The sequence below is a fragment of the Mixophyes fleayi genome, chromosome 4 (assembly GCF_038048845.1).
Source record: "Mixophyes fleayi isolate aMixFle1 chromosome 4, aMixFle1.hap1, whole genome shotgun sequence".
NCBI classification, from domain to species: Eukaryota; Metazoa; Chordata; class Amphibia; order Anura; family Limnodynastidae; genus Mixophyes; species Mixophyes fleayi.
Window position 1 is genome coordinate 339391519 of NC_134405.1, and position 141263 is coordinate 339532781.

Below are 141263 nucleotides of genomic sequence, written 5' to 3' on the forward strand. Positions count from 1 at the left end.
GCAGTGTTTTTATGGTGCTGGGTGGCCGAGCGCTTCCCTCACAGTCTTGGTATTTCTTGTCAAGTGCAGCAGCATTATCTCCTGTCACACCGACCCTTTGTCTCCATTATCTGTTTTCCAGGCCACTCAGCGCAACCCCAAGGGAGCAACTGGCTTATGTCAGAGCTTTTAATTCCACCTTATCCGGGCGCTGACAGGCACTCGATTCCATGTGGGCCGGGGGCACGTAGACGTGACACCCAGCCAGCCGCCCGCACTCTCGTCTGCGAACGTGACACTGAGATACCGTATCTCCAGGCCTGCGCAACTTTACACCTGATACAACTTGTCGCTGTGCGTGTGTGTATATGTATGTATGGATATATGTGTGTGTGTGTGTATATGTATGTATGGATATATGTGTGTGTGTGTGTGTATATGTATGTATGGATATATATATATAATAATACCTGGGATGCTCTTGTGTATTTATAACGTCACTCTACATTGGTTGATTTGTTCAGCTGACCATTGTAGGAATAAGTTCGACAAGCGGTCAGTCTATTGTACTTACAATTGTCAGATGGCTGATTTATCCACTTATTATGAGCATTGTAGGAATCATTCTGTGTCCCTTCAAGGTTATAACTATTCCGCTCGTTTTTCTCTTTTGTTTTTCTTTACCTTATAAATTGTACATTTAATCTCCTTTTTCTAAAAACTGTTACTGAGAGAGTAAGAAGTGTCCTCGTCCTCCATAGTGCGCTCTTGTCTGTGATCCATCTGTTAACGGTGCTGGTGGTGGTGCTTTTGGTGGAGGTTTCAGTATGCAGTGTCTCCGAAATATTGGGGGGTGGGAGCATACCTAGATACCCTGCCGGGGCATCTCTTTCACCCGCCTTTCTCCTCTCCCCTCTTAGATGATCCAACCCCTCTTAGACCTTGACCAGAATCGCAGCAAACTCAAACTCTACATCGGGCACCTGACTGCTTTGTGCCAGGACAGAGACCCCCAGATACTCCACGCGCTTCACCCGCCAGACTCCTACTACTTGGACGACAACCGGGCAGTTTGGGAGCAGAGGCTGCAGAAGATGACGGCCGATCAAGTGAGTGTCACAACTTATTGTCATGTACAAGCCGGCGGCCACGTCTCCATTAGACCATTGGTGTATCCTCCTGAAATTTAATGTCCTGTATATTTTTATTTTTATCTCTCTACACTTATCCTTTCTGACAATACCCAGTAATTGCAGGATGTATTCACTAACAAACGTTTGTTTCAGACCCAACCAGCAGGAGAGGCCGCTGAGCGCATTGAATCGCTTTCCAGGGAATGTTGTATATTAAATTTATTTTTATAGCACAGGAAGTTGTCAACTGTCAGGGTTTCCATTTCTGTTTGGTAACGTGTCCATTTCTGCTTTCCAGTTGACCGAAGAGCTAGAAAAATGTGAGCGCGAGAGTGCGGATCTGCAGGAGTTCGCCAACGCCATCCTCCAACAGATCGCGGATCACTGCCCTGACATCCTGGAACAAGTGGTCAATGCCTTGGAAGAGTCCTCCTGACCTCACCCACCGCTAGGGCACATGGACATCACCTACAGCTCTACCACACGGACGCGGTGTTAGCCGACCATTTTCCCCTCCGCCCACTGGCGCCAGCCTCGGGTAGGGACCCGCACATCCAGCCTTGCACTGCCTGTCGGCACACTGCACTGTATGACAGTTGACCGCTGGGGCTGACCCGTCTGGGGGTGGCAGTACGACCCCTCAGGACCACATTTTACTTTCCATCAGGGTGGAGTTGGCCTCCCCAGTTCCTTAGTCACAGTGGGTGCACTCTTCCGTTTAATAACTCGTCAGACTTTCTACAGCAATGGTGACCGTGACTGAAGACAAGTGATGTAAGGGGCCGTGGCACTGAGCTATAATGAGACTGTTACAGAGGTTCCTTGTAATCTAAACAGATGATATCCCTGTCCTACGACCTCACAAGTATTCTGGCCAACACTATATGGTCTATCGCACCGAAATCCATTCATTTCCAATAGATAATCTTTTAACTGCTACATCAGAGCTTGCAAATGACAGCACCTGTATTATGACAGCACCTGCTCCCTTTCCCCAATGGTTCCTTGACCTATTCAGACTCGAGCTGTTACTCTAGTCTCGCAGAGAAGATTAGATTAATTATTTTTGTTTGTCCTGGTACCAACGATCTCAGCCAGCACTGTGTCCGATCCTTCCAACCAAATCCAACCAGAGTTTCCTTCTTACCCAGGAAGCACTGGCTTCTCCAGTAGAGTTGGTTTTAAGAGCGTCACTTAGCCCAAAATACCAGCTGATCGGATGTAAAAAGGGATCTTGAAAACCTTCACAAATATATACGTAAAAATTCCCACACCTTGTCGGAAATTGATATTTGCCTCGATCAAGTCAAATATTCCCCCAATTTTAGGCTACGATAGGTTCCATGCAGCTTCCTGCTGTGTGTATAGGATATCATTTCCTGCTTTTTGCTTATATATTTGTGAAAATAACAAGTGGAGCTTTTATTTAACTTCAATTTTGGTTTGTGGGCTTTTTTAAATCATCCATGCACTAGTCCTCTCTGAAAGAGGTAAAATCGAGTTAGCAATATCCCAGCCAATATTTGGGAAGCGAAGTTACAAGAGTTTGGAGAACAATGTACTAACTGTGACATAACTGCTGATGAACTGGCTTATAAATCCCAGTTACAATGTACCATTGCTGAGGATATCTTGTCTAGCTCTAGGTCTGTCTTAGCAGTTTTGGATAAAATCTCTCGGATGACCCAATTAGATGCCGTACCACCGTCTGTGTCTAATCCGTGTTAAAGCTTGTCGCCCCTCCTGGTGACCAGCAAAAGACCCTCTACCTCTGATAACCTCAGGAATTCAGTTTATCATTCAGAACCCATGCAATTCAGATCTGACCAGGAGGTGTCGAGGGGGGATCCGAAGATGATGAGCCGTCAGTGGAGATGGGAGAGGATGTTCTGTTAATGTTACACCGTCAGAGCTTCCTGCGTTGCTGAGACACGGTGGAATGTGATGGGATGTTTAGGCTTTTTTAGTAAGTTATTGCCAGCCGAGGTCAAAGGTTTTCTACCAGTCTGTGGATAATTCACAACCTGCTCCGTGAGCAGATCCCAGTTACAAAGCAGAGTGTGTCCTGTCTAGATCTGTACCATAAACTGACCATAAATTAGCAGCTGTCTGTTTCACCCAGATGTGCTCGGGCTGTGCGGCTAGACGACATTGCAAGTCCAGAAATGTTACTCTCTGTACAGTCCTTAAAGCGCACCTGTCATCTGCTCACAGCGGTGGGGGTTGCTGTGCGGACTGAACCAATATTAGAATACATCCTATCATTTCTACGGACGCTGGCAAAGTCTCGCAGGCTCCGTCGCGTGCAGGTGAAGGGTCCACAGAAAGGACTAGGTCCTGCTTTGCAAACCCAGAGAGCAACGAACGCATCCAAAGGGCTCACTACCAAGATGGTTCTAGGAAGAGCTTTTGAGTGTATGAATACCGTGTGCGCACAGTATTGTATTGTATTGCTGTCTATAGTCTAGACCGGGGGGAAGCTGCTAGAGGGAGACGTACGCTGTGTGTGGTCTCGCCAAGTGCATTTTTATCCAAAGTCCTGTCTCCGTCTTGTTGTAGAGGAATCGGTGGGCACAACACGATGCCTAGGGGGCGCAGTTCTCAAGATGACTGGCGCGTTTTATAACTCCACTTATACAAAGCCTGCAAAGGAAAACATATTTTATTAACAGCGAGACGCATCCGTTTTTGGTTATTATTTTTGAAGGCTTACTGCCTAACACTAAATGAATAGGTATGTGTATATATGTATAGATAATGAAATATATATATATATACACAAACACTACACTACAAGGCAAATCTTACTGAGCAAAATGGCTACCGCTGCTACACCTTTTTAGAGTAAAAAAATATGGAAGGGGGGGGGGGGATGTTTTTCGAAAACTTTTGTGTCAAAAAAAAAAATCAAACCTCCGTTCCTGATGTGTTTTGAGGAGTAATGTGTAATACCTGAATTTTACAGGCCTTTTTACTTTTATTTTGTTTGTGGTATATGCCTGCGACGGGCCCTTAAATCGTTTAATCACCCATCTGTGTCTAACGTCTGTTACTGTATTTGACAGAAGCGATCCACATTGTCCAGGATGTGGGGCATCTGGGGGGCCCACAGAAGTAGAGATGTGTGTGTACTGTATTCGCACGCACACGTGTATAGATGTGAGATATGTGCGCGCGTGTTTTACGTATGGATTAATTGCCATATTGAATTTATTTTTATTTCGATTTACTGCCTGAATTTGTACACTAATAAAGCAAAAATGTCAATCATGTTTTAAACAAAAACAAACAATATTTACTTCTGTGTTAAAGCTCTGCAGACTATGTCGGCTTTCAGCTTCCAGCAGCTGTTGCAGAGTTATGAGAGATTTGCGTATAGTGATCTGATTCCTGCTAATGCTGGGAGAATTTTTTAGAAGGATTCTGTATTGATTGTATTTATATTTAAATGTTTTATCAGTTTTCATTTTAAAGGTTAAATCTGTGGGTTTATTCTTTTAAACCACACAATGTCAAAATGTATTGATCGAGTGAAAGGGAATTACTAGTCTGGGAGGATCCCAAAGTCTGCAAATCATAGCAGCCTGGCTAAACCTCTATGCTGGTCCTACATTCTGACTGTGACCTTCACACTGGAGGCAGACATTTTTTTCAGCTGAAGCAGTGTTTATGAGAATGCCCCTTTTGCCTGTAAGTTCACAAAGTTCTGTCCAATTCCCTGGCTCCACTGTGGAGTGACCGATTGCGTGCTCCACTGTGGAGTGACCGATTGCGTGCTCCACTGTGGAGTGACCGATTGCGTGCTCCACTGTGGAGTGACCGATTGCGTGGTGCACAGAATGGAAAAAATCAAATGAATGTGTATGTGGTAGGTTAGAAATAGGTCTGCGTCATGCATTATACATGTTCGGTATGATAAGAATATACCTAGTATGTTGTGCACAACGCGTTTCGCATGCTTAGTATGGCAAATGGGTACAGAAATGCTAATATTTACCATACACCAGCCCTGTGTCTAGCAAAACAGACTCATTCTTAGCTCACACCGTCCTGTACAGCATTATTAAAAGGGTTTATTGATGGGGCAACAAAGTTCTGCAGCGCTGAACATGATGGAAACAAGGTCACAAACAAAATACTGCTAAAATTTACATAGCGCAAGTAGAACTGAAAAGCGGGGGTACAAGAAGGGCACCATAAATTGTCATATTGTAAAGGATAATTCCTGGGCAATTACAAGGATGACAGGTGTAGACACAGGTGACAAAGGAGGGGATGGAAGCAAGTGGGGAAGAATCGCCCTCCTCCTAGGAGCTTACACTCTAAAGCACGACGTGCTCTTACCCCCATACACATCCTGTTGAGCATAGTAAATCCTGTATAGCTTTCCCCCTATAACTCCGCAGCTGCTGTTTAAACTTTTAAAACTGATTCAGTCATTGAGATTCCTCAACAACGGTCAGTGTGAGAGGCCGCGGCCCGCAGGACACAGTGTGATGGGCCGTCAGTGCGACGGTTACACTGGGAACTTGTGACATCACTGCACCATTGTCTGTAATATTGCTTCAACCAACAAAATGGCTGCCTCCACGATGCAGACGGTTATTCTGTAGATCGACCGAACATGTTTTTGAAAGCCAGAACCCAGCAAAGCAGGATATACTATTTACTGGATAGTTAAAGCTAACCTGAAATATTAAAAAAATATTTATATATTGTGCTGTATTGGAGTCACAGAAGTGTGTGGTATAACTCTGGATGCTACAGCGGGCTAAGCATCATGGGAAATGTAGTTTTTTCCGGCCTGGTGCGGAGTCCGCTTGGCTTGTTCATAGTCTCTGAGCTTTAACACGGAGTATGTGATCAGCTGCTTTAACCCTTCGTGATGCTGACCTTAATGGACGCTGCAAAGGCGATATTCCAGTTCCGGGCCCTCGCTCACAACCCTGGAGGTGGAGGGGGGTTGGTTATAAGAGGGCTAATGAATGTATTATCTGGGCATGTTATAGAGGAGTTTCATGTGTCTTGTGAGATTTGAAAGCTAAAACATGGGATAGGAAGGGACACCCCATTTATTAATTTAAGGGGCAATTTCTAGCTGCTGGCCGAGTCACTACTACTTTTTGTTTGTCAAATGTGTTTATATGTGTTACAATGTACCCCTCCGCTGTTGGAGGAGCCAGCCACCCAGCATCACGATTGCCACAACGGGGTTAAGCAATGTCCTCCCTCTGTATCTCATTGGGCTGTTTTGTGCCTTTTTTTAAACCTTGTAAAAACTTTTTTTAATGGTAAAAAATAAATAAATATATATCTTCACTTCCAGGGTCCTAGGGGGCGCTGTTTGCGTGGCCTGAACTCTGGAAGCGGAGAGGTTAATGTAACCCTTCCTGTCTCTCTTCATGTACCAATATTTTAAATTTTTTGTTAATTTGTTGTTTTTGTTTTTTTCTTGACACAAGGATGCCAAAAATATGAAAAATTAAATAAAAATGACTAAAAACGTGTAATCATTTATTCTCATTCTGAGACAGAGGGGGAACGATAACATAATATTCATACATAGGAAGCAACAGGATTGCTCTTGATTTAAAGTTCATGTAATTAGCACCTGGTGTAGTCTGTTTAGTCCTTAACTGCACAAATTAATTTAGGCTGCACTCCCGTCTATACAGAATGGAGGCAGCAATTTTATTATATGATAAAAAATGTTAATTAGAATGCAGCCTATCCATTCCCTAGATACCAGTGACATCACTGAGAGTGCAGCCTATCCATTCACTAGATACCAGTGACATCACTGAGAGTGCAGCCTATCCATTCCCTAGATACCAGTGACATCACTGAGAGTGCAGTCTATCCAGTCACTAGGAACCAGTGACATCACTGAGAATGCAGCCTATCCATTCCCTAGATACCAGTGACATCACTGAGAGTGCAGCCTATCCATTCACTAGATACCAGTGACATCACTGAGAGTGCAGCCTGTCCAGTCACTAGGAACCAGTGACATCACTGAGAGTGCAGCCTATCCATTCCCTAGATACCAGTGACATCACTGAGAGTGCAGCCTATCCAGTCACTAGGAACCAGTGACATCACTGAGAATGCAGCCTATCCAGTCACTAGGAATCAGTGACATCACTGAGAGTGCAGCATATCCATTCACTAGGAACCAGTGACATCACTGAGAGTGCAGCCTATCCAGTCACTAGGAACCAGTGACATCACTGAGAGTGCAGCCTATCCATTCACTAGTAACCAGTGACATCACTGAGTGCAGCCTATCCAGTCACTAGGAACCAGTGACATCACCGAGAGTGCAGCCTATCCATTCACTAGGAACCAGTGACATCACTGAGAGTGCAGCCTATCCAGTCACTAGATACCAGTGACATCACTGAGAGTGCAGCCTATACAGTCACTAGGAACCAGTGACATCACTGAGTGCAGCCTATCCGTTCAGTAGGAACCAGTGACATCACTGAGAGTGCAGCCTATCCTGTCACTAGGAATCAGTGACATCACTGAGAATGCAGCCTGTCCAGTCACTAGGAACCAGTGACATCACTGAGAATGCAGCCTATCCAGTCACTAGGAACCAGTGACATCACTGAGAATGCAGCCTGTCCCTTCACTATAAACCAGTAAGCTTTTTACTATAATTGGGTTAGAAGATGTTTTCATATCTACTAAAAGGTTCCAATTTTGTGGCAGGTAATAAACATTTCGTCAAGGATTGGTATAAAATCCTGGATAGCCTTATTTATTTTTTTTAGTGATTCTTTGGGGTCAGAGAGGGGCAAGAGATTCACCTTCATGCCCATAAAGAGGGCAATAGCTTACAAAGAGATGGATCAAAATGATAAACGGCAAGTTGGTCAATCATTTTATACAGGCAAAAGACACAAATGATTCAGGAGCAGTGGGGGCCAGGGATGCCGTTTTGGCCCCTGAGAAATTATGATAATGGTCTGAGAGCCAGGCTCCTTAAATGGTCAGGGTCTAATATGTCAGCAACAGAAAGCAGCTCTGTTCCTGAAGAAAATCAGAAGAAATTATTGTCTAAGACACACTCTAACATAGACCGTACAGGACAGACAATGATCCAGAATCTTCTACACATACAGAGCACAGATTTGCTTCTGAGTAAAAAATATTAATGTCCGTTCCCATCATTCTGGAGGATCCTACTGTTTTGGTCCGTAGCTCTGGTGTTGAATTATACATTACTGCAGAAAAGTGCCCAGTCCAGGTAATAATGAATAAATATGTTTTATCAAGATCAACCAAATGATAAATATTTCTAAATCAAATTGTCTCTGACTAAACGAACATCAGTCTTATACTGTGCCAATACCAAAACAGGGATCGTAAAAACTGTCCAGAGAAGTTGCTGGAAGCAGAGAATAGATTCAGAAGTTAGGGCAACACGGTGGCTCAGTGGTTAGCACTTCTGCCTCACAGCACTGGGGTCATGAGTTCAATTCCCGACCATGGCCTTATCTGTGTGGAGTTTGCATGTTCTCCCCGTGTTTGTGTGGGTTTCCTCCCGAAGCAGTTTGGGGTCAATGTGCTTGAGAGGCTTCTGTTGATGACCCAGTGTTTAGCAGCACAAGTTAGCAATGCTGGCTCAGAGTGGTGACTTTGATTGACCTAGCAGAGGCCGTTTTCTGGTCTTAGTGAAATAAAAAGGTAAGTTCGATGTAGTGATGTAAAAACAGTTGTGACATGCTGCTAATAAAGAAATAAAAGCCATTATTATAAAGCCCATGGGCCAGATATGTTTTATAAGTAATTATCCAGCATGGGACAAAGTGTACATGTCTTTCTTGATGGCAGATTGAAATAACGTCTATGGTGCTGCGTTCAGTCTGTGCTGCCGTAAATGCCCAGGAACATTCTACTGGTTGTTTTCCTGGCTGTTCTGGAAACAGGACCTAGGACCTAACAGATACTTTTCTATATGTACTAGAGTGGGACACATCGAACAGAGACTTTATACATTATTTGCTGCGTCATCTATTAGGAGGCCAATGCTTATTGAGCGTGTCCATATTGCAGTTAGACCCCTTTGAGAAACGCGCTGGGTCTTCTGTTTAGAAAGTGTCAAAGCAGAGAGACCAATGGAGGGAGTTTCTGATTCCTTGTGTTCGGTTTATGATATGATGTTAGAAAGTATTAGTGGAGAATGAATGTTTGGTCCCCCTCCGTAAGAAACTTGGACGCACTTATGGACGAAGGATGAACGGGTTACTGGATTGGAATCTGCAATCATTTCAGTCAAAGGAAATTAAAGTACATCTTTGAAATTTGAAATACACTTTATTATAGACGTAACAAACGTTTAATTAGGGGCATGAAGACGAGTCTTTTGCTGATTCCTTGGAATGGCTTAAAAATATAAGGACATCCAGGACTTTCTACCAATCCTTTACAAAATGTTTATTACCTGCCACAAAATTAGGACTTTTTAGTATAGGTGAAAACATCTCCTAACCCATATATAACTGTTGGTATTGCTTTTGTGGGAGCCTAAATTTTTAATCCAGGACCTCACAAATCGTTTAGCTGCAGATGGAGGTTTCCAGTTGTTTATGAACAGTTGAAACTGGTACCTGAAATACAATTTGTTTGGACCCTGATGGAGACACAGAAGCACCGTGAGCTGTCAATCAAAGGTGTGGAAAATGTCTCCTATCTTTTCTAGAGTCACCATTGCTATAACCAGATCCGAAAACCAAACTTTGATCAATGGTGGAACAATAAGTTCTCAAAACAAAGATATCTTTACTGCGTTGTCTACAGCGAACGTTTGTTGGGACTTTTCATTTTGTAGCAAATCTCATCCTAATCTTACTGGTTTCACGTTTTGCGGTGAGTCTCGGGAGAGAAGAGGTGGTGGGTGGTCCGTGCCATCAAAGACCACAGATGGTTCAAGTAAGACTAAATAATGTCTTCTGGTTTTAGCTATGTGAAGGTCACACTAATTTGGCGCTGTTGCATCGTATGAGCGAGCCTGGCAAGAACCTGAACTCAGGGTCGACGGGAGAAACCCCCCCCCCCCTCCCCTTTATAGGGAAGATTCAAGAAGTTTTCACAAGCTGCAAAGTGATGGGCAGGAGACAGACTGGTAATTGGGTGGGTTAGTGGGAGGTCAAGAGTATTGTTTTCAAAAACGGGTCAAAAGAGAGCATTTTAACGAGGGAAGAGAAGACGGAGAAGTGGCAGAATGTGAATGTAGTGAGCTGAGAAGTTGGGAGTCATCGAGAGAATAGAATAAAACGGAAAATAATGACAGATACTTGGAAAAAGCTGCGCTTCAGAGGGCTCCACGCCAAGTGGAACAAAACGCTGATTAATTGTGTGCACCTGTCACCAAGATTTCCCACTTTATCATGGAGCAGTATATTAAAATACCTATATATTTTCCAGTACTGTTTTATTGCTGTTGTCCCTTCCTCTGTTTATGTCAAAGATTTTGGTTTCTACAAAAACACGTCATCGCCACCAGCGCGTACAGACGACTCCGGGCTGTCGGGGTTTGTGCCGTTTGTAGACATTTCTAATGAAGTGAGATAAAGAATAACATTTTTCTTTTTTTTTTGTTCTAATCATTATGGATTTCAAAATATCTCTTTATAGAAATGCGCTGTTCTGTCCATTGGCAGAAGACGTTAAATATTTTTTTGGTGACGGGGAATGAATTCCCCGTTACTGGGATCATGTTGGCTAATAACGGTCTACTAGACAGCGATCGTTGGAAGTCGCTGGACTTCTGGGGAAGGAGGAAAGGATGACAGAATTGGGATAAGTGACTGCAGGCTTGTCCTGTTCAACCTCTGAGAGAGGATAAGTGCAATTCAGAGGCCTGACAATCCTTTGTGTGTAGCATATCTAGTGAGGTACACTCACAGATTAATTGCCAGCCTGCTACATGTACTTATGACAAATGCATTGCAGTCACTTTTTCATGCACCAAGAGTTCTTTTGTGAACTATCATCATCATTTATTTATATAGCGCCACTAATTCCTCAGCGCTGTACAGAGAACTCATTCACATCAGTCCCTGCCCCATTGGAGCTTACAGTCTAAATTCCCTAATATACAGACACGGACAGGCAAACACACACACACAGACACAGACTAGGGTCAATTTTTGTTTGCAGCTAATTAACCTACCAGTATGTTTTTGGAGTGTGGGAGGAAACCGGAGCACCCGGAGGAAAATCCTAGGCTGTCCATTACGCTGCCGCCATTTTCTCGCAGTGTGAACAGTATAGACAATAAGTCACTGAGATCAATGCGTTTCTAGGCTGCGCTATTTCTCCAGCAGTTTTCTCAAGTTGCTCGTGTTAATGAGCCCTATGGGACTATAAGACGCTGTTCTTTATTTTTACAAACAAATTTGATTTTACCAAGCTGGGAAACGTTATTTTTAATAAAACAAAGGTGTATTAATGTAATTGTTTTTTTTAACTAAATCTTGTTGCAGACAGAAACACCCGTATGGACGAACCATTAATGTATCATGACAGCTATACCCCGATTCTAATGATACAAGAGGATAAACAGGTGCAGAAAGCGCTGTTTCTTTTGTAATTAGCAGATTCTTAGAAATATCAGCAATACCCTTCACTGGTGAATAGTGATGAAACAGCTGTCGCCTTTGTGGTTGGATAAGGGTTTGTGACCCTTAACGCTCCTTCACAAGAGCGTTGTCTCATAATCTTTTCACGCCGTGTTCTGCATGGGTCACAACATATGAAAGGTGCCCTGTAAGACACGCCAGGATCATTGTTTCCGCCGTGTAATCCGTAATCCTGCATACACAATTTTCCAGTGATTCGCTGTGACCAGGGCCGGCGCTCCCATTAGGCAAGGTTAGGCAGTTGCCTAGGGCGCCGGGCTCTGGAGGGCGCCACAGAATTAAAATTACTTTAAAACTGTGCGGCGACCGCTGACCATACCATCCACGGCCGCCGCACAGCTTCAGATAAATCCACAGGGAGGGGGAAGGGGCTATGGATCACCACCGCCGCCCTCCCCTCCAACAGCTGATGGGGTGCTCCGTCTCCTCCCCTCCAGAGGGGAGGAGACGGAGCAGAGAGGAGCAGCGTTATGGAGGCAAGTTAAGGTAAAGAAAGCGCTGATTTTGAAAGGGCGCCGGGGGGGGGGGGGGCACGGATTTTAAGTGTGCCTAGGGCGCCAAGGACCCTAGCACCGGCCCTGGCTGTGACCCATGGTTGCTGGTTGTCCGAGCAGCAATTGTACCGTACATATATCCAGAATTGATATTTATTTGGAAGTGTGGCAATGATATCTCCATACAGTGTCCAGGAGACGCTCATCACCGTTACAAACAACAGACAGACCGTGAAGTTATGCTGGGGAAATATCTAGATCTAGAGCTTGTTGTTTCTCATTAAACTTCTGAGGAATACGCCAACCTGATGGAGATCAGCACAGGATGGCTGTGACAAGCCATAAAAATCAGCCTAAGCCAATATATAGATGGGAGCAGCTACTGGAAAATGATCTATTTGCAAAACAGCGCAATACTGTAAAGACACAACAACACCTGTACCGGCACAACAATAATGTACAGACACAACGACACCTGTACCGGCACAACAATAATGTACAGACACAACGACACCTGTACCGGCACAACAATAATGTACAGACACAACGACACCTGTACCGGTACAGCAACAATGTACAGACACAACGACACCTGTACTGGCAGAACAATAATGTACAGACACAACGACACCTGTACTGGCACGACAACAATGTACAGACACAACGACCCCTGTACTGGCATAACAACAATGTAAAGACACAACGACACCTGTACCGGTACAACAATAATGTAAAGACACAACAACACCTGTACCGGCACAACAATAATGTACAGACACAACGACACCTGTACTGGCACGACAACAATGTAAAGACCCAACGACACCTGTACCGGTACAACAACAATGTAAAGCCCCAACGACACCTGTACCGGTACAACAACAATGTAAAGCCCCAACGACACCTGTACCGGTACAGCAACAATGTACAGACGCAACGACACCTGTACCGGCACAGCAACAATGTACAGACGCAACGACACCTGTACCGGCACAGCAACAATGTACAGACGCAACGACACCTGTACCGGCACAACAACAATGTACAGACGCAACGACACCTGTACCGGCACAACAACAATGTACAGACGCAACGACACCTGTACCAGCACAACAACAATGTACAGACACAACAGCACCTGTACCGGTACAACAACAATGTAAAGACACAACGACACCTGTACCGGTACAACAACAATGTAAAGCCCCAACGACACCTGTACCGGTACAACAACAATGTACAGACGCAACGACACCTGTACCGGCACAACAACAATGTACAGACACAACAGCACCTGTACCTGAACGACAACAGTGTACAAATGCAACGACACCTGTATCGGCACGACCACAGTGTACAGACACAACAGCACCTGTACCTGCACAACCAGTGTACAGACACAACAGCACCTGTACCTGCACAACCACAGTGTACAGACGGACCAGCACATGAATCTTCCTGCGTGATGGAGTAGTACAGATTTACATAAACCTCACACACGCACTAAGTGATACATCGGTGTAACCCAGAACCTGATCCGTAATCAATGTGGGCTTATGCTGTGAGCACCACCCTAAGTCCCCCACCCCCCTCCCCCCTGCCATTTTTTGTTAAAAGAAAAACATTCAGCTTGTCATGTCACCTTCATCCAGCTACACGGCATTATATGTGATGTGTTTATTTCCTCATAGATAACTGGAAATTGTGTTTAAAGGTTTGAAAATACAAAAAACAGATCTAATTAAAAGACGAAAAATGGAAACTAACCCACAGAGCAGTTGCTGATGTACTCTGAGCCCGAGCCGCTGGGAGAGGGGGCACTGCCCGTGGAGGAGGGGGTGATCTGACATGACCCTGCCTGGTTCAGTGTAGGGGGATTAGCAGAGGAAACCAACCTTCTATTTCCAGGGTGAGAAGAGCAACACTACGAACCCAAAAAAAGAGGTGAGAGTATCGCCCACCGCTGGAGAGAGAGCGGCCTTTTATCTGGCAGAGGCCGGGCGCTGCCCAGGAATAGCTGGGATTACTAGGCAGAGTAACTGTCATCATAGGAGGGGGACTGGGTGGCACAGGTCCTCTTAACTCTTTCAGAGGTCGGCTGGGACAATAACTGGAATCTCGGCACAAATCTCAAGCAGCCATTGCAGATATTTTTCTTCTATTATAGTTCCGAACTGTCTCTGATTTTCAGCTTCGGTTCCAATTTTTCATACAAAAATAATTTGAATTGTGTGGGTCCTTCATCTGCATTGTTGGGGTCCCCTGATACAGGGAATATGACAATTTTGTTGAAAGTAAAGGTTCAGTTCTTTCCCAGAGATAGAGTACGATGTCCAGACTATATCAATCAATCTGGTAATAGTTTTTCATAATCAGGAGCGTCAATGTTCCATCTAAAACAAGCGATCTAGAAATGAAGGAGTTAAAATCTTAATCTAATGAGAACTCCATCCTGAATGACTGGATTGAGAATCTGCTGTTCAGTGGAACCCTGCACCATTAAACAACTGTGTATGCATGCTACAACATGTGTTTGAGATCCAGAAGCAACTGTAAAATGCATTTTATGTACAGCAGACATTAATAACATCCTGATTAATGTATTTCATGGGAAAAGAAAAATGAAAAACAAAACACGTCTGTTAATATTATTGACAGGTGAGGAAAATTGAATACTTTTATTTTCAAAGAAGGACAATCCTAGCAATAAGGCAACGATCCCACTTCATTCATAGGGAGAATTCTCCAGGGCAGTTGCTTCCTTGTTGTGCAGGATTGTGGGATTTGGTGCTTTGTTGGGATACACATTATATAAATATACACCGTTTCTGTGCGTCCACCAGGACTCAACACGACTGATGTTTGCATCGCTCACTAATCCTCTGAGCTCTATCCTACAAACACAGATTACATCTCTGTAATTAACACTAGCCCTGTCATGAAGATGTTGTCATTTCACCCAAATATCCCAAACACCTTTCCCATTGTTTGTAAACACACAGATACTTTCAGGAATGTTTGGAAGGACCTCTCAGCTAATGGTCTTTTAAAGACAGAGGGGGGGGAATTACTTAACCACCAATTAGCGCAGGTAAATATCACAATTCGTTTGTTTACTGCATGCGAGAGTGTTAGGTCTGACATCTATAACCGGACAAGTATGAATGACACGTCCGTGGATATCGGGTGAGCATTGCTTGTCTCCGATTGTTTTTATACAGTACATCTGTCCGAAAATACCTAACACAGTTTCAGGAAACTAAAGACATTTGATAGGGAAGCAGATTTGTAAAGTTATACCCTACTCTGGCCTGCAAGACAGGATGTCTTATTAGAAGGATTTGAAAAGAAGAGCCAGATTAAGACCATACGGAGGTATCAAAGTAACAATCCACTTCTGGGTTCTTCAGTGCCCCCGCACATAATTATGCCAGGCCTGTGCCCTCGTTATCCCATCCAGGAATTTTACTTTGTACAGACTTTGTTGTGAAGACCTCCACTGTCAAATGTCTTGCATAGATCATCATCAATTCCGCAGCGCTGTACAGAGAATTCACTATTATCAGTCGCTGCCCCATTAGAGCTTACAGTCTAAATTCCCTAACTTACAGAGAGGGAGAGAGAGACAACGGTAAATTTGATAGCAGCCAGTTAACCTACCAGTATGTTTTTGGAGTGTGGGAGGAAACCGGAGCACCCAGAGGAAACCCACGCAAACACGGGGAGAACATACAAACTCTACATAGCTAAGCCCATGGTCGGGAATCAAACTCATAACCCCAGTGCTGTGAGGCAGAAGTGCTAACCACTGAGCCACCGTGCTGCCCCAACAGACCCCCCAATGGCAGCCACCTTGCAAACAGACTCCACTGTCAATCACTTTACACACTGATGTACAGACCTACCATTGGGGTGAACCCCGTTCCTGTATTAAAAGGACACCCGCCCTCGCCGTAGGTGGTATAAAGTACTCCTCCCACAGATAATTGTGTTTCGGAGGTTCCCAAGTCGTCCATTGCTCTGAGCCTCTCTCTCCGCTAAGTTCCAAGTTGACCTTTCAGCTGCAACCTCACAAGCAACGCAAATGTCATGTAGAGGTTCCCGGACAGACCAACGCTATCAGCATCTGTTTGCATTGGACTGGATGTCTGTAACCTGTAGGAACACTACACGGCTGGAACCACTGTATCTCTTTCCTAACAGAAACGTGAGTGAAAGAAGATGGACAAAGACTCAGATCTGAGCGGTGCTTTCATGACTATAGAGCTCGTGCGCTCAACATCTTCACTTGTCCCAGGTTTTGGTTTATACAATTTGGTTCCCATAGTCCTTGGTGCCCTAGCAAATTATGGGTTAGTGCAATAGAACGGGGCAATGCCCTTCAGGGCTTTTCTGTAACCCCCCCAATACCCAGGCCAGCCTCCTTAGACTATGCTGCACGACATAGCACATAGACCTAACATCTATGTAGGCCTCTTCATGTAAAAGGTTTGACGACTCCGTAAGAGACCATCCTATACCAGGACACTAACCGTAAGCAGAGGGAGGTACTTTGTAGATGAGAAAATAGACCATTGGAAATAAAAATAACCAAAGTGATACCTGTAATAACAAAATTGTAAATCATTGCAACGATTATACTAGATCATCGTGCATTTTGGGTTTAGTGAAAACCATTATTTAGGGCGTGCTTTGGGTTTACAAAATGAGCTAGATTGCCTTGGGGTCTGCAAATTCTCCAGGCACCAGTAGATCTATATACAATCCCCCCTTCCCGGTCCCGTCTCAGAACACATACATCTGCCTGTTACCATCTAATTGGTGGGAATTTACCTGTAACACTATAAAAACAAATTTCGATCAGCTGTGGGATGTAACGATCACCTCGGTGTCTCTCAGGACCCATCTTAACAAGGGGTAATTCAGCAACGCCTCAATAGCAAACATTAAATAGTAAAACAAGACTTGAACATGGGTGCAGGTTTCTATGTATATCTACGGTTATACATGTATCTCCTGGCACATTAATACGTTCTGAGAATCATTTCCACTAAATTAACGATGCGGAATGTGCAGTGTTTATGTGGGATTTTACCTGAATAACTTCAATCCCTCCGGTTTGTTTTTTTCCCCCTCATCGCCCATCCTTAATTCTTAAAAATAACTTCAAAACGCAGTTCTACAGTGAACGTCATTGTTACATTTTTCTCAATGTTTACCTGAACTATATTTGATCATGGTTTTATTTTTGCTACACCCCCCGTAGCCAGCCTACAGATTTTCTATTTAAATGTTAAATTAAAAAAGAAAACGTTACGTTACCTTTAGGTTTTTTTTATACCGTTTCGCTGGAATCTGATTTTTTTTTTTTTCCAAAATCAGATGAAGTTCTGCAAAATAAAACATGAAATGATGACCTGTGCGATCTCTTGTCGGCAGAACGCCCCTATTTACAGATAAAAGCATATTTGCTTCTTCTGCGCACATGCACTTGCGGCTGTACTTGGGTCACTCGTATCTTAATATATGTGCAGAGATAAAACTATTGTTCTTTGTTATCAACCATTTTTTGGGATTAAAAAAGAGAAAGGCTGCAATGTCCTTCAGTAGTTTTATTGACAGGAAGTCTGCTCTGCATAGGAAAAAGATCTTCCCACATGAAAACAAATGTTTCTGAAATAAGTTCAGTCCTAATAAACTCTAGGGGGTATATTTACTAAACTGCGGGTTTGCCTATAGCAACCAATCAGATTCTAGCTTTCATTTTGTAGAATGTACTAAATAAATGGTAACTGGAATCTGATTGGTTGCTATAGGCAACATCTCCACTTTTTCAAACCTGCAGTTTAGTAAATCTAGCCCTAGGAGCTTTAAAATATACTGGTGAATATATATTTATATAACGAAACTTATAATTTTATGTACAGTTCTAAAAAGGGAAAGTGAAGATGTTGCCCATAGTAACCAATCAGATTCAAGCTGTCATTTTGTAGAATGAACTAAATAAATGGTAACTGGAATCTGATTGGTTGCTATAGGCAACATCTCCACTTATTGAAAGCCGCAGTTTAGTAAATATACCCCCCAGGAAACATAGGAAAAACAATATTTCAATGTTTAAAATGAACAAATGCTATGAAACACGATATATCTGCCCTGTAATATAATGCGGGGAAGGTGTTATAAAGGCGTTGGGTCGTACAGAGGGGATGGGGGGGATAAATGATGTGACCAGAATCCATTACTTGCAGTGACCCCTATAACGTACTGATAGGACTCTAAAATCACTATTACTCTGTACCGAGGCTCAAATAATCTAATGACTACAGGTGACGTCATTGGTATCTCCACCGAAACATAATTATATCCCAGAGCTACAAAATACGTCTCAGATTGGAATAAAAATAAGACACAAAATCGTCCTATTTATTAAAATACAGTTTTACCTCAGGGATGTGACCAACATGTGTTGGTTCAACCGACAAAATGGCCGCCTGTGTGCAGGTGACGGGTACACTGTCCGGTGAGGAGTAGTAGAAATCAATGACCAATTGTTTTTTTGTTTAAATAAAGTTTTTTGTTTTTTTTTCAAATATCTTTATTGAACAATGTCAAATGTACATATCAATAAATAAATTAGAACAAGGATATGTTTATACATAATAATCACGGACCGCGACCCATAATATGAGGAAAGCCGTCCCCTGTGAGTTTCTGAACTATAGATATATATATGAGGTCACACATAAGATACAGAAGCCTGGAGAGACCGGGGCAGCACAAGCCCTCCGCTAGTCCAGAACGATAGGTGGGTCTTGCATGAATATTCTACTTTTGTACCAAAGGGTGTGCTGAAAACAGTTTTGTATTTATTCTCAGTGGGACTGACACAAATCTCCCTGTGTATTTTGTTTTTTGGAGGGGGGCGTCCAACCAGTCCATTTTCATGGCGAAGAACAATTTTTCTTTAAAGAGGTCCAGTGTGGGGGATGTGCTCTGGATCCACATGTGGAGGATGTGGGCAGCACGGTGGCTCAGTGGTTAGCACTTCTGCCAGGGCCATCTTTTCCATTGGGTACGATGGGCAGGTGCCCGGGGGCCCCACGGGCAAGGGGGCCCCATATGCAGGGCTCTTAATTAGAATAAATAATCCTGCAAATAAAAAAAAAACCTGCAAAAAAAAACCTTCAAGGGTCACTGAGCAAGTACATCTATCTATCTATCTGTATCTCTATACATCTATATCTACAGGGTGATTCAAAAGTCGCAGTACACCCTTTTATTTCAAAAACTCTACAGGAAATTGGGAAACCTGAATACTCCAGTAAGGTATGGGTGACGTGGTCTATCTTCTACGGTATGTACCAAACATGGGCGCCATCTTGAAATCGGCCAATCGGCCCAATTCCTGTAGAATTTTTTAAATAAAAGGGTGTACTGCGACTTTTGAATCACCCTGTGTATATATATATATGTATGGGCCCCGGTGCACTGCTTTGCCCGGGGGCCCATAATGTTGTAAAGATGGCCCTGACTTCTGCCTCACAGCGCTGGGGTCATGAGTTCAATTCCCGGCCATGGCCTTATCTGTGTGGAGTTTGTATGTTCTCCCCGTGTTTGTGTGGGTTTCCTCCGGGTGCTCCGGTTTCCTCCCACAATCCAAAAAAACATACTGGTAGGTTAATTGGCTGCTATCAAATTGACCCCAGTCTCTCTGTGTGTGTATATTAGGGAATTTAGACTGTAAGCTCCAATGGGGCAGGGACTGATGTAAGTGAGTTCTCTGTACAGCGCTGCGGAATTAGTGGCGCTATATAAATAGCTGATGATGATGTATTTTCTTGCCACTGCCGAAATGATTAGCAGCAGACGTCTGCCACCTCTGGATGTGCGGGTATCTGGTGGGAGAATTCCCAGTCTGGTGTGAAAGGGAGATAATGTACCAGATCAGTAGTAGGGAACCTCCACACGCGCATCCAGAACCCTCTAATAACTGGACATCCCCAGAAACAATGAAACAAGTCCGCCCCTCCCATCCCACCTTTAGGACACCTATCATCTAACAGACCCATAGCCAACCTGCGCTGTGGAGATATATATCCCCTGTGAAATATATTAAGGAACATTTCTACATATGTAGAGGCTGGGAGCAATCTGGTCCAGATATTTAAGTTTTTAAGCAAAATTTCATTAGTTAAGTGCGGGAATGTCAATAACCATTGAGCCCCTCAGTGTGCGCCCTCTACACCCGTCTCTCTCGCCCCTCAGTGTGCGCCCTCTACACCCGTCTCTCTCACCCCTCACTGTGCGCCCTCTACACCCGTCTCTCTCACCCGCGCTTTGTAACATCTACACCCGTCTCTCCGCCTCCTCTCCGTGCGGTCTCCAGCTGGGGGCGTGGTCTCGGGCAGTGGGCGGTGCCCCGCCGGGTGGGCGGGTATGTAGGCGTGGTCCCAGGCAGGGGGCGTGGTCTCCGCGGAGTGCTCAGCGCTCATAGTGCCGCGGGCTGGTCTGGGACAAGTTCTCATACAGCGATTCAGGGGCCACAGAGCTGTCAGGAGCCACAGCCGGACATCGCCCGGATTGTACACAGGTGACCCAGGTGACTGCTGTGACACCCGCATCGGGATTATCAGCAGGGACATCGCCGGGTGCGCACACCCCACTAGTGGATTTATCTGCGGGTCCTGGGATCTGCCAGGGGCGGGGGCAGGAGGATTGTCACAGGTGGACTGTCAGCTCTCCTCCAGGGACACTGTCAGCTCTCCTCCAGGGACACTGTCAGCTCTCCTCCAGGGACACTGTCAGCTCTCCTCCAGGGACACTGTCAGCTCTCCTCCAGGGACACTGTCAGCTCTCCTCCGGGACCACTGTCAGCTCTCCTCCGGGACCACTGTCAGCTCTCCTCCGGGACCACTGTCAGCTCTCCTCCGGGACCACTGTCAGCTCTCCTCCGGGACCACTGTCAGCTCTCCTATAGGACCACTGTCAGCTCTCCTCCTGGACCACTGTCAGCTCTCCTATAGGACCACTGTCAGCTCTCCTGCAGGACCACTGTCAGCTTTCCTCCAGGGACACTGTCAGGTCTCCTGCAGGACCACTGTCAGCTCTCCTCCGGGACCACTGTCAGCTCTCCTCCGGGACCACTGTCAGCTCTCCTCCGGGACCACTGTCAGCTCTCCTCCGGGACCACTGTCAGCTCTCCTCCGGGACCACTGTCAGCTCTCCTCCAGGGCCACTGTCAGCTCTCCTCCGGGGCCACTGTCAGCTCTCCTCCGGGGCCACTGTCAGCTCTCCTCCGGGACATGCAAGTAAGACTCTAACTTCTTCTAACCATCAGATGGGGGCCCCCAGGTTGTCAGATGTTAGGGTCCCTGAATGTGTCACCTGTAGGGCCTGATCCCTGGGGCATCAGGGGTACTACACTCTGCATCTATAGTATATGCCCCATCCATGCAGACCCCCTAAATCCTATAAATGCCCCCTCCAAGAATCAGACTCTCCCTCTAGGTCCTGTCACATTGCCCCTGGGGTAACATGCAGCTGACAGCCTGGGTGGTGGTGGGGGGTCAGGGCACATGTGATCTATCTGTTGTATCCTAGAATCAATGGATTTATGGATCTGTGTGTTGTGTACATTGCACATTTCTCCCTGTTGGTTGTTGTGAACACAATATGTTGCATTCTGCAGTCAGTCATGCTTGATCCCACTTTATGCTGCAGTTTCCCAGCTGTTGTGTGCTGGCAGGTGATGGTTTGGTGCTGTGGGCTCCCTCAGATTATTGTGAATATTGCGTGCAAAACCATGAAGTAACTGACCAGTGAGGTTCTGCAGCAGCTCTGACAGATGTTACCTGTGTCCAGGGGTACCATTCAGATCCTACACATTGTATATACTGCACACTCACTGATTTTATATATATATATATATATATATATATATATATATATATATATATATATATATATATATATATATATATATATATATATATATTACACAGATTTCAGTACAAACAAAAATGTTAATATACCCTAAAAATTAGAGCTCACCTACCCCCTGTCCTAGTAACTGTAAACTGCTTTACTGTCTCCCTTTATTTCTCTAAAACTGGTGAATTACCCGAGTGGTTTATAGTCCTGATGTCTGCAGCGAACAACCAATTTGTATGTACAATTCTAGAGGAAACCTCTGGCTGCAATAATTACTGACTTTGCTGTTTGTCCTAAACTCTCTATTGCTGATAAAGCCTCAGGAAGTGGGGAGTACAGAGGAAAATTGCTTCCCTCAGCGGACTGGAAAACCTACATCTAGCTCCAGTTATGGGAATTACAACCTGCAAGTTTTATGTTGTAGATTATTACCCCTAAGAAATGGAATTCCCTGCGTTCTCTAAAAGAAAATTGGGAGTTTTTATATTACTATACAAAAACCCCAAATACTACCCCTGGGCTTGGTGCTGATTTATGGTCTGTTAGGGTGACTCCTGTTTCAGGGGGAATACAACACAAAAAGAACATTGTATATCGCTGTCACTGTGTATTTGAGCTGATTTGTTCACACACATCCACTGGGATCCCAGATTAAAATCTGTAAACATACAAAGATTATTTCAAGGGGTTGGTAACACGGTTTCAGGAGCAAAATATGGACATAATCAAGTTGCTTAGTTATGTCTGGAATATTTGTGCAGCCATGCAAAAATAAAATAGTGTCTGTGTGTGTGTATATATATATATATATATATATATATATATATATATATATATATATATATATATATATATATATATATATATATATATATATATATATATATATATAATTTTATTGTTCTGTACAGGTGGAGAGATCCTTTTATTTTATGCATGTTGCTTTCACTAAAACATTTTATTGCAATATAAATTTTTGGAAAGTTTTATAAAGATTTTTTTTTTAATGCTTTCCCAGTTTAAAACTATATTAAGCTTTTGTTAAGTTTAACCGGCACGGTAGTTAGAGATGTGAAATGTACTTTTTTTTTACTCTGTATCCCACGTACAAGAACAGAAATGCTGAATGCTTGCACAGATAGCGTTGTATTACTGAGTGCTTTCATTGTACAAAGCCGCTGCTTCTCTGTCAGGGTCGACGTTTCTGGAGCTTTAGAGGGAACTGTACCACATTGTAAAGGTGCAAATTAATGCGTAACCGGCCCTGCAGCCCTGAAATCCATATCTCTGCCCCGCTCCAGGTGTATCCTTGTGGTAATGAGCGTGGGAGAGGGGCATTGGGGCTGGAAAGTGAGAAGGGGGTGGGTCAGTGGCTTCTTGTAACATGAAGTTGTTTGATCCAGGGACACCTGACTTGGGGGGGGGGGGGGTGAATGAGGAAGGGGGACAGCTGTATGTGTGTGACTGGTCCACCCGAGTTTTTATTTATTTAACCCTCTTCTGTTTTGCTTTTAAGAAAACCGATTTGCTGTCGTTTTTGTCGTACGTCCAAGGATTGCAAACACCGAGGGTCTTCGTTTAAAGTTTGGTGCAATTGCAGCGAGCACGTGCAGATTTGCCCCTGGGTAAATTATGTTGTGATGGAAGAGGAGCAAATGCAATTTTTGTATTTTGGGAGGTATTTTTCTGCATGCAGGGAAGATACCGTCTGCTCTTACACCTAGCACACAAATACCGGACAGCTTTATTTTAACACTGTGTTTTAAAGTTGAGTTAAAGCTAGGTACACACTACAGAAATTTCAACCAACTTTTTATGCCGAGCGATTTTACATGCGATCGATGGTCCGATCGCTCGGTCCATGGACTGCATACACACTAGCCATGTTTAGGACGATAAAGGGAAGAGCGGACGTCCCTTTAGCAACTTTTTACAGCCAAGTTGTCGTGAGCAATGACTGTAATTTCGTACTCACTGTTGTGGATCGGTCGGAAGTTTATACACACTACACAGCGGAAATTAGATTGGAACGAAAATATTAAACGGTACGACCAACCAAATGAGGCGATAATCGTCCATTTGGGCAGACTTTCGACCATCGTGTCACTACACACACTGACCCGACTTTTGACCGAGCGGTCGTTTATCGGCTGTTTGAGCCGATTATTGGACGAAAACAGTGTAGTGTGTACCCAGCTTAAGACACTTCTCCTCCCGACTCTAAATCTCTCCGCTCGTCTTAAATCCTCCCATCACCTGCCTGCGGCACAACATGTTATCGCCGAGCGGCAGAATTGCACATTCTAGCTGAGCCCTCCGGCAGAAACAGGATTTTTCGTTTGGTTGGACGAGATTGGTTGAAGAGGGCAAATTTACAGGGGCATTCCTTGTTTAACAGGGACTCCGACTAGACTGTGGAGGGGGCACTTTAAGTAAAATATTTTCCTAGGTGATGCGTTAACAGTAAAACAGAAATGTTTTAATGAATGATGGGGCTGGTCTCTAAGTGTTGCTAGGAAGTGACATTTGTGCTATTTCCACCCTTTGCATTCGCAGACACAGTCCTATAAAGGTAGATGCAGAATGTTCTCCTGTCTGTAAAAGGCGAAATTTGCAGAACATGAAATGTGCTTTTTCTAATTAGTAAATAAACTTTATTATCTCGGATATTTTACACAATGGGATGAAGCAATTCAGTAAAGATTTGATGGGTGAGACCAACTGTTTGCAAAGCGAAGTACCAGAATCTGTCTTCTATTATTGTAGACGTATTCTGATTAGTACGTTAAACGGTTCTACTTTGTCATTCCTGCATGTTATCTGCTTTATTTCTGTCTTCTCAAACTTCCCAGCCATTAGCCAGTGGCACTTTATGTTAATGAGGGGGAGGAGTTGGATAAGTTGGAAGATGACCCCTGACTGTTACTTTTGGGAGAGGTCAGGAAAAATAAACAGCAAAGATAACACATTGTCCTCTAGACAAATCTTTATTGTGTGTTCTAAAGACGCTGACATTGGTTGACCTTGCACATGTGCTGCACTCATTGGCACAACGTTGGATAGCCAGATCTGTGGCTAAATTGTCCCAGATCCGGCTCGGTGGAGGGGGGTTTAACGTGCCTTGTTGGCTAATGAGGTCATCACCTGGGAAGCTTCTTCCATCAGACCTGTCCATAATTCTGGCTGGGTGTCTAGTGGGCCAATCAATTATTTTGGTCGATGGATACTGTTGCTGTGTGGGCAGCTTTTGGGCATTTCAGTACCTTCATTTCATAATGCATAGGCAATTTACTGTGGAGGTTATTTGCAAAGCGTACTGGATGCATACGACTAAGCGCACTTGTGTTTCAATATGGACGCCCAGCGCACATCATCTTGCACCCTGCTCTCGGCCTTCACGTGCTGTGTACGGGGAGGTGAACGAGGGGACAATGAGAGAGTATTATTACCATGTGGCGTTTTTATGTGTGCAAAACTTTTTACTATGTTTGGCATCTTTTTTACTAGGTTGGCAAAATTCACAAGCTTCATAAAAGTGCAAAACCTATCCCGTTAAAAGTATATTCTGAGACCTCAATACCCCCAGCTTTGCCCTGATGCAAAACTCAAGTCCTCTTGCAGCCGAAAATGACTCTTTCCGCCTCTTTATCTTGCTCTGTAGCACTCCATTCAGCGCTCACTCCACCATATGCTTCCTCTTCTGTTAGCCAGAGAAGGCCGCCATCTTGCTTCAGAAACCTATGTGCTTTGGAGGAAATCTAGACGCACTTTTGCAAATCGTGGTGCGACTAAAGCCGATTTCACGCTTCCTAAGTGACCCCCTGTGTGTTTTCTTCATGCACCTCTGTGTCCCGGATCTGTAAAACAAAACCACTTATTGCAGATTCCTTCATAGATTAGCCCCCAGCCTCCTTGTACCCTAACCACACCACCCTATCTGATAACTCCCTTATCTGTGTGTGCCTTTGTGTTTTACAGTTCTCCACCTGTGATTATGTAGATAAGTTCTGCAGACGCGTTTAATGATTAAAGGGAACAGATAACAAACTAAGGACAGGTACAGCCAGGAATTTGGGTAAAATGTCCAGGAATCTGCATCATTGTGCAAAAGTTATGTACATAGCAGTCTTATAAGTACGTTTCCAAAAGTCCAAAACTACGGAGCCACGGCAGACTGTCCTGTGATATTGCACAATGCAGTGATCTTTTTATTTTCTATTTAAGTAGAAGTGTACGGATTTGTAGTCCAAGATAGCTGGGTCTGCAGGGGTTAAAATTGTTGCATGGTGGCACGATGGTCAACATTGCTGCGTCACTGCCCTGGGGTCACAGATTCAATTCCGACCTCAGCTTTATTTGTGTGGAGTTTGTATGTTCTCGCTCCGTGTTTGCGTGGGTTTCCTCTGGGTGCTCTGGTTTCCTACCACACTAGTCGATCAGTGTGAGTGGCAGAGAATCTAGACCAGTGATAGACAACCTGATACACTTCTGGGGCTGATGTATTAATATCCTGCAGCGCCAATAAATATACATTGCTGCAAATCGCAGCCATGCATGTTTAAGCATGTACCACGGTGGGGCTACTCTGGGAGCCCCGACGAAGTCCCCCCTCCAGTGCGAACTGTTTTTCATATTTACCGGCAGCTAATTGAGGACGCGCTATGCGCATAGGACTTCCACGGTGAGGGATACAGCGGAGGGGCTTCAGCTATATCCCATAGAAAATTCCAGGTGTCGTTACCTTTCTGTGAAGCGCAGAGCTCGGTGCATTTGCAGAACTGCGCAGTTCCCATATTAAGCCGTGGAGACTGCGTTAAGAAACATTAGGTGGTTTATGCACAAAAATCCTTCATACGTTTTGCGAGTGCCATTCTACGTTAATGGCTGATCACACTTTACTACATAGACCCCTTAATCTCAGTATTAAGTAAAGACGATACATTTATTTAAAGAGAGAGACACCTATCTGTAATAACGTATCAGCCGGCATTTTACACACGTGTTACACGCTATAACAAACACGTCTGCCAATAAAGCAGGAGGGCTCGGGGGGCCCCAGGTGAATGCTCGGAGGGCCACCCGCTGGCTGTAAGCTCCACTGGGTCAGGGACTGATGTGAATGATTAAACTGTCTCTGTAAAGCTGTGTGTTATATACTGGCGCTTATTAAATAAAGGTTAATAATTTAGCTGTCTGCAAAATGACTTGTTTTTTCCATAGCCTATATTCAGAGACCTCGGGGGGTATATTTACTAATATGATTGGGCCATTCTTGGGTATAGAATTTGTTTTGGGGACACACATTTTAACGCGGTAATTTGCCGAGTACCTGGCCAGCATTAATACTGGTAGGTTAATTGGCTGCTATTAAATTGCTCTTAGTCTCTCTCGGCCTGTCTGTGTGTATGTGTGTTAGGGGATTTAGTTTATAAGCTCCAATGGGGCAGGGACTGATGTGAGTGAGTTCTCTGTACGGCACTGCGGAATCAGTGGTGCTATATATAAATATATAGATGATGATGATTCCATGTTTTCTCTGCTGGTCTTGGAGCTGTTCAACTTCAGACCAGGTAATTTTATCAATTTCACGTCTAAACATTTCTTCTTCACTTCCTCTTCCCGTTAGTAAGAGATACGATTCCTCCCCATTGTTGGAAGAGTCCACCTAGGCCAAATTGATGGTCATCTCTAAGAACCCATATGTAGTCAAAATACCTCCCAATATATATACCCAAACTTTTTTTTTTTTTGGAAGTTGAGCTCACACTTTCTTCTAGGATTTGGGGAGCAGCAAGAAATTAAGTTCTGTCCCACATTCATCCTCCCGAGCTTCAAATACTATTATAAGTCATCTTCATTATATCCATTATCCCATTACTGTCATCTAAAGGGTAGTTACAAAGAAATGGGCTTCGTCATCTTGCTCTTTAGGATTCTTGAAGGTGACTCCTCTTTGATCTACAGAATTTTGATACGTGAACCTGCAGGAAATTCTCATATTAGTCATCTGTATGATGATGATGATGATGATGCATGTAAACGTCACTCAACTCCGTGGGGAATTTGTTGCAAAATACCCTCAGGGTCCCCATCCCCCACCTTAAGCTCGAGTCCGATTTTATACCCCTTGTCCATTAGACACAGGTAACTGACATCCCATCTGTGCTGTCAACTTCTCCCCAAGACTGTGACCCCCAATAGCTGACGGGATGAGGATATCGTGGTTAAATGACAAGGTTCCCTTGACAGAAATGTGTCGGGAGCCTCACTAAGGTGTCTCCTAATCTAATGAAGAAAGTTACCCGATTTTTATATTTATGAATCGCACCTACCTCAAACCTCGCAAAGACTTTTCTATACTTACCTCGGTATTGGAAACAAGATCTCTGCTTTGTTTGTGATCTTATAGGGTCTCTGTACCCCTCAGCCTCAAAGTAGATCTCCTAGAAAGTCACAATGTCTTGCACCATTCCACTACCATCATCATCATCGTTACCATTTATTTATATAGCGCCACTAATTCCGCAGCGCTGTACAGAGAACTCATTCACATCAGTCCCTGCCCCATTAGAGCTTACAGTCTAAATTCCCTAACATATACACACACACAGACAGACTGGGGTCAATTTGTTAGCAGCCAATTAACCTACCAGTATGTTTTTGGAGTGTGGGAGGAAACCGGATCACCCGGAGGAAACCCACGCAAACACGGGGAGAACATACAAACTCCACACAGATGAGGCCATGGTCGGGAATTGAACTCATGACCCCAGTGCTATGAGCAGAAGTGCTAACCACTGAGCCACTGTGCTCAACAACAATCCACTTTTCTATGCCCAACAAAACCGTAGCTTTCAGTTGGCTCAACCCACGCCAACCTGCCCATTGAATCAAGCTTCTTAATGCCACAGCCCCTATTTCAAAATTGATTTGAGACACAGATACTGCCCAGATAAATTCTGCCGGAGTGACGATATTGTCCCGCAGCTTTGCCCCTTATACTATAATGATCTGTTCCCTCCTAGTTACCCCCAACCCTCTCCATTGGGCACGCTTATTATGGAGTCCTCTACTGTTCCTGGCATACAACCACCTCACTCCGCAGAAGACCACCGTATGCCCAACTACGTGATCTCAAATGATCTTTTGTTGTATTTAATTCCCCCCCCCCCCTTTTTTTAATTCTCTTTTATAAACCTGTTTTTCGACTTTTATTTCAAAGTCTCCAGGATGTTCTACTTGTTCTGTACCACTCAGAAAAAACTTTGCCTGCAAAAACAAAGAAATCGTGTTCCGTCCACCACGTGGTAAATTTATAAAACGCGTCTTTCAAAAGCTTTGAAGAATCAATAAGAGCTTTTACTGACAGCCCAGAAAATGATCAGTGACCCAAAGGCCAGAGAGCTTTGTCACAGACTGCATGGGGCTGAGCATTGACCAAGTTTTGGGTGGTCCTGAGGATGAATGAACGGGGCCACTAGGATAGTAGCAGGGGCTGTGACCTTGGGGTCATGAAGGTGAAGGTCAGACATCTTGGGTGATGGCTGATCCAGTTCACTGAACCACGGGATTGCCCACTTAACGTTTGGAGGAAAAAAAAACTTCATATACTGTGCACGTGAGGACAATGGGGGATTGTCTCTGTTGGGGAAATGTGTGGATGCCACCAGCGGGCATCAGAGCGGGCATACATCTGACCATTGGCGGTACACTGTACGTGTCGCTGAGCGTTTCTGGAAGGGTAGAACTCTGATTATGATTTAACTTGAAAAGAGACCGGGGTGGAACAGGATTCAGTTAACAAATACTAGAGGGGGAGAGAAGACATTTCCTGCTCTTTTATAAAGATGAAAGCGCTTAGATAAAACAGATAAGGTGCGCTGGGATTGTAGGGAGGATGTGCCATCTAATAGAATCCATCTTGTCTTTGAAGTAGCCGTCAGATTGTCAGTGATGGGCTGTGAGAGACGGTTTGCTGAAGGGGACAGTGAGGCACCGGAGAGGAGTGTAGATGTCTCTACGCCATCCTGAGAGGTAGTTCATACAACGGGTATTGGGGGAGGCTCTGGTGCCACTGCCATATTTGCTAAATAGACTTTCTCACCGCCAAAATTTTCGATTCTTATCTCTGCCAGTAAGCTCTCCCTCTCGTCTGCCATGTCGCCCTTGGAATCCATAGAGTGTTGGTGACCTACTGGCGGATTCACCTGTGCCGCTGCCCCAATACCCGCAAGTGCGGACGCAGCCATCTGTGTTCGCTGGTGAATCTCTATGCTTCTCTTCTACGGTCCAGGAGTAGCTGGAGACCAATAAGTGTTTGGGGTTTTTTGTTTCCCCATCATGCAAATATTGTGTCTAGTCTCAGACCGGCAGGGTATGCTAGGACTTGTAGTACCACCACGGCCTTCTCCACAACCCGGGCATGCCATACTGAAATATAAAGACTGGTGGATACAGGGGCAAACGCAGGATTTGTAGAGGGGGATTTCCACAGCACGCCGCCATTGGGCGTGACCAGCTTGCATGGGGGCGTGGCTATAATATTAGACAGTGCTTGGCTGCTCTCCAACTCTTCCCATCCCCATAATATACATGGGCAATGCTGCCTGCACTACTGGTAGTAGTAGAGCTGTGTGAAGCGGGAGCAGGGTCCAGCCACCTCAATTATACAGTGCTTGGAGGGGGGTTTCCAGGCACTAGGAAACCCCCCCACCCCCACCCCCTCGGTTTGCCTATGGGATAAAACCAAAGGGCTCCAGGCTCCTTCCCTGTGACGCACTACCGGCTACTACGGTAGAGGAATCTCCATTCAATTTTGCAAATTTAAGGCAGGACATCGCTGCGTAGTCTCTTTACGGGACGTTACAGTGGTGCTTCGCTGACAATTGACCCCCTCAACAGTACAGGACGCCCCTTCATCATCTCGACTGGGGACCATTCACCTGCCCTGGTGCCACTGCTACATGTACCATGGTGCCCCAGTTATGCAGCCTCTCCAGCACCCTCATGTACGGATCTAAAACCAATGGACCCCCCCCCCCCCTCCCTAACTGTCAGGTCACCTATCGTTATAAAGCTACTTTCCTTCTACATTATAAGTTGTAGACTCTGCCTCGTGATCCGCTGGCTCACAAGTAGTTGACGGTGGCTTTTCCAGCGGATTGTCCTTGCGTGGGGTGGGTGCATGCGTCTGGCAGCAAAGGGGTTAATCTAGGTGACCCTGGTGATCCCACAGGCTGCACTCAGCCCCAAATAACTTTTTTTTTTTTTTTTTTCTTCTTCTTTTTTTCCTAATGCTCCCAAAAAAAAAAAAAAAAAAGTTTGATTTGTAAAAGCCTCAGCCTGGCGGAGATGTCAGCTCTAATAAAAAGGATTTTTCAATCTGCACATTAGTGTGTTCTTCTCCTCCCCCTCTCCCCGTCCCACCCTCCGCTTCCTCTCCTGCCCCTGTCTCACATAGCTCAGTCTCCACAGGTTCCCCCTTTACGGAGCCTCCCAGTTAATCTGGGACACATGTTGCCCCAACTTTTATAGGACCTTGAGGGATATTTAATGATTGCTGAGGAGTTGGAGGGCTGAGCCCAGCTCTGCGGTGAGGTTTCAGCTGAGCAACGCAACGTCCAGCACCTCAGCATCTCCTCTTTGTGTCAGCGTTTAACAAACCTTTGTCCTCTGACCAAGTTACAGCCGGTGTCAGGGATGGGGGAGAAGTGACGCAGAGCTCCGGGGTCTGAATGTCCCCTTGTTCATGGCTGCCCACAGCCTGGGACCCTAATTATCATTAAATGCTTATAGGGGGTTGGGGGGGAAGCAGACTCTTTGCTCCAAGTGTATTAAAAATAAAGGTACAGCTGGCTCCTATTGAATTGGATACAGAGCAAAGACCTCCCATTGCGTGTAGCAAGTTTTGGTTATATTTCCATGTGTGTAGTATTAGGTGGTGCAGTGGTTAGCATCGCTTCCACACAGCGCTGGGGACGGGTCATGGATTTGATTCCTGACCATGGCCTTATCTGTGTAGAGTTTGTATGTTCCCCCCATGTTTGCGTGGGTTTCCTCCCACACTCCAAAAACATACTGGTAGGTTAAATGGCTACCAACAAAAATGGACCCTAATATCTGTGTGTTCTTGGGGCAGGGACTGAAAGGAATTATTTAAAATATTCTCTGCACTGCGTAATATGGTGCTATTAAAATACCGGATAACAATAATGATGCTGCCCATGTATGACCAGGTGAATCCGACATGGCAGCATGGCCGGGAATTGTACGGACGTGATGAAGGATTCAGTTGGCTGACGATGCAGTTGTTGGTGTTCCCAAGTGTAATGCGCTTCGGAGCGTACTGCCTCTACATATTAAAGGCAGGGAGGTAACTAGGGGTGTGCGATAGGGGCGACCACTTAGGGTGCACACTGAAGAGGTTCATTTGGTTAAAATTGAGGGCTGGGGGTGAGCAGCATCGATCTTTCTCGACACAGGCGCTAAAATTTTAAGCTGCGGCTCTGGATAAAGGTCAATTAAGTTATGGCGATTGGACGCATGAGCGATTCCTGCACCCATGTAAGACCCATCTTGGTTCAGGAACCACCAGAAATGTGTCTGGTTTGGAGAAATCTGCTGCACAAATAGTGGTTTGCTGATGGGACCAGATCTGACTGTGTGGGGGCATCTTGTCTCCTCTTGTAGCCTCGGACTCGTTCTATGCACTCACTGCACAATTATTGGCAACCCAAGATGGTCAACGAGACGTTTGTGTAAGCTCCACCCCTCTGCGGTATGAAGACATCGCCCTTCATTAAAATGTCTTATAATACTATTACCAGCCCTTATGTCTCGGTAATAATCTCAGTATTGATCTTGTTGTCATTATAGAACAAAACTTTCTTTCTTTTTTTTTTTTTTTTAACCAATTACTTTTATGTTGTCGTCCTGTCTTCTGTGCTTTTCAGCCTTGTTGTTCTATATTCAGCTTGAGCTGTTTATTTGTGTTGCGCCCTCACTCTTTCGCGCTCCTTGCTTTAAATACAATGGAGTCCAGAGATCAGATTTATCCCCTGGCACCCAAAATAAAACCGCTCTGCCTGATGATATGCAGACATAACTGAAAAGCACAGAAGTATACCAACAAGGGAAATGTAATCTATAGGTTGCAGGACAGTATGTACAAAAAAATGAGTTAAAATCCTCTGAAGGTGGACATCCCCCTGAAGCAGCTACACCTTTGGCGTGTAGCTATAACTCGCCGTTCTACGGTGTAAGCTCTTGGGGACAAGCTGTTTGTGTCTGACAGATTGTGCTGTTTATTAATCGCTGGCAATAAAGTGCTAGCTCTTCTTCTAATCGACTGTACAATCATTGAAAAAATTCTGGAGGGGTAACCAACACAACCCCCCAAGATATACGCCCCCTGGTGGTAGGTATCACAATTAAGCACAGCACGTTTCATGTTAAATTGGATACTAAAAACAAACTATTATTGATTTTATTTAGTTTTTAAGGTGCTTAATTATTCCTGAAGTCATATTCTCATCATTTAAAACAGAGGTGTCGAAACTCAGTTCTCAAGAGCTACCAACAGGTCATGTTTTCAGGAATTCTTTAATCATGCACAGGTGAGTTAATCTATTTGGCTGGGTAAGTAATTACACCACCTGTTTCTACAGACAGAAATCCAGAAAACATGTCCTGTTCGTCATCTATTTATATAGCTCCACTAATCCTGCAATGCTGTACAGAGAACTCGCTCACTTCAGTGCTTACAGTCTAAATTCCCTAATATACACACACACAGACAGCCTGGGGTCAATTTGTTAGTAGCCAATTAACCTACCAGTATGTTTTTGGAGTGTGGGAGGAAACCGGAGCACCCGGAGGAAACCCACGCAAACACAGTGAGAACATACAAACTCCTCACATATAAGGCTATGGTTGGGAATTGAACTCATGACCCCAGTGCTGTGAGGCAGAAGTGCTAACCATTGAGCCACTGTGTTGCTCTACCTGTTGGTAGCCCTTGAGGACTGAGTTTGGACACCTCAGATTTAGAAGGTAATGGCACATTTACTAGATTTACATAGTTAAGGACAAGTGCGGAGACATATTTTTTTTTATTTTTATTTATTTTTAATTTTTGTTTTTGAACTGAAAATTAATAAAACGTGTAATATAATTTGTGTAGCTTTGTATCCGAGACACCAGTTATACAGTGTTAAAGTATAATTATTCTTCGACCTAATTTATGCTCAAAAAAGCCACCCATAAAAATAGCATATTAATAATCTATGAAAGCACTTATTTTAAAACTCCCAGCCAAAAATATCTATTCGCAGCTGCTAAATAAATATTTTCCATTGATTTGCATGAGACCTTGTCTCCTCTCGCAGTTGGTGGCTCAGTTTCTGATATACCGAGGGAACAACATGTATAATAATGATGATAATAGACGTGGTTCGTTTTGATTATAAACAGGCAGATCAGGGAATAATATGTTGTCACTAGAAGGGCTGCCTAATACTTGAAGTTTAATAGTGACTGTTGAATTTAACGTAGTAACTAAAATGTTCCTGTGTATGTGCGCAGCCAAATCAGACAGATTGAGCGCACGGGAAGAAAGTGACAGGATTAGTGAGGTCCGATAATGACCACATACACCGTGAAGCTGTGTTCATCAATCCAACCACATTTTCTGCCTGTCCCACACAGCAGCAAGTTAAAATGGAAATAACTTGCATGCTGTGCTTTGCCGTTTAAGCTTTTTGTCCTTTATACCAACACCAGCAAAATACATTAGGTGAAATACTGCCGATAGACTTCATCACACTTATTTATTTTATATAATAAATGCGGCATCAGGGTACGTCTGACCATGCTTTACATATCCAATTTCAATTCTGTATTTTCCAGAGAAATTAAGTACAAAATTAGGTGGGGCCTCCATTCCCCTCCTCCTTATAACTATATACGTCAGTCTGTGACTTCCTCTACTTACATCATGTCACTGCCCCTGTCACATGCAGCTCTGTCCTCACTGACACATCACTCATCTCCTGATATACTCTGTGCTGCTGGGGACCTTGCTCCTTCCACTATATAACTCTCAGTCTGTGGCTTCCTGCTGCCTCCATTCCCCTCCTCACATCATGTCACTGCCCCTGTCACATACAGTACTGTCCTCACTAACACATCACTCATCTCCTGATATACTCTGTGCTGTTAGGGGACCCTTCTCCTTCCACTATATAACTCTCAGTCTGACATGGACATGGAGAATGATGCCAGACGTGTGCTCTGACCCTACTGAAAAGCTCCTTTTAAGATCCATTAATTAGTGAAATTGGTGAAAACTTCGGGGCAATTTAATCTTTATCTGTTGCCAACATTTGTGCTAAAACTTGATTGATGAATGAAACTAGTTCAATTTGTAAAACAATTATTTCATTGTCTATAGCACTTTGTCCACTAGGGGCGCTGTTCTGTTGTAGCCTATGAATAGCACTCTATGATACCTCTTATGAGCAATCATGGCTGCCCCCATTTCTGTTAAAAAAAAAAAAAAAAATGCTCTACTTGTGTACTTTAAAAGTCAGCAGTTTACATCCACTCTTCAAGATGCAAAGAAAATAGGAGACGGGGACTGATACGGGGCTGTCCTGTATTTATAAGTTATTCCATGTAGTTACCTCGGCTGTAGCCACAATCCTGAAGTCTTTTTGACAACCTCCTTTCTGTAGAGCGGGGTAACACGTCGGGGTGGGATTTGGAGAGAGGCCTCATTCAGCGCCGTGTTTAACCGGTCGCACAATCAGTCCTGGGATCTTTGTCCAGAAAAAACATATTTGCTTGTTCCATAGCGTTGTTGCATCTCTGCTGTCTAACGCCTGTGGCCGCAGGAGCCGGCCCCCTGGGGTACAGGAACGCTTTCCCCCCCATACCTGTCACAATGGAGACACACAGGCCCTTCTCTTCTGTGGATATTGGCGGGCCAGGGATTTGAACCGGTGCCAGCGAGTGTCCTCTGGGCTGTGTAGTCAGCGGCTGTTGCTGGGGATGGCGGGGACCGGTCATTGTTTCATAGAGATGGGATGGGGTAAATGTGATACAACCGGGGCCCTACGGATATGGTCAATCAACCAATTTGAGTTTATACATATAGATCTATGGGACGGTAGCACGGTGGCTAGTATTGCTGTCTCACAGCTCTGGGGCCATGAGTTCGATTCCCGACCGGTGTCCTATTTGTGTGGAGCTTGTATTTTCTTCCCGTGTTTGCGTGGGTTTCCTCCGGGTGCTCCGGTTCCCTCCCACACTCCAAAAACATACTGGTAGGTATAATGGCTGCTGAGTTAAATTGACCTTCGTGTGTGTGAGTTTAGAGTGTAAGCTCCAAGGGAGCAGGAGCTGATGCGAATGATAAATTATCCCTGTACAGCGCTGCGGAATATGTTGGCGCTATGTAAACAATAATAATGTATTGCCCTTAGAGAGACTATGTCAAATGAAGGCGTTACCAGGGAATAGTAGAGTGTTGAGAGTTATTTATATTGTACAATAGATCTTGACGGCTCTTCACACAAGCTTAGACAGTTCAAGTGGTCCGTTTTGCTCTGCAAGAGGTGGCATCAGCCGTTCATATTGTTTGTTAAAATTAGACAAATTTTGCAACATGACCTCTGGAATCTGAGAGAAGGGACCTCGATATACATAGGGGGTAATTCCTCGTACTTGGAGGTAATTGCTTTCCGTGCTGCTCGGTGGTCCTGGCTGTGTCTCACGGTAATGTAGGGGTTAATCCGTCCCTCCCCGTGTAAGAGGCAGAGACCATTAGGGAAGGTGCAAACAGTTACTGGGAGGACTGGAATGTGGACTGGGTGTCACTAAGGGGTGACAGGCGGGTGGTGTCTGCCGCTGAGTGTTTGATACCAGCACTCGGCATACCAGACAGTCCTTCAGCCTCACACTTCATCTCGTTATAGACCCTCAGTTATGGAGATAGACCGTGCCACACATACTCCATAGCCATGTACAAAACAGCAACACATCCCAGGGACCGCATGCAAACCTGGAATCAAAAGCAAAAGGTTAGATCGGTCTTAGGTGACCCGAGCAGTCAAAATAACCCTCTGTTCCTTGTCCCCAAAAATTGCCGCTTGAACACAATGCTCGGTGTCTCTGACAAGTGCTCAGAACTGTTGCTCTGTATGTTGTGTGCAATTCTCAGTATTGGTTCTGTCTATACTGTGACTGAACTGCAGGGGGGGGGGGGGGGGGTTGGTCGGTGTCTTTAGCATTTTTGGGCAATAAACCGTGGTTGACACAAGTTGTGTGTTTTAAAGGCCGGTGCCCCTGTTGGTTTATTTGCCCACATGGTGGGAGCCCTGGAGAGGACAAACAAACACGATCATTGCCCCTTATCCCTCGCTGCACATTGCTGTGTGCTCAGTAGTAAAATTTGATGGTCTCAGAGGAAGAAACCGTCTGGTGACCTTTGACTTATTTTCTTTATATTGTGTTATGTGTGTGAGTGGGACGTGGGTCTGTAATGATCCTTGAAGTCCTAATCTGTCTTCATAGAGGGCTGTGGCCAATTTTGCACAGATGACGCCACTGTCCAGGGTCTGACTAGACTTCTTCCTATTGAGATATCCAAGTATTTCGTTTCTATAAGACCAGTAGTATATATTGGTGTATTGGCCGTTATATCTGAAGGTCTGATAGAATCTACGACAACTTAAGCTAGGTACACACTACAGGGTTTTTGTCCAATAATCGGCTCAACCAGCCGACTTACGACCGCTCGTTCAAAATCGGGTCAGTGTGTGTAGTGACACGATGGTCAACGGTCTGCCCAAATGGACGATTATCTCCTCATTTGGTTGGTCGTACCGTTTAATATTTTCGTTCCAATCTCGTTTCCGTTGTGTAGTGTGTATAAACTTCCGACCGATCCACAACAATTCTCCGATACTGTGTACGAAATTGCAATCATTGCTCACGACAACCTGGCTGTAAAAAGTCGCTAAAGGGACGTCCGCTCTTCCCTTTATCGTCCTAAACAAGGCTAGTGTGTATGCAGTCCATGGACCGAGCGATCGGACCATCGATTGCATGTAAAACTGATTGGCATAAAAAGTTGGCGGAAAACTCTGTAGTGTGTGCCCAGCTTTAGACTTAGAATTCCCGATCTGTACAATATTATAAAGGTAAACCTTAGAATAACGGACATGAGGTTCTATGTTGGGTTTTGAGTGGAGCACAATGGAGCGACACCAATGTCTAATGTTTATTTTTACCAGGTCCAGTGACCATATTGGAGTCGGTTATGTTGGTTCTCCCCCTGGGCACACATGAGAACACACCTTTTTTATTTTGCTTTACAAATTGACTTCCTACTTCTGGTGAACTGTCAACATCTCGGCAAAACTGACCTCTGGTTCTTTTCTTTATTTGACAGTGAAGGCTGCAACTAACACTTCCCGGTCTTTACTTAGGTTTACACATCCGATCCGTTCAGGAGGTCGTCTATCTGGCTGCTGGGTTTAGAGTTCTCCTCTCACCTCCCGTATGGACGTCCCAGTTTTCTATGGACTTGTTTTCCACAGTAAAAGCTAAAACAAGAGCTCTGTTTGTAACTCAGACTAAAGCATTCCGATTGTAAGTGTTTTCTGGAAGCTCTTGAGACTTTACCGTATAGATATATGATCCAAGGCATGCCAGCTGTCATTCTATGGTGCAATCTGGCTGTTATGTTACACTATGGTGAGGGTTAGTTTATTGTTCCCAAGTTTCTCTGGTTATATCCAGCACCCCTCTGGCGGAGGTCCGACCATACAATATTTGGGGAGAAGCCTCTTTGATTGGAAACTTAAGTCGAGAAGTCTTTATCAATCCCCTGACGGAGCTCGGTGTTTAGGGTTTTATTGAATCGCTCCAGCAGGCGGTCTTATACAGATGTTGTGCTCCTACGCTCTGGTCTTTCCAGAGATCAAGATAGCCTGTAATATAGTCCAAAACTACAAGAAATATGTTGGGTGTCTCCTCTCTGGTTTTACAAGTGGGCTTACCAAATTCATGGCTGGCCTCTCCAGACGCGCTTATTATTGGTAGAGGTTTGGTAACAGAAGTACGTTGGCATTCGGGCCAAGAACACAACAATTATTAACAACAATAACTCCGTGGTAGAAGTTGTTCTACAATAATACAAGAGGTCTTTTAATTCCAAAAGAGGAAGGACAAGAGGTCTATCTGGATTATTAGAGATATTATTTTTGCCTTGGCTTTACCTCCAGATTCCACCAGAGTAAGATCTTCCCATCGAAGACTCCTGTAATGGTCGTGTCTGGATCATGACTAGTAATGGGGCTTCATTATTGTGGTTTGGGTCACCCAGTGGGAATGGGGTGTTAGGTTTGGCATCATCACCTCATCGGAAAAGGGAATTGTACATTTAGGGCCATTACCAGTCTCTGAGGCCACTAATTGGCCACTAATCCAAAGACGTATAGAGCAGCCCGTCATGTGAGAATTGGGGAACCACTGTAACTCCGTCTTTAACACTCCATGGGAACCGCCAAAGCAGAATCAGCCTGCGTGTCCCGTACCTCTCATCCTTCCTCTAAATGAGGCGCGAGGCACCAAGTTACTAGTGTCTCCATACTACTTGAATCAAGTAATGATTGGTCGTCTTTGCCCTTTACCATCCCAGTATGCCACTGGGTTATTCCACAATTGCCAATTACTGTGGCAGAATCTACAGTATGACCATGAGGAATGATCAACACGGTCACACGTTACATTATATTATATATTACATTATTCTACGTGCTGGATGTTACTCTGGGTCTTTACTGTCTCTTTCATGTCATTTGTACATCACTTGTTTGTATTCTGATCCCCCTCAGTGTACCGCGGCTGTGGGGGTCTAGTAGGGGGGTGTATCCGTTCCCCCTACAGTAATGTATCTCTCCACTATGGGAAGACGTTGGTCAAAATTCTGGGGGTGACTCTGAGTGACCCAGCGGAACATGGTAAACAGGAAGCGATCCAGTACAACGGGCAGCTGTGTGAGAAGATCCTTGCACCCTATGGGGGGGTACTATGTATTCAGTGACCTAACTACGCCCAGTAAGTGTATGGATAGGTGCACAGTACTACTTCTTGTATTCTACATGCCAAGTGTATGGATAGATGTACAGTACCACTTCTTATAGTCTACATGCCAAGTGTATGGATAGGGGCACAGTACCACTTCTTATATTCTACATACCAAGTGTATGGATAGATGTACAGTATCACTCCCTTTATTCTCCATGCTGGATGTATGGACAAGTGCACAGTACCACTTATCTTGTTCTGTATGTTGGATGTATATATCAGAATTTATTGTGCACTATATATTAGAGATGTACTAAATGTAGTTCTCAATATCTGTTATGTATTTTTCCTTGTTGTATATCACATATTACCACTAGTTTGTTATAATTATATATTATGTATCTGAAACGGTAACACACTTCACCACTACAAACCTGACAGTGCACTTTTTTTTCACGATAATTTGGCCACTGGGGGGCACTGTTATAACACAGTATATAGTTGATAAAGACATATACATTTTTGTTGGTAAATGAAGCTCTTCTTGTAGGACAATTTTGCTAACTCTCAGAACAGATCGGGGCCTAAAATATCCTATATCCATCCCAGGAGGTTTTATATTAATATTTTTTTCCCATCAGAATCCTATCTATCTGGGCTTTATATAAAGGTACCTCCTCCTGTACGTTCTGTCGTTATGTCGGAGTACTCGGCTTGGGCTAGTTGGCGTTGATCTGGTGAGGGAGGGGTTAATCCTGATTTTCTGGCTCTTTGAAGGGCTCTTGCTTTTAAATAAAACAAGCTGTCCCTGGACTGGATTTTGTCTTTCATTTGGCGGTCCTGGCACTGGGAAGGGGGGTAGAAAATCTGCCCCCCCTCCGTTAACCCTTTCTGGAGAAGCTTGCGGGGAATAACAGGGGATTATATGTCTTCCAGGCTGGAGATTGGGGGGGATGTTGGGCAGACATCACTGGCGCAGTGTGCGATACACGTTCCCCACTGTGCCTGTGTGTGTCTGTTGCTGAGTTTTGTTAGCGGACTGACAGAATCGTTTTCTCATTGATGAGATGCAGAGCCGGCTCGGCCCCCATACTTCTCTGTCAACTGAGCCTCCGTTCATACACAGCGCCGGGGGCTGCTCCACTGACAGGAATAACTACAGAGGACAGAGACAGATTGGTCAGAAGGGGGGAAAAAAAAGAAGCTTTAAGATTTCTGAGTACAATGTCCCATAAACTTCCAGGAGCCTCCTCTGTTGTCCCCCATGAGGGCTTGTTAATATTCTATAAATATATCTATATCTGAACCTGTAACAAGGGGTTACTCTTGCACATTCGTATCCTTTGCCCTGCAAGTGGCTGTGTTTATAGAAGCCAGCAGCAAACTGGAAATGGTAACTCTTAGCGTGATGGCGGCCATCTTTTCCTGCACCAGAGGCCTGTGGGAAATCTGCTGGTGAGAGGCCCAGTACTGTTAGGGGCTGTGTGCCCCCTGCGTCAGCCCCACTCCGATAACTATTGCCGAATTACAGTTTACTAGTTGCCTACACAAAGCGCAGGCCGTCGGTTCCCTAAGACCTAGTGACGTTACTGAGGCACGAGGTAGTTCCTAGTGAATTCATAGGCGGCATTCTCGTGAAGTTTGGTTCAGCTCACAAGAGGCCTGGCTGCACTGGTGACGTTGGGAAGACAGAATTTATTTTTTACAACCTGTTCGAAGGCCCCCCCCCCCCAAAAAAAAATGTTCATGGTCTAATCATCCATAGACCCATGGCCTTATCTGTGTGGAGGTTGTATGTTCTCCCCGTGTTTGCATGTGTTTCCTCCGGGTGCTCTGGTTTCCTCCCACACTCCAAAAACATACTGGTAGGTTAATTGGCTGCTAACAAATTGACCCTGGTCTGTGTGTGTGTGTGTATGTTAGGGAATTTAGACTGTAAGCTCCAATGGGGCAGGGCCTGATGTGAGTGAGGTCATCTGTACAGCGCTGCGGAATCAGTGGCGCTATATAAATAAATGGTGATGATAGACCCCCGATTAGAAATTGCAGTTTGAAATTTGTGGTTCACTGTTCTATGCTGGCCATTTGCATTTAAGCATTTTAACAAAATGTAAATGAGTTTTAAACTTAAAAAATATTATTAATTATAATAATATAATATTATTATTTTTATTTAATCGATGACAAATTCAAGAAATTTCAACACATTTTTGTATAGATTCCCTGAACTGGGTTTGCGAACGGACCCACGGCCAGTGAGGTCCACACCTCGGTGCATCTGATCCTCTAATCCATCTTTATTCTCGCTGGTAGAAAGCGGTCTAACCCACACATCACATGAGAACATGACCGGCTGGTAACCTGCCCCTCTGTAGTTCATCTATAAATCACGGAGCTGTTCCACATTACGGTTTTTACAAATGCGTCAGACTTCAAACACCTGGAACTAATGTCTTTGCAGTAGCTACAGGGATGAAAAAAAATATGGCTGTCTGTTTAACATATCCCCCTTCCCCCTCAGTATGGCTCTGTGTTAAGATCAACAACCCAATATGGCAGATAGGTTACGTAAAACAAAGATACTCCCATCTCTGAAAGGGCGCACCGTTTACAAGTTACGGCATACTGCTCTTTTTCATAGTGATTTGGCCATTAGATGGCAGCGTTCTATTGCACTCTAATACCTGGATATGGATAATATTTCGACCTCTGCAGAACGAGCCATCTGGAAACGCATTAATCTATGGACGCTGGGCGCTAATTATATCAGATGACCATGTATGGCTACTCTATTTGTTCTATAAAAACATAAACTGTTAGGGCGTTGGCGTTAAGAACGGCAGTGGCTGCAAATGACAAAAGCGACTTGTCAGCGAATAGACCCGCGGAGGAGTCGGTGGAGGATCATCGTCTAACTGCGCTCCATTCTCCGGTAGGATGCACTTTTTCTCTTTTTTTTTTTTTTTATCGATAAGAAATTGGGATCGCCCCCACTAAAATCAGGACTAAGGCAGTATTTGAAAGGCTCAGTACTCAAGAAACATGCCCCGCCCACTTGCGCTGCGCAGCTAAATCGCAAACGTGTTTGCAAAGTACCATCGGAACTCGCTGTTTCACCCATGTCCATTTTCCCTGTCAAAAAAAACAAGTGCATTTCTATTTTTTTTTTATTATTTTTCTTTTAAACAATTTTCTTAGGAACCGATTTAGAGAAACTATTTTTCCATCAACTTTAATAACCTGTCGTCATGGTTTTTTTTCCCCCTCTGTGCGTGTTGTCAGCGTGTAACCGTACTCCCCATTACCCATCATGTTGACACCTTATAAATTAATGAGATTAATGATGGTAGAAAAATGAAAATGTAATCTATATTCGTGATTCCTGTTTCCCGAGGGAGAGATTACGCATGGCGGGGAATCTGGGGGATGGCAGACTGTCCTTTTGGGTTTAATTATGACATTCTGCACTTAATGGCTCATCCGTGAGGGGTCTACCTTGGTGCCTCTTTTGAGGGGTCTTAAATTCCCAGCATAGACCACTGGGATCCCAGTGATGGTCAGGAACAACACCTGGAAATAATAGTTTGATATGTTGCAGAGGAAGATGAACTGTGTTATCTAACTTTGCTGACGTCGGAACAGGCCTGTTTAGTCGAGAAATCCTTTTTACGTGGCTCACCGCACACTGCCATATCTGTGTGTGTGTGAGAAATATATGAATTATAGAAGTATATGAACTGCCCAGTTAGCAGCAATATATGCCACAGACACGAAGAACAAATCCTTTCCATTACCACATAGTTTTCTGTTTACTTGGCATGCACGCCACAGCAACGTTTGCAAAATAAGTAGGAAAACCAGAAGCAAAACATGTTCGTGTGGTAAATTGCATCATTTTTTGGAGTCTGGATATAAGTTTCTACCTCGGTATTTAAGTGTTCATGTCTGTTTGCATGTATATTCCTATATGACACTGTTCCAGTGTGTTTGACTCAATCTGCGTTCTGCTGGCTGACTGCAAAACGTGTCAGTGATCTCTAAATTAGCCTTTTCCTTATTTTAAAGCCCTACATTATTTAACTAGCAAATCCCAGCATAAAATATTTATATTGCAGTAAAATAGTCCTTTTCAGGGACGCTCCAACATGGCCACCCCTGTGCTACTTCCTGTAATCCAAACCAAAGCCCAGAATTGGGAGCTGTGCAGCCTTCTCACCTCATTCAGGTCTGATCCATTTACCAGTGCAAGGGAGGGGGGGGGGGGGGCACTGGGCTCTTTTTATTTTATTTTTTTTATTGTGCATTATGATTATGGATTATATTTTGTTCCTAGATTTGAAAATAATTCAAACGCATAAAGAATGTGATTAAGATTCTCTGCCGGGGCTGCCAAGATAGAAAAAGAGCAATAACGGTTTTCCTGCTGCTAACAGTCAGCCGTGGGGGACGGAGACCCTCCTTTCTCCAGCTCAAATCCATTGCAGCGTGTAGGGCAGAAATACATGGGGAACGGACAGTTATCATGAATGAAAATATATAACCGCACAACTTGTGTCTATATTTCCCATGATGCTCAGTGTGCTAGTGTCTCTATCACCCGCCCACTCTCCCGAAGTGTCCGGGAGACTCCCGAAGCCGCCAGGAACATGAGTATAGCGAGCTGCCGCTGGAAGCCCCCCGCTTCTATCAGTTAAAAAGTGTGTGAGCCACTAATTGCCCCCCCTAAAAAAAAAAAAAAAGAATACGCCTCTGGTCTCCCAGAAAAAGCAGAAAATTCTCTCTCATCCTACCCACTACCTTGTGAAGTAATGGGAGCTTCAATGACGCGATTTGCAGAGAATCGCAATATTTTGGCCCTGCCCAGTGATAGAATGATGCTTTTGTTTTAAGGGGCATGGGCGAAATTACTTGATTTGCCGTGACCTGTCCTCACTTGATGGTGGACAGAGAGAGATAGATATAGATATATGGAAAAAAGTATTCGGACGTTTGACCATTACACCAACAGAGACTGTAATGCCATTGTATTCATATACATATACTGTAATATGGAGTTGATCACCCTTTTGCAGTGATAACAGCTTCCACTCTTCTTGGAAGTCTTTCCACAAGATGTTGGAGTGTTTCTGTGGGAATTTGTGCCCATTCATTCTGTAGAGTATTTATGAGGTCAGACACTGATGTTGGAGGAGAAGACCTGGCTCACAATCTCCGTTCCAGTTCATCCCAAAGATGTTCGATGGGGCTGAGGTCAGGGCTCTGTGTGGACCAGTCAAGTTCAACACCGAACTCATCCAACCATGTCTTTGTAGTCCTTGCTTTGTGCACTTGGGCACAGTCATGTTGGAATAGAAAAGAGCCTTCTCCAAACTGTTGTCACAAAGTTGGAAGCATAGAATTGTCCAAAATGACTTGGTATGTTGAAGCATTAAGATTGCCCTTCACTGGAGATAAGGGGTCTAGCCCAAACCCTGAATAACAGCCCCATACCATTATCCCACCTCCACCAAACTTCACAGTTGGCATAATGCAGTCAGGCAGGTAACGTTCTCCCGGCATCCGCCAAACACAGACTCGCCCATCTGACTGCCAGAGAAGCGTGATTCATCACTCCACAGAACACGTTTCCACTGCTCCACAGTCCAGTGTCGGTGAGCTTTACACCACTCCATCCGACGCTTGGCATTGGTCTTGGTGATATGAGGCTGCATGCAGCTGCTCGGCCATAGAAACCCATCCATTAAGCTCCCACTGCACAGTTTTTGTGCTTACATTAATGCCGGTGGAAGTTCAGAACTCTTCATCTATGGAATCAGCAGAGCGTTGGCGACTTTTACGCACCATGAGCCTTAGCAGTCATTGACCCAACTCTGTGATTTTACGTGGTCTTCTGCTTCGTGGCTGAGTTGCTGTTGTTCCTAAATGCTTCCACTTTCTAACAATATCACTTACAGTTGACCGTGGAATATCCAGCAGGGATGAAACTTCACGAACCGTCTTATTACAAAGCTGGCATCCTATCACAGTACCACGCTTGGTGTCACTCTTAAGAACGACCCAATTTGTGTCACAAATGTTTGTAAATGGAGACTGCATGACTGGATGCTGGATGTTACACACCTTCCACCTCTACTTTGCCAGATCGTTCATCATTTATTGGGGTCCTTTGCACAGGCCGGTTGGTGAAAGTGATAGGGAGCAGGTGCCCGTTCTGAATCACAGTTGTACCGCTTTTTAAGGCTACGAGTCTTAGGTGGGAAGTATAGCGATGACATCCTGGATCTCCTCCACGGTTACGTTGGCCTCCTGGAGCCAACTAACATCCTCCAACAGTAGGGAATTTGGCAGAGTCCAGATAGGTGTTTTACTCACTATGGGGCACATTTATCATTTAACGTTGAAATAGAGAAATGGTTATCAATCCTTATCGGACGGATAAGTATTGATTCATTTCTCAAATTTATCAAAACCGGAGTACAGAAACAGCAGTCCCGATAATCTGCTGTTTCTGTGAAAAAAAAAATCATACTTACCTGCCTCTTCGGAAGCACTGTCTTCGGGTCTTCTCCTTACTCTTCAATTGCGCATGTCCAGTTCCAAGAACTGGACATGAGCACACAGATCCCCTCTCTGTCTCTGCAACGATAGTTGCAGAGAGAGAGCTGTGAGTGACAGGGAGGGATCATGTGATCCCTCCACACATGCGCTGTCCAGCTCTGCTCTCCGGAGCAGAGCTGACAGCATTAGATTTCCTCATGTACGCCAGCTGCAGCTGGTACATTAACATGACAAGTTCCCGAAAAAAATGTTTTTTCGGGACTTGTTAGATTGCGGCCAGGAGCAGTCACCATTCTGTTGAATGGTGACTGCTCCCAAAAACGAAGAGGAGTGCAAAGCAGCAGATATCCATGATATCTGCTGCGATGCCCCCTTAATAAATTTGCGGAGGACACTGTGGGACCTTAATTATCCGTTAAAAGCACTATCGTGCTTTATTAAATATGCCCCCTGGGATGTAAACGAAGACGCGAAGGACTAGAACGTATAATTAATTATCACTCTCGTTGATCTCTGCCATGAGACACCACCTAGACGGCTAAGAGAGCCTGACCAATGTGTAACCGGTTATATCCGAGTGTTCAGTCGCTGCATGTTATACAGCAGATTCTGTTCTACAGTATATAATTATGGAGAAGTGATTTATATCCTCTTGCACCATATTTCCATTTAGATTGGATATCGGAGGGAGGATCACTAATAGATCGTTCCTCTGCTTCCGTTTCGGCTCATAGGAGGCGAAGGGGGACTGATGGAGATTTGAGATTGCCGATATAAATCTACTCCGAATGGCATCAAGGCGTTGCAGCGTCTACATTGGTTTCCCAGTCAGAGCAGTAATCTGCCAATAACCCCAAACACCCTCCAACACCCCGTATCTCCCATTTAAGACACCGATGCCACCGTTACAAAGCGTAAACCTATAATACTCATAACATGAGGCAAATCAACGCGTAACTATCCCGACCCATAAAGGTTTGAAGAACGCAGACCGGGGCATCGCACCTTACTATCCAAATGCCACCGCTAAGGATTAGTTTCCCTTCTCCCATCTAATTCCTTAAGCGACATCACTTTGTGACCCGGACTTTGCTCAGTGTCCGGCTGCACGTGAAGGAATTTTAGCAACTATTACGAAATGTATCTGCTTAAAGGTTTTATTGCCGTATGTAGACAGAGAACAGACTGTAGGGTACACGCATCGTGTGTAATATAGGGGCATATTTAAGAAAAAAACGGTATTGCACTTACCGTGTAATTTGGTCCAGAAAGTGTCCAACGCAAATATATTAAAGTCCCATCGTACTGATGACTGATGAAAATGACTGCTTTTCACTTCAGATCGTTTTTGCGAGCAGTCACCATACAACAGAATGGTGACTGCTCCTGGCCGCAATCTAACAAGTCCCGGAAAAACATTTTTTCGGGAACTTGTCATGTTAATGTACCAGCTGAAGCTGGCGTACATCATCGGAATTGAAGAAATCTAATGCTGTCAGCTCTGCTCCGAAGAGCAGAGCTGGACAGCGCATGTGTGGAGGGATCACATGATCCCTCCCTGTCACTCAGCGCGCTCTCTCTGCAACTATCATTGCAGAGACAGAGAGGGGATCTGTGTGCGCATGTCCAGTTCTTGGAACTGGACATGCGCAATTGAAGAGTAAAGAGAAGACCCGGAGACAGCGCTTCCGAAGCGGGGGGTAAGTATGATTTTTTTTATCACTGAAACAGCAGTTTTTCGGAACTGCTGTTTCTGTGCACGGCTGTACATAAATGTAAGAAATAGTTCAATCCTTATCATTGCGATAAGGATTGAAAACTACTTTTCACTTTATGTGAATATTGATAAATGTGCCCCATAAAGTCTTATCAGAATGCATGCACAAAATATTTTAGCAAATAAATGAACACATAATACTATAATCATTAATACAAGGACGTGCTTTAAATATATACAATCAGGATGTTATTAATGTGTACTGTACATACAATGTGTGTTTTATAGTCTCTCGTACTTGCATACACATGTGTTTTGCTAGCTAGTAGCATACATACATGCAATTTATAATCCAAAGACTATTCCGTAACAGTCATCACTATCAGTTGGCACTTACACCTCCCTGCACCTGGTGCAAATGATACGGCTAAAACAAACGCACTCGCGAGAAACCCACAACATCTATCTGCCGCATCTACGTTGGATTAATTGTAGATTGCTTGGCGTTTTCCCAAATGATGAAACTTTTACACATATATGAGCTATTTTATCAATAATCTTCTTAGTAGTATAATGTATGTGGAGCTAAAACATCTTTTTATAGGTTTATTGAAAGACGCACTCCGTGGTGCCATGTGGTGGTGGTTTGGTAGTGTAAGTGTTGCACATTTTGTGATGTCTGTCCTAGAGAAACAGCCCCGACAACCAACCTCATATAAGTATTTATTTAACAAAAAAATTGTCCGTCCCCCCAACTGGATCGTGTAACAGCATCACCAAATGCAAAACATATTCAGAAATACTTCTATCTGTGTTTTATCTTACACGCGTGTAATTTAGATGCCATGTGACAGGTTACACGGTAGAAGAGAGGAGACTGTCTTGTACACGGCTCACACTAATCTTACACAGCTGTGTGTGTCAATGTTGTGTGTCGTTTAAATATTCAGTGAAAGATTGGGGCGTAGGTAATTCTGCAGCAGGAAATGTATCTACGTTGGCAACAAACCATCGCAGAGGTGGGTTAAGATGCAGATTCAGGTGCGGTTGTCGGGCAAACTTAGGGGGGGGGGGTATTCAATTGTTCGTGATGAGCTGCCAAACATCAGCTGTGCGCATTTCTGGGTACCTCAACATCTGCGATGTTACATCACACCGGAGTGCCCCTGCGAGGGACTCTTTTTGGAGACCCTCTGTGGACAACACCCCCCTTCCTTGTGTGAGATTTGAGGTGAATGAGTTTGGCTGAGACACCAGGGACCAGTGTGTGTGCTGGGGGACCCCTTGGCTGTTCCTGGGGACCGGTGTGTGTGTGCGGGGGAAAGGGGGCCCCCATGGCTGTGGCTGGGGACTAGTGTGTGTGTGTGTGTGTGCTGGGGGGCCCCTTGGCTGTTCCCAGGGACCAGTGGGTGTGCGGGGGAAAGGGGGCCCCCATGGCTGTGGCTGGGGACTAGTGTGTGTGTGTGCTGGGGGGCCTCTTGGCTGTTCCCGGGGACCAGTGGGTGTACTTTAACCCTTGACCTGACCTGTGACCCCAATCCATACGTTCTATCCAACCTCTAAAGTTATCCAAAGTTCTACAACATCTCTGATCTTCCTCCTCATATTGTAACGCTGTATTAACCCCTCGCGCTGACTCTGTACGCGCGGTGATGGTTTTGCTACATTCTGGGTTTGGGGTACAGTGTTATCTTGGCAGCAGGAATTGAGGCTCAGTAATATCTCACAGCTGCTCTTACAGCCCCCCCTTGTCAGCGGTGGTCACGTATTGTTTTACTCTACAAATAATCCCTATAAATTCTTTTTATTATACTTTCTGGTATAAGTAATTGTTGTGGCAGTGGGACGGCAGCAGCGGGATCCATTACGAGCTGCATTCCACCCTGTAGAATAGGCCATTGTGACGGAGCCAGCGTACTGCAGCAGGAAACGGCATAATGACCAGAGCCTGGCACACGGAGCGCCATTCATTTCCTGCTACTGCCCCTTTCATCCCGGGAACGTGCCGTAGAGGGACTGCAGGCTGGGACTCGGAGGGACAGATGAGGACGGTGCTGTAACCTCCGCTCATTCTAGAAGAGGTTACAGAATGAAAGCAAATAGCTGGTGTTCTCCTGGTGTGCCCTGGCGTGTTAGTGATGGGCCAAGAGGGGGCTTTAAAAACCATCCACAGACTGCAAACTGCCAGAAATTGGCTGCTCAGATGCGTTCTTACATTTTGTATTGATGGGAAAACTTGTGTAGAACTGTGCCTCAGCCGCCTTGTATGAGTTCTTGTAAATATTCCTGATTTCCAGTAGAGCAATAAAATTAATCTTTTTGCATGTAGGATATAATTCTTTACACGGTCTAGAGAACTACGGCAGCGTCGGATGCAGGGACTGGGCAGCGTCGGATGCAGGGACTGGGCAGCGTCGGATGCAGGGCCTGGGCAGCGTCGGATGCAGGGCCTGGGCAGCGTCGGATGCAGGGCCTGGGCTGCGTCGGATGCAGGGCCTGGGCTGCGTCGGATGCAGGGACTGGGCAGCGTCGGGTGCAGGGCCTGGGCAGCGTCGGGTGCAGGGCCTGGGCAGCGTCGGGTGCAGGGCCTGGGCAGCGTCGGGTGCAGGGACTGGGCAGCGTCGGATGGGCCGACTGGGCAGCGTCGTATGCAGGGCCTGGGCTGCGTCTGATGCAGGGACTGGGCAGCGTCGGTTGTGCATACTACAGAAAGTGTCTCTGGACATAGATTTTATGATGCTGGAGGAATGACATCTTGAGTGGGAGAGTTCGTGTAATTACATCTGGGGACGCAGACTGACAGATCTGTGTGTATTATGGACAGGACGAGTTACATTCTCCTCAGTTCTGTCTCAACCAACACTGAAAATAATGAATTAATCAATTATTTCTGTCCTGCTGCACAATTCCTCTGCATGATTACACCCACTTTCAGGATGCAGGGATTACTGCACGCCCTGGGGTGTGGAGAGAGAGAGAGAGGTCCGAAACTTCCAACTGGGATCTCCCCATGAAGGGGAAAAAAGTTTTCATGAAAAAGCCGGAGGGGGATCTGTGAGAGGATGAGATTAGCAGAGGCAGCCTGGGAGTAGATTACAGACATTCTCCAAGTCTACTGGCTTCATTACTTAATTAAACATTAGCTAGAAGTTTAAACCTCAGCGCTGTCGTTTACAGGTCATTAATATCTGCTGTGGAACATTAACAAAATTAGATGGAATCCAGATGAGCTGTACATTTAAATTATAGTAGAATTAGTAGTGCACACTTGTGTTATTTTTGTGTATTTAGCTTTGTATGCTTGCAAATATCACACATTGCTACATAATATATATATATATATATATATATATATATATATATATATATATATATATATATATATATATATATATAATACTTTACACTGCTTATCTGTGTGTATCTAGCAAATTGAAAACATGAGGTATTAGTTCACATTTTGATCAAAACATGTAAGCCTGCGTCCCAGCGTCTCACTATATGCAGGTCCTACACTGCCATGTATGCTTTAAACACCATTAAAATGCAGTTAAAATCAGATGCCCAGGTATAGGGGTTTAAATTAGAGATGTTCACTGACCGCCGTGTTCTGGTTTTGGATCTGGATTAACTTCATCTTTTGCATCCCAATTTGGTTTTGGTTTTTTTTCCCCTACATTATCAACCTTAATAACACTAATTTCAAGTTATTTGCAGTCAGTTTTGACAACCTAACAGACACAATATTTTCATACACTTTCAAACAAAGACTGCAGATTTAGAAGACCAAGCCTGCCAGACCTATTATTTGTATTTCAGCAATGACAATTTAGCACTGTAGCTCTTCTGAATGTCACTGGAGACTTTGAAGAACACTGCTACCCCTCCTCTTTCTTTTCTACCTATGACGCTGCCCAACTACTTTCCAGACTGTGCTACCCCTTCTGTGTCCCTCTGTGAAATGGCGCTGGATCGCCGTGGTGGGCGGTACTTATAGAATCTAAAACTCGCGAGATCCGACGACGCAACAATGATGTTTTGCCTCGTTTTCAATTCCGAGGGCGCGCAAAAGTACCGAGCCGTCTCGACTCAGTACTCGGATCTGCTAAGTTCCGGTGTGTTCAGTTCTCGGGGAACCGAGCCTGAGCGTCTCTAGTTTACATCTAGCTTGGCTTGTAAGCCGCACCCAAATGTGCCTTAAATAGGTTTGATGGACAGCTGCTATGACAATAAGGCAAAACCAGAGAAACAACAAGCCCGTGCGCGGTATATAATATTAATGTGACTGTATCCATGCAGGCAAAAAACGACACTGTTTACAAGGTGATTAAACCAATTACATATACTTCAGCATTGGAATCCAGGAAACAGAAGTGGAGACGTCACACCGTTGCCTTGTGTGGAGTAATCCTGAGTGCAGAGCTGCCAACATTTTAAAATGACCTATAAGGATACGGATCTCGGAGAACTACAATTCCCATCATGCTAAGTTTACTGCACCTTTGAATATTAAATACTCCTCTATAGTAAACATCCAAGGCCTAGAGAATAACAATAGGTGGCAGGAATTGCCTCTTACATAAAATAAAAACATTTTTTATTATGCAGTTTGTCCCTATTTTGTGTGTGTGTATAGATTCCTGAATTCCAGGTAGATCTCCCTATATATGATAATTGGGCAATTTATTATAAAAGTCCAACTTTAACCCTTATGCTGTTTGAACCATATTTCATGAGTATTCGTTCAACATACAATACGAAGGTTCTTAAACTTTACATTGCATAGTGAAGCCCTGGAGTTTTATTTTATTGGCGTTTCCGTTCAGCTGCGTTCATCATTCACCACCTTCTAGTGCTGGCTGGATTTTACCTTTTTTTTTTTTTCCATTTTATTATTGTGATTTAGAGGGGGATTTTTTTTCAAACTATGCAAATCGGACGTCCGGCCTATAGAACAATACGGTGATCTACAGTCCGACTGTATTGGCTGATTTCAGAGCTTGGTCAGATAAAGGTCATTTCAAACATTTTAAACGGTTCTGGATTAAAACATGTTGCACTTTGTGCCTCTCCCTTAAACAGCCCCAGATATTGTCAAGAAGCCTTCGGCACATCCAGCTCCCATCAAGTCTGCCGCCCTAGGCTGAGGCCCTTGTGCCTGCCCACGTCCCCAGGGCTGTTTCTGTGTTCTAGCATGGAAGGCAGACGATCACAGATTTTATATTTTCTGGTGGCCATTTAAATGAAAAACGATACAGTATTAGTAATTTGTTTTGAATAGTGTCACATCAAAGTCCAACGTTTTCATTTTTGCACCTGAGTACAGCCCTCCTTAGCGTAGGGTAAACATTTTGGATTTGCAGTAGGTGTGTTGCACATGCCTGGTTTAAGCCACACCCTCTGCGGGCTGGCCACACCCACTTCATGCAAGGACTGGCCACACCCCAACAGCGTGCCGACCATTTGAGGCAGTGCGCACACTAATTTACAAAATCTGATCACCTAGTTTAATTCAAGTCCTTCTGTGTGGGGAGGAGAAAGCTGTGTGACTATGTTTGTAGACCGGAGAACTCTTCCCTGCCCCCTGACAGTGTTTGCATTTGCGCAAACGTAGCATTTGCTCTGTGGGTTTTCACTTCCATAAATGACCGTTGGTCTTTTTTCCATTGGTGTTTGTTTTTTTTTTGGATGACTGTTTGTTGTGACTATAAGAGAATGTTGGTGTCATCACTGTCGCCAAGATCTATTTTCCATACTCCTCGATAAATATTAAAGTGCCAGTAGGGCAACAAGTGGTCCAGCCGCGGTCCGTGGCCTTCTCTAGTTCACGTACCATCGTTGTACGCCCCTTTTCTGTAATTTTTCCTGGGTCAATCGCTGTCCTATACGGCAACTGGCTGCTGTTGCCGTATAAAGGTCATTTGGTCACTGCGTGTATCCCTGTCAATGTCCACTGTATAAAGTGACCGCACAACGACGCAGGCAGACGAGGATCAGCATCTGTAGATACGGGACCAAGACGTGGACTATCTGAGAGACCGTACTTTTATTTATATATAAGCCCCGGGCTCTGCAATCTTTTCCCCTACACACACTGCAGCGTTTAGCAGATTTACGGCGCAGCTGGGATACATTAGCGAGCAGGTGATTTTGGCGGATTTAGTACTTAGGTTTGATATTGGAGGCAAAAGACGGTTTCCTCTCTGCGTTTACGGTGATTATCCTGTGTGTGTGCGATCTGGCAGAGGGGTAGTTCAGCTACATGACTGCTCCACACCGGGGTCCTGTTCCTTCCATGGACGGGATCTAGATTGTGCCATAGAGCAACTTCGTCATCTGCTCTCCCATAACCCATCTGTTGATGCTTTTCCCACTAACTGCGTTACCGTATCTACAAATGAATTGCAGTTATTAGACTATAACGATTAAGACAAGGGGTTCTTAAAGGGCCACTAAGCCCATAATCCAAGTTGCCTTATATAAATGAGCTACTGATAACATTTATATAACACTTTCCGATCCTTTATAGAACTTACATTATTTTTACTTTTTTGCAGCTATGTATAAGCTCTTACTCTCTGTTATCAGCATTTTTTCTACAAAAAGGTGGCTAAAAAAAGTGAAAGTTGTTGTGTCCTGATTACAACTTTATCCGAATTTTATAAAAAGTTCCAATAAGCTCCTAAAACTTCTAGATACATAGAAAATGCTGTTAATAAAAATCACTTTGCCAGATGTACGAAGCTGCTTGTAATTTGCATTTAGTGCTGAGTTCTGGATTTAGTTTGGCGTTATGGCCGAATCCAGACATTTTTCGAAGGATTTAGCATTGAGCGAATCGTTTTCCAACGAGCAGAGATGTCGCGCACAAGCCAATTACATCACAAATAAACCTATCTGCCCCGCGGCTTCAGTAAAAGGCAGCAATGTCTTGTGTGCACCATAGGATTATGGCAGTGGAGGTTTTTTTTTTTTTGGATAAGTCATCGCAGGGGGTCTGGGGCAGAGCTTTCACACCAGACCAAGAGGAGGACAGTTTAATTAGTTTGCAGCACGGTGGCACAGTAGTTAGCGTTGCAGTCTCATGGCGCCAGGGTCATGAGATCCATTCCTGAATAGTGCAGTTAGTATGTTTTCCCCGTATTTGCGTGGGTTTTCTCCGGGTGCTCCGGTTTCCTCCCACACTCCAAAAAACATACTGGTAGGTTCATTGGCTTCTGTCAAAATGAACCCCTAGTGTTTGTGTGTTAGGGAATGTAGACTGTAAGCTCCAATGGGGCGACTGACGTGAAGGATAAATATTCTCTGTACAGCGCTGCAGAATATGGTGGCGCTATATAAATAAACAATAATACTAAATAGTAACACTGACAACAATTACAGGGGGCAGAATAGGACAAATTACAGCAACAAACTCTACAACACAATTAATTAAATTTTATTCTCTGACACAGTATTAACAATACACATAACTAGTGTCATTAACGGCAGAGGAGGGAACAGACTGTGATCTTCCCTGGAGCTTTAATCAACTGATATCCAACTATAACTTCATTTGTACTATTATGACTTTACCTATAGCTCAAGTGTGTAGCTTCCATTACATCCTATGTTTATTTGTATTAGCATTTGGTTCGGTGTTCAGACGAATCCTAAAACGTTGTCTTTCGTTAAGACTTAATCTGAGTACCAGGATGCTAAAACGCTCTGACCCAGTCGTTTGGTCCTTGTCAAAGTCGCTCAGATCCTTACGTTTGCCCATTTTTCCTGCTTCCAACTCATCAACGTCAAGAACTGACTGTTCACTTGCTGCCTAATATATCCCACCCCTTGTCAGGTGCCATTGTAACCAGATAATTAATGTTATTCACTTCACTTGTCAGTGGTTTTTGCTGATATATTGATACAACTGATTTCACATAGCCACGGGGACCTTCTGTGCGACTGCTCCCAATTTCCGTGGCGCTGCCAATGTGAAACGTTTTGATGTAATTTATGGCATCCGCTTCTGTGTGTCCCCTTTAAAAGTTTTCTCTGCAAAGGTATTTCTCCATTCAGGGACTGGTTGTTTCCTGCAGCACAAAGGAGTCTGGGTAATTAGCTGAAAATCAGCTTGGCGGTTCTCCTGTTACAAGCACTGAGGTGACTGTGTGCGGTCTGTGAAGCCACACTGCCCCTCCCTGGCTGAGAGCGGCACTGCAGTCGACTTGTGCTGTAGCCTAGGACTAATTATTTTTTCTTCATAAAAGCTGTATGTGCATTAGGAATATGCAGAGATGTTGGTCTTATATGCAATATCTGTTTGTTTTTAATTGCATTTGCCTAAAAAAAATACATTAAAATTCCATATATGAAAATCTGTCTATATCTATCTAGCTTTCAGTGTCTATGTAAGTTTTCCTTAGTATATTATAATGGACTTCACGATAGAGATTCACAGTGTCCCCACCCACGTTGTGGCGGGTAAGTTCCCCTGCCTAATATGGGTGTCTCCCGGACATTACAGGAGAGAACGCTGCTGGTCAGTACGAGTTTAATACATGAGAGGAAAGGCTACAGACAGCATATAGGCCCAGCCAGATTGTAAGGGTAAAAAGTGCTTAGTGGGCTATATGATCCAGTCACAATGCTGGTTTGGGGGGTGGTCACCACCACCCCAGTTTCAGAGTCTCCCATTCTGTCGATTCACAATTCCTGTTCTCCCTCTTGTCTGGGTGATGTCACAAAATGACTGAATTTGCTCATTCTCTCCGAAAACCGCTCGGTACTACTTTATAAACGTGTTCCGCAACATACCACCCACTAACAGAACTTTATATATGTTTGGTGACTAACCAGTTCTGCTGTATAACTCACGGCTTTATAAGTGGTACACACAGTGTTGGATTTGACGTGGTGCAATCTATCATCGTGCGCTCTTTTCTTCATGAACCGCTGTGTGGGCTAGAGGACTATATAATGCACACGTGATGTTCATGTACTGTAAATATTGTCTGTATAAAGGGCGAGCCCTGACATTGCTATCTCGTTAGTGTTCATTAGGAAAACCTGTCTATTATAAGGAATATTCCCCTTATGGGAAACTATTACGGATATTAGACCAATGGTATTGGCCTACAGCTTGGTGACTTACAATATACATATAATTTACAGTAGGGGGTAAATTATTTAAAACGGCCAATCTACTAATGTTACCTGTATGACGTAGATCGGCGAATACATTCGTTTTGACAAATTTTAGGTGCCAAATGGTTTTTCAAAGCCAACTTTTTGGACCCACTTCCTCCATAGCATTTACTACCCAAGTTGTTTTATCCCCCTCCCTGTTGTAAATAGGTGCTGATTCCTCCCACCTCTGATAGACATTATACCTGGCTCCTGATTGGATGGTGGGTGGCTTCTTGCCTTCTCCAACACTCAGATGTAATTACACATGTTGGCCAGCAGAGGCTACTACTAGCTGTAAAGCATCTATAGGTACTAAATGTACTTAACTGCACACAGGATCTTCTGGATAGTTTACATTCCCATAGCATTAAGTTTTCCACCTTTTTTTTTACTTATTGACTTGTACTAAATATGTTGCATTCTCTTCCCATGTTCATATCTGTTCATTTTTTGTTGCCACAGGATAGTGTCTAAAGATTAGCAACTACAAGCTGAGAGCAGTCACTGCAGTTTGTAATCTGCTACTAAGCTGTGGGTTGTACTGATGTGTAGCACTCGCTGGCTGCCCTCCGTGTATCACAGACAGCACCAAAGGCTTTAATCTCCCTCTATTAACATTGGGGATTCTTCCTTATTATTGTGCTACGGCATGTAAGCTGAACACCAAGGTTATAACTGGGGCAACAAATGTTTTCTAGGAATGAAATCCTCGGTGTCAGGAGTTATACAATACATGACTTAATTAGAAGCCAGTGGGATGTAGGTTAATGTGAAACGGGAGCTGTCCACCAGTCCGCAGGCTCAGTGCTACATACAGCGCAGCCAGCGGGGACCTCTCTGGTACAGATCAGTCTGTGCAGATCAAATATGACAGCACAAAGCAGTTACATTACAGAGCTGCTTAGTCCTTAACCCTCAGTTCTGCCAGCAGAGTATATAATATGTAGGGGACAGTGGTTCTCTCATGTAGCGTAGTGATGTCACATGACTGGTCAGTGATCACAGCTATATAGGAGGATCGTCTCATAAGCAGCTTTGCTTTGTTAATTGAAGCTCGTATAAGATATATTATTCCTCTATTGTCCATTGATAAGTTATCGTGCGGTTTAGGGACTTGTATAAAACCAAGGCCATTGCTGATGTGGTCTTTTACTATCCTTGTACCCCTGCTCCTTTATAACAGTTTTGTCCTCTAGACTGTGTCATTCTCCTTTACTACTTTAAGGTATTTGTATATGTCTTATATCTACTGTCTGGTGCTGGTTTTTTGACTCCTTACAGATACATTATATGGAAATGTCACATTTTCCACCCTATATATTATAGTTGGGAGATGTAGTGTTATTACAGAGAATGAGCCTTCCTGAGCGCCCGTTATTATTGTATGATTGAATTGTGCATCCAGGCGGGATGTATTGGTGGGAACAGGCAGATGCTCTGTGATTGGAGGGTGAGGTCTGGTTACATATTAACCTGTCTGGTATTATTCTGGGACAGTCTGTTACGGTTTGTTAATCTTTATTCTTAAACTAATTTGTTGCATTGGTCTCTATTGTAACTTTATAGATGTATCCTTAAGTTTTACAAAGTTTGTTAGAGCCACCCTAATAATGTTATAAACATGGCAGTCTATTTTATTAGGGTGGGAAACATGTAAATCGTGTCCTCCTCACAATACATATGATCCCGACCCACCATCTGTAATCAGGGACAGCAGCTGCTCTTGAACTGTTGGTGCAATAACTTTACAAACTAAATGTGAGAGTTACAGTCACTGCTGATGTAACATAAAGGAACCTAGTGTATAGTGCTGATTTATAACGCCACAAGCTCTATTTATACACACATTAAATTATAATAATCTCGTGACCTGGCACCCTAGCTCCAACACCAGTTTGGCAGTATAAAGAGCTCAGATACATAATGTGTAGACAAATGCCCTCTCATGAGATATGATGCATTACTAGAGGTAGCTAAGATGTGGTTCTAGAACTACAAGTCCCAGCACAAGACAGACTTGTAAAACAGCTGGCGCCACAAAGTAAGCTCCCTAGATAAGGTGTGCTGTGGTACGACTACACTATTGGTTATGTGAGATTAGATGTCATACCCTCACAGAGGAGCCTGCAGGGGGCGCTATAGAGTAGCGATCTGTAAGGAAAGGGTCGCACGCCCCCGACACTGACCCAGGGGTGATCTCTCATTCTTTGTCATCGCCCATTTTAGACCCAGATGCTCCTGAGTGAGTGTCTGTCCTTCACTAGGTATAAAGACCGGGGGAAAGGGGGTTAATATATCAAGCTGAAAGTTTTCCGGCGGGTTTGAAAAACCAATCAGATTGTAGCTATCATTTATTTAGTACATTCTACAAAATGACAGCTAGAATCTGATTGGTTGCCATAGGCAACATCTTCATTTTTCAAACCCACCGCAAAACTCTCAGCTTGATACATTTACTCCCAGAAGTTCACTCTGCAGAGAGATTTCCCTATGAATCACGACCTCGTGTAACAAAGCTTTAGTCTTGAACACTTGTAAATAACACTAACGGGGATATTTAGGTTTTCAGTCTCTAGTACATCTGTCTATGCACTGTTTTTTTTTTTGCTCATAACAATAGCAGATGAGGACGCTACACTACAAGATAGGAACAGCTAAAACTGCAGCTACTAAATATAATTTATAATGTTCCTGCAAAACTGCATCAAGTAAAGAGTAATTTAGATAAGCTAAAGCCCTAAACGAATTGTTGTGATTTCCTAAAAGCTGTGGCTCCGTCACTTCTGTAAAAGCCGCATTCATGCAGCAGAGCAGAGAGGAATGTCAGAGGGAAGGAACCAGCCCCCTCCCTGCTTCATTTAAAGGGAACCCCCCCACCCTCCCTGACACAGGGGATTCTGTATGCATGACTGAGCGAGGAGAGTGGGGGTGGACCAGCTAACTTGCTTCTAACTTTCCTGAACAATGGCTGAATGCTTGAAGCATTTACATCTCCCCCACTGCTCCCTGCCCAGATGCCTCACAGACTATTAGATCTTCCTGCTATAATGCCAGACATATCTCTGGTGACACCAGATTAATACTGGTTCTGTAACATAGTAACACACCCAACAGACAGGACATGATTAACACTAATTCCTAGAAATGTTATTTATATAATTGTCTGCAATGCATAATATTTACTCTTGCACAAGCTGCCTATTTATGTAAATACTGGAGTAGGGTTATTAACAATTATTTACCAAAGGTCTTATCCTAAAGCAAAAATAAGCATTAAATAGTATTTGTAAGACCTTAGAAGCAGTCTACTCGTCCTCTCCTCCTATAAGAGCACAGACTTGTAACACAAAGTATGGGATAACACAGAAACTATATCTGTCAGCTGTGACCCAATTTCATCCCTGGGCTAAAGAGAGCACAATTATACAGTGAGTTTATAGGAGCTCTAACCTAAGCCACAGCGCTGTACAAAGATCAGAGTTTTATGCCCGTACAAGACCATTATCAGTCCAGAGTCTCCAAGTTTCTTATTGAACATATATAAAGATGGACGATAGGGACCGGTTGCTCTACAAGTACTAATATAGGATATACTGTAATGTACCAGTTTATCAGACATTCAACTCTTTGCGCGGGTTTAGAACCAGCATTAAATTTATAAACTCTAAAAGTAGGCCAAAATCCCTCCTGATTATGTGTCAGATACCATGGATCACATTCACCATCTTGCATGGGTCTGATCTGTGTAACCTGGGACAATAACATCCATCCACTTGGAGAATGAGTGTTATTGTCCCGCACAGACAGAAAGTGCCGGAGGAACACATTGTCTGTTTCACCCATCTCCCCCCAACATTAACACACAAACAGCATATTTCTCAAAAACATACATCATATTTCCTCTTTTATTATATAAATATCCGTTTAACCTTTAACTGTAAGAATATAAAGCGTTTTTAAGAGGATCTTTTCTTTTATACAAATTCACAGACAGTACAATGAAATTCGGCACGTTTCTAGGTGAGATCCAACTGTGGCAATGCTGAGGGGGGCGAGGAAAGGAAAAGTTCATTTTTTTTTTTTAACGTAATAGAAAATACCAAGAAAAGTTCATGTGTGAATTCTTCAAAAATCTTAAACAAGCTGCATGAGTTTTGTGATCCACAGAACAGAGAGCGAGTACAGAATCCAACCCTGATCCGATAGGACCAAGGATTGTGCTCCCACTATACAAAACGCCTCAAAAAAAGGTGCACTCATGTGTTGGGGGGAATAAGGATCAGGTAAAGTCTGATGTTTGCATATATAATTTGACTATCGTCAACAGCGAGGACCTAGGCTTTGCACAACCTCCAGCAGCAAGAGTTGAGAAAGGCTTGCAATTCTGCATTTCAATTCTAAAACTCAGATGTCAGGAACGATAACATAATAGAAGTTCCAACATTATGGTCTGAGCTCTAAACGTCACACTACAGGGAAGGATAATAAGCTCATCGTGGCCAACGGACTTCTTAAAACCAGTCTGGAGTGTAAAATATAGGGCACAGATTATTAAAAAACCAAATAATATAGAGATCTACTTTAAGCCACCTTTACACACGGCAGTCCTCTAACCGCCAACTAGATGGATCATCAGTACTTCGCAATGTGCATAAGGGCTGGCATTGAGCAACTTGGGTTAAATTAAAAGGCCAGCCGTAAGGCATGGGGTGGGCACAGACTAACTGATGTTATCACAAGGGCAAGGAGTAAAGGGAGAGCATAGGTCAGTATATTAAGGAACCCGTAAGGGGGGGGGAAGGAGAGATTAATTTCCAGTCTAGGCACAAAAATAAAAAGGGCAAAAAAATTAAAAATAAATAAATCATGATTTCTACTTTCCATAGCATAAAAAGTAAAAACGAGGTAGCCAGCCATAAGGAATAGAAGTAGTAAAATACAGGAACTATGAACACCAATAAAAAGAAACTAAGTGACAGAGACCTGTAACTGACAATAGGTCAATGAGGGGAGGGTGTCAGCTACATGACAGGGGAATGTTTAGTACAGTTTTGCATACTGGAAAGTTTCAACTAGTTACAAAATATAAAACAATACGAAATAAAAAAAAATTGGTTTTTAAGAAATGTTAGCGGTGCAGCTCCCGTTAACCCTTCCCGTCGCTGGAGAAACAGGGATTGTTGCTGTGGGTTAACCACTTCAGTGCCAGGGCTCAGCTCTAACCATACAGCGTAAGAGCACTAAATTATACCAACAGCAATGGGGATAATATAATTCAGTCTTCCTCACCGTCCGTGGTGTTGCAATAATTTTGGACTCCAATGCTCATTCCGAAAAGCCCCCATGTTCGTTAGGAGAGCTGTTGGCATTAACCTGTGCAGTGCCAGGGAGCGATGTACTGGTTAAACCCGTACCTTTAAATCAGGGAGCTCCTTCAACCTCTTGTGATGATACCAGTTTATACATGGTAACACCCCCCCCCCCCTGTACAGCCATGTCTACCGCCAGGAGGGAGGGCTGCCAGCGGTTTCCCCGTGGCACTCGCCGTGGTGGCCGCATTCTACACAGCTCGTGGCCCTATAGGCAGTATAAGGTATCAGTCCTAGAGTCTCCTGTCAATGAGGTGGGCCCAGGGGCCCTCACCTGACCTTCTCGCTCTCAGTCATCTGCCACAGTCCCAGGTTGAGCACTTTGAGGCAGGGCAGCTGGGTGATCCTCTCCAGCCCCCTCTTGGTGATCCTTGTGCAGCCATACAAGTCAATGCCAGTCAGCTGGCTCAGGTGCTCGGCTATAAGATCCAGGCCCTTGTCCGTGATCCTGACGCACTGCCCAATGTTGAGGGTCCGCAGCCCGTGCATCTGTCGCACCATCCGGTTGATGCCGTCGTCGCTGATGTGGCAGGAGCACAGGGAGAGGGACTTGAGGCCGTACAGGCCCTGGGCGATGTAGGCCAGGCTCTGGTCGCCCACCTTGTCGCAGAAGGAGACGTCCAGCCCGGAGAGGCGCAGGCTGCCCATGGCCAGGTGCATGATGCCGGTGTCGCTGATGTTGTCGCAGCTGCGCAGGTTCAGGCTCCTCAGACCCCCCATGTGCGACAGATGCAGCAGCCCCGCGTCGGAGATCCCCCCGCAGAAGCTGAGGTTGAGCACCCTCAGCCCCTGCAGCCCCCGGGAGATGTGCTTGAGGGCCAGGTCGGTCAGCTTCTGGCAGTCCTGCAGGGTGAGCTGCTCCAGGGTCAGGCAGCCCTCGGCGGCGCTGCGGGTCATCCCGGCCAGGTGCCCGATGCCCACGTCGGAGACGTGCCGGCAGCTCCGCAGGTTGAGGCTCTTCAGGCTGTGCAGCCCCCAGGCGATGAGCAGGAGGCCGGTGTTGGTGATGTTGGAGCAGCCGCCCAGCTCCAGCACCTCCAGCCGCTTGAGGTACTGCGCGATGCGGCCCAGGCTGCTGTCCGTGATCTGCTTGCACAGGCTGAGGTTGAGCGAGCGCAGGGAGCCGATCTCCTGCACGAAGGCGTGGCCCAGGCCGTTGTCCGTCAGGTTGTAGCAGCCGCTGAGGTTCAGGCTGCAGATGTCGGGCAGGCCCTGGATGACGTAGCTGAGGGAGCGGCGCAGGCTGAGGATCTGCACCCGGCGGATGCCGCGGGCCTGCAGGCTGGGGAAGAGCGACGGGTTGGCCCGGCGGAGGTGCAGCTTGGCCTCGGTCCCCCGCCACACGGACTTGTGGTAGGCCGCGTCCCGCCAGGCCCCGCACACCTGGGCGGCCCGGCCCTTGTCGCGCACCTCCAGGTAGCCGAAGATCATGGCCAGCAGCTCGGGGAACAGGCACGAGATGTGGGTCTCCATGCTCAGCCCGGCGGCATCCCCCGAACTAGGCCGCGGCCTGCGAGCGTCGTGCGGTCCCCGGCGTGAGGTGGTGATGGTGCGTCCGAGCTCAGCCCGGCCCCGCTCTCCCGGTCATGGTGCTGCTGGTGGTGGTGGTGGTGGGCCCCGGCCTAGCTCCGCCCCCTTCTCTCGCGCTCTCTCTCCGTCTCTCTCGGTGTCTCTCACTCACTTCCAACAAACCGCCGGCCGGAGCCCTCACTGGTCCGTTAACAACACGCGGCGTGCGCGCGGCTCTCTCCGCCTGGACGTGCGCGCCGCCGCCGCCGCGTGGAAAGCGGCTGGTACCTGCTGCGCATGCGCGGAGGGGGTGGGGGGAACAGATACAGCTGCGCGCCGCCGATCGTCTGGACAAGAAAGGGGGCGGAGGGAATTGTGATGGGAAGGGGCGGGGCATGGCGGCTCCTTTGTCTCCCGCGCAGCAGCAGCCGCCAGGCGCTCTCAGCGGTAGAGGTCCGTCACCATGGTGACCGCCCCGCCTCCTCCTCCTTCCTGTTTAACCCTCTGATGGCTGCAGTCTGCCAGCTGTAATAAAGTTCTCTTAGGTAATAATGGTGGATCCACTGACTGCAGAGATACACAATGTAACCTGTGGCTCTCCAGGTGTTGGGAAACTACAAGTCCCAGCATGCCCTGACAACTATAAGGCAACTACTGGCAAAGCATGCTGGGACTTGTAGTTTCGCAAACACCTGGAGAGCCACAGGTTGACCAGTCCTGCACTATGTGAATGCAAATTTAACATAATATTTTCCTTATTCTCATTAATATCAGAACTACAAACCAATCAGAAGTATCCACCAAATCTTGTAGTAAAATGATGTCCCACAGGAAAAATCGTTCACAGAGCTGCAAACATAGCGTACAAGCAGCCATCTTGTTGGCCAAACCAGCATTCTGCCTGTTAGTGACATCCCTGACACATGTCTGTGTGTATTCACTTCTTGTCGGTCAGGGTTAGCGCACAAAATGGCCACCTCCGCTGCGTGTGGGTAACTGATAAACTGAAATGCGCACCTAACCTTAGCAACGGCCCTTGATCAAGTGGCTCCAGCGACACTTCATACTACACGTCGACTTCGATGTCAACCGTGGCACACCAAAGCAACACGAAATCTTCAAAAACTGTCCCGTAAAGCAGAACGTCACTGGCGTAAATCTCGAAGCTCTAATGACTTCTTCACATATACTTCTGTCTACCACTCCTATCGAAATGCTCTGGACACTGCAAAACAAACATACTTTCAATCTCTTATCTATGCTCAGGCTTCTAACCCCAAACGCCTTTTCAATACATTTAATCATCTTCTCAATCCTCCCACCCCGAACCCTCCATCTACTATCAGTGCTCAGGATCTTGCTTCCTACTTCAAGGACAAGATTGACAAGATCAGACTAGAAATGGTATCCTCTTCCTCGACAAGCCATCAGCTCATTTCCTTCCCACTACCCTCTGACACCCTTTCTTCATTTGACCCCACAAATGAAGAGGAAATTTCTACGCTCTTCTTATCTTCCTACTCTACCTCCTGTCCTCTTGATCCTATTCCCTCGCAAATTGGTAGATCCCTGTCTTCTGTGCTCATTTCACCTCTAACTCAAATCTGTAATCTCTCACTCTCTACTGGCATCTTTCCATCACTATACAAGCATGCAGTGATTACTCCTATTCTAAAAAAACAAAACTCCGACCCAAACTCTCTCTCAAATTACCGTCCCATCTCTCAGCTCCCTTGCCCCTCCAAGCTTCTAGAGAGACTTGCCTACACTCGCCTCACACGCTTTCTTTCCGCAAACAACCTGTTGGATCCTCTTCAGTCTGGCTTTCGTTCTCAACACTCCACAGAGACTGCGCTGACCAAGGTTGTTAATGATCTGATCACTGCTAAGACTGAACGCCATTACTCTCTCCTAATTCTCCTTGATCTCTCGGCTGCATTTGACACCGTTGACCACTCTCTTCTCATACAAACACTGCAATCCCTAGGTCTTCAAGACACAGTTCTATCCTGGTTCTCATCTTACCTCTCTAATCGCTCTTTCACTGTTAATTTCTCTGGAGCCACCTCTGCTCCGCTTCCCCTATCAGTTGGAGTACCACAAGGCTCGGTGCTAGGTCCTCTGCTGTTCTCTATCTATACCGCTTCTCTTGGAAATCTAATAAGTTCCTTTGGCTTTCAGTATCATCTCTATGCGGATGATACCCAAATCTATCTATCCTCTCCTGATATCTCGACATCTGTGTTGTCCCGTGTAACTGACTGTCTTTCTGCCATTTCATCTTGGATGGCCTCTCGTCAACTCAAACTTAATCTTTCTAAAACAGAGTTAATAATATTCCCACCCGCCAACAAGAGCATACCTGACATTTCTATCTCTGTTGATAACATGACCATAAATCCCACCCCACAAGCTCGCTGCCTAGGTGTAATCCTTGATTCACGCCTATCCTTTGTTCCCCACATTGACTCTATATCTAAATCATGTTACATACATCTAAAGAACATTTCCAGAATCCGCACATATCTCACACAAGACACTGCTAAAACCTTAATTCATGCACTAATCATCTCCCGCATTAACTATTGCAATTCCCTCCTTACTGGTCTTCCCAAAAACAGACTCAAACCCCTAAAATCTATTTTACATGCTTCGGCAAGACTGATTTTCCTTGCAAATAGCTATTCCTCTGTTGAATCACTCTGTATGTCTCTACACTGGCTGCCTGTCTTCTACCGAATCCAATATAAAATACTTTTACTAACCTACAAGGCCATCAACAAAGCTGCACCAACATACATCTCCTCTCTTGTCTCAAAATATCTCCCAACTCGGCAACTCCGTTCTGCAAAAGATCTGCGTCTCTCATCCACCCTCATTACATCCTCCCATTCCCGGTTACAGGACTTTTTTCGGGCGGCACCCACTCTATGGAACTCTCTCCCTCGCACAATAAGACTCTCCTCTGTTCTACAAACTTTCAAGCGTTCTCTGAAAACCTACCTATTCAGACAAGCTTATAATATTCCTCAACCACCATCTTAACCTCACTACCTTTAGCCTGTTACACAATTTCACACAAGACAACTACCCCCGGAATAACATTGTTGTGTGACAGGATCATTTAGCTTATGAGTCACCCTACCTTTGCAGTCTGGCTGGGCCAAGATGCAAAATGTATACTTAACCTCATGTGTCAATCTCCCATTGTCCCATAGATTGTAAGCTTGCGAGCAGGGCCTTCTCACCTCTTTGTCTGTTTTACCCAGTTTGTTTATTAGTTTATTACGTTTGTCCCCAATTGTAAAGCGCTACGGAATATGTTGGCGCTATATAAATAAATGATGATGATGATGATGATGATGGAATGTGTGTCTGCGTCTCATTCACATGCGTTCTGCACAACGGCGTAGTCCTAGATGAATGCACGCTGCATGCATGTGGGCTGATGGCAGCCTGCATATTTCATATATGTCTGTAGTTACGTCTAATCGGGTATCCATCCACTGCGACTAGTTCACAATGACCGCGTAACATGCCTCACAATATTGTACACAGCGCAAAAAGCTTTGTATATGTGGAGCGTGTAACCTCCCTCTGTCCAAAGAGCTAGTTCTCCTTCAACCCACTTTCCACCCCTGAAGAGACCCCTGCTGCGGGCATAGGTCATGCCTCCCATCATCTTGGCAGTTAGTAAAAAGGTGGGACAGTCCCCTTAAATCAGGACAGTTGGGAGGTTTGGCATAGTAATAGGCTTCCTGGAATAATAGGAATGCAGCTTGTGTGTTTTATATATGTCCGCTATTACAGCTGATCTGGCATCCATATTTGTTGGGGAAGGAACAAGTCAACAGAAAAACCAGTGTTGGAGCCATTCCTGTATTCTAAGTATGGTATGCTCATGGTAATTCAATACTATTCCTATGTCTTGGGGTTTAGCAACAATAAATAATGTTACCTCATGGAATAATTATGCAGATTATGACTTTTGTTGTGTCCTAATAGATATTTGGTTAATGGAAAAAGTGCGCAGTAATAACGACACATGTTCTTTATCTGCTTTTCAGGTATAATTCTCCTTATTCCCTTCTATTTGATTTTGCAGTTAATCAGGCAGTGCAATAGTTACGTTGATCGTGTCCTGAGATGTCTCCGTCTACTGGGCCTCCTGCTGTACTGCCCTCTCACCACCCAGAGTCGCAAGTGACACTTTTTTTTTTTATATTTAGAATTTAAGTTCAATTTCAAAGACCAATAGATTTGATCATACAGCAGCCAAACCTGCCCCACGTTGGGCAAATCATCGGTCAGACCCAACAGCTACCTCTGACAGGGTCACGAGGCAATTTTCATTTCTAACACGTTTGTACCTTGAATTTCTGTGGACCCCTCTCACTTTATCAGGGGAACAGAGCCGATCAAACACGTCTCTCGAACTGTTACTTTACCTGAGTGTGAGTTGGGTAAAAGCGAGTTAGGTAAAAGCATGTAGACGGGCAGGGGGATGGCTGCAATCACCACATTGCCACTCGAATGCTCCTTGCGGTCAAGATTGGCAGCGTCATCGTCCTTTAGACGCTGTATGCTCTCTTTACTCACGTTCAGTAAATTGAAATTAAAGTGGACAATGGAGGGTCCTACACTATACAGGCGACTTTCTGTCTCAGTGGGCTGCACCCAATTTTTGGAATTCCCTCCCTCGCGCAACAAGGCTTTCCTCCAATCTTCTAGCTTATAAAATTCCTCAGCCACCCTATTAACCCCCTTATGGTAACTTATTACCTCCCTATACACAAGACAACAACCCTTTGTCCGATATTGCTGTGGGATTGGATCATACAGCCCACTAAGCACGTTTTACCTTTGCAGTCTGGCTGGACCAATATGCAATATGTAGCACTTACCCTCATGTATCAAACGCCCATTGTCCTATAGATTGTAAGCTTTCGAGCAGAGTCCTCTTACCTCTCTGTATTACCCAGTATTGTTTTATTACTGTGTTTGTTCACAATTATAAAGTGCCACAGAATATGCAGGTGCTATATAAATATATGATCATTTTGATGAATATATATATATATACCATACTTGCCTACTTTCAGACAGCGCAGTCCGGGAGAGGGGCATGACGAGGGGGCGGGCCGTGGGCAATCGCGTCACCATGAATCACGTTATTTTGGTCAGGGAATTGCAGGATGCGGGAGACTTGCCTGCTCTCCCGGGAGTCCGGGAGACCGACACGGATTTCAGGAGTCTCCCTGACATTCCGGGAGAGTTGGCAAGTATGTTATATACTGTATATATAATCTATGTTTGTGTTCACCGTACTGGTGTGCTTCCCTCTGGTGGACAGATAATGAACCTCACCCACTCAACCACGATCCTCAGTAGAATCTTTTTGACATGAGATATGATCATTTACGGGGCAAAAGTCCAATTAAATAAATAGGCCCCATAGGCGTAACACTATTGTCCAGGGTGCAGTTACTTTAAGCCTCCACTAGAGGTCCCTCCACACCGGCTGCTGCAAAAAAAAGCTTTATAAAACTGATTTGATCTGACAGACAGACCCCAATGTATTATGTAAACCAGTCATACACTAAAGATTAGATTGGTCAAAAATAAATGAACTCAACATATGTTAATCATGCTTGAAAGACATATTGTTTGGCAATAACTGTAATCGGCTTCTGCAATGCAGAAAGCCATTTGTAGAGTGCAATAAGAGCGATTAAACCAGAGAGCACTTCAAGCTTGTCTTATGTCCGCTCTGCCACTGTATCATGTCACTTTCTGTGTTAAACAGCAAGGTCAACCTATTATCCACTAATAACACATATCAATACTTGTGCACTACGAAGTTAAAATACATCATATTGATCTCTGCTTAGCAAAGCAGAGCTTAATCTTGCATCACTATGGGGACAATGCAGATACATTACAGCATGCACACCATCTATATACTTTAATGATATGTCATTTGCATTACTGGAGCTCTGAAAGATCTCTAAGATTGCTATAATAATGGTTTATCCCAATGCAAAATATTTCTACATTTTTTATTTTGTAGAAAGGTTGTTTATTTGTGTATTTTTCCCCAGTTGTCACAACATTGTGCTGCATTTTGTAATTGTTGGATAAATAGAGCGGAGAGGTCTTGTTTGTTATCTGCAGTGGAGATAAACAGGTCTGCAGGCTGCCAGCAATGCTGTAGGTATAGGAGGCCCTTGTGTCTGTCACCTCTGAGATGAGCACTGCTGATAGGAACCTACATTCCAGGCTGTTTCCCAGAGCTCTGCTCCAGCCCCGGTAGTGTGAGAATAGTCACCTTTATCTTTAGCACTGGGGTGAGAACAGGGATAGGGGCAGCTGGAGTATACACCAAGTATTAGGCTCCAATCAGTCCCTCATTAACTGCTACCTGACAGGGGGCTGCAATTGTGATCTATGTCACTGACACGCCACACGTAAGCTGGGTATATACCCATTCAGTTATTGCGCAGATCACACGATTCACGACTGTTTGGTCAGATATTGCAAGATGGTGTTTGTCCCTGATTGTAAAGCGCTACGGAATATGTTGGCGCTATATAACGAAATGATTATGTGTACGCAGGGGGGGGTTTCTGGGTCTCCAGAAACCCCTCCCCTCCACTAACGAAGTGCCCCACATAGCGGCACTGTACTATACAGCAGCGGCAGCGGACGCTTCTTTGACAGCGCCACGGCTGCTGTATAGTACAGTGCTGCCGAAACGGAGCTGCTGCGCATGCGTGAGCTCTCGCACGTGTTTTTTTTTCCGGTGGGACCACCCCCTCCCCCCTAACAATCCTGCGTATGCCCCTGGTACGCTCCCACAATCATGTTTTATCGGACCGAAGCACATGGCATCTGTTGATTTGGTTTTCTAAACTTCCTAAAAATCATGATCGACGATGTCGGACAAATGTGGCAGTGTGTACACACTCACGGCCAGCAGCGTAGGCAGATATCTGTACAGTGCACAGAGTCAGGATCTTTTCAGCAGATGGTTATGAGAGATGAAGATCACAGATCTGAAGGTAAATCGTGTAGGTGTGTACACATGGATCGGTGCGGTCAGCGGGACTTTCCATCGTTGGTGAAATTGTTACAGCAATTGCTATATTTTTTTAATACATTTTATTTTTAATATATTTTAATTGTATAGGTGTGTACCCAGCTTTAAACTTTGATCATTTATTTATATAGTGCCACCGATTCTGCAGCGCCGTACAGAGAATATTTGTCATTTAAATCAGTCCCTACACAATCTGAGCTTACAATCTAACTTCCCTAACACACACTAGGGTTAATTTTGTCAGGAGCCAATTAACCTCTTAGTATGTTTCCAGAGTGTGAGAGGAAACTCGCACAGACACACGGGGAGAACATACAAACAGATAAGGCCATGGTTGGGAACCAAACTCAGGAGCCCAGTGCTGTGAGCCAGAACTGAGGCAGCTGTTTCAGGGCGCAGACACTGGGGGGGGGGGTCTATAGGGAAATAAATCAATAAAACCTTACATTCCCTGAAATAAAGGCTCATTTAGTGGTGTCTTGTTGGTGGATCTGAAAGTAATTATGTTTTATGTTTTATAATGAGTTTGTATGTTCTCCCTGTGTTTGCGTGAGTTTCCTCCGGGTGCTCCGGTTTCCTCCCACACACCAAAAACATACTGGTAGGTTAATTGGCTGCTATCAAAAAAAAAATAAAAAAAAAAAAAAATTGACCCTAGTCTCTCTCTCTATGTCTGTCAGTGTGTATGTTAGGGAATTTAGACTGTAAGCTCCAACGGGGCAGGGACTGATGTGAATGAGTTCTCTGTACAGCGCTGCGGAATCAGTGGCGCTATATAAATAAATGATGATGATGATGATGATGATGATGATTATAATGTACACTCCACTAATGCAAACTGTATATTGAGCCGTGTGAGGCAGTGGTATGCAATCTAACTGTCAGGACCTGCTGGGATTTGTAGTTCTACAGCGGCCCGGAGTGCTCCAAGTTTTCTAAACCTTGTATACTGGATGTGATGGGCGCCATTTAGTTTGCAGACAGTTACTTTAACATACATACGTCTGTAAATAATGGCTGCATAATCAGTGTCAATAATGTCACATAGTACAGCATTCATTAGTATTTATGCTTTAACAGGTAGTGGGATTAGGGATCATGAACATATTCTAGTACCATGTTCCATTATGATGCACAATATCGCTTGTGTGGATGAGACCTTATAGAATAATTCAGAGCATGATCAGAAGCCATAAGGAAAGATTTTAAGGATGCTCCAATTGTAAAGCGCTACGGAATTTGCTGGCGCTATATAAATGAATGTTGATGATGATGATGATGACTTAATATTGTCATTGTGACAGAAGGAAATATTGAGCAGTGTTTACAATGGAGACAGCCATGAACTAGTTTGAGTGAATATACATTTTTAGTTGTGCTCTAAACACGCTCAGTCCCATAATGCCTCACTGCTTCGTATCTTGTCCTGCAAGTCTGAATGGATAACATGTCCACACACTTCCAAAACCAGCATATCATTATATTTCTGTCCAGCCTCGTTGTATAGAGCTGACGTTGGTCTATGTAGTCATTATAACCGTATAGGAATGTACAGTGTGATGTTATACGCAGCAGTATAATATAATACACTTAATGACACACAGCTTGTGTACGATACATTTCTGTCACCCAGACCCTCTTTGTGCTTTCACATGTCCTGTCTACATCACCCAGACCCCAGACGACATTTTCACATAACATCTGCCATCCAGGTGGGCATATGGTGCCCACCAGGTATACGCTGGGCCTAGTCAAACAAATAGACGCCAATCTCCATGACCGGCTTCCTGTGGAATTACCTCAGGCCAGAATGACTAAAATATCTTTCTATTTATACTGAACAAAAAATAAATCCGATATATCAACCAACTGTCACCAAAACAGCTTCAAAATATTTATTACAGAGAGAGTCCAGACACCGTTATATTTGTACAATGTGCTCATCATTTTATACACAGCTGTTATACACCTGTATCAGGTGACTGTACTGAAGAGCTTGCAATCACTTTTCGTATTGTGACAAAATGAATATTAGTTGTTCGCCTTTAATATATAGTTGATTAATTTAAGGAAAACTTTGTTTGGAAAAAAATTTGGTGAGCGTCTCATCCTGAATAGGTCCATTTCGGCTACAGACCTACGGTGCTCTCACAAAGCAGCATTTGTCTCTAGTACTCTATATTCCTACGGCTGTCGACCAACCAGTTTGGTTACGTTTCTGTATAGTGAAAACTCAAAACAGCTAACGTAACGTGGGTGGAACCTATTTGTTGAGTACATAAGGACTGACGTATATATCACGCCGAAACCACCACAGAAACATAAAACAAATCTCTAGCTCTGTAGTCCATTTCGTTACATTATATTTTTTGGCCATGGCTTTCTGAGTATGTGCAATCGATTGCTAGATACACTCTCTCACAGTGTGTATCTAGCCCTTACCTTTATCGCAGAAACTCGCTCTTCTCACAGGATAGTATATTGTGCGCTGGGGACCATAATCTGGTATAATATACTGATAATTAAAGCAGTATTATGTATAACATATCGTCACGCACCTCAAACAACATTGTGTAGCTTCTAAATTCTTCATTCCAAAACTGCTGGCTCCTTAATTTTAAAAACATTTGTCAAGACCTCCTTCAGTCTAATCTGTTCCACTTTAGGATACGTTTGGCTCTGAAGGGTTCCCAGCAGTGTCCTTTAATAAGTTTACTGACAGGAAGTCTGATGTGCGTTGGAATAATTGCCTCCCCCATAAACGAACCCTCGTCTCAAATATCTCTCAGTCATAAAAGGAATTTGCAGTTAAGTTTATTAGTCCTTCAAATGGTGTTTTTTTTCTGATATATTCTTTACAATTATTATTTTTAGAAATGGAACGTTACAATTTCCCGCTACACGTTACGTCTCGCTGGGGACCAGGAACACGGGGGTTAATGCTGCAGATGTGGCCCGTGTATATTTATAATGGACAGGAGGATATGACTGGACCAGTACGATGTATATACAGTGCTCACACAGGCGGGTCCAGGGGCCTCATACTACATGGGGGGAGCGCAGAGGTCTGGCAAATTCTGACCTGTGCCAAGTGGGTTTTTTTTTTTGCAGTGATGACTTCGGGGATCTGCTCTGAGTGCTGGTTAAAGGGGAATGGGGGGGTCAGACATGAGGTTTTATCTCTCTGCCTGGAGATTATATTTGCTCCTTTGCAATCAGCCAGTATAATAAGTGCAATGCGGTACTGCACTAGTCAGATAAGGTCACTGTTCTCTGTGCGTTGTTCTTTGGGACTTTGTAGAGTATATTGGCCAGCATAGTGCTGCTCAAATCAATGATTTTTCTATGTTTTATGCTTTTTAAGTACAGGTCACAATGTTTTAAAGATCAATCACATCACTGGGCAGCGGGGTGATGACGGATAGCCCCCAACAGTGCAGATTTTGAAGCCCTTTTAAATTTATTCTTGTCTTTTGCTTGATGTCGGATTTCCCTGTCTGCAGGAGAAGGGTCAACTTTTTCCATTTCCTGGCTGCTGTGGATACACTGTGGATGGTGCACGCAGAGGTGCTTTGTTCCTCATTCTGTAGCAATCCCAGCTAAAGAGACTACACTCTCCATAATGCATTGCACTAAAGTTGACCCTGCAGACACTGAATGATGTTGAACCAGAGGGGGACCCCAAGGCATGCTGGGAAATTACAGTGGTCAGATTCCATTCCAACCAGGGCGCTATCTCATACTTGCCCACACTCCCAAAATGTCCGGGAGACTCCCGAATTACGGGTAGGTCGGGAGCCTCCATGACACGATTTGCCATGAATCGAGTCATTTTGGCCCCAGTCACTGTTGGCTAAATGAGGCTTTTGCACCTCCGGATCTCCCTGTGGGAAAGAGTAAGAAGTCTGCTCTATCTGTGTCTGTGGGATAGGGAATATAGATTGAAGATCCGCTGGGGCAGGGACTGATGTCAGTGATTAAATTTGCTCTGCGCTGCATAATACGTAGGCGCTATATAAATAAATGATAACAGGACAGGAGCATTAGACAGCTCGTTTAATGACCGAAAGTGTTATAAACACATATTACACAGTATCCCCAATAAGCACCTCACTCACACACTGTTTTGTTTCATCTACGTCCGGACTGCATTCCTCTACCTGTGCCTCGTGCCTCGCTCAGCTGGCACCCCATCACTGTCAGACCCCCAGCCTCTGTAGCCCTGTGTCTTCAGGAGGGGGGCTGGTGACCTGACTTCACACTGAGGTCGCCCCCTCCTCTCCAGACGTACACAGTAGGCTCCCATTTATATGGAGGGATAATCCTTTGAAGAACAATCAAAGGGGAGAGAGGAGGGGAGGACGTATTAGACATAAAGAGATAGGAGATGAGGAACCAGACAGGTGAGAACCAGGAGACAGAGCCAGACAGGTGCCGAGAGAATATAATATAATGAATAAATATGGGAGGATACGACTGTCACACAATGCACTGGGCCTATAAACACCAAGCAGTGAATGTGTTATATTCAGATATTTCTAATTATATCGTTGCCCAAACTCTGCGCAGTCCAGTCTGCCGGACAGAGCTGTGAGAAATTTCGGTGACAAGTACAGGTGTCGGCATGCTGGAACTTATAGTCCCACAGCAGCCGTTTTATAGTGTCCTTCTATCACATGAACATTATTTCATCATAGGTCTATGGTATCTTACTTAATATCGATGGTTATTTATAAACACTCTTACAACGAATATACTATAAGAAAAATATAGACCTCCCCTTCTATAAGTTACAGGGATAATTATAGTGAACTTGTGACTCAGTGTCAGCGACATTAATATAAGACACTAGTACTACTAGTATGTGTGCAATCTGCTGTAAATTATATCCTTATAATATACAAGCAATGTTATAAACGCCGGTGAATAGTATCTGTTTAAACGGTGAGTGTCTGGTGTGGTCCCTTAAGGGTATTATACGGATAATGCCCCCTCTGTTCTAACTCGTGGTGGATATTTGAAGTCATTTCGTATTTATATGTCCTGTACAAAATCACTGAGGGGATTCAATTATCCGTTAAGTGTCTCCGTAACGTCAACGAGACACTTCGCAGCGGAGATTTCACAGAATTTCTACAGATTTCTACCATAATAGACGGCAATGTGCGCAGCGTGTTACTTGGGCATAGAACTCTACAGAACCGCACATCAAATTATTATCATTTGTGAGCAGGTGTCTATAACACAAAAGTGCTTCTGTTGCACAAAGCTTTAAGCCGTCCTCTGTGACAGGCTGTAAACTATCCGTCTGTATTAGAAGAGGTGTTTAATGGTATTAATGGGAGTTAGATTCTTTGTCAAACAGCAAGTCCATTACCATAGAGTGTGAGGAATGGCTTTGTGTACAGACCTCTTCACATCCCATCCAGACACAATGGAGTCACACAATCCTCCATGGGACGGGGAATATCCTTAATGGACTGGAGTCCATTCAGGGATATGGAAAAGGATTGTCAGGATTCAGCTCTGTTTGTCCTCAGTCTCTGTATTGTCAGTGACCGGGGGTCTGTCCTTATGGCGATGTCACCTGAAATGCAACGATTAATTTGTAGGGGGGGATCCAATGCCCTGCGATAGGTCGCCAGACATCATGGCGATGTTTGGCTGCGCTCATTTCCAGGGACTTCAGTACCTGAATATCACAGATTTTCTGGCACGTTTCTTTGGGTTGCGAAGAAAAAATCAGTGAAGATAGATCGCCGCGGAGCGCCCTCACGACCGCCCCGGAGGAACGCCGAAGCTTCCCTCCGTAGTGTCTAATTGGTCCATATTCATACACCAGTAATACGGGGAGGGGGTGACGTCACGTGAGTAGTGATTAAAATGACAACAGCAGCGTTTTGGACAAGAATTATAGGAGCTAAATGCACTTCTCTCTAAAGCCTCTATGTCTGAGCTGACGCTGTCACACAGAGCGGGATAAGTGCTGGTTACAAGTGGGGATAAAACGCAGGGACGGTTTCATTACCTTGTTACGTCTGTTCTATAAAAAGTCATTTTAAGTTTCTTTCTCGTCTTTCTTTCTCTCGTCTTTGTCTGTTTTACCCAGTTTGTTTATTAGTTTACTATGTTTGTCCCCAATTGTAAAGCGCTACGGAATATGTTGGCGCTATATAAATTGATGATGATGATGATTAAGACAAACACCACAATGTTCTGACTTCATTTCACCTTTCTGTTATTTTGTATTAGATTTAGTGATGGGTTTTGGGTTTGTCTTATTGTTATGTCCTCATTTGTTTTTTCAAAAAAGAAAAATTTACACAAAAATGAGGTTAGAGGGTCTGAAGCTGGAGAAACGCCCCGTCCCCCCGACCCTCATTTACCACCCCAAGGTCCTCTATGTAACCAGGAGATAAATGTTGTGAGTCCACTATTGTGCTAATATGTCACAGACTGAGGAAAGGGACAACTCTGGCTCATGTCATACACAACATCCGCACTCTCTCTCTCTCTCTGTCCTATCATCATGTGTCTGTCAGTCTCTCTCTTCTGCAGCTCTCTCTCTAGTGATTGATGGTCTCTCACTGTTCCCCATATCGCTGTTGGTCTCTACTGACTGACAGTCTGTCTCTAGCGTCTGAGTTCTCCAGCCTTCTCCTCCATCTCTCTCTGATAGTCTCTATCTTAGGCAGTCCTCTCTCTCTCTCTCTGTCTCTCCCCTCTCTCTGACAGTTTCTCTTTCTCTCTCAGATCATCTCTCTCATACACTCTCTCTCTCTCTCTGTCTCTCTCTGTCTCTCTGCCCTCTCTGTGACAGTCTGTGACACTGGGGGCAGCACACTGACCATGGCCCCAGTATAAATCTCTCTCTCACACAGTCTCTCTCTCTCTCCCTCTCGGACTCTCTCTCGGTTTCTCCCTCTATCTCTATCTCTCTCCCCCCTCTCTCTCTCACACAGTCTCTCTCTCTCTCTCTCTCTCTCTCTCTCTGTCTCTCCCTCTCGGACTCTCTCGGTTTCTCCCTCTCTTTCTCTCTCTCCCCTCTCTCTCTCTCTCCCTCTCTGTCTCTCACAGACAGTGTCTCTCTCTCTCTCCGACACTGGGGGCAGCCGCAGTATAAATCTCACTCTCTGACAGTCTCTCGCTCTCACACAGCCTCTCTCTCTCTCTCCCCTCTCGGACTCTCTCTCGGTTTCTCCCTCTATCTCTATGTCTCTCTCTCCCTCTCTCTGTCTCTATCACAGTCTCTCTCTCTCTCTCTCACAGAGTGTATCTCTCTCTCTCTCTCTCTCTCTCTCTCTCCTCTCTCTCTCTCTCCTCTCTCTCTCTCTGACACTGGGGGCAGCACAGTATAAATCTCACTCTCTGACAGTCTCTCGCTCTCACACAGCCTCTCTCTCTCTCCCTCTCGGACTCTCTCTCGGTTTCTCCCTCTATCTCTATGTCTCTCTCTCCCTCTCTCTGTCTCTATCACAGTCTCTCTCTCTCTCTCTCACAGAGTGTATCTCTCTCTCTCTCTCTCTCTCTCTCTCCTCTCTCTCTCTCTCTCTCGTCTCTCTCTCTCTCTCTCTTCTCTCTCTCTCTCTCTGACACTGGGGGCAGCACAGAATAAACCTCACTCTCAGTCTCTCTCACACAGCCTCTCTCAGACAGTCTCTCTCTCTCACACAGACAGTCTCTCTCTCTCTCTCTCTGTGACACTGAGGGCAGCACACTGACCATGGCCCCAGTATAAATCTCACTCTCTTTACTCAATATCTCTCTCTCTCTCGCTCTCACTCACACTCACACTCTGACCATGGCCCCAGTATAAATCTCACTTCCCCAGGTAATAAAATGTTAATGATCGCAGGAGGGGAGTGTGCGCTGCGGGGTCTGACCGGCAGAGGGCGGCAGAGAGCGGCCACCTCCTCCCCCGGGACCCTCAGTCTGCAGCCAGCACTGACCCTGTAACTTGTGTCTCCCAGGGACCCCGGAGCTGCTGGAGATCCGCGGAGAGGAGCTGTCCGGGGGGCAGCATGAGGCTGCTGCTGATCACTGTCCTGCTGCCTCTGGTGGGGGCCAACTCCTGGTGGTGAGTACCGGGGCAGGGGCATCACATGAGGGAGGGGGGTAATAAGTAATATAACCTCCACATGTGGGGTCTGCTCCCTGGATATAGACTATAAGACCCCATGAGACAGTGTTATGTATCTGACCCATCTGAGTCTCATACAATAAGGTTCAGGAGAGATTGTGTCTGACATTGATACATGTAACAAATGCTGCATCCAGTAAAGAACATTTTGGGATGATGTTGCAACTTCACTAGGGAGGGTAACATAACTTTAAAGTTCTGAGGGATATTGGATTGGATGGATAATTCTCCTGGTATCATAGTCTGTAATGAGAGTTTTCTGGAGCAGCTACTTTATAACAACCAGATACAAATTATAGCTGAAAGTCACCGACTTCTCTCTACAATTCCCTCAAATAAATGTCTGATTTTACTTTACTAGCGATAAGTAACCCGGTCACACTGAAATACAACTCCGATCATCTCCAGCATGGTGGGGGTTGTAATTCGACCAAGGTAAAACTGCTTACTGTTACCCGTCTCTGCCGTGTGTCTGTTCCCTAGAATGACTGCCACCTATTTCATTTACCATCCTTGTGCTCTTGCTTTTCTAGGTCATTGGCATTAAATCCGGTCCAGAGACCAGAGATGTACATCATTGGTGCCCAGCCCCTGTGCAGTCAGCTGACCGGTCTCTCCCCCCGGCCAGAGGAAACTGTGCCAACTGTACCAGGACCATATGGTGTATATCGGGGAAGGAGCCAAGACTGGCATCAAGGAATGTCAGCAGCAGTTCAAGCAGAGGCGGTGGAACTGCAGCACTGTGGATAACACCTCTGTATTCGGCAGGGTCATGCAGATAGGTAAGAGCGCACTGCCGCTGTCATAAATCTACCGCCAGGTTCTACCGTTTCTTTGCCCTGGTGCTGACCGATAGAACAGTGGCGTCATCAGCGCCTATGAGTGTAGACTGTGTTGCTTTAAACAGCTGTGATAACATTCAGACAGCGGATAACGTTTCTGGTTATAAGTTTACCAAGAATCAGAAGGAATACACTAGACGTACTGTCCTGAAGAGCTTGCAATCTGAACAGAATAGACAGACGCACCAGGAATAGTAGTGGACGGAAATTATAAAATCACAAATCAACCAAATCCGGTATATTATTCTGTAATATCTGCTGGAACACGCGTGTGCATGCAACCTGGGGACACATACTACACGGGGTAAGAAACGCAAGCTGCACTGAGTGGTGTTAGGAGCAGGCGTACACTTATGCCAAAAAAAACATCCAAAATCAGTTGTAATAACTAATTACTGGTGAAATCACCTGGTGTTTTCTATATACGTTAGATTGTAAGCTCTTCAGGACAGGGCCCTCTTTATGTGTGTGAGTCAGCACCTATTGTATTTATGCAGTTGATGTGACATCAGACAGTCTGTGTGCTTCTCGCCCGGCTTCTGTATACGTAGAATACATTGATTTTGATAAAAGATAAAGGAATACATACAATGCATTACATGTTACTGCCCAGAAAGGACACGTGACGGGGGTCTTACTACAGAAGGAGTTTTGTATGATCTGTTTTATTATGTCTGTATGTAGTAGTGTGCAGTACTACTTCTGTCCTGGATGCTGGGTGTAATCCCCTTATACATGGTGTTATTATATATGTATGTAGTAGTGTGCAGTACTACTTCTGTCCTGGATGCTGGGTGTAATCCCCTATACATGGTGTTATTATATATGTATGTAGTAGTGTGCAGTACTACTTCTGTCCTGGATGCTGGGTGTAATCCCCTATACATGGTGTTATTATATATGTATGTAGTAGTGTGCAGTACTACTTCTGTCCTGGATGCTGGGTGTAATCCCCTATACATGGTGTTATTATATATGTATGTAGTAGTGTGCAGTACTACGTCTGTCCTGAATGCTGGGTGTAATCCTCTATACATGGTGTTATTATATATGTATGTAGTAGTGTGCAGAACTACTTCTGTCCTGGATGCTGGGTGTAATGCTCTATACATGGTGTTATTATATATGTATGTAGTAGTGTGCAGTACTACTTCTGTCCTGGATGCTGGGTGTAATCCTCTATACATGGTGTTGTTATATATGTAGTAGTGTGCAGTACTACTTCTGTCCTGGATGCTGGGTGTAATCCTCTATACATGGTGTTATTATATATGTATGTAGTAATGTGCAGTACTACTTCTGTCCTGGATGCTGGGTGTAATCCCCTATACATGGTGTTATTATATATGTATGTAGTAGTGTGCAGTACTACTTCTGTCCTGGATGCTGGGTGTAATCCTCTATACATGGTGTTATTATATATGTATGTAGTAGTGTGCAGTACTACTTCTGTCCTGGATACTGGGTGTAATCATCTATACATGGTGTTATTATGTCTGTATGTAGTAGTGTGCAGTACTACTTCTGTCCTGGATACTGGGTGTAATCCTCTATACATGGTGTTATTATATATGTATGTAGTAGTGTGCAGTACTACTTCTGTCCTGGATACTGGGTGTAATCATCTATACATGGTGTTATTATGTCTGTATGTAGTAGTGTGCAGTACTACTTCTGTCCTGGATACTGGGTGTAATCCTCTATACATGGTGTTATTATGTCTGTATGTAGTAGTGTGCAGTACTACTTCTGTCCTGGATGCTGGGGGTAATCCTCTATACATGGTGTTATTATATATGTATGTAGTAGTGTGCAGTACTACTTCTGTCCTGGATGCTGGGTGTAATCCTCTATATATGGTGTTATTATGTCTGTATGTAGTAGTGTGCAGTACTACTTCTGTCCTGGATGCTGGGTGTAATCCTCTATATATGGTGTTATTATGTCTGTATGTAGTAGTGTGCAGTACTACTTCTGTCCTGGATGCTGGGTGTAATCCTCTATACATGGTGTTATTATATCTGTATGTAGTAGTGTGCAGTACTACTTCTGTCCTGGATGCTGGGTGTAATCCTCTATACATGGTGTTATTATATCTGTATGTAGTAGTGTGCAGTACTACTTCTGTCCTGGATGCTGGGGGTAATCCTCTATACATGGTGTTATTATATCTGTATGTAGTAGTGTGCAGTACTACTTCTCGTTACCGATGCTGGATATGACTCTCGGTATCTGTTACTGTTTTATATGCTTGGAGAACTAGACTAGACTAGACTAGAGTTTTCTGGTTTGTTGTGCTGCTTGTAGTTATTGTTATGTTTAACTGCACAGTGCAACTTCCCTTGTTAAATAGCCTTGGTGTAATTCTCAGTATCTGTATGAAGTATTGAGGATGTCAAATTCAATGTGTCCTGTACATAAATGGATATACCCAGATCAGTCCTTGGGAAAAAGTTAAAGTATTGTAAACAAGGAATTAGAATCTGCATGTATTCGGCAGGATGGGACCCAGCATGCCGTGCGGCACAGACTAGCCACTACCAGTTGGATAATGGTGGACATTAGCCAGAGTTCTGACCTGAAAAGAACCTATCCTGTTTTGAGTTCATTCTATATTCACTCCCGAGGTGCTGCTTTCCTTCAGCTTCCCAGTCTTTTGAGTACCTGGGAGGCGGGGGAGGAGTGACAGGAGTACCTGAGAGGTGGGGGAGGAGTGACGGGAGTACCTGAGAGGTGGGGGAGGAGTGACGGGAGTACCTGAGGTGGGGGAGGAGTGACAGGAGTACCTGGGAAGCAGGGGAGGAGTGACAGGAGTACCTGAGAGGTGGGGGAGGAGTGACGGGAGTACCTGGGAGGCGGGGAGGAATGACAGGAGTACCTGGAAGGCTGGGGAGTAACTGGGAGGAGTGACAGGAATAACTGGGAGGTGGGGGAGTACCTGGGAGGCGGGGGAGGAGTGACAGCAGTACCAGGAGTACCTGGGAGGAGTGACGGGAGTGCCTGGGAGGCTGGGGAGGAGTGACAGCAGTACCAGGAGTACCTGGGAGGAGTGACAGGAGTACCTGGGAGGCGGGGGAGGAGTGACAGCAGTACCAGGAGTACCTGGGAGGCGGGGGATTACCTGGGAGGTGGGGGAACTGAACTATAGTCTGACATCTGATACTGATTGGGGGACAAGGACCTGTGTAATCCAGTCTGAATTGGGGAGCGGCGTTAGTGATGACTGAGAATGTACAAGAACTCAGATATGTAACAGTGATCATGGTTATTATTGGGGTACAGTGATAGAGCTCAGATATGAAGTGGGGGGCACTGATATTCGGGGGGGGTCACATGCAGTCAGACAAGGACAGAGGTCCATCATTATACTGCAGGAAGCCGGGGAGCAGTTGCAGTGTCTTTGGGGGGACGCTGACAAATGTCGAGACTATACAGTGTCTGTCTGACAGAGCTGTGATAGGACATGTTGGTATTGGGGGCAGGGGTCTCGCCCACCCCCTCACATTAGCAGAACATCTCACCCTTTGATTTGAGGTGTGAGGACACATTGTTTTCAGCTCCTTTTGAAATGCAGCCCAGGCCGGGAGATCTGTAGATCCGGCAGGGTTTGTTGTAGTGTAATAAAGCAAGGTGTTAAAGGGACAGTACCCCCCCCCCCCCCCCCCCCTGCATTCCTAATCCATGGAAAGGGGGCAGAGAGGGGGATTACTGACCCCATTAATTCTTCACTCACTTTCTCTTCAGTTCCAGCAAATCACAGACATAACTCATAAGAAACTCCACAACTATAGGTGCTAAATTCCCTTTAAATCACGGATGTGTAATCCTGATCACTACAGCCAGTTATTACACCAGCTAATTAGCAGCACACATCAGGGTTATTATATGGCAGCCATGGCAATAAATCTCACTGCTATGAATTGCCCCACAGCGGTGCATGTTGGGTCTAGTGGAGAAAGTGGTTTGTGAAAACCCCCCCTCATGCCCACTCACTTATACCCTTGGGCAGACATTCCCATGCCCTCCCTTATTACCCCCAGAGGGGACACAGCATGTTATCTGCACCCATATTCTTCCCTTAGGAGACCCCCTTATCTGCACAGCCCCCTGTGAATTCCTGCATATTATCTGCTGTATGTATCACACCCTGTGGGATCCCCACCCAGATAACCTGGCACCAAGGTATCACACAGCTGCAGTACCAGCAGCGGCCACCTGAGGGCAATAGAGATTGACTGACAGTAGTAGCAACAGACAGTACACCCCAATGCCCCCAGCTTGTCAATGTAATACGTAATCAGCACTTTATCTCTGATATCAGCTAGGAGTGCAGACACCTCGTACCCCCAGGGGCTCCTGACTGATATCTGCCATGTTTTACATACTTCACAATGTATTGTCAACACTCCACAAAAGGTCAATGAAATACACAGCTACCATAGAAATCACATGACGTACACTGCAGCAATTAGGCATGCTGGTTCCTGTAGTTCCACAGCAGCTGGAGAGACGCAGACTGCCTTAACCTACCGTAGAGCTGGTGATGTACATTCAGGTAGATTACACACATACATTATACACCCCTAGGATGGTAAAGGGTTAAACACAGTACAGCTACTGCGGGAACAAATTATATAGCAAATACATTGCATAGGGAATAGCCGATAATTTAAGCAATAAAATACCAGTTCTGGTGGATTTAAGTAATCGTAATTTTTATACCATAAACTTTGATCCTTCTATTGAAATATTGTTTTATATATATTATTATATATTTTATTGGTAAAGACCAGGAACAATCCCACCACCTTCAGTGATCATTTGGGTGTAGGTCTGTTGGATTCTATGATTCATACCTCTGTACACAGAGCATCCTGATTGAACCCAAGACTCAGAGCTACAGAGCAGCTAATTACTATTCCCCCCCTCCCACACACACACCCATTGCGCTTTAACTGTATCCCCTGTGTTATCGTTTAGCTCTGTTTCAATTTCCCAAACATTAGATTGCCAGTTCTTCTCCCTGAGGTTTAGGAAAGCATAAATAACAATATAAGTAGCAATACTACCTCTATGACTAGATAGGATCCTAGTTAGTAATATCAGTATTTATACTCTGCTAGAGATAAAGGATCAACATATAAAGCTTAGTATATAATTTTCTATACATTTTAAATTACGTTACACTGTCTAGACCGGGAAACAACTGTTATATTGAAGTATTATTAGTGATACACGGAGGTTCCTGTGCGACAGAACACAGGATACAATTACCTGGAATGTTAAGAAAAGATTATTTGTAGATTATTCGTTTACTGACCTCTCTAGAGATCCGCAGTATGTTCTTACTGCAGCAGATACATGTGTATATATTCTATATTTATGTTATTCACAGTGCAGAGCCCTGTAATATGTTGTCACATTCTGGGGTTTGTGTCACAGCAACAATTAAATGTTGTGGTTTTGTTCCAATATTTCTGTTCTTATTGTACTATATGTAAATATCAGTTGTCTCCCAGAATGTCTCCAGCGTTACCTGTCCTCACTTTCCCGTATATGACACAGAGGGTCTGATTTAGCGCTGTACGTAGGTGCTTTTGCGCAATGTAATGATGCATCTTCCTGGAAGATTGCTGCCTGGGGTCGGTGGCTACACGTATCTATCACTTGTGGCCCTTGTAGGGTCAGATCAGGGGCATTTACCTATAAGGACAGTACAGTGAGGACCAACAGACGCACTTAGATAAACGGGGAGCAAAGGATATGGAGTTAATGATATTTGTGCATTTTCTATACAATACATTTTAGGTTACACCTGTCTTAAGATCCTAATCAAAACATAGACGTGAAAACGCAACTGTGCAGGTTCATCGTATGCAAACCTGGCACCGTACGGCCCTCTCTATATCCGGGCTCTGTCTTTTCCTAGACTAGAAATGGAATCCGAACCAATACTGTCAATGCGACCGCCGAACCTCCTTTGTCCCTATCGTTGTATATTTATAAACACGACATCTAAATGTACAGCCCTCTCTCCGGTCCTGACGTTCTCTCTCTCTCTATCTTTCCCGCAGGAAGCAGAGAAGCCGCTTTCACGTACGCTATCAGCGCGGCAGGAGTGGTGAACGCCATCAGCCGAGCCTGCCGCGAGGGGGAGCTGTCCACGTGTGGTTGCAGCCGGACGCCTCGTCCCAAAGACCTACCCCGGGACTGGCTGTGGGGGGGCTGCGGGGACAACGTGGAGTACGGCTACCGCTTTGCCAAGGAGTTTGTGGACGCGAGAGAGAGAGAGAAAAATTACCCAAAGGGGTCGGAGGAGCAGGCTCGGGCATTGATGAACCTCCAGAACAACGAGGCTGGGCGCCGGGTAAGTTGATTTCGCTCATCGTAACTTATAACATATTTAACTCTTTCTAGAACCATTGTGAATGTCTATTCTCTTTCCTTATTCCTTATTCACTGTCTAGAGCCAGTGGCTTCAGTATGCAAATTAGGGAGGCATCACTTTCAACAATATGTTCATTGTGCAGTGAGCAACAGGATTCCTGCAGTATATGTATCAGTATAGAAAGGGGCAATTTGTTGCTTTAATGACACTTGGTGTGAGTATAGCACATGCGGAGATACATATGCATACATACACATGCACATATATGGTTTTTCCCCCTGGTAGGAGGTCACGGTTCTCACCTGTTCGAGAATGCCTTCACAGCATAATTGGATTGTTAGCTAAGTACATGCAGCTGCTGGGCAATGTAAGGGGCTCAGCTGATCTAACAGAGACATTATATAATCTGTATGTTCCCTAATACATAGACCTGGTCCAAAGACAACCAGGGCAGGAATGAGAGTTCAAGAGAGAGTTAATGAGAATATATCTTGACAAATAACAGATTTAGTGGAAGATGTGCTTGGTGTATATATTATTTTTATCTGAGTGTTCAGTTGTTTTTTGGGAAGGGTGGGGGGTGGTCTTGTTAAAAGCAGCATTGCACTTACAATTTAAAATTTATAACCAGTGTTGGCAGTTTTACTCTTTTCAAGATTTGCAAATATTTGGGGCGTGTTTTAAAAATTAAATTAGACCATATTCTTCAAGCGGTGTTACAATGAAACAGATTGTCGTTAAAAAGTTGTTGAATAGGAAAAAAAAGTTTTTAAAGTCTTTTGAAAACTAGTTTTGAGGCCCAAAGTTTATTCACAATGTCTGTTCAATCTTATGTTCCTTGGAATAGCTTTTTTTTATTCTTAGTATTTTATTGCAGTTTCTAAGAGCGCTAGACTGCTTTTGGGATGGGAAAGCTCGCCCATGTCTGTACTAATCTCCATCCCATTTGCCGTTTGTGCACCTTTGGTTGCTGAACTCTCGGACACGACCTTTTACAGCAGTGGGCAGCCCTGTCATTATAACAGCATGTATGATCTTTAGCCCCTTGTCCTGAATATAACTCAGAGGGTCTATAACGGACCCCTGGATTGAATAAACAAGAGCCGGCGCCGCCAGGTGAGACTGACTGCTGTTTGCGGCTCTTGTAGAGTCTCGGCGGCTCTGTCCGATCAATAAAACTAAAGAAAGATGAGAAAAGTGTAACTTTATTGTTCCATTAATGACGCGACAAACAGCACACATGCAAAAACAGATTTTCTGCTGAGTTGAACCCGCGGGTGTCATCCTCACCAAATGTCCTGATGGGGCAGCTATGTCAGGAATCTGGTCTGGTGTGGAGGTGTCAGGACTTCTCTGGAGGTTACACAGACCACCACCTCCCCTTACTGGCCATATAATAAATACAATCTCACCTAAGGGCCAGCGCCCCCACTCTCACTGTAATAAAGTGGCAATCACACCTCCCACACTGCACAAATGTTGTCCTCTCGGGCAGAGGTGGGGGCTGTTTATTCTCACTCTGCTCTCTGGTTTTATGGCCCACAGTTCTTTGTTTATGTCTTGTGCTCTTGTTCTGGCAACTTCCTCTCTTTTCAGCTGCCCCCCTCCTCCCCCTGCCATTAACTCAGGACCCCCACTCACTTTCCTTTCCCCTGTTTGTCCTACCTGGGATCCTTTATTACCTCTTCTGTGTTTGACTTTCAGAGACTTCTAAGGGTCCCACTAACCCTTCCCGTGGCGACAGCTCAGCTAGTCAATAGTCTGGCGGTGGCGTTTTTTTTGTCTCAAGAGCTTACAGTTTCTGATTTCCCAGAAAGCACAGCCGATCTAGTCTGATTTGTTTGATCCTGGCGTTTCCACTGGACTGAAGGACTTGAAATTGATCTCGTCCTACAGTCACCTAATGGGACACTTTGTGCACCTTCCATTTGCAATTTGACAGAGAAAAATAATGCTTTATTATTAAAATAAAGTATTTTTTCCTTGTTTTTTTGTAAATAAAGTTGTGGGGTGGGCTTGGTTTTTTTTAAAAAAACAAAAAAAAAACAAAACAAAACTTTATACTTCATGTTTTTCTATACTGAATCTGGAGCGAGAAACCCAATTCATCTTCATCATCATCATCATCATCATCATTTATTTATATAGCGCCGCTAATTCCGCAGCGCTGTACAGAGAACTCATTCACATCAGTCCCTGCCCCATTGGAGCTTACAGTCTAAATTTCCTAACATACACAAAGACAGAGAGAGACTGGGGTCAATTTTTTATAGTAACCAATTAACCTACCAGTATGTTTTTGGAGTGTGGGAGGAAACCGGAGCACCCGGAGGAAACCCACGCAAACACGGGGAGAACATACAAACTCCACACAGATAAGGCCATGGCCGGGAATTGAACTCATGACCCCAGTGATGTGAGGCAGAAGTGCTAACCACTGAGCCACGTGCTGACCATCTAACCCACTTACGAGCTTTCAGTGGGTGTGCGCAGAGGGACCCTGCATTGTCCTAACGAGCGTTGCCTCAGCCGCCCAGTGTCTACATTTTCTTGTTCTATTGGGCGGTAGAAGGTTTTATATCTCTGAAATAAGGAGCGTTATAATATATCCCATATCCCCCAATATGAATAGATAGACCCTTTAAATGAGATATTACAGAGGCTTCGGGGGGTACAGGCTGCGTAGTTAGTGGAGCAGCCTCACTTCACGGTGGGAGTTATCGGCCTGTACGTTTTATGTGACGTCTTTCTGCACCATCCAGGTGTAAATATATATTTATTATATGCAATAAAAAGCCCCCGTGTGACCCATGTAACAACCACAGTGCCGACGTCCCCTCCCTCTCGTGACGTATAGAAGGCAGAAATGAGGCTTCGGGGATCAGTAATTTATGGGAAAAAAAATATAAATGAATTTAGAGAGTGGTCTGATGGAGACAACAGGCCGAAGAAGTGACATTAACCAGAGTGTGCGTCGCCTTATGGGTCCGCAGTCCCGCCAATGACCGCACAAAGCGCTTAAATAGAGGCGCTCACAGAGAATATCAGGCCGGCACTTTTGTATACGACAGTGAAATAGATTACAACACAAACGCTCTGTGCGGCTGCATATATTGCGGATAGTTAATGAGCTTTGTGTGAAGTTCTGCATGTGACGTATTTAATTTAATAACATTCCCAGCTAAGGGCTAATCTACACCAAGGACTGGTCGGCTGTGACATCCCTAATGTTACATGGAGTTATATTGGTGATTGTCACTTTACAATGTAACCAGCGACTGCAATACAGAAACCGCTCAGTATTCATAGACTCAAAGCTCGTAGATTATTTATAAAAGCATAAATGGGGCGCATGAAATTTCTACAGCACTTTATAAATAAAATACTAGTTCTAATAACTACATGGATGGAGGTTTGTGACGTTCTCTCTCACATTGGCTTTTCCTTGTACCTATTACTGTCTCCGTTCAGTAAACAGCTCCCCACTGTTAAGACACCTGTGACAAAGGTCCTCCTTGCAGGTGAATTGTCTCCCAGCTCCTGCAGTCTCTCCCACACACATTGTACTATGTGGTGTTAGTTTAGGTCATTGTGCAGAACTAGCTGACCCCAGGCCGGACTCTGCCTCCCCTCCAGATCTAAGACCCCCTGCAGGAGCCCTAATTGCGGAGCTTGTACATGAGGAAGTGAAGCCTTTTAATATGGAAATCCCGAAAAGTCTCTTTGAACAAGAATCAGCATTTCCTTTTTCTTTTACAAATATTCAGCTTTGTTCTTATTCTAAAATATGCAGCAACTTATAGCTTAGGACCAGTTTATTATCTTTTACACCTGTCCTGTTATCGATGATCGGATCCAGAACGGGTGTATACAGAGAGATGGAGGAGAAGGGGGAGGGGGAGGGGGGTGCGGATCAGGACTTTGTAGATGGGGAGGGAAGTTGGATACTGGCAGGAATGGGGAGCCAGGGAAGGGAATTGTATAGCGGTGAGAGACGATGGATTGTTCTAGACAAGTTAGTGGGATGCCAAACAGGACGAGGTTGTAGTAGTCCAGACGGGAGATGATGAGAGTTTTGATAGCATCAAGGGTGAGGAGGGGCAGATTGTGGTGATGTTATCAAGGTGTCAGGATTGGGAGCGAGACTGGATGTTGTGGTTGAAGAAGAGGGTGGCGTAGAGATGGAGGTCACCAGAGCAATGGGCATGATAGATAGAGGAGAGGGGGGAGCAGACTTTGGAGGGAGGGAAGATGATCAGCGCAGTGTTTGGCATGTTAAGCTGTAGTTAGCAGTGAGACATCCAGGAGAAGATGGCAGGCAGGTGGGCACACAGAATAGTAGCGGAGGGAGAGGTCCAGGGAGGTAGATTTGGGTGTCGTCGCTGTAGTGGAGGCCAACGAGCTGGTTAGTTCACCATGTGAGGAGAGCAGAGGGCTGAGGACGGGAGAAGAGGGGGTGGAGGAGCTGGAGAGGTGGGAATTGGACCAGGAGAGAACAGTGACGCGGAGTCGAATGGAGTGAAGGGTGAGCAGGTGAAGAGGGCGGTCGTCCGTGTTGAAAGCAACAGAGAGATTGAGAAGGACGAGTACGGAGAATATAACTTATAACTTGTCTAAGAGAAGATGACAGCACGTCATCCTTAGATGTGTGTTCTGTAACTCATGACAGAAAGTGTCACAATTCTACATTTGTGTGTTTATTAATACAGTTTTATGTGCACATATTAATGCATTCACCTTATAAAAAGGACCTAGATGGAGCAAAAGGTCATGTTCCATATGGTTCAGTCTGGTAGACATAATACTTGGGTCTACTTACAATTGTAGTGTATGTGGTGCTCTAGCACCACCTGCAGGTTCTTACCTCACACTGCACACCACTGTGTCTGATGTGTTGTAACTTTTTGTTCAATAACTGAATAATTTAACCTCCAACTAGAAGCGTCTGTTTAGTTTCATCAGCAGAGAAAAACCTACAAGATTTAAAAATTTCAAAAACATTGGGATTTTCTCTTAGCGGAAAATTTATATTCTTGAAACTAATCAGAAATTGGTGCAGCCGGAGGTATTCCCTGTGTACTAATAACTTACACAAATGCTCTCGCATACGGCTGGTCAGACACGCAGACTCGCACATATATAATGCACACGGGTCAGGTCAGAATAACGGAGGCAGCTGTCTTGGGCCACAGTTTATAGAGGGCAGAAAAATCTATTTAGTTTTTATTTTCACTAATGTGAGTGTCTTCTATCATTTAAGGCTTGCAGGCTCACCCATGATGCATTACCTGGATTTCACCAGGAGGTGGCAGCAACATGGACAGACCAGATATATTGCTGCATAGCTCAGTCTGAGGACCGCACTGTCGGGACTCAAGGTGCTGACTACAGTCAGGAGTCCGTGATCCATGCTGTGTTCACCTTCTGCGGAATCGGCACTTAGGGTAGAGATGGAGCCGTTTCTGTTACCCCCTTCAGCAGATGGGATACGGCTCCAACTGGGCTGTAAATATAGCATTATTAATAATTAGCAGCCTAGAGATGGTAACAAACAGTGCTATGGTGAATGATTTTCCCCTGACCGCCATTTTTCTCTTCTCTCCTAGGCTGTGTACAAATTGGCCGACGTAGCCTGCAAGTGCCACGGGGTGTCTGGTTCCTGCAGCCTGAAGACCTGCTGGCTGCAGCTGGCCGACTTCCGCAAAGTGGGCGAGTACCTGAAGGAAAAGTACGACAGCGCGGCCTCCATGCGGCTCAACCGCCGCAGCAAACTGGAGCAAGTCAACCAGCGGTTCAACGCGCCCACCGCGGAGGACCTGGTGTACCTGGACACCAGCCCGGACTACTGCCTGCGCAACGAGACCACGGGGTCGCTGGGCACGCAGGGCCGGCTCTGCAACAAGACCTCAGAGGGCATGGACGGGTGTGAGCTGATGTGCTGCGGGCGAGGCTACGACCAGTTCAAGACGGTGCAGGTGGAGCGCTGTCACTGCAAATTCCACTGGTGCTGCTTTGTCAAGTGCAAGAAATGTACGGAGATTGTGGACCAGTACGTGTGCAAGTAACGCGCCAACTCCCAGAGTCCTCTGCTCTCCCCAGTGCTGCTGCTTCTCCACCGACACCCCCTTCACTGTGCACCCAGTGGCCCCCGTCTTCCCCACAGCACGAAGAAGGGAAGCGAAAAATATATATGTATAGGATATAAAAGTAAATATATATATGTAGATATATATTTTTATATGTGTATAAAGGAAAGAAAGTGTGGGAATGGGCACTGATTACCAGGGATCCGCAGCGCTGACAGGGTGGACGGTCCGTGGGCAGCTTAATTTAAGTTGGTCCCTGTATGTGGACTCACTGGGATGATCCCTACTGTCCACCAACAGCAATTTGGAGAAGATCAAATCTTTCAAGGAAAGACTGAGCTGGCAACGGGGGACGTGAGGGTGGCCATGTTTGAATCTCCTTTGCCAGCACTTTTGTTTTGACCTGTGCCGCAGAAATGTTCAGGACTTATCGATCAAATAAGGGAAGGGACAATCGGATGATTCCCGCCGGGACTACGAGTGGACATCGGCTGGACTTGGCTTGTGAGCCCATTGACTGACAGGATTACAGGATTTCCTCTCATCTCAGCACATTTTGATACCCTGCCACTGAATACAATAACCCATCGCTCCATCGTTCCTGAAGGCGCTCTGGACTGTTGCGCCCGTAGAGCGATTCGGAGCCTCTAGAAACACAATCACGACCTTTTACGATTTGTGACACTGCAAAACTATCTACTACTTCCAAAGTCAGACTGCATTATATATCAGTGCTGAGCATCCCTGTAAGAGAGGGGAAACTAGCTCTTACTGGAGTTGTCCACTTTTGGATACCCCCCCCCTCTTTCAGTAGTATTCCCCCCCCCCCCCCATTAGGGCCTTGGTGGGGGTCAGCGGCATCCAACGACCCCCCCTGTTATCGGGATCATAGGAGGAGGAACAAAGTGCTTTCAGCGTGACGCCATCCTTGGCTTTCTGCGCTATAGACGGGAGGTGTATAACTAATAGACACACAGACACCACATTAATTACATCCAGCCGGGAAAGGATCGCAGAAGAAAAGCACTTTGCTCCCCCTGCTATGATCTGATCATAGTGGGGATCCCCCCCCCCCCCAAGCACTTGTTGGGGTACAAGTGGGCACTATGGAAAGAGACGCCTATAGAAAAGTGGACAGGTTTATATTCAATAAAAGACATGGATATATGTTATTCTGTACAGTGCACCTCATCTCCGTATTTTTACATTTATTAAGAGAAATACATCTTAATATATAGCTTCATCTCAAACTAAAATGATTCTAATTGAAATAGCAGCCATAGAATTTAATGTAACAGTGCCACCTAGTGGGCGAGGTAGAAACAACACCTAGTACATTAGCAGCCATAGAATTTAATGTAACAGTGCCACCTAGTGGGTGCGGTAGAAACAGAACACCTAGTGTATTAGCAGCCATAGAATCCAATGTAACAGTGCCACCTAGTGGGTGAGGTAGAAACAGAACACCTAGTGCATTAGCAGCCATAGGGGGAATTCAATTCCCCCGAATTAGCGCAGCACTAAATCTATTACCGTTATTACGGTAAATTTATCTCCGCTTTCTACTGCGAACAAATAGCCAGCGTTGAATCTACCACAATAACGGTATTTTTAAGCGCACTATTACCTTAATAACGATAATAATGCGCATGCTTCGTTACTTTTTACAGTAATGCGGCCAATTGAATTCCCACCATAAAATCCAGTGTAACAGTGCCACCTAGTGGGCGAGGTAGAAACAGAACACCTAGTGTATTAGCAGCCATAGAATCTAATGTAACAGTGCCACCTAGTGGGCGAAGTAGAAACAACAAATAGTGCATTAGCATTTCTACAAAGCATCTATTGGCCTCTTGTATTCATCAGGAAACAATACACCACGTTTTTAGCCTCTGCAATGTCTCAATAGAACGTACTTTCAATACTTTTCACTTTTTGTTAAGATCTTTATTCAATTAATAGTACAGAATGTTTCTTTACAGAGTCTAAATCATGGTGGTCCTGATACATTGGCATGACATGTAAAGATAAAGCCATTAGCGCCACCTAGTGTCGAACAGGTGCAACTCTGGCCCAAATCTATGTCCACACAGATCTCTGAATACTCCACCCAGGGATGCTCAGCACTATCTTAGACTGCAACATAGCGTGTTCTGCGAGGGCGAGACCCTGGAGAAAGTACTGAGGCACCATTAACCCCTTTACTGCTGGCCCGGGCATGACAGATTTTTTTATTTTCTTTCCCCTACAGCAGTGCAGGGGTTAATTCCGCCATAGGGTTGTTATTATTTTGTAATTTTTAAGTTTATTTATTTTCCAGAAGTTTTTTTCCTTGTTTTTTTTGTTTTGTTTTATATAAATATATATATATTTTTTAATTCTGTTTGGGTGCAGGAGATGAAATCTGATATCAGCAATGCTACAATGTGTAAATATTTAAATGCCTCCTACCTTCACCTCCCTCCTCTTCTGGAGTACATTAGAATTGGGAGGGCGGAGGGGAAACCCCAGTTTTGTATAGGTCATCTCTCCGCTTTGTACGTTTGAGAATACTGTATCTTAAAAATGTTACCACAAAAAAAAAAAAAATTCTGACCCCCGACGTATGGTGTAGTTGTGTTATATTGTGTGCTGGTTAATGCTGTGTAACTACTTGTATCGCTGCTCACTGACAACGAGTCATCAAATTGCTACAAAGTGTTTTCCATTTATTGATAAATGTGTGTAAAAGTTGTCACACCATGACATAATGCGAGATATAGCCCCAAGTTACCACTGGAACTAGCCGCAAACTTCTAGGGTATCATTGCAAAGTATCGTTCAGCTCCGCAGGTTAGAGGAAATGACTTGGAACGACTTCTCTGAAGGTATGGAAAACTTTGCATATGTCATCCTGGTGGTAAGCTGGATATGAAGTGTCTCAGCCCTACAGGAGGGCCAAGGGGACAAAACTATACCAATGCATTTAGACTAATGTCTGTTAACATAAGCTGACAACTGTGTGATTCCCAGAGTCCTCTGTGGTTCTATGACACTTGGGAGGGGTGAAAGACCTCTCTCTGTGATACCTGGGATAAAGCTTTCCATACCAGCCACGACTGAGCCAAGGCTGCCAGAGAGAGTGATATATCCTCCGGTACAATGCCGACTGTAAGGAACACTGGTAAACACAGAAAGGTGCATTCATCTATTGCAGCCAATCAAACTGTTGCTTTCATTGTCTAACTTGGACTAGATTCATTAAAACTTATTGCTGAGTGTTTGCCTAGAAGTCTCTGGACATTTGCACTCCTGTTAGTAAATAAGGCTACTGATATAGTCACTGATCAGGTTAGAGGTGTCATCTCCTGGGGTAATTGGCTGCACTTCACCTGCATCAGCCAAGTATATCAGACCAGTCCTGTATCTTGGTTCAAGTAGCCCCGGCTAGTTTTAGTTAACAGCTTCAGAACAAATAAACAAAACATAAAAAGTGCAAATATTAAATCATAATTTTTTTCTGTGCTTGGTAATGTGTTAGTGTATATATTGAATACTTATTGAAATAATATGGATTATTGTGAATTATTATTTCCCCACAGCCTATTACCACCATCTTACAGGTGGAACTCCTGACAGCAGAGGTAGGTTGAAAGCCCTGGACTGGGCCTGATGAATGGAGCCCGTCCCTTCTCTCTCCATTCATAACCCCAGGGACCCTTACACTGTCTTTTCCTAAAGCCAGAAGCAACCTATGGGAAGCTCTTTCTCAAACCTAAGCAATCTCCCTGGGGTTTCAAAGCACATAAAACCTGGGGCATATGTACTTCCCAACCGTTCCAAAATGTCTTCTCCTTTTTTGGGCATTTGATACAACAACATTGACTTATTGTAAGGATACGACAATCATCTACAGCAGGGATCAGGGAACCTTTTTTACCTTTTACCCCCAAATATATTTAGATACGCCGACGTTGCCCCCTTGATTTGAAAGGAAGGAAATCCTATATTATTAGTTATTGGAATTCAAAATTTTATTGAATCTATTCAAAATTTCTTTGAAAGCTTCAACTTCAAAACTTCAGGTTTTGGAGAAATGATGTTGCTTCATTTTTGATACCAGAGCATAAATATTGGGGCATATTGACGTCAGAGCAATTTGGATACGGTCTTCAGCGTCCAATCGATTTCTCTGCTTTGTTTTTATGTTTGTTAGAGTGGAAAATCCTTGTTCGCAAAGGTAGGTTGTTGCAAAAGGCAGCAACTTTTTGACTGCCTCCTTATGTGCAATTTTGATGCCTTTGCAGCTGTTGACATCCAAAAATATGACAGATCTGCTTTGTTTTCAAATGCAATACGTGCTTCATTATTGCATCGAAGCTCAAGAAATGCCTCTGCCAACCCTTGAGGCTCTTCTGGTACAACAGCAATTTCACATTTAAAGGGGTCTACAATCCAACTGACAGCATGTGAATCGGCAGCATTACCCCCAGGAGTTTAATTTTTACCCCATTTGGGGTAATTTACCCCTGTTCCCTGACCACTGATCTACAGGCTTTACCGGGTTTCCATCAACCACTTTTACAGTCTCTCCAGCCTTTACCAGGGTGGGGTCTTTCAACTGTTCAGAGGCAAAAACATATTTTCTAACTTTAAGACCAGTCATATAGTCAACTGGTTCAACAACATTTCCTACATCAGTAGGAGGTACACTGTCCTGTGCTCCACTGCTATCCTTGTTTACTGACTCCCCAATCATGTTTGAAGAAGGAACACCTCATCCTCGGGGAACTCTCCGACTGCCACTATATCAGTAACATCATCAAATGAGTCTGGGTTATTTACTTTTGCAATCAACTGGGTTTCCCACAGCTTCCAGTAGTGGGAAAAATATATCCCCATTATAGCCTCAATCCCCAAAAAGGAACTTATCATAGTTATTATCTGACAGTAGATACCACGGAACCACACTACGTTTCTATGTTCACTTTAGTAGTAGCAATGCAGAGTATCCCCATCTGTACAGGTTACCCCAATACCTTTCTCTTGACACTTAAGGGATCACTAACCCGGCGTTTACAAGATCAGACTACCAGACTCTAGCAAAGGCTTTACCATTTTACCTTCTACAGTAATTACACACATTTGTTTGGCTCGGTGTGTCGGTCTGCAGTGCAGACACACTGAACGACACAGAAAGATACTCTGTGCTGTACATTAGCAGTATCACAATGCATGGGTTCAGATGTAAGTGGACAATTAGCAGTAACATGGCTGAAGCCACCACATCTAAAGCATCTAATCACATTTCTATCATGTCTTATACAAGGCTGGGAACTTCTTGGCACTGATCGCTAATCTCCAGGTTCCCAGCATTCAGTCTCTGGATGTTTCAGTTGATTCCACCGCTCAGCACCCGTTTTCCCTGGAACAGTCGTACCAGAAACCACTGGAGATCGCCGTTGCGGAATTAGGAGGTGGCGGGTTACACACATCAGTTTCCTGGCTGTCACATGACTCTTGGTCGTCTTTTGGAGAAAATGACGCTGGAGCTGGTTGTGACCTCCGGAGAGGCTGCACCACCACCATGGTAGCTTCCTGCTGGGCAGCTATAGCCTGTAATAATCTGTAATAAGGCTTTAATCACATCCTCCATCTTAGGGCACTATAACACAGTCTTTTCCCAAATTCGCTCTCTCCACCGTGTGTCGCAAGATCGGGTCAGGGGTGCCGTCTTCTGGGGTAAACAGCTGAGCTTCCCATGTATTACCTTAGTATATCACACCAAGTAGCACAGATAGTTTTATTTAGCAGCTCCAAAACAATAAACAAAAGTCCTATCCGGCTTCTAATACAACAAGAATGGGCGTTTGTATCCAATAAACAAGCTCTAGAAACCCGCAGGTAACAATAGCACATTTCTTAGATACCTCCAGCTCTGCCCCAGTGGTGTATGCGCCAGGTATATACATCAGCCGTACTTACACCCACATACACACATCCTGGTTATAAGCACAAGGCAAGTTTAACATTTGTTTTTAAGCAAAAAATGCCTCTATAATATGACAGGTATAAACTTCAAATGAAAGGATAATAAAAATCATTCTAAAATACGCCCACAAAACACGCAAGAGTCAGATCTACATATGGACGCAGGAGAATGCTTGATTTTGCGGTATGCGCAGTACAAATATACATTTTATTCCAAGTAAGTCCAACTCCGCTTGAGCTCCTTAAATTCAGGGTCGGACTGGCCCCCCGGGGGACCGAGGTATCCACCGGTAGGCCCCCGGTGCATGGCTGACTTCCTTCACTTCAAATTCATCCTCTCCTCTTTCTGCTCTGCCCTGTCCCTAGCTAAACAATCCTTCTTTAAGTCCCTTATCTCTTCTAAGTCCTCCAAGCCCCGCCGCCTCTTTGCCACATTCAACTCCCTCCTCCCCCCCCTACCACTGTCCCGCCTTCCCTCTCTGCTTCTGACTTCGCCTCCTTTTTCTCGTCCAAAATCGAAGCCATGAGACAGAACATCTCCTTCCATCCCTCTCCCGCCACCCTCACCGCTTCACCTCCCGCTATCAACAGGCTGTGGTGCTCCTTCATCCCTACATCAGGTGAAGAAGTTCGCTCCCTTAGTCTTTCCTCTCCACCCTCTACCTGTCCTCTTGATCCCATCTCCTCCCACCTCCTTCGCTCTCTCCTACTGCCTGCTCTTACTTCGCACACCTCTTCAACCTATCACTCTCCTCAGGCGTTGTCCCATCCTCATTCAAACACGCTTCTATCTCCCCTATCCTCAAGAAACCCAATCTTGACCCCACCTCTCTTGCAAACTACCGCCCTATCTCTCTTCTCCCATATGCCTCCAAATTACTCGAGCGGATTGTCTGCAGCCGCCTCACCAGACACCTCTCTGACAACTCCCTCCTTGACCCTCTCCAATCCGGCTACCGCCCCCTCCACTCTACCGAAACAGCCCTGGCTAAAGTCACTAATGATCTCATATCGGCCAAATCCAAGGGTCACTTCTCTATACTTATCCTCCTTGACCTCTCTGCGGCCTTCGACACCGTGGACCACCCCCTTCTACTGCAAACTCTTCTCTCTCTCGGCCTCTCAGGTTCTGTCCATGCCTGGTTCACCTCATATCTTGCTAACCGCTCCTTCTCTGTATCCACGTCTGGTTCTTCCTCCACCCCCTCCCCTCTCCCTGTAAGAGTCCCTCAGGGCTCTGTTCTTGGCCCTTTACTCTTTTCACTCTATACTTCCTCCCTTGGAGCTCTCATCGCCTCGTTCGGTCTTCAGTATCACCTATATGCTGATGATATTCAACTCTACATCTCTTCTCCTAATCTTTCCTCCTCTCTCCTCTCTCGTGTAACTGACTGCCTCTCAGCCATCTCCTCCTGGATGTCCTCACGCTTTCTTAAAATTAACATCTCCAAAACTGAACTCATTGTCTTTCCCCCACCCAGATTCCCTTCCCACCATGACCTCTCCATTGTTATTAACAACTCCACTATCTCCTCTGTCACCCAACTCCGCTGCCTGGGAGTCACTCTTGACTCCTCTCTCTCTTTTGCCCCCCACATCCAATCCCTCGCCCAAGCCTGTCGCTTCCAACTCCGTAACATTGCCCGCATCCGTCCCTTCCTTTCTCAAGATGCCACCAAAACTATCATCCATGCTCTCATCATCTCCCGCCTCGACTACTGCAACCTCCTCCTTACTGGCCTCCCCGGCTCCCACCTCGCCCCCCTCCGCTCCATACTCAATGCGGCTGCGAGACTCATCTTCCTCTCACACCGCTCCTCATCTGCCTCTCCTCTCTGTCTTGCCTTACACTGGCTCCCCTTCCCCTATAGAATCCTTTTCAAACTCCTTACCACCACTTACAAGGCTCTCTCCCAGTCTACTGCCCCTTATATCTCTGACCTCCTCTCCATCCACACTCCTGCCCGCTCCCTGCGCTCAGCCAATGATCGCCGCCTCTCCTCCACTCTGATCACCTCTTCCCACTCTAGAATCCAAGACTTCTCCCGTGCTGCCCCCCTTCACTGGAATGACCTCCCTCGCTCCATCCGTCTATCACCCAATCTGTGCTCCTTCAAGCGGGCACCTAAAACTCACCTGTTCCTTAAGGCCTACCAACCATCCACTTAACCTCTCACCTCTTCTGTTTCTCCCCTGGCCCCATTTCTTCTCTCCCCTTTGCTTCACTGGCTCCCTTCTGTGCCTGATTTTGTTCACCCTCCCTTAGGATGTAAGCTCGTATGAGCAGGGCCCCTCTCCCCTCCTGTCTCCACACCTGTTCTTCCGCTCCGTCTCTACTGTATTTGCCTGCCCGGAGTTTCTGAAGTATTGGTATTTTATGTTTAATGTTCTGTACTGTTTTACCCTGTATGGTCTACTGTATGTACTGTGTACGGTGCTGCGGAAACCATGCGGCGCCTTACAAATAAACAATAATAATAATAATAGGCCCCGACCCTTCAGTGGTGGGGGGGGCGAGAAACTTAAAAAAACCCCAAAAAACTCACGTGACCGCAGCGCCGGTTCCGTTCGCACTGAATGTCGGGCGTGATGTCATCACGCCCGACGTTCAGTGAGGAGCGCCGGCAAAACAGAAGACAAGAAAAGGAAGAAGCAGATAGAAAAGGTAAGTGGCAGAGTGAATGGGGGAGCATGGCACAGAAGGAGGAGCATGGCACAGAAGGGGGAGCATGGCACAGAGAAGGAGGAGCATGGCACAGAAGGGGGAGCATGGCACAGAAGGAGGAGCATGGCAGAGAAGGGGGAGCATGGCACAGAGAATGGGGCGCATGACACAGAGAAGGGGGAGCATGGCACAGAGAAAGGGGAGCATGGCAGAGTGAAGGGGGAGCACAGACAGCATGGCAGAGTGTGAAGGGGGGGCCAGGAGAAGGGGGAGCAAAAGCAGCATGGAGGGTGCAGTGTGATCATAAGGAGGCACAGCATGGTGATTAAGAGGCACAGTAGTGTGTGATGGCACAGCTGACTTGTGGCAATGTAATGTGTGTGTGGTAGGTGGTGGCTAACTAATGGGTCCAATTTTGTTTGTGGGGTGATGGTGGGGCAATTTAATTTTATAGTGGGGACTATTAATTTAAGATGGGATGGTTTGGACGCTATTAATTGAATGTGGGGCTGAGTTTGAGGAGCATGAGGTTTATTTATTAAATGTGAATATGAATTCTTTAATGGCAGTGACGGTTGCTGGAAATAGGTATATTTATTGTACGGAAATGTGATTAATTTATTGCAGGGGCTGCCTGGAGGGAGAGAAATAGGTTTATTAAATGGGAATACTATTACTTTGAGCATCCTTGGTGTTGTCAGAACCTTTATCTTCTCTGACAAGAAGCTTAACAGAGACAAGATGGAAAGATTTCTGATGGAGCCTCCAGGTTTGGATAGTCTTCATGTTTCAATTGATTGCTTTCTTAAATTGTATCTATGATTATCTCCTCATGTTTTGAAAGGGAAGTGAAGATGTTTTTGTTAAACTTGTGGAAGACATGAATCAGTCTGATACAGTAATTGCATTTAGAAATAAATTCTTTCCCTTTGAAACTTAGTACCTAGATGTTAAAATCAAAAGTCAAGTCAATACTATCATCACATCTACAGGAAGTAACACACTTCTAGGATCCTGGAGTGTTCCCAAATTCTCAGGTTAGTACAGCAAACGCGTCATTTTACAGCAGGGGGCGGGGCCAAATGCCGCGATTCCTGGTGAATCGCAGCATTTTGGACCTAATTCTGCCCACTTAGTGAAGTGGGCAGATCCGGGAGATTGCCACACTCTCCCGTGAGTCCGTGAGACTCTCGCGAAATGCGGGAGTCTCCCGGACATTGCGGGAGTCTCCCGGACATTCCGGGAGAGTTGGCAAGTATGATATATATCCTACTACCCTTTATATAGCAATTTCTGCAACATGATGGTGTTAGTGGGGTCCCCAAACTATCCTACACGACCCAAGTGGTAGGTTTTTCTATTTAGATAGTGCTAGCAATATAACACTGTTTGCTACATGATCAGGAATGAAAGAAATACATTGTTATTTATGCCTTCATCAATATTTTAATAACAAAATAAATAACTGTATATATATAACCTACTACCATTTATACATTTATATAGCAATTCCTGCAACATGGTGGTGTTAGGGGGTCCCCAAACTATCCTAGATGCCCCGACCAGTAAACATGATATATTTTGTCATAGATCAACCAGTTTCTAGAAATGTCAGAGGGGACGACATATTAAAGAACAATAGTGCTTGGTTTTTCAATTTAAATAGCCCTAGCAATATAAGACTGTTTGCTACATGATCAGGAATGCAAGAGATACATTGTTATTTATGCCTTCATCAATATTTTAATAACAAGATAAATAACTGTATTATTCATAGGGGCATATTCAATTGACGGCGGGATCGCCAAAAATCCCATGCTCAAAAAATATTACCGTTAAGAGTAAATTACCGTATTAACGGTTTTCCCGCGCAGGATTACCGTAATAACGGTAATATTTGTTGAGCGCGGGATTTTCGGCGATCCCGCCGTCAATTGAATACCCCCCATAAAGTACCTGGGTAATTCCTGCAAAATTAATAATTTTTGTTAGCTTATTAATTGACCTTTACAGTTTCTAAAATAAGTAAGTTTTTCTGCATGATGTCCCTTTATGTATTAGCTGTGTCCCTTAGTATAACTGAGCCTATAGATATAATGTGAGTGACAAGCTCAGCCTCGCCCTGTGTGGAGAATGTGAAACACACCCACTGGTGTCTGAGTGTCAGAGACTTTCACTTTAATTTCTCTCTTCTGCTGTCAGCGATGGCGTCTGCTGATCTGAGACAGGAGCTGGACTGTTCCATCTGCCTGAACATTTATACAGATCCTGTAACACTGAGATGTGGACACAACTTCTGCCGGGTCTGTATTGATCGTGTGCTGGATACACAGGAGGGGTCTGGAGTTTATACCTGTCCTGAATGCAGATCAGAGTGTCAGGAGCGTCCTGCACTGATAAGGAACATAACTCTGTGTAACATAGTGGGGAGTTTCCTATTTACTCGGCCAGATCAGGAGGAGACTGGGATCTTCTGCACTTACTGTATTCACTCTACTGTACCTGCTGCTAAATCCTGTCTGTTGTGTGAAGCTTCTCTGTGTGATAATCACCTGAGAGTACACAGCAAGTCAGCAGAACACGTCTTATCTGATCCCACCACTTCCCTGGGGAACAGGAAATGCTCCGTCCATAAGGAGCTCTTCAAATATTACTGCACTGAGGATGCTGCCTGTATCTGTGTGTCCTGCTGTCTGATCGGGGAACACAGAGGACATCAGATGGAGTCACTGGATGAGGCCTCTGAGAAGAAGAAGGAGAAACTGAGAAATGTTCTGCAGAAACTGACCACAAAGAGAGAGGAGACTGAGAAAAGAGTCCAGAGACTGCAGGAGCGCAGGAGAGAAGATCAGAAAAAAGCAGCTAGTGTAACAGAGACAGTCACTGCCTTCTTTAGAGACATCAGGAGACAGCTGGAAGACCTAGAGAAGAGAGTCCTGAGTGAGATCTCCAGGCAGGAAGAGAGCGTTTCACTCTCAGTCTCTGATCTGATCCAGCAGCTGGAAATAAAGAAGGACGAGCTGTCCAGGAAGATGCGTCACATTGAGGAGCTGTGTAACATGTCTGATCCAGTGACTGTCTTACAGGAACCAGACACACGTGACTTGTGTGATACTGAGGACAGAGAGAGACATGATGACCAGGTCCATGGTGTAGGAGATCTGGATGTGGGTCTCATCTCAGAGAAATTACAGATATTATCTGATATAATAACATGTATAAATATAGGGATCTATGTGCAGGAAGCTACAGACATATTACTAGATGTAAACACAGCTGGTAATAATATACTTATATCAGGTGACAGGAAAACTGCATCCTGTTCAGATATAAACCAGAATCATCCAGAAACACCAGAGAGATTTCAGCTTCCTCAGGTAATAAGCACCAGGGGATTTTCCTCAGGGCGACATTACTGGGAAGTGGATGTCAGTAAATCAGTGATCTGGAGGGTAGGGATGTGTTATCCCAGTATAGACAGGAGAGATCAGTCAGGCATTGGAGATAATAACAAGTCCTGGTGTTTGTGTAGGAGGTATAATAATCATTATTCAGTGAGACATGACAGTAAATTGATCCGGTTACCTGACAATATTCCCTCTGATAGACTGAGGATATATCTGGATTATGAGGCTGGACAGATGTCCTTTTATGCTCTGTGTGACCCGATCAGACACTTACACACCTTCACTGCCACCTTCACTGAGCCCCTTCATGCTGCATTATGGGTAGTGGGAGGTTGTATAAAGATATCTGGGGGAGTCAGGAAATGGAAGAAATGATCATAAGAAATCTGCCCAGAGACTGGTGACATCACAGGGAGGGGAATCTGATTAGTGGAACACTTATCCAATAGAATGAAACAGTGGGTGGAGCTACAGCTGAGCCCCTCCTCCGGTGTAACCAGGTGACCAGTGTGTGTGGATTTGTTCCCTTGTTGGTGTGTTAGAAACTTTCATTATAAATATATAAATATACATGTATGTGGGCGTTCCCCATCTCTGATTCACCGATAGCTGTGATTGGCAGCAGTAACTGTCAGTCAGTGTATATCCTATTACAGTAGTCATCCCATTGGCTGTGATCACTGTGATACTCAGCTGCCCGGCGATACTGGCTGGTAGCGGTAACCAAGGGCGTAGAAACGAAAATTTTCATTGGGTGAAAAGGCCGAGGATCACTATAGGGCTTGGAGACCTTTTTGTCGCGCTTGGTATCTCGTTTTACAACACTTGTAATAGTGACTGTAGATATACAATCCTATGTTCATTTTTGTCAGTGTTTCAGGGATTTATTTTACTTAAAAAAGATATTCATACATTATTAAATAAATATTATTTTTAATATTAATTACCAATTAGTACAATCACTGTTAGAAAGATAGATAAATTCAATTGTTCAACATGAAAATTTACATGTTTCAAAGTCATTAACCTAGTTTTTATTCAGATTTCGTTGACAGCCTAATCTTATTTGATTGGAGGTATTTTTAAATCTATAGTCACCGCCTCACTGGTTATGTTATGTGTTATAGATTTAAATTGCTTTATCTCACGTTTGTTACTGGACGCACCGTACAAAATTCAGGGTAAAAGTAAAGTGAATAGTTGTACATCATTAATGCATGTTATATATTAAATGTTTATGAACGGAACACTTTTAAATAAACAAATTAATCAATCAATCTGTATTAAATCTATACTAAGTCAATTTATATTACAGAACATTTGGTGGTTATACTAAGACAATCTATCATTTCAATTTTTTTCACAAGTTTAAAACAGATACCGTGACATCATAAAGTAGCATGAAGGACCCACTCCTACACTTTGCCAAAAATAAATTTTCTGTCTTCATTTCTGGTTACAAACTCTCTAAACACATCGTACAAGTTCAGCGCAGTTGTGTGTCCTTGATGAACAGGAAGTATCAGGATCTGCGTTAGGCGTTTCTGCGTCATGGTAGACCTCAGATACGTTTTCAGACTGTGACGTGCGCTAGAGGTGCACTCTGATGTCACAGCTGAAGTGGGCACAGTCATGGTGGAGGGTGTAGTACGAGTTATCGATGATGTAAACACCGACAGTGTTTATTCCTACATAATTATTACGATAGTGAACAGAGCGACATAGAAAAAATAACTACTTACCTGTAAAGAGACACAGAGGAAATCCGATGTGAGGAAAGGGCGACACATCCAAATGATGTCACTTGCATGTGCAACTTTGTTTTGTTTTGTTTTTTTTAAAGAAGCAACAAACGGACCCATTGAATTATGGTAATATTAATTGAATTCCTAACCCTAACCCCTAACCCGCTGCCTAACCCTAACCCCTAACGTAAAGGTAATACTTACATGGGTCCATGCATTGCCACTTTAAAATCTGAAATTTCCAAGTCGCGGTTGTAAGTGACGTCATTTGGATGTGTCGTCCTCTCCTCACATCGGATTTCCTCCTTGTCTCTTACAGGTGTTATGCACGTTTTGTCGCTATCCAATAACGATTGTCGAATCTCGATTTGTGTTCCAAAGCACAAAGTAATTTATTATCCAAAAGTAGCAGAATAATTCAAATTAAATAATAATAAGTATAGCCGTTACTTATCGCAGGTGCTCTGGATCCAGTGAACAGTCATTCAGGTCTGAAGGCTGTGGTCAAGGAGGACTGGTCACTAAGCCCAAACCTCCTGCTTATATGCAGTCAGAAATACAGTAAAACAAAGCAAATATTATGGCTTGCTTCTATTGGTCCAGACTTCAGGAAGGTCCAGGGTACTGCAGGTCAAAGGCCAGTTCAAACCAAAATATCCAAAGGTGGGGGTCATCTCTCCAGGGGATGTGCTCCGACTTTCCCGCCAAGACTCCAGTTTAAACTAGTCTGTTAGCATTTTATAGTAAGTATCACTTTAAACATTTATTCCCTAACATCACTAACTAGAACATCGCGGTGTTTGGCCCCGCCCCCTGCTGTCAAATGACACGGGGGCAGGGCCAAAATGATACTAAACATGACACAGTTCCTGCAACCTGAACCTTGGGTTTCACTTAAATGCATATATCTTATATTATTAAACATAAATACTACTATATTTCTACATAAATTACTATGTGTTGCAACTACAATTAATGTGTACTATTTACAAGTGTGTGTGTTCGTGTAAAGGTGTAAAACCTTGTTATTGCCACGTGTTGTGGCTGGATACGCCCATCCACGCCGTAGCGTGCTCTACGCATAATTTCAGACAAAGACATCCAAGTTTGCTCGATATTAATTGAAATGACTTTATCCAATTTGCTGACTTCGACAGCTCCATCCTTTGATAGTATAATAAACTATCACCCAATTACATTTTCGAGGGCAGGATTGTACTGTACCTCTTCACAGACCATGATCTCAGTATCCCTCACCACCATTTCAGTCCCATTTTCAGTGTTTCCCTTAGAAGACTGCTTTCCACATTTCAACACAGTAGGAACACATTTGACACACAAGCCAATTGCTAGGATGACACCAAGTATAAGGAGAAGGAGTTTACCTACGCTAGCAACAATTTCCTGCACCCACTCACCTAGACCAGAGAACCATTTTACAGGGTTCAACCATGAGAACCAACCTCCCACCTTTTCCACGACCTCATACAACGAAGAATTATGGTTTCTTCAAAATTCCCATTTAAGTTGCAGAATTTCATCCATTTTCCGGTCTATAACTTCCTTGGGTTCATCCGTATTATTGGTGATGTACGTGCAACATTTGACACCAAACTGGGTGGCCAATGTCACACAATATCCACCAGTAATAGAGGTGAGATAATTCAGTACCAGTCCATGTTGCACCAACTCCTTCTTATACGCTTGTAGCTCCCTTCCCCGTATACCTGAAAGTGTCATCATACATCTCGGTGATATTATCTATCGATTTAGCTAGATCTTGAATATACTTAAAATTTAAAGTTCCATGAGCGGTCCTGGTGAGATCTAAAGTGACCATAACTTGAAAGCCAGAGGTTTCGCTAATCAATTTTGTAGCTATGGGCTCTTCACCAGGAATCATATTTCTTTTGCCACGTGTTCATACTGTGTGTGTATGTATGGTGGGGATGTGGTCTTGTGAATACCAACCATTTCTTCATGTGTAATAGTCATAATTTCAAGAACGAGTTTACCTAGGAAACACAAACCCTTGGAACTCGGTGTTACCCAGGAATAAGCTTTTCTCCCACAAACAAAGTACACATCATCTGGGAGAACATAAGGAACAGTATGCCCAATAATTATATCACATAAGGTTTTTACAAAACTACCCCTGCCTAGTGTCTCCATTTGTTCAAGACACGTGTCAGCATGGATGACATTCTTACAATTGCCTATAGAGACCTTCCCAATGGATACTTTCTTATGCTTGGTTACACGTCCTATTTTATGGTGTCCATCAACATTTCTGCCTATTGGTGACCTTGTACGTCTCTCTCCAAAATGAGTGTGGCGACATTGTCTGATCTGATAGGTCAGCTTCCCAATTCTCCAGACGTTTTGCATGTGAGATATTTAGACACAGTAAAGATCTATCTAAGGAGTATTGTTGAAGCTTCAGACTAGGGGACCTAGTATTATTGTACTTCCCTTCTATGGATCTCCCTCCCCTTAATTCGAGCACCTCAGAGATGTTTAGTGGGAACGGCACTAGTCCTATAATATGCTGTCCCTGAGGCACATGAGAGCACACCCAGCACTCAGTTTGGTTTAGAACCTTACCCACTAAGGAGTGATAATCCTCCAGAGGATGCCCGCCCACGTCCAGATTACCGGTGGACTGGAATCGCTGGATGCATTGCTCTTCAACTAGGGAGTCACAGAACTTACAGATACAATATTCTTCAGACAATAGCCCCTCACACTGTCTCTGAGTTCCAGAGCTAGCAGACCTTTTCATAACCCCTGGACCAAGCTTGGTAATGGGCTGCTCTGTGTATTCTAATAACCTTTGCTCGAAATCCATTTCATCAGTATCACTACCAGATCCTGCCTCTGTTCTCCAATCTCCTTCACAAAAATAGGGTGTCCTATAAAAAGTAAAAACAAGAAAAATCCTGGAACAAAAGAAAAACAAAAATCGCCACTCCATTGCTGGGAAGATAGTCTGGGCAACGTCCTTGGCTCAGGTGTCTTGACTGCAGGCTTTAGGAACAGGTTTACGAGTGACAGATCGGTGTCGTCAGTCTCAGCTTTATCTCGCACTTTCTCCGGGTTACTGACTTTCCTGCAGTGGGTGGAATGGACCCAAGTGTCTCTCTCTGCAACCTTCAGTGATGTGGTACTGGTCAGCAGCACTTGGTACGGGCCTTCCCAACGGTCTGTTAAACAACCTGAGCGTAAGAACTTGCGGATGATAACATATTCCTCAGGTTCAACATCATGACAGTTCGTTTCTGGCATACCAGGTGACAGCATTTTCAGTTTTTGTTGTTGTTGTTTTAGCTGTTTGCTCATTTTTATAAGATATTGCACAGTCACTTCAATATTACACTTCAAGTAGTCTTGTGGACTCACGATCAAATGAGGTTGTCGACCGAACAGTATCTCAAAGGGGGACAGATTAAGAGGAGGTCTGGGAGTGGTTCGGATGCTATGGAGGACTAGCGGAAAAAGCTTCAGGCCACGCCAACCCAATTTCAGCCATTATCTTACCAAGCTTGTTCTTAATAGTACCATTTACTCTTTCCACCTTACCACTGGCTTGTGGTCGGTAAGGGGTGTGAAGTCTGCTACTGATTCCCATGAGCTTACACATGTTCTGGAAGATATCACCAGTAAAATGGGTACCCCTATCACTTTCGATGATTCTAGGGATACCGAACCTGCACACAAACACCTGTACAATTTTCTTTGCAGTGAACACAGCAGTATTAGTGGCTGCTGGATATGCCTCTACCCAACCAGAAAACACATCAACACACACTAACACATATTTGAAATTCCTGCAAGGTGGTAATTGGACATAGTCAATTTGTATTACTTGAAAAGGTCCGTCTGTAGGAGGGATATGGGATGGCTCAGTTGGAATAGTTTTCCCGACGTTTTTCCTCAAACAAGTAAGACATGACATTGCCTTCTTCCAGGCCTGAGAAGAAAAACCAGGTGCCCACCAGTATGCTCTCACTAGTTTGCACATACCTTCCTTACCCAAATGAGTCAGACCATGTGATGCCTCAGACAGGCTTGGGTAGTATGTTCGGGGAGCTACAGGCTTACCTTGTCCATCTCTCCAGAGTCCTGAGGACTCTTGTCCACATCCCTTCGCCTTCCAGACCGCCTTTTCCTGCAGGAAACACAAATCTTGCATTTCAATTAATTTCTGCGTGTCTAATGTCTGAAAAACCATCATAGTCTCGGTTGATACAGTCATAGGTTGCCCTGCTGCCCATTTAGCAGCTTTGTCCGCCCTGTATTTGCCCAATGACACTGGGTCTTCTTCAGAGGTCTTTACATTTTATGATGGCTACTGTCTTGGGTAACTGTATCGCTGTCAGAAGTCCTTTTATGTGTTGTGAGTGTGCCACTGGCGTGCCTGCTGCTGTCGTAAAGTTTCTAAGACGCCAAAGGGCCCCAAAATCATGTACTACCCCGAAGGCATACCTAGAGTCAGTATATATATTAGATGACTTACCCTTTGCCAACTCACACTCTTTTCTTAATGGTACTAGTTCAGCCACCTGGGCTGAGTGAGGTGGGCCAAGGTGTCCAGCTTCCACAACATCCCTATCGTCTACAACAGCATAACCAGTACATAGTTCTCCTGTCTCTGTCTGTCTATGACAACTCCCATCTGTATAAAACGTAAAATATACATTTTCTATAGGGGTGTCACGTATGTCGGGCTTTGCAGTAAAGGTCTGGTTCAGATATTCCATACAGTCATGCATATCAGTATTCTTGCAAAACTCATCACCAAACAGTATCTCCTCACCTCCCACCCTTTGTGTCTCCCGAGACACATATGGAAGGTATGTAGCTGGATTTAAGGTGCTACATCGTTTGATGCTGATGTTTGAGGGTGCCATTAGAGCTAGTTCCCACTTTGTGATCCTAGCTGAAGAGACATGTCTGGTTTGGGCTCAGTTCAACAGAGCTGACACTGCATGAGGTGTACAGATAGTTGAATCATGTCCTAATACTACGTCCTCTCTCTTACTTACCAGAAGAGCAGTTGCTGCTACACTTCTTAGACATGTTAGGAGTGATCTTGCCACAGTGTCCAATTGTGCACTGTAGTATGCTACCGGTCTGTTAGCGTCACCATGTTTCTGAGTGAGGACACCTGCTGCACAACCATCAGCTTCCGTACAGTATAGCTCAAAGGGCTTTTCATAATCAGGTATTTCCAATGCGGGTGCTCTAGTCAAACTATATTTAAGCTTAAAGAATGCTTGCTCTGATTCCTCTGTGTGTACGACACGTTCTGGTTTTGAGGAAGAGACTAGCTCCTGCAATGGTAATGCCAGAATAGAAAAACCTGGGATCCAGGATCTACAGTATCCACACATCCCCAAGAAGATACGGATTTGCTTCTGGCTCTGTGGCAGAGTCATGTGTTGTATGGCCTTAATTCTGTCAGTTGTCAAGTGTCTTAGCCCCTGGGTGAGACAGTGTCCTAAGTATTTGACCTTAGTCTGACATGGCTGTAACTTGTCCTTTGCCACCTTGTGCCCTGTTTGCGAGAGATGGAGTAACAGCAATTTAGTATCATGTAATCATGACATAAAAGAATCAGAACACAACAATAAATCGTCCACATATTGAACAGACCCATTGCTTGGTTAAAAGGATTGTAAACAGTCATGTAAGGCTTGGGAGAAAATAGTGGGACTGTCAATGAACCCCTGGGGAAGTCTAGTCCATGTGTATTGCACCCCCCTATAGGAGAATGCAAAAAGATATTAGCAGTCAGGTTGAAGAGGGACGGAGAAGAAGGAAGAACACAGGTCAATGACAGTAAAGTGACTAGCAGACGGTGGAATCTGCATGAGGATGTCAGCTGGATTGGGCACTATGGGGAATTGGCTCTCAACAACTTTATTAATTCCCCTTAAGTCCTGGACTAATCTATAGCCCCTCCCCCCACTCTTCTTCACAGGAAAAATGGGACTATTTGCTGTACTGGCTGTACGAATTAAAATCCCTTGTTGCAACAGCCTCTCAATAACAGGATATACCCCTAATTCCACCTCCGGCTTTAATGGATACTGTGGGATTTTTGGAGCTATCCTACCACTTTTTAGATTTACCATCACAGGAGCTACATTTGCCATCAATCCAGTGTCTTGTCCATCTTTGGTCCATAGGGAACCCGGTATTTCCAGCAACATCCCCTTTACCTGAGATGGACTCTGTTCTATAATGGTAGAGGGCAACATTAGCCTTTGTGGGGTGTCCAATATATCCTGTACCTCATACGTGACCTTCTCTGGTATATCTAGGAATACACCATCTGGGGTACAGTATATGACACATCCCATTTTGCATAACAAGTCCCTTCCCAGAAAGTTAGTAGGAGCTGCTGCAGCCAAGAGAAATGAATGCTTGGTATGCAGAGGCCCGATAGTAACCTCTATTAAAGTAATTGTATCGTTTTCAAATAAGCATTGCCCAAGCGATTGTATTGTGTTTCCAAGGCACAAAGTAATTTATTTTAGCAGATGTAAAGTTTAACAGTTCAATACATAAGTATATTAAAGTACAGTACAACCAATACCAAAAGATAAATACATACCGCTGCTACCTGCGCTCCCATGGGACCCAGTGGACAGTAGTTCACCCTTGAATACTGTGGTCAGAGAATGACTGCGGCTAGTGGAAGCACAGCTATGATTATATACATTCAGTGTTACAGAGTGAACAATAGCGATGACGTGGCTTGCTTCTATAGATCCAGACTTCAGGTGGGTCCAGAGTAAACAGGTCATAGGCTAGTTCAAACTAAAGAATCCAAAGGTGGGGGTCATCTCTCCAGGGGCTGGGCTCCTTTCTTCCCGTCACGACTCCAGTTACAACTAGTCCATTAGCATTTTATAGTCAGCATCATATTAAAGGTTTATTCCCTAACATCAATAACTTGAGTATGCAATGTGCTATCTCTTCGCCGAATGAACCGGACAGCTGCTGAGGAATAGGGGTTTAATATGATACTAGACATGACACCATTCCTATAACCTGAACCTTAAATAACACTGAAGTGTACATATAATCATATTATATAAACTAATAATAAACCAAATACTATCTGCTCATAAATCACTGTGGAATGGAATCTATTTATATATATATATGAAACTAAACGTTAGAGTGCGTGTGCGTGCGTGCGTATTTTACCGTGCAATCGCACCATGCACTGTGTTAGGTGGCGTATGGATCACAATCGCACGGCAAAACAATATTAACCAATATACATTTGTTCATCCAATTATACGACTTCGACACCTCTGTGGGTTTAGTTAAAGGGTAATGTAACACTCTCCCCGTTACCCCCATAGCTGGAATAGTCTTACTAGTTACCTGTAGATTGAAAGGAGAGGTTATCACAGATCTGGCCGCCCCTGTATCTACAAGAAAAGTTTTTTCTTACCAGCTATGTCAACTATCATTGTAGGTTCTTCCCTCAGAAACTCAGTTAATCTCACTGGCTGTAGACTACAGGTATGACCTGACCCCTAGCGCTGACTATCACTTTCCTGTGCAATATTTGCTGCTATAACATGCGCGGGTAGCTGTGTGTTCTCTTGCCTATGTGTGTTTCTCTTTGGTGGGTATCTATGTGATCCTCCCCTAGGTGTTTCTCTTCTTGTTTCTGGACAAAATCTTCTTATGTGTCCCTCTTTATGACAGTGAAAACATAACATTACCTTGTTACCTGTGTTGTATGTGTGGTATGTTTGTGGTTGTGTGTGCAATCCCTCTAAAGCCTGAATGCTTACGGTCATCAACCTATCACTTGTCTCTTCCTTTTTTCTAAAAATATTTTTGTCGTGCTCCATGGCAATCTCTCTAAGAGAATCTACCGTGCTGTCCCTCCAACCAGGTGTTGAGGTTTGTACCCTTGTCTTTAGGTTTTCCTTTAGACCATCCATTAGTACCGTTACAGCTACCTCCCTATGATGTGGATTCTCCCTTATATCTGCTATCCCAGTAAACTATGTCATTGATGTAAGAGCTCTAGAAAAGTAGTCCGCTGCAGTTTCATTATCTTTTTGTTTTATGGTGAAAATCTTACTCCAATTTACTACTACTAAAAAATAGATGGCTAACACAAACAATCTTTAATAAATTTTTGTATGTTAGTATTGGGAGGAAGACACGCCCTCAACACTACCCGCCAATCCTTATTGGTTGGTTCATGTGCGTTTCCTAAGTCTTTAACAAACTTCTGACACTTAGCCAACTCTTTTCTAGTTCTGATCTAGTCCAGGTACAATGCACTGAAACATTTCTTACAGGAACTATACCATCCTTATCCGCCTTCCCATTTGGAACTGCTATTGTGTGGACAGGATAAGTACCAACCGGTTCACTACCTTCAGGATTAATCACAGGAATTGCTGCTTCAGTACCTTGGATGTTTTTCCCTCCTAGTGGTCACTCCACTACTCTCACTTATCTCAGCCACTGCCCCTGCTGCTCCCTTTCCATACTTACGCTGAACCTCTAGCATGTTAACAGCATGGGCAATGGCTGAAATTACAGTAGGTCCATCCTCGTCTTCAGACACACTTGCTTTAAACTGACTTAAAACAGGATATAACTTAGCAAATTCCTTTTTATCATTTTTAGTAACGGCTGTACTTACGCCCCCTACCGCATAGGGCGGCGAGGGCGCGCTTGCGCATAGTTCTCCACGCTTCTCAACGGCTACTTCCACTGTGCGCGCGCTTTTTGCCACGACTACTTCCGCTGTGCACTCGCTGCTCTGCCACGTGTTTCCTTCTATTTGCCACAGTTTTAAACAATCATTATGTTTTTTTCTCACTTTTGTGGATTTATTCAACCACACCTTATCTTTAACATTATTCAGTACCTCTGAATTAAAACTCCCTATTGTTGGGAAAGGCCAAACACAATCTTTGGTCATCTTGACCCACTAGTCGCAATACGCCGTTGCGTATGCACCATACTTTTTAAACATAAGGTACCTCGCTGAACCCAGCGGTCCTTCCTTAGGCAGCACAATATCAACCATCTCTAGCATTTGCTTCGCACCCATTGTGAAAACAACCTATTTCTCAATGCTACGCAAAAAGAGCCTCTTTAACTGTTCTCTTTTCAAACAGAGCCTACTAGAGATTTTACCGGCCTCTTTAACTGTTCTACTTTCAAACAGAGCCTATTTGTGGACGGTTTCACAGGCTACGTCCACACACACCTCCTAACACAGAAATATCACTATGAACAACAGAAATATCAGCTCCTCGATATCCTGGCTCTCCACAAAATCTGTTGAGTATATTACTGAACTGGTAGCATCGGAGTTTACCCGCCTTGCCAGCGTAATTCCTCCCGTAGCTCCACCCAAGTCACAATCACGGTTGCACAATAAACCATGTGGTCCGATCGCACCGCTTAGCGATACTAGCTATCGCTAAACTTTGCGATTACTATTGGGGAGTACATTTCAAATAGAGATGCACACTGACCCCCGTGTTTTGGTTTTGTTTTTGGTTTTGGATCTGGATTACCGTCGTGTTTTGGTTTTGCAAAACCGCCCTTGCGTGTTTTGGTTTTGGTTTTGTTTTGCAATTTTGTTTAAAAATCAATGTTTTTGGGCATAAAATAACCAAATTTAGTGCTCCGTCTGTTTCTTGGATAAGTAATGTAATTGTAAAGCTACTAAATTATCAAAAAAACAGTTTAATTCCTGGTAGGCCTTCATTAATTCTACACACAAACCAGATTGTCTTACTCTCCATCTATGCATATTGGCAATGCAGCCATCGTCTTTGGGTGTATATTACACCCTTCACTTATAGTTAAATATGTAAAGAAATGGACAAAGGCAGTTTGGTTTCTGCCTCAATAGGCCCCCCTCCACTTGTAGAAAATACAAAAAAATTCAGCCGTTATAGACTGTACAATATTAATTGAAATGGACAAAGCCAGTTTGGGGTCAGTCTGTGTATGAGAAATTGCCAAAACAGCAGCCTTTCAAGACGGTACGTGATATGGAAATGCCCCAAGTCCCTTTCCTCTTTGGGGGTAGATTGTACCCTAGACTTAAATAGAAAGTTTTAAAAACATGTTATCGTCATCATCTGGAGCTTCATCCTCACCCTCATCAGTGTGTACGTCATCATCACAGACTATCAATTCATCGCCGCTTGAATCCGCCATTAGAGAACAGTCAGTGCTTGGATGTCTTTGATGGTGAAGGCCTTCCTCGTGGAAGATGTAGTTCATTTTTATAAACATAATTTTCTCCACATTTTTGGGAAGTAACCTTCTACGGCGATCACTGACTAAATTCCCGGCTGTGCTGAACACTCGTTCAGAGTATGTCACACACCGCACTCCCGCTGTCCCCTCGCGGGAGCCGGCGTGTGCATCCGCTGCTCTCCCGCGGGCTCCCCGACTAGACAATCCCCGCTACTAAAAATTACTTACCTCTCTCCACGCTGTTGCAGCCGTCCAGCGCTGTCGCTCTCTCTCCTTTTCGGCACTCAGTGGTTCTGCGCATGCGCAGAGCTGTCAGTGCCTTTTTAATCCTCCTGCTGCCCTCTATTGGTCATCTAATTGGAACTGCACTATATCTACCCTTTACACCTAAACTCAGTGCTGGTTCTTTCAGTCAGTCTCTGACTTCCCTATTAAATACAGCTCCTGTGTCGTTTCAAGCTCCCAGGGATTCCTACACTGCCTTTCCGGGTTCCTGCTCCTCCGGGCTCCTACGCCGGTCTATTCCGCTATTCACTCAAGGTGACTTCCTCGCATCATTTTGGCTACCACCTCCAGTGGCAACGCTACAGGCTATCTGGTAGATCCGCTCCTAACAACATTCCTCGGCTCATCTCCTCGTCAGTTGCCAGTAGCAGCGAAAACTACCTATCCGCTCCTAGCAACATTCCTTGGCTCATCTCCTCGCCAGTTGCCAGTAGCAACGAATACTACCTACATCTGTCTACTCTACGCTCTCTCTCTCGTGGTTCGCTGGGAACTTCCTAGGGGGCCGTGACCTGCAAGTGGAAGCCGCGAAGTCCATATTCCCTTGCGGGAATCACTGGCGAACACCTTTCGCTTGTTAGACTCCACGCCCCTAGCTGAAGTCACGTCAATTCCGGTAAACTACCAGGATCCAGTTGTCTCTCGTTGGTACCGTGACAGAGTACACACTGGAGGGTGGGCAGCTTAGGTATTGCAAAGCAAGTTTGTACTTGTAGTGCCAAAAATTGTCTTATATAGATACTGCTGACAAAGATGACTTTTTTTGACAGCCAGAAAAATTAGTGTAAAACACTGGAGAATATTGGACACCCCAAATCACTTGTAGTGAAAAATATTGTATTAGATAGATATCTTGCTGACAAAGATGACTTTTTTTGACAGCCAGAAAAATTTGTGTAAAACACTGGGGAATATTGGACACCCCAAAATCACTTGGAGTGCAAAATATTGTTTCAGATACTGCTGACAAATATGAGTTTTTTTGACAGCCAGAAAAATTTAGTGTAAAACACTGGGGAATATGAGACACCCCAAAAGCACTTGGAGTGCCAAAAAAGAAAAAAAAACCTCCTCTATCCTCCTCTATTACTGCTCTAACAATTGCAAATGGTATTAATATTAGAATTGTATAGATTAGTATAGAAACAGTTATGTGTACACTAATTGCTCTGTCCCTGCGCTAATATAGCCTGTGACCTAACCCTGCTCTCTCCCTCTGTCAAATGGCGATGGATTGCTTTTCAAATCTCGCGAGAACCGAGCGCAGAAATACGAACACGTCACGATGACGTTTTGCCTCGATTTAGATTCCGAATGGGCGGGAGAGTACCGAGCCTGCTCGGCTCGGTACTTGGATAGGCGAAATTCGGATGGATTCGGATCTCGGGAAACCGAGCCCGCCCATCTCTAATAAAGAGTACATAGTCTTGACCTGCCCCTTAGATTGGGCAGAACAGTCACCAAAAATTGGGATTGTCCCATTGGAATCAGAACATTTGACAGACTCTCCTGCTCTCTCCAAATGTTGTTGTCATTTCACCACCTGTGGCTGCTGGTTTCTTTAGTTGCAGTTTGTCTGGATCTCGGAATGTTGGGGGCCATATTTGGAAAAAAAATAGGTGTATTTAGAAAATTCCAACCAGCCCGGCGTTAAATCAATAGGACCTACAATTAATACTTAGGCCTTCCTCCAGCCCCAACATTAAAGTAATAGTATTCACATTCAATAAATAAACCTATTTTCCTCCTTCAAAACAGCCTCAGCAATAGATTAATAGCATTTACGTTTAATAAATATACCTATTTACCGAAACCATCACTGCCATTAAATAATTCATATTCACATTTAATAAATAGACCTCATGCTCTTCAAACTCAGCCCCACATTCAATTAATAGCCCCCAAACCACCCCATCTTAAATTAATAGTCCCCACTATAAAATTAAATTGCCCCACCATCACCCCACAAACAAAATAGCACCCATTAGTTAGCCACCACCTACCACACACACATTACATTGCCCCTTCATCACCATGCTGTGCCTCCTTATGATCACACTGTGCTCCCCATGTTGCTTTTTCTCCCCCTTTCATCACCCTGTGCCATGCTGCTTTTGCTCCCGCCTTCTCCTGGCCCCCCTTCATCGCCCTGTGCCATGCTGCTTTGGCCCCCCTTTCATCACCCTGTGCCATGCTGCTTTGGCCCCCCTTTCATTACCCTGTGCCATGCTGCTTTGGCCCCCATTCATCCCCTTCAACACACTCTGCCATGCTGCTTCCCCCCCCCCCCCTTCACCACACTCTGCCCTGCTGCTTGGCCCCCCTTCACACTCTGCCATGTTGCTTTGGCCCCCTTCACACTCTGCCATGCTGCTTTGCCCCCCCTTCACACTCTGCCGTGCTGCTTTGTCCCCATTCACGCTCTGCCATGCTGCCTTTGCCCCTCTTCACACTCTGCCATGCTGCCTTTGCCTCCCTTCACACTCTGCCATGCTGCCTTTGCCCCTCTTCACACTGTGCCATGTTGCCTTTGCTCCCCCTTCACTCTCTGCCTTGCTAGATGGGACTAGTCTCCATATCCCCTCCTCCTGCTTTTCTACAAATTAGACATCTCTATGATACCGTTCTTCGCTCCAACCCTGATATCCGCCATTCTTCCTTACTAGTGTCTTTTTGCTCAAAAAGGTCCCCATCCCGAGTCTAATCTCTACTTTTATCATCTCCTTTTGCAACACCAACGCCCTACCAAGAACTCTCACAAACCTATATGGCAGTAAGATATGGGGGAAACACTCAACCCTGAGGATTGGGAGACTATCAGACTTCACATGGGCACTCTGTCTCACATTTGGTGGCACTGCCCAAAATTAATTTCCGCCTGGAGGAAAATCCACCATTTGATTGCCTCCATCACTGATGTAATCTTCCCAGATTCTCTTGCCTATTCTCTGTTGCCCCGCAATGTCCCCGATGCTTCCGCAGATACCCAGAAGTTGATTACACATATTCTCAGGTCCACTAAATGCCAAATCACATTATTTTGGAAGAACCCAGAACCGCCTCCTGTCCTTTCCATTATTAACCAGACCTGGCAAGTTTATCGTATGGAATTATTCTCTAGTGTCCTCCAACACTCACCTAATAAATTTCCCAGCACCTGGAGCCTGTGGACTGAGTACTTTGGGACCGTTCTCCCTCTACAGGATTAATAATATCAGACAGGGACCTCTTTCTCCTCTTATTTTCTTTTGCCTTATTTTTTCGTTTTTGAATATTACTTACCTGCATTGTATCCTGTCTAAGTAAACGTGTCTGTTGTTAATTATATGATGTTGAGGTGCATTGTGTTGCTCTTCAAACCTATGTTGTCTTTTTATTGCCTCCCCCATGTTTCCCTTCTCTTTTTCTGCATCCCTACCCCTCCTTTCCTTAACTGCATATACACCTATGAAAACCAATAACAATTATTTTTTTAAAAAAGAGACAGGGTAGTCTTTGGATGTGGAGTCAGAGAATAGATGATTTGGGATCTACTATATATCACCCTGAAGCATGGCTCCCCAACCTATTAGATTTTCCATCATTAATGTGGCTTCAACACAGTCCGAGCATGTTTGTTATATGTCCTCTGTTTTTATTTCAGCACAATTGAAGTTGATTTTATATTAAGAGACTAGGGTAGGTTGACTTACTGACCTCCACAAAGCTAAACATGAGTGAAGGAGGCTGAGCCATGTAGCCGCTTGGAAGTACTTTCCTTTCCAGTTTGGTAAATGTCCAGCAGTTTATATAGTTGGAAGTAGGTAGGTGAAAGGTTTTGGATGTCAACCTGAAGCTTATTAATAAATATGGACAAAAAACTAAATGGGACAGGAAGAGTCTTTTCGGGAAGATAAAGTTTTTCCTTTTTAAGGGCGGGCAGATAGTCTTAGTAGTGTTCTTAACACCATCATTAGGCCTAAAGATATGAGAAGTCAGAGAACTACCCTGGGGTGTGATTTCAATTTTTTAGTTAGTATGGTAAGACAGGCAGGACTGGTGGATGTACATGTTCGTCATTCTGCAGACCACATGGGTTTCACCTATTATAGACCTAGGTGTAGTTCTAAGCTATATAGGTTTTCGGTTAAAGAGAGCTCCATGACTTCGGCACCTATGCTAAAGCCTATGGTGTTCTCACGTTTGTCTCTGTGTGACCTCGAACGCCTCGGAAACCCATCAGAAGATCAGGGGCCTTTGGAGCTTGAACTCAAAACTTCTAAAGTAGGATGAGATTAGACCATTCCTCATGTACTTCTTTCAATTGCAGGACTCCCTTTTGGAGGTGGGTGGGAGTAAGTCTGACTAGAGGGAGATATGTAGGAAGAGAATTACACTTACTCTGCCTTGAGAAACTTGGTTTCCTGATCTCTGAGCAGGGAAATGGTGGGAAATATCCCGGGTGACGGTCTTCAGACAAAGGAGCGTCAGTATGACCGTTATGCTTCCTTGGTCCTGGAAAGGGATTATGGTCAGTACCACTCGCCTGATCCCTACCAGAGCAGCGAGAAAATGGTCGACTCTAAGTGAGAAATCAGAGATCTGTTGGATGAGTTGGGTGCTCTCCATGATGAGCATCCTCGGTGTTGTCAGATCCTTTATCCTCTAAGACAGGGAGCTTAACAGAGACACGAAGGAAATGGTGCTGATGGAGCCTCCAGGTTTGGATATCCTTCCTGTTTCATTTGATTGCTTTCTTACTCTTCATCTATGATTATTTTCTCATGTTTTGAACGGGAAGTGAAGATGTTTTTGTTAAACTTGCAGAAGACATAAATCAGTCTGATACCGCAATTACATTTAGAAATAAATACTTGCCCTTTGAAACTTACTACCTAGATGGGCAAACAATTATATTACAGCTAGCCCAATTATACAGAAAGCCAGTGGAGGCCTGGGGTTATCACGGATAGAGACCAACCATGCTTTAAAAATAAGACTCCCATGGTCTGTTTCAGAAGAGGGAGAGACATCAGAGATTTAGTTGCACACACGGATAGAGCAGCATTTAATAGCCTCAAGGAGAATTTTAATTTTACCAAGAAACCACCTGGATGTTGCAAGTGACTGGCTGTCAAGATTTACCGTTATTGAGAGACTGATTATCCAATAGGCTGACTAGGCTGCCCTCGCAAGGCTTTTGGGGCAGGAAGGGGGGGGGGGGGGCACAAAATTGTGACTGTAAGAGGTATAAACAGAAATTAATTGTAAAATATCAGACAATAGTTCTTCTCCAAAGTACAAAGAAAACATGAAAGAAAAATTTAGTAAGGTTTTAATGTTGACATATTCCCATGGTAAAGGCTGAAGACAGTGAGTAATCCTTGGGGCGGGCGTTTGAGAATACGCGAGCAGGAGAGACAAGGATGGCGACAGGTACAGGCGTAACAGCCCCTCCCCCTTCATGTCTCCACCCCCAGTAGTGCTCGTTCCCTTCTCCATTCCGCTACACAGTTCTGATTTCAATGAAAATAAAATGAGTGATAAAGATTGACGTGACCCTTGTCAAAGGCGAGTGGAGCGGAGTTTTGAAAAACACGGGAACATAAACATTGTTGGGGGGTGAAGGAAGCCGGATTTTAAATTAAGTTAGTTTTTGCCTACCGCATATTAGCCTGGCATGGAATAAAACCCTAGGGCGGCCTGAGCACCTTATCAGTCCCTGCATCCAAATACGGGAATAGTCTCAAACATTTTGTCACCATACAAGTTGTACTATATGTCATCGGATGTCCAGGCGGAATCTATTATGTAGGTACCAGACAGTACAAAAAATATGGAGTTATTCATCAGTCTTCCATTATGCCCAGGGCCGGATTAACATAGGGCTAACTGGGCTACAGCCCAGGGGCCTATGGCATCCAGGGGGCCCTTGAAAGTGCTCAGCAGCAATATTGATCGGTCGGGGGCGCCCCCGGCGCGATCAGTGCTGCTGAGCACTTTCACTGTGGTCCTTCTCCGGCGCGCTGTAGTCTCCTTACTGAGGAGATCTCGTGAGTCTCACTCTCACAAGATCTCAGTAAAGAGCGTACAGCGCGCCGGAGAAGGGGGTAAGTGCCGGGGGGGGGGGGGGGAAGTGGGCAGCTCGGATCACGGGGGAAGGGCAATCACGGGGGAATGGAGGCCCCCTTAGCCCAGGGGCCTCCATTCCTTTATCCGGCCCTGATTATGCCCAATGACCAATCTGCAATGGGCATTATATGATGAGCGTTATAAGTTTCATGCTACATATATTTTTCTATTTTCACCCCTATGGAACTGACAATCTGCAAGTGTCCCCCTGTCTGTGTATTTAATAATACGTGGGGACCTCCAGAATGGACATTGTATATTTACTGTGGTGACTGTGTTTATATGGTGCCGTCTGATTCATAATCGGGACGTGGTCTCTGTAACTCTATAGAGACACTATTTGTGTGTCTGGGTGCTGGCTGGTTGCCCACATTCTAGGTTACCCGGGTGACGCTGGAAGTGACGCTGTAGCCGAACCAATTATGTCTTTCCACGTTCACTCGTGGTAGTTCAGGGTTTTGTATAAAAGCGGATAAATAATATATTTGATTTATATTCCTGATGAAAGCATGCTAGACATTCTGAAACATTGTATCTAATTACTGTAGTGTTAAAACACTATATATATATATATATATATATATATATATATATATATATACAGATATATGTATCATCATCATCATCATTTATTTATATAGCGCCAACATATTCCGTAGCGCTTTACAATTGGGGACAAACATAATAAACTAATAAACAAACTGGGTAAAACAGACAAAGAGGTGAGAAGGCTGCTCGCAAGCTTACAATCTATGGGACAATGGGAGATTGACACATGAGGTTAAGTCTACATTATGCATTTTGGCCCAGCCAGACTGCAAAGGTAAAAGTGACTCATAAGCTAAATGATCCTGTCACACAACAATGTTGGTCAGGGGGTAGTTGTCTTGTGTGAAATTGTGTAACAGGCTAAAGGTAGCGAGGTTAAGAGGGTGGCTGAGGAATATTATAAGCTTGTCTGAAGAGGTAGGTTTTCAGAGAACGCTTGAAAGTTTGTAGACCAGAGGAGAGTCTTACTGTGCGAGGGAGAGCATTCCATAGAGTGGATGCAGCTCGAAAAAAGTCCTGTAACCGGGAATGGGAGGATGTAATGAGGGTGGATGAGAGACGCAGATCTTGTGTAGAACGGAGTTGCCGAGTTGGGAGATATTTTGAGACAAGAGAGGAGATGTATGTTGGTGCAACTTTGTTGATGGCCTTGTAGGTTAGTAAAAGTATTTTATATTGGATTCGGTACAAAACAGACAGCCAGTGTAGAGACATACAGAGTGATTAAACAGAGGAAGAACGATTTGCAAGGAAAATCAGTCTTTCCGCAGCGTGCAAAATAGATTGTAGAGGTTTGAGTCTGTTCTTGGGAAGACCAGTAAGGAGGGAATTGCAATAGTCAATGCGGGAGATGATGAGTGCATGAATTAAGGTTTTTGCAGTGTCTTGCGTGAGATATGTGCGAATTCTGGAAATGTTCTTTAGATGTAAGTAGCAGGATTTAGATATAGAGTCAATGTGGGGAACAAAGGATAGATGTGAGTCAAGGATTACACCTAGGCAGCGAGCTTGTGGGGTGGGATCTATGGTCATGTTATCAACAGAGATAGAAATGTCAGGTATGCTCTTGTTGGTGGGTGGGAATATTATTAACTCTGTTTTAGAAAGATTAAGTTTGAGTTGGCGAGAGGACATCCAAGATGAAATGGCAGAAAGACAGTCAGTTACACGGGACAACACAGATGTCGAGAGATCAGGAGAGGATAGATAGATTTGGGTATCATCCGCATAGAGATGATACTGAAAGCCAAAGGAACTTATTAGATTTCCAAGAGAAGCGGTATAGTTTGAGAACAGCAGAGGACCTAGCACCGAGCCTTGTGGTACTCCAACTGATAGGGGAAGCGGAGCAGAGGTGGCTCCAGAGAAATTAACAGTGAAAGAGCGATTAGAAAGGTAGAATGAGAACCAGGATAGAACAGTGTCTTGAAGCCCTAGGGATTGCAGCGTTTGTAGGAGAAGAGAGTGGTCAACGGTGTCAAATGCAGCTGAGAGATCCAGGAGAATTAGGAGAGAGTAATGGTGTTCAGTTTTAGCAGTGATCAGATCATTGACAACCTTGGTCAACACAGTCTTTGTGGAGTGTTGAGAACGAAAGCCAGACTGAAGAGGATCCAACAGGTTGTTAGCGGAAAGGAAGCGTGTGGGGCGAGTGTAGGCAAGTCTCTCTAGAAGCTTGGAGGGACACAGCAGCTGAGAGATGGGACGGTAATTTGATAGAGAGTTTGGGTCAGAATCTTGTTTTTTTAGAATAGGAGTAATCACTGCATGATTGTATAGTGATGGAAAGATGCTAGTAGAGAGCGAGAGATTACAGATTTGAGTTAGAGGTGAAATAAGCACAGAAGACAGGGATCTACCAATTTGCGAGGGAATAGGATCAAGAGGACAGGAGGTAGAGTAGGAAGATAAGAAGAGCGTAGAAATTTCTTCTTCATTTGTGTGGTCAAATGAAGAGAGGGTGTCAGAGGGTAGTGGGAAGGAATTGATCTGATTGCTTGTCGAGGAAGAGAATATAATTTCTAGTCTGATCTTGTCAATCTTGTCCTTGAAGTAGGAAGCAAGATCCTAAGCACTGATAGTAGATAAAGGGTCCTACTACTCTTTTGTTATGCACGTCTAGTTGCTATCCAATAACGATTGTTGATTACCGAAATGTGTTATCAAAGCACAATGTGATTTAATAGCAGAATAACAATTTGAATAAAATAAATACAGCCGTTACTTATCGCAGGCGCCCTGGATCCAGTGTACAGTCATTCAGGTCTGAAGGCTGTGGTCAAGTACACTGTCCACTAGGTCCAGAGCCCCCTGCTTATATACAGTCAGTGAATACAGTAAAACAATGCAGATGATGTTGCTTGCTTCTATAGGTCCAGGCTTCAGGAGGGTCCAGTGTAATGCAGGTCATAGGCCAGTTTAAACAAAAATATTCAAAGGTGGAGGTCAGCTCTCCAGGGGATGCACTCCGATTTTCCCGCCAAGAATCCAGTTTAAACTAATCCATTTACATTACACAGACAATATCATTTTAAACATTTATTCCCTATCATCGCTAACTAGAGTATGCAATGTGCAATCCATACGGCGAATGAACCGGACAACTGCGGATAAATAGGGAATTAAAATGATACTAAAAATGACATGTTTTCTGTAACCTGAACCTTTGATTTCACTAACATGTATATAACTTATAATATTAACCGTAAACATTGCTACATTTTGACATAAATAACTACGTGTTGCAACTACAATTAATGTGTACTAACCACAAATGTGTATGTTCGTGTGAATGCGTGTAAATGTGTAAAACCTGTTATTGCCACGTGTTGCGGCTGGATAAGCTTCTCCACGCCGTAGCGTGCTATATGCATAATTTTCAGATAAAGACGATCAAGTTGTTAGATATTAATTGAAATTACTTTATCCAATTACCTGACTTCGACACTTTATATAGCAATTTCTGCAACATGATGGTGTTAGGGGGTCCCCAAACTATCCTACACTCCTCAACCAATAAACATGATATATTTTGTCATAGATCAACCAGTTTCTAGAAATGTCAGAGAGGAAGATATATTAAAGAACAATAGTGGTAGGTTTTTCCTACTTACATAGCCCTAGCAATATAAGACTGTTTGCTACATGATCAGGAATGAAAGAAATGCATTGTTATTTATGCCTTCATCAATATTTTAACAACAAAATAAATAACTGTATTTTTCATAAAGTACCTGAGTAATTCCTGCAAAATTAATAATTTTTGTTAGCTTATTAAGTGACCTTTACAGTTTCAAAAATAAGTACATTTTTCTGCATGATGTCCCTTATGTATTAGCTGTGTCCCTTAGTATAACTGAGCCTATAGATATAATATGAGTGACAACCTCAGCCTCGCCCTGTGTGGAGAATGTGAAACACACCCACTGGTGTCTGAGTGTGAGAGTTTCACTTTCATTTCTCTCTTCTGCTGTCAGCGATGGCGTCTGCTGATCTGAGACAGGAGCTGAACTGTTCCATCTGCCTGAACATTTATACAGATCCTGTAACACTGAGATGTGGACACAACTTCTGCCGGGGTTGTATTGATCGTGTGCTGGATAAACAGGAGGGGTCTGGAGTTTATACCTGTCCTGAATGCAGAGCAGAGTGTCAGGAGCGTCCTGCACTGCAGAGGAACATAACTCTGTGTAACATAGTGGGGAGTTTCCTGTCTACTCGGCCAGATCAGGAGGAGACTGGGATCTTCTGCACTTACTGTATTCACTCTCCTGTACCTGCTGCTAAATCCTGTCTGCATTGTGAAGCTTCTCTGTGTGATAATCACCTGAGAGTACACAGCAAGTCAGCAGAACACGTCTTATCTGACCCCACCACTTCCCTGGGGAACAGGAAATGCTCCGTCCATAAGGAGCTCTTGAAATATTACTGCACAGAGGACGCTGCCTGTATCTGTGTGTCCTGCAGTTTGGCCGGAGAACATCGGGGACACCGTGTGGAGATGCTGGATGAGGCCTCCGAGAAGAAGAAGGAGAAACTGAGAAATGTTCTTCAGAAACTGACCACAAAGAGAGAGGAGACTGAGAAAAGAGTCCAGAGACTGCAGGAGCGCAGAAGAGAAGATCAGGAAAAAGCAGCTGGTGTAACAGAGAGAGTCACTGCCCTGTTTAGAGACATCAGGAGACAGCTGGAAGACCTAGAGAAGAGAGTCCTGAGTGAGATCTCCAGGCATGAAGAGAGCGTTTCACTTTCAGTCTCTGATCTGATCCAGCAGCTGGAAATAAAGAAGGACGAGCTGTCCAGGAAGATGCGTCACATTGAGGAGCTGTGTAAAATGTCTGATCCAGTAACTGTCTTACAGGAACCAGACACGGGTGACTTGTGTGATACTGAGGACAGAGAGAGACATGATGACCAGGTCCATGGTGTAGGAGATCTGGATGTGGGTCTCATCGAAGGGAAATTACAGACAGGATTATCTGATATAAAAACATGTATAAATGTTTTCTTCTATATGCAGGAAGCTACAGACATATTACTGGATGTAAACACAGCTGGTAATAAGATACATATATCAAGTGATAGGAAAACTGCATCCAGGACAGAAAAAACCCAGAATCATCCAGAAACACCAGAGAGATTTCAGTATCCTCAGGTAATAAGCACCAGGGGATTTTCCTCCGGGCGACATTACTGGGAAGTGGATGTCAGTAACTCAGTGAGCTGGTTGGTAGGGATGTGTTATCCCAGTGTAGACAGGAGAGGACGTCAGTCAGCAATTGGATATAATAACAAGTCCTGGTGTATGTGGAGGTATAATAATCAGTATTCAGTGATACATGACTGGAAAGTGATTCAGTTACCTGACAATATTCCCTGTGATACAGTGAGGATATATCTGGATTATGAGGCTGGACAGCTGTCCTTTTATGCTCTGTGTGACCCGATCAGACACTTACACACCGTCACTGCCACCTTCACTGGGCCCCTTCATGCTGCATTATGGGTAGGGAGAGGTTGTATAAATATATCTGGGGGAGTCAGGAAAAGGGAGAAATGATCATAAGAAATCTTCCCAGAGACTGGTGACATCAAAGGGAGGGTAAATGGATTGTTGGAACATTATGCAATAGAATGAAGCAGTGGGTGGAGCTACAGCTGAGCCCCTCCTCCTGAGTAACCAGGTGACCAGTGTGTCTGGATTTGTTCCCTTGTTAGTGTGTTAGAAACTTTCATTATCTACTATATAAAAGCCTAGTGGCGTGTGTCTGTGTGTGGGAAAAAAAAACAACAAGCTGCAGCGCCACCTGCTGGGCGAAGTTATACACTGACCTACTAAATTCTTAGGACTAGATTTACTAAGCTGCGGGTTTGAAAAAGTGGGGATGTTGCCTATAGCAAACAATCAGATTCTAGCTGTCATTTTGTAGAATGTACTAAATAAATGAAAGCTAGAATCTGATTGGTTGCTATAGGCAACATCGCCACTTTTTCAAACTCGCAGCTTAGTAAATCTAGCCCTTAGTGTGTGTGGAAAAAAAACCTCAGAAAGGGCTGAAATTTTCTGCAGCGCCACCTGCTGGGCGGAGTTATACACTTACCTACTAAATTCTTAGTGTGTGTGTGGAAAAAAAAACTCAGAAAGGGTTGAAATTTGGTATACTAAGATGTTTTTAATTTGTTAATTTAATTTGTTAATTGTTAAAAGTGTTTATAAAGATTTTAAAAAAATATATATATATTTCTTGAAGGAGAAGTGACAGTTGGGAGTGGTTGGTGGTTGCCGGGGGTGACAGTGGGGAGTGGTTGGTGGTTGCCGGGGGTGACAGAGCGAGAGGAGTGTGATACTCAGGACCGCTGAGAGAGATCCCTGTGTCTGGATAGACATCTGGATAGATGGGCCGATAAAGATGAAGGATGAGGTGATGGAGAAGAATGATGAGGTGGTGACATGTGGACAAAACCACGTTAAAAAAGGGTGCTTACGTCGGGAAGTAATGCTCTTCCCCTGAGGAGGCCTGGGCTATGGCCCAAATGCATGACAAGAACCTTTTTAACACCTTAAGTAGCTTGATTTGACTAGAATGCATGAGTATCATGCACGGGTTAACTTGTAGATATATAAATATACATGTATGTGGGTGTTCCTCATCTCTGGTTCACTGACAGCTGTGATTGGCTGCAGTAACGGTCAGTCAGTGTATATCCAATTACAGTAGTCAGTCTTTGCCTGCACCTATTGGCTGTGATCACAGTGATACTCAGCTACCCGGCGATACTGGCTGGTAGTGGTAACCAGGGGTGTAGGAACAAAAAATGTAATGGGGGGCAATAGGCCAAGGACTACTATAGTAAGTGATATGGATGCTCAATTCACACAAAATGGAAGTTGAATAAAGAACTGGTTATAACATAACGTTAGAAAGGTTAAGAGTTAATTATGTGCATAAAATATATTGCAATTTAAGCTGTTTTATTTCTAAATAGACATCTACTTAGGGTATGTCAAAAGATTTGCTGAAACATATTTAAAGGAAATGTGCTCTCCATAAATAGGGAAGTTGAGGTATAAAGAGACGTTGGAGTTAGCGCATGATAGATGTGGCAAGATAAACTTGGATTAATGCTTATATCTGGGGGACTAGGGGAAGATATTGATGGTTCCTGATATGTGGAGAGATATTATTGGTCAAAAGTCTTATATGATGTTTTTATCTACGTATTAGTTTGTGGTTTGAAGAGATAAAAAGGCTTGCTAAGGTATTGTAAATTGCCATTATTCTGTTTGCATTGAATGGTCTGTATTGCGCATACATAAATAAAGAAAATATTCTGAAGAGACTTCGTTTTTGGATTAATTATAAAAAGGTCCATAACAGTAAGGTTAGCATCTGATATATTGATCCAGTGTATACGATTGTGACAATTAATGTTTATGTTGTTGATTTATTGAAAGTTATTAATCATCACCATTTATTTATATAACAGCACTAATTCCGCAGCGCTGTACAGAGAACTCATTCACGTCAGTCCCTGCCCCATTGGGGTTTACAGTCTAAATTCCCTTATATAGACACACACAGACTAGAGTCAATTTGTTAGCAGCCAATTAACCTACCAGTATGTTTTTGGAGTGTGAGAGGAAACCGGAGCACCTGGAGGAAACCCACACAAATACGGGGAGAACATACAAACTCCTCACAGATAAGGCCATGGTCAGGAATTGAACTCATGATCCCAGTGCTGTAAGGCACAAGTGCTAACCACTGAGCCACCGTGCTGCCTAAGTTATTGTGTTAATCTGCTGTTCATAGTAAGAGTTGGTGCTCTACTTTCATCCACACTGTATTGTGTTCTTCACACTTTTATTTAAGATTATACCAAAGTATATTTTTCTTTAAAATCACAAAAGCTGCATTTAGTGGTTCCAGTTCAATAAATGTGCCTGGCTGGCTTCTGCAATACACAGTGTGTCACCGAGTGTTAGTACTGGGCAGGGGGACACCCCCAGAAGAGAAAGTGGTGATTCAGGTGGAAGCACTGAAAACCAAGCATAGAGGTGAGAAGCATCTATATCATTCAATGTGTAATATATATATATATATATATATATATATACCCTCACAACGCAGAATACAGAAGGGGGTGTTACATATATATTTGATTCCAGTTAGTCATGATGTTACTATAGGTATAGATAAAGCACAGTTCAATGTAATCTATAAATTGCAAACAATTTATTATTACTTAAATAAATACATTGCAATTATTTTAAAATGGATTTTTAAATTGATTCTCGGCTGCTGAGTACAGGTAACTTTCCACGTTGAACAGATCTAATTTTACCAAAAGCTCAACTTCATCTGGTGTTTCCTCTACATGGAGATCATCATCAGGCTGAGGGTCTGACTCAGAGCTTTCGTGTCTTACATTAATGGAACTGACTCGTGGTCGCTTTGATGATGATTCAGTACTTAGACCGCCCAAAAAATCTTTAATCCTTTTCTGTGCCGTGACTTAGTCATGGATGGCTGCTACTAACAGGCTGGGACTCCGTGGAGAGGACCTGAGATGGAAGGGGTGGCCACTCTACTGCCTGCATGATCCATGTCACCAACAGTGGCGGCAGTGTAGAGAGTGCAGTGCAACGAGGTATTGGGGGAGGGGGAGGTTTGGAGGTTTATCAGAAGAACCTTCCTGGCTGTCACAACAGACAGAGAGAGAGAGACTATGGTCAATTTGTTAGCAGCCAATGAACCTACCAGTATGTCTGTGGAGTGTGGGAGGAAACCAGAGCACTCAGAGGAAACCTACGCAAATATGGGGAGAACATACAAACTCCTCACAGATAAGGCCATGGTTGGAAATCGATTAAACTCATGACTCAAGTGCTGTAAGGCAGAAGTGCTAAGCACTTAGCCACTATGCTGCCGTAAATGTGTACATGTCTATCTGTCTATCTATCTATCTATCTATCTATCTATCTATATATTCCTAAATATCAAACAGATGGGGGTGCTTCCATAGTGCATTAATCAACGTAAAAGATTTTATGTAAAAGACAAAGTTTACATGTACTAGATGAACAGGTCATTCAAGCATTGATCAAACAATCAGCCGACTCCTCTATTTTTTAATAGCGGACATCATGTAAGAAGTTGTTCGTCTGTAGAAATGGATCCACAGCCGCCTCTACGCGTTTCACCTAATCAGACTTCATCAGGATAAAAAGATATTTAATACATCCAAATGCTCGTTTGTTACTACTTTTAATGCAGCAAGTCATAAGATCACTAGAATCCTGGAAAAGCATTGGTTGGTATTGAAACTTGACCCATTATTATCAGACTTATTACCTATTAAACCTCAAATTATTTTTAAGAGACCTAAAACACGGAGAACATTTCTAGCTCCTTCCCATCTAAGAGAGGTATCTATTATACATAATTATTGGTTGATCCCGGCTAAGGGTTTCTCTCCTTGTGGGCATAGTAATGCTTACACGTATGTGCATAAAGAGCACAAAACATTCTCAGACGCATCTGCAATAAAAGTGAGGACTATTCAGTCCCTGGTGAACTGTAACACCTCCTTTGTGGTGTACTTACTAGAATGCTGGTGTGGAAATGCACTATGGAAGCGCCCCCATCTGTTTGATATTTAGGAATTGATTTACCCGTGGAGATGGGGCTGTGGAAGGGGAGGAGGTGCAGATTACTTGCTGCTGACACTGTTCGTGAGAGAATCATCATCATCATTTATTTATATAGTGCTACTAATTCCGCAGCGCTGTACAGAGAACTCACTCACATCAGTGTCTGCCCCATTGTGGCTTACAGTCTAAATTCCCTAACACACACACACACACAGACACACACACACACACACAGTCAGACAGACAGAGAGAGAGACTAGGGTCAATTTGTTAGCAGCAGCCAATTAACCTACAGTATGTTTTTGGAATCTGGGAGGAAACCAGAGCACCCAGAGGAAACCTACGCAAACACGGGGAGAACATATAAACTCCACACAGATAAGGCCATAGTCAGGAATTGATTTCATGACCCCAGTGCTGTGAGGCAGAAGTGCTAACCACTGAGCCACCGAGAATACCAGTTATCACAGACAATACCAAGTACTTTTTTTTTTTTTTTAAAGTTTTATTTTTGAAAGGTCAAAAACAAGCATCAGTCTAATACAGTATCCATAGCAATCAAGTCAAACAAGTTCAAGGACCTATACATTCAGTGTATATCATACAGAACAGAAACATGATATTGACCAAATTTTAACTGTAGGGAGAGAAGAGAGAGGAAACAAAGAGAAGAGAAGTTGGTCAGAGAGAGATAAACCAGATAGACTAGGGGGGCGGTGTGGCAAAACCGCCAATAGAAGAAAAAGAGGGGCAAAGCAGGAGAAAGGAAGAAGAAAGAAAGAAGGGGAAGGCAAGGGAGGGGAGGCTGTAAAGAATTGAGGAAGGATATCAAGTGGAGTGTTGCAGGGGAGTCAAATGGCAAAAGGAGTTTGGACTTGAAAAAATGACATCCACGGTGCCCAAATTTTGTTAAATGATTTAGAAGTATTACGCAGTATGCATGTCATAAACTCCATTTTGTATGAGTGCCAGACTCTATTGATAGTTGCCTGCAGAGTAGGCACGGTGGCAATTTGACACAGCGCTGCAGAAACTATATGGCGGAACATTTTTGTTTGATGTGTAGTAGCAGATGGAAATCCAAGTGGGAGAAGGAAAAATCTAGGAGAGAATGGGCTGTCAATCTGCAGAATCTGAGACGCGAAGTCCTTTAGTTCCAACCAGAATGGGGCAAGCTTGGGGCACTGCCACCAGATATGGAGGAAGGACCCTTCCGACGAACATCCTCTCCAACATGAGCTGGATGTGTGCGAAAAGATTTTTTGCAATTTGGTTGGGATCAGGTACCATCGATAAAGAAGCTTATAGGCGTTTTCTTTCAGCTTCACACAGATTGAGCTAGAGGCCGTGTTAGACTTTATTTCATCCCAATCCTCTCTATCCAAGGGGCCTTCCAAATCCTCCTCCCAGGCTCGCTCATGGGAGTCTTGGATGTCTAAGTTAGGGACTCTCAGTTCCCAATATAATCGAGATATAAGGCCATTTGTAGAGGATCGCCGGAGAAAAAGTGATTTGAATGAGGTCAACGGCCTGATTCTTAAAGTTAATTTAGTGGTGGAGTGAAAATATCTAAGTTGTAAGTATTGAAAAAAGAAGGTGTTGGGAATAATAAATTTGGTTTTTATGTCTACAAATGAGGGAAAAGAAGCGTCTTTAGTGATATCATTAAGATAATAAACATCATTCCTTTTCCAAAATTCAAAGGATGAAGCTATACGACCTGGTGGAAAATCTGGGTTGTCAAAGAGAGGGATAATTGGACTAGTAGCCGGGGCGAGATTAAACTTTGTGTTTGCTCGGTCGCAGATTGAAAGCGAATGCGATACAATTGGGTGATAAATAGCGGACCGAGGACGCTTAGTGCGAGGGAGCCACAGGAGAGAGGAAGCGGAAGAAATACCCAGTCTCTCAGCTTCAATCGAGACCCAGACTCTGGAGGAGCCTGAGGAATTCCACAAAATACATTGGGCAAGTTGCGCTGCCAAAAAATAGTTCCTAAAGTTGGGGACCCCCAAGCCACCGTTCCATGTCGATCTTTGTAGATCAAGAAGCCGTACTCTTGGGCGCTTCCCACCCCAAATAAATTGTGAAGTATAGTGTTGTAAGAATTTGAATACATACGGGGGGATGCGTATGGGAAGGGCTTGAAAAAGATATAGTAACCTGGGTAAAATGTTCATTTTGACTGAATTGATGCGTCCAATCCAGGAAATGAGATTCTTACTCCAGGTTTCTAAGTCAGATTTAATTTGGGATAATAGTTTTGGGTAATTAGCTTGGAAAAGCTGATTATATTGTTTAGTTATATAAATACCCAAGTATTTTATCTTTTTTTTGTGCCATTTAAAGGGGAATTTTTGAGTAAGAGAAGATCTCATACTATCTGTGAGATAGAAATCAAGAGTTTCTGTTTTTTGAGGATTGACTTTGTATCCCGAAATATAACTGTAGGTTTTGATGTCTGGAAGAAGGGGGGGGGGGAGGGGGGGAGAGAAATAGTGGGATCCGAGAGAGTCAAAAGCACGTCGTCGACGTATAATGATATTTTATGTTCGGATTTCCCTGTTTTAACTCCAGGTATCGCCCTGTTAGATCGGATCTTTGCCGCTAATGGTTCAATTAACAGGGCAAAGATTAAAGGCGAGAGTGGGCATCCCTGCCGCGTCCCATTAGAAATTGAAAATGGGGGGGGGAAGCGACTCCGTTGGCCACTACCGTTGCTCTAGGGGACTGATACAAAGCTAATAGGCCATCTAAAAACTGACCAGAAAAAAACATCGACCTCAGAACCCTAGACATAAAGGTCCAAGAGATGCGATCAAACGCTTTTTCTGCATCAAGTGCCATTATTAGTGATGGTGATTTACCAGAATGAATAGAATGTATGAGGTCAATAGCCCGTCTGGTGTTATCTATAGCTTGTCGGCCTGGTATAAATCCAACCTGGTCTGGGTGGATCAGGGAGGGAAGAAGGGTGTTCAAGCGGGTCGCTAAAATTTTGGCATAAATTTTAAGGTCCACGTTTAATAAAGATATAGGTCTATAACTGGAACAGGAGGTAGGATCTTTATCTGGTTTTGGTATAACAACGATAGTGGCCAAGGACGTCGCCTCGTTAAAAGGTGAACTTTTTAAGATGTTGTTAAAAAAATCTGTCATATGTGGGGCAAGGTCTCTAGTAAATTTTTTATAATATTGCGCTGTGAATCCGTCCGGGCCAGGAGCCGATGACGATTTCATTGCTTTTATCGCTGAGATCGTTTCTATTTGGGTAATGTCCGCATTCAAGAAGGTGGCATCAGCGTCCGAAAGATGTGGTAGAGTGAGTGATGATAGAAAAGATGTAATTTCTGAGTCAAGAGATTCAACAGAGGATGAAGTCTCGGGGAGATTGTATAGTGCTTTGTAATAATCATGAAATTCTTGAGCAATTTGCACCGGGTCATACATAGGCTGCGAGTTAGGAGACTTTTTAAGTTTTGTAATCTGTCCTCGAGATTTTTTCTGCTGAAGTTTGTTGGCGAGCATTGAGTCAGCTTTGTCAGCCTTTCGTAATATTGCTGATTTAACTTTTTGAGAGTGTTAGCTGCTCTACGAGAGAGAATTGCATTTAGCTGGCCTCTTACTGCAGAAATTTGTGTTTGTAATGTCGAGGAAGGATGAGCTTTGTGCTGGGCAAGGAGGGAGGTTAACTTGGTCTCAAGGGAAATAATTTCTTGGGATGCTAATTTTCTGGCTGTGGAGGATTTGCTAATCAGTCTAGCTCGAATGGTAGCCTTATGGGCTTCCCATAAAATGCCCGGGGTAATATCCTCTGAAGTGTTTAGATCAAAATATTCTTTGATTGCGTCTTTAACTTCTTGTTGGGCCGATTGTACCAACAAAAGGGAGTCGTCAAGGCGCCAACGCCGCGAACGTGGGGCTAACTTTATTAGATCAAGAGTGATGTAAACTCCGGCATGGTCTGTCCAAGTAAGCGGGGAGATTCCTGCATCTAATATTGTTTGAGTGAGGGAATGAGAGACAAAGATCATGTCTATACCGGAGTAACTACCGTGTGGGGCAGAGTAATGTGTAAAGTCTTTTGCATCAGTGTTTTTCAAGCGCCAGGTGTCATGTAGCGATAAGTTGCGTATGCCATCTGATAAGGATTGAGAGTCTTTCAAAGAAGAGGAGGGGAATTTTTGGCTAGAAGATCCAGAGGACCTATCTAATGTTGGATTTAAAATAGTATTAAAATCTCCAGCCAGAATTATATGACCCTGTGCAAGGCGCCCAATACGATTAAACACATCTGAGAAAAAGGAGCTTTGACCCTGATTCGGTGCATAAAGAGAGATAAGTGTAACTTGCTCAGAACGGAGTGTGCCTATCAGAATCAAGTAGCGGCCCTCTGGGTCAGAGTGTGACTTGGTTAGGAGGAAGGGAACTCTGTTGTGTATTAGAATAGCTACCCCACGTTTTTTGCAATCCACAGAGGCGAAAAACGTTTGAGTATATAGCTTACTTTGGAGACGAGTGTGCTGTCCCGTGAGATGGGTCTCCTGAAGGAAGACTATATCGTCTCTCTCTCTCCTGCAGGCTCCCAAGACCACTGCACGCTTAGTAGGTGAATTCAGGCCGTTGACATTAATCGAGAGCACCTTGAGAGCCATGGGTGTTGTAGATAGTGTGAATCCTACATGATATCAGCAAGAAAAAGCAATTTACATGAATAATTTGAGAGCAGAAAAAGGCATCCATCCACTTGGTATTTCGGGAGAGAGGGGGGGAGCAGGGAAGGAAGCCACAGGTAAGAGGGAGAGGAGAGGAAAGGTGAGCAGGAGGCCTAAATAGGCCGTAACCCTCAGAGAGGAGAGCCCCTGATAGGGCTATCAAAGAAATAACACAAAAAGAAAAATACATTGCAAAACTAGTAAGGGTGCTTTTGGGGGGTGTTGGATTTAGTGAGGTGTTGGTTGGCCGTACGAGGGGCCGTTAGAGACTGTCCAGCTCAAATGGCTGGCATAGCTAGTACATTATTGGAATGTGTAATTGACCAGAGGGGAGGGGGGATGGTAATAAAATTAAAATGGGGAATGGAGGGGGGGGGGGTGTTAGGAAAGTATAGGGGGTGAGGGGGTGGGAAGAGGAGAAACAGAGAAATGAAAACAAAAATGACAAAAAAGGGGGGGAGGGAGTTGAGGGGGTTGAGACAAACAGCACATCCCATGTTACATCATCAAATCTGTGAACAATAACAACATTACTAACCGATGATGCCAAACCAGGGTACCAACAATACCGTTATGCCCCTGAGTTCAAAGTCCCATAAGGGGATATAATCTGTAAACTGTAAATAACTTGGTGCCAGTAACAAAAGGTAAATCGGTTATTAGGTGCCCTTGTTGGTTGCCCAGTGGCTAAACAAAAAAAAAAAAAAGACAACAGTGTTCTTGTAACATAGGTGGATACTAGGTAATCAGGGTGTGAGAACCTGAGTCCAAAATGAAGGAGTAGGATGGATCCTATTAGAGGACTTCAGAAGTTTGCGGTCAGTCTGGAGCCGCAGGAGATCTTGCAGGCCGTCGTTCCACCGTTGTCCAGTCAGGAGGAGGTGCTGAATCAGATCTTGAAGGATTACTGTGTTGCAGAAGGGGTGGGGTCTGGAAGAATCTTGAGTTTAGCAAGGATTTCTTGCCCTTGAGGTAAAGATTTGGCATATAGGATAGAGTTCCCTGCAAACACTTGTAGCTGGAATGGAAATACCCATCTATATCTGTAGTTGTGTTGACGGAGTATTCGCGTCACTGGCTGTAGATCTCTGCGTTTTTGGATAGTGGAAGGAGCCAGATCTTGAAAAATCTGAAGTTGCATGTCTTGGAAGTCGATCGTATCTTTGGACCTAACTGCATTAAGAATTTTTGCTTTTGTTTGATAGTAGTGCAGGCGAACAATGATGTCTCGCGGTCTTTGATCTGCTGTTGGTTTTAGCTCTAAGAGTTTGATGCGCCCGATCCATCCGAGTTTCTCTGTCTAGTATATCTGGGAGTAGATGTTTGAAGAGGCTGGAGAGGAAGTCTGATATGGTAGAGTTTGCAACCGACTCTGGTACATGACGGATCCTCAGATTATTTCGTCGAGATCTGTTCTCTTGGTCTTTTTGTTTCTCTTTCATAATTCTGATTTGAACTCGGCGATCGCTTTCTTGAGTTCTTGCTGGAAAGTAAGTTTAATGTCCTGCGCAAGGTTAGTGATGGCCGCCTGAACTGCGGGATCCATGCCCCTGTCCAGTTGAGAGGTAGGACTTGAAGAGCGAGATCGATCAGGTGACGGTGAGGAGGTCGTTGCCTTCTTGGAAGCGGATGTGAATAGAGAAGCTGTGTTTCCTCCAGCGTGCTTCCTATTTTTAGAGGTCATTTTGAATGCAAGATTTTTTCCCCAGAATTTAGAGTCTGCTGTTTGTCTCTTGTGTATACCTTGTTTCTTTCAGATCTCTCCAATCAGGGTGATGAGACAAGGGGGTTGGAGGAGTGGGGGCGAGGGGCGAGGGTCATATGCGTACAAATGGTTAAAGCATTCTGCTTAAATCATCATGACCCCTCAGGCTCAGAGACCCATTGTGGGTTTACATCGGATTTCTCTCTGCTGGGATAATGAAGTATTGCTCAGAACACCAGCATATAACAGATGATATAGTTGAAAGTGTGATATAAGGGCAGTGTAATTTGCGTGAATGGCCACTAGGTAGCAGCAGGTTCTCACACTGGGTATTGTGTTCCGTCTGGCCTGTTCAATCACACAGGTGGAGATGAAGCACTTGAAAGAAAGGGTACTCACAGTTCGCTATAAGGAAGAGTTCAAGTGATTTCTGGGCAGGACTGCTGATTGCCGATACAGGGGGTAGATGACAGCGCCGCTTACTGGAGCCAGCAGGAGGATATCTATCTGACAGACTGGAAAAGAAAGCAGTAATGGCGTCTGCGACTTCCGGTGTCGCCGGGCCACGAGACCCTGCTCTGACAAAGTGCTCCTGGTATTCAGAGGATCCACACAGGTAGGCAGAGGCAGTTGTAGATTGGGGGATTGTTCCTCTTCACCGAAATTACGGGTCCCGCCGCGTCCCTCACATCGCCGCCCGCAGCCGTGCACAAGATGGGGGTTGCTTGACACAGCCCAGCCTAGCCCGGGGAGCCTTTTTATTATTAATAGGACTCCAGGGGTCCAGCGGAACTCCGCTAATACAGCGGCACCACCCAGGTACAGAGGGCTCACTTGCAGCGGTTCCGCCGGTCACATCAATGGCGGCGAAGCCTCAATATGTAGGTGTCAGGTGCCCCAATCTTTCCCCTCAGTGGCTGCTCTTTTTTGGGGGCCAGGTAATCCCGAAAAAATCGGATTAATACGGCGGTAGCGGGAGAGCCTCTTCAGAGTGCGACCACTCGGAATGGTTGCCACGCCCCCCCAATACCAAGTACTTTTTATAATCATTGTCGCACCTTGGATAGAGGTACAGACAGGAATTGGATTGTCTGAGCGCACTGTGTTTTTTTATATATATAATTGTTTGTAATCGGCTTAATCATCCTAAACTCCTTATCTGTGTCTTGCAGCTATGTGGTATAAAGCATATTGTGTAAGACACGGGGGGAGCACATGTATGTGTGTGTATAACATTGTGCTGTAAGAGGCTGTGATATGTTTCTTCAGTGTTGGACTGGGGCATGAAGGGCCCTCCGGGGGACTGCAACGCTAGGGGCCCACCAGAGGGGGTGTGGCCAGCCATCATAGAGGCGAGACCAGACACTAGAGGGGGATTGGTCAGTCCACGAAGGACAGCTAGCACCATAGTGTAGTATATAAAGAATGCAGTGTATATATAAAGAATACACAGTCTTGACCTGCCCCTTAGATTGGGCAGAACAGTCACCAAAAATCGGGATTGTCCCACTAGACTCAAAGCATTTAA

General features: G+C 44.4%; 5 protein-coding genes across 5 annotated transcripts in view; 4 read left to right on the top strand and 1 right to left on the bottom strand.

Moving 5' to 3' along the window:
* ERC1 (ELKS/RAB6-interacting/CAST family member 1) overlaps window positions 1-6622 on the top strand; it is a 67945-nt gene extending 61323 nt beyond the window's left edge. Inside the window, exons 17-18 of the mRNA XM_075206062.1 lie at window positions 900-1088; window positions 1411-6622. Of these exons, the coding sequence (XP_075062163.1) occupies window positions 900-1088; window positions 1411-1548 (327 nt within the window). The 3' untranslated portion in view covers window positions 1549-6622. The remainder of the gene's footprint in view (window positions 1-899; window positions 1089-1410) is intronic.
* Window positions 6623-20742: 14120 nt separating this feature from the next.
* On the top strand, window positions 20743-95762 carry WNT5B (Wnt family member 5B). Its single transcript, XM_075210623.1, is given in 6 exon segments — window positions 20743-21569; window positions 79675-79781; window positions 80378-80462; window positions 80464-80626; window positions 86761-87053; window positions 92681-95762. Coding segments are annotated over 6 exon segments (1113 nt in total). The 5' UTR covers window positions 20743-21563; the 3' UTR covers window positions 93140-95762.
* Window positions 61602-64874, bottom strand: FBXL14 (F-box and leucine rich repeat protein 14). The gene has a single exon (XM_075210622.1). The coding sequence runs from the start codon at window positions 64567-64569 to the stop codon at window positions 63367-63369; it is 1203 nt and encodes a 400-aa protein (XP_075066723.1). The 5' UTR covers window positions 64570-64874; the 3' UTR covers window positions 61602-63366.
* Window positions 95763-103977: 8215 nt separating the features above from the next.
* LOC142153234 (E3 ubiquitin-protein ligase TRIM39-like) lies at window positions 103978-106479 on the top strand. Its single transcript, XM_075210625.1, has one exon. It carries the CDS (start codon window positions 104000-104002, stop codon window positions 105575-105577), a length of 1578 nt encoding a protein of 525 aa, XP_075066726.1. The 5' UTR covers window positions 103978-103999; the 3' UTR covers window positions 105578-106479.
* A 21127-nt stretch (window positions 106480-127606) lies between these two features.
* LOC142153232 (E3 ubiquitin-protein ligase TRIM39-like) lies at window positions 127607-130979 on the top strand. Its single transcript, XM_075210624.1, has one exon. The coding sequence runs from the start codon at window positions 127640-127642 to the stop codon at window positions 129218-129220; it is 1581 nt and encodes a 526-aa protein (XP_075066725.1). The 5' UTR covers window positions 127607-127639; the 3' UTR covers window positions 129221-130979.
* Window positions 130980-141263: the final 10284 nt, after the last annotated feature.

Excerpts from the sequence above, each read along its gene's own strand:
- LOC142153232 (XM_075210624.1), top strand. The coding sequence starts at position 127,640 with ATGGCGTCTGCTGATCTGAGACAGGAGCTGAACTGTTCCATCTGCCTG.
- FBXL14 (XM_075210622.1), bottom strand. The coding sequence starts at position 64,569 with ATGGAGACCCACATCTCGTGCCTGTTCCCCGAGCTGCTGGCCATGATC.
- LOC142153234 (XM_075210625.1), top strand. The coding sequence starts at position 104,000 with ATGGCGTCTGCTGATCTGAGACAGGAGCTGGACTGTTCCATCTGCCTG.